Source organism: Aythya marila (assembly GCF_965140915.1).
Source record: "Aythya marila genome assembly, chromosome: 25".
NCBI classification, from domain to species: domain Eukaryota; kingdom Metazoa; phylum Chordata; class Aves; order Anseriformes; family Anatidae; genus Aythya; species Aythya marila.
In genome coordinates, this window is record NC_139066.1 from 5814513 (window position 1) to 5950375 (window position 135863).

The window sequence follows — 135863 nt, forward strand, 5'->3', positions numbered from 1 at the left end:
CACGGGGCTTTGCAAGGCTCGGGCAGGTGCCGAAGGTGTCCCGAGGGGGAGAAGGGGGCAGAGCCGCAGCCCCCGGCCACAGTGAGCCCCTCTGCCCCTGCCAGGGGCTGTCCCCGTCCCGTCCCCACTTACTGCAGTCCTGCGAGTAGTGCCGGCTCAGGGCGAAGGCGAAGGTGGGCGAGGAGGGGCTGGTGGCAACGGCGGGGGCAGAGTTCATGGCACTGGAGACGACGGAGGAGGCAGGGACGTGCTTGGCCTTCAGGTCGATGCTGGGGCTCGTGGGCTCGTCTGCGGGAGAGGGGTGGGAGGTTGCAGCAGGGCGTAGGGCAGGACGGGACAGGAAAGCCTACGCTGGGAGCCCCTGACCCCAAAAAAAGCCAGAAGCCCCCGCTGCACCCAGACCCTTGCACAGAGCAACCCCGACCCCCACCGCTCCCTGCCCGCCGCGTCCAGCCCCAGCCCTGGGGCCCCCACTTTGGGACTTATCCCCCCCACGGTGCCCTCCCTGCCATGGGGCACCCCCTGAACTGCCCAACCTGGAGCAGGGCCCGACACAGGCGAGCTGCCAAACTCACCGATGAAGGGGATGGAGGCCAAGGAGTCCTCGGGGGCCGCCAAGGGGGCCACGCGCCGGCCCGAGCGCTCGGCTGCCGGCCTCTCCCCCCTGCTGCCAGCTGCCGGCGGGTCGCAAATGTCCGTCTCCTTCACCCCATCGGGGAACACAAAGTTCATCTGCCGCAGGGGGGGCGGCATCTTGCGGCCCGTGGGTGGCTTCTGACGCAGGACCACCTCCTCCCTCCGCTCCTCGTGCTGCTCGGGCACCCGGCTGCTCTCCATCCGCTGCTCCTGGGGGGCTTCGGGGGCCAGCGGGGGGCCGGGGTGAGTGGAGCCAGCAGGCAGGGGGGCAACGGGGGTCGCCCTCTCCGGGAACGGGGCTGCGGTGGCGGCCGGCCGCTGCGTGATGCTGAAGGTGGGGAGGCCACCGAAGGCCGGGTCACGGAAGGAGCGGGCGTGCAGCAGCCCGGTGCGGCGCTGGAAGGAGGGGCTGTAGCTGCGGTAGCCGATGTACCCCGAATCGTCCACGCTCTGCAGGTTGGGCTGCGACGGGTGCTTCTGCACGGGGGCTGCCGGCTCCCGCGGGGCGGCGGCGGCGGCGGAGGAGGAGGAGGATGAGGAAGGAGGCGCGAAGGAGCTGTGCGTGCCGGGCGGCCCCGCGGCCGTGGCGCGGCAGAGCCTCTCGGGTGGCCAAGCGGAGCGGTCGAGGCGAGGGGAGAGCAGGGCGCCGGGCTCCAGCGCCTCCATGGAGCGCCCGCAGCGGCCCAGGCTGTGGTCGGAGCGGGCTCGGTGCGCCCAGCCCTCGCGGGCGGGCTGCAGCAGGGTGTCGTGCGAGGCGCTGTGGGGCCAGCCCCGGGGGGTCGCCGAGCCCCCCAAGCGGTCCTGGGACACGCTGCGGTAGCGGGGGGGCATGGCGTATCGGCGCTCCTCCGAGGTGCTGCGCCGCGGCTCCTGGCTGCAGAACCAGCGGGACAGAGCCTGCTGGCACTCCTGCCGGCCCGGCACCCGCGGGCCCCCGCCGCCCTCCTTGAAGCCGCAGTGAGTCCGGTGCTCCGCGGGGTGCTTGGGACCCCCGCCGTAGCAGGAGGGGGCGGCGGGCGGGACCCCGTACCGCTCGGGCAGAGACGATGCGCTGGAGCCGGGGCAGGCGCTTCGGGAGAAGGAGCCGGGGTGCCCGTGGGGCACGGCGGGGCGCTGCGGGGGGCCCCCGGGCTGCGGCTCCTCGGGGCGGTGCGCGGGGCTGCCGCCCCCCTCGCTGCGGGTGCCGGCGGGGCGGTGGGCGCGGGGGTCCGGAGGTTGGCCGGGGGGCGTCTCGGCGCCCCGTGCCTGGAAGGGGTAGGTCTTGCGTGGGTAGCAGAGGGGAGGGGGCTCGGGGATGCTCTGCGCCCCGCCGGAGTACGGCTCGTTGCCCTTCAGGTAGGCATCCTGCGAGTACGCCTGCGGGAGGATGGGGAGGGGATCAGGGAGGGGGGCACCGTGGCCACAAACCCCGCTCCCACCCTCGGGCAGGACCCCGCAGGGACGCTGTCTCCTCGTTACCATCGGCTCAGCTTGGGCAGGGCCTGGTTGCAGCCCCCCCACCCACCCAGGTCCTGCTCTCCCACGGGGACCCCCCCCCGGTGCCGAGCAGCGCCGCCGCCAGCCCCTTCCGCTCTCCCCACCGCCACGCAGCGCCCAGCCGCCCCCCCTTCCTGCTTCCCAAAATACCCCGGGACGCACGGGCTGGCCCGGCCCCGAGCCCTGGCTTTTCCCTTCTCACTTTTCACAGGCGCCTCCACGCCCCGGGAAACCTCAGAGCCTGGGGAAGGCGCAGAGGTGAGAGCCCCCCCCTTGCCGGGGCTGCAAGACCCCCCCCCATCCCTCTGGGGACCCTGACGCTGCTCGAGGCCACCAGTGAGGACACCAGCAGCCGGTCCCGGTGCTCACAGACCCCAGGAGAGGCGCCCACCGACCTCCCCCAGACCCCTGGGCTCCAGCCACCCTCTGGATAAGCCAGACCCTAAATCCCAGAGCACCCAGCCCTGTGGCTACGCCTGACGTTGCCCCCCAAAAAAAGCAGGGGGCACATTCCCCAGCCCTCCTGCCCCTGAGCCCCCCAGGACCACCATCTCTGCACCCACCCATCCTCACAGGGGCCCTGTCCCCAAGTGTCCCCCGGGCACCAGCGTGATCAGGGGCACTCGCCCCCCAAAAAAACCCCACAGGATGGGTCCAGGCAGGGAGAGCAGCCCCTCTCCTCCCTTCCTGGCTCCCCCCGCGGAGCTGCTCGGGGTTCTGCCGGGAGCCCCCCCCCCGGCCGCGCACCGCAGGAATGCCGGCACACCCCGGGAGGGCCACGCCGGGGAACCTGAGCCCTGGAAACCAAACCGGTCCCTGGCACCCGCCCGGCAAACAGCGAGGGCAGGAGGGATTTCACTGCCCCGCGCCGGGATCTGCACCCGGTTCAGCGCCGGTGCCACCGGGACCCTGAGCCGGGAAGGGGGGGGCGCACAGCCGGGGGCAAAGGGTTCAGCCAGGCGGGGGGGGGTGCTCACCAGCTGGAGGATGTCCTCGTCCTTGGGCATGATGGAGAGCTCCAGCACATCGTCACTGGGGAGAGAGGGGGCTTGGGGTCAGGAGGGGCACGGCCGTGGGACGCCTGCCCCTGGGGGTGAGACCGCGCGCGGCCGGGTCCCTGCGGTGCCTTCGCCTGCCCCAGCCGGGACAGGGACGGCGACAGGACCTGCTGTGACGTGTCCCCTCCACGTCACCTCCCGGGCTCTGCCCAGCCCCGTGCTGCTCCCAGCCCCGTGCCAGCCCCCCCCGGGAAGGGGCCTCACCTGTTCTGGATCAGGGCGATGACCTGCGAGTAGGTTTTCCCAATGATGCTCTCCCCGTTCACCTTAACCAGCCGGTCCCCTGCAGAGGGGGGGGGAGAGATTGTCACCACGAGCGTGCCAGAGTTGGGGATGCCTGGATGTCCCCTCACAGCAGGGACAGGACACATCTGGGGCTTTGGTCAGGGGCAGAACCTTGTCCTGAGTGACAAGGGGAGCCGCGGGGACCCCAGCGCTGCTCAGGGCATCCCCACCCAGGGATGACAACAGGGAGTAGCAAGAAAGGGGAAAAACGAGGAAATGCAAGAAAAGGACCAAAACGAGCCCCCAAAGCCCCGGCAGACGGGGCAGAGCTTTGTGCCCATCCCTCCAGCAGCTCTGAGCCTCCCTGGCTCTGTCCCCCCCCTGCTGCACCCGCGGCGTGCCCCGCTCACCGGTGCGCAGCCCGGCCTGGTGCGCCGGCCCGTCCTCCCGCACGTTCTTCACGAAGATGGTGTCCATGGGCTCCAGGCGGCTCCGGGGGGGACCTGCTCCCAGGGGACAGGGGGTCAGGGAGCCAGCGGTGGCACGGACAGGTCCAGCCCCCCACGAGGAGCGAGGCAGGCACCCCGCACACCCCACACACCACGCACACCCCCTGCCCCGCCAGGCTTTTGCACGCTCAGCCCCTCGCCGTCCCTCCTCTGCCTCACTGAGCCCACCATGCGCACTCCTGCCCTGAGAAACACAGGTCCTGTGTGGGGGAGACCCCTCTGGGGGGTCCTGAGCTCCCCTTGCCCCCAAAGCAGCCACAGCTCCTCCTTGGCACCACTGCGGCTGCGGTGACATCCCCCCCTTGTCGAGCATGTGGCTGGGGCTGGTGCTGGCAGGCAGGGGAAGGGCGGTGGGGACCCGGTGCCGATGCAGGATGCTGAATTCCCCGGGGACCCCCCGCAGCGAGGCCGGTGTCCCCCCGGTCCCCACGGGCACCCAGCGCTGGGTCTCAGCACCCCAGCCCGCCCGGCCCCGCGGTGCCTCGTCAGCCCGCCAGCGCCTCGATGCGTTCTGACGCCTTCACATTCTCTCCCATCACCGTCAGCCCCCAGGGGACAGAGGCCACGTCCCCGTCCCCAGACACCCGAGCTCAGCCCAGCCGTGCGCCAGGGGTGCGGGTGCTGACCCCCGCCCGGCTCCCCGGCTTTGGGACAGCCCCCGCGGCACAGCGAACCCCCCGAGGGGGCACCGCGCCCTCCCGCCTCTCCGCGTGTCCCCAAGCTGTCCCTGTGCTGCCCCACTGCCTGCCTCCATCTGGGGCTGTGCCACCAGCATCACGGCCACCGACCAGCGGGGACGGCTGACCACGACCCGGCCAAAGCCCCCGCCCCGACCCACAGGAGCCCTCTGACACCCACAGCCCCCGCGCGGTGCCGGCGCTTACCTGCTCGGTTCCCATTCTCCTCCTCCTGCCAAGAGAAGAGAAAAAAACTCATTTGGTGGCGGGGCCAGGACGGACACCACCAGGGGACCGGGAGGGGACAGGATGGGGCGGTGGGGTGGGATTCCCCCAGCCAGGACAACTTGGTGGCACCCCACAAAGCCCCTCGCGGACCCGCACGTCCGTCTGTCCCTCTGCCGCCCCAGGCTGTGTGGCCAGGGTAAAATTAACTCCTGACACCGGATCCCGCGGGGCCGTCAGCGCAACCCGGCAGCAGCAGGGAGCAGGACCTGGCCCTGGGGCACCAAGCTGCTGGGGAAGGGGCCGGTTTTGGGGCAGGGAGTGTGAATTTGCCGTGCCTGCATGGGCAGTGGGGCTCGCCCTTCTCTGGGTCCCCTGAACCTCTCCGGGGGGAGCGTGAGACGCCAAGCCCCCAGCTCCACAGTGGAGCCAGCTGCCCCCTGGGCCACTCAGCCCCACGAGCAGGTCCTGAGGATGGAGCCAGGTGCCTGGAAGGGGATTTCTCACCCTGCAAGTGCCTGATGCTGCCATCGCCAGAGCAAAGCGCTGGCTCGGCTCCAGGCAAGAGGCTTTGCCAGCAGCATCTCTCTGCAGGGCACTGGGGCACGGCCCCGGTGTGCCCAGGACGGGCAGGGCCCTCGGGGGCACTGGGAAGGGCCAAGTCTCCACCACAGCGTGAGGAGGGGACGCTCCTGGTGAGGAGGAGGGGGCTGGAGGCCCCTCACCCCATTGCCCAAAGGGAAGGAAAAGCCACGTCCAGCACACCCCCAGCACGTGGGACACCACCACAAAGCTGCCTGTGCGCCGAGCAGCTGCCACGGTGCCAACACCAAACCGTGGGGCTGCCGAGGGACCCTCGGGGGGACCCTGGAGGCACCGACTCGCCCCAGCGCCCAGCCCGGCCCCCAGGCAGCCCCGCTCCCCGGAAAGGCGCTGACGTGGCCGCGGCGGTGCTGGAGCGCCAGGAATGCGGAGCTGCCGCCCCCCTCCCTGCTGAGTCAGCGCCACCGAAACTCAGCCCCCAGACCTGGCCGCCCGCCGGCACCCATGGGTGCCGAGCCGGCCGCGCCCTGCGCTGCCAGCTCGGAAGTGCCGGGGTTTGGCTCAGACGGGTGCCGGGAGCGAGTCCCAAAGCTCCTTCCCCAAAAGCATCCGCCCCTGGCTGCTCCCCGCGGGTCCCTTCCCGGCCGTGCCATGGTGATGCCACACCGGGCAGCACCGTGCGCTCCAGCCTTGGGGTGGCTCAGCCCCAGCAAAAAGCCCCCTGAAGGCACAGGGTTGCCCAGTGCCCAGCCCCAAAAATCCAGGAGGGAGCGGGCAGGCTCTGACACAAGGCAGAGGAAGCTGGAGGGATTTGGGTTGGTTTGGTGGGGGTGGCCCCGAACGGAGGGGGCTCCCCAGCCAGACAGCCAGCGGGGTGACGTCCCCACCCCTGCCCTCGCAGCACGGGGGGACAAAAAGGGCTAAAATCCTGGGCAGCATCCCGCAGCCACGTCCCCAAGCATCCTAACACCAGCTGCCCCCCCCCGCTCCAGCCCCTCCGAGCCCCCAGGTCCCCCCTCTCCAGCAGACCCCATCCCAGGGTCCCCCCAGCCCCAGCCCTACCTTGGCCGGGGAGTGCACGGCCGACTCGGGGGGGTAGACGATGAAGTGGCGGAGGGTGAAGCCGAACCCCCCCTGCGTGCTCTTCCGCAGCACCACCGTCTTCGGGCCCCCCCAGGGGAAGGGTCCCTCCGGGGGCGCGTTGTCGTTCGGGGACGCCCCATCTCTGCGGCCCGGCGTCGGCTGTGGGGACAAGGAGGGGGTGTCACACGCAGCAGGGTGGGTTTGGGCAGCCAGCCCCCGCTCAGCACCACGGCCCCCGGCCATGGGGTCTGCTGGAAAGCCCCCCCCCAGGTCCCAGGAGACCCCTCCCGACTTCCAGCCCTGCAAACGACAGCTCCCAGAGCCCACCCCAAAGGCATCCCCAGAGCCTCCTTGGGAGGGAAGAAGGCACAAGGAAAGGGAAAAAAAAAGCAGGGGGGGGGGCCTGGAACGAGCTTAGCCTTGGGTCTGGATGGGACCCAGGACAGAGCAGACAGAGGGGAAGCTGCAGAAGGGGGGCAGCCGGGGGGGTGCACATCAGGGAGCCGGAGCTGCGGGGACAAAAGGTCCCCTTCCAATTACTGGGGACAACCAGGAGCGCCCCGGGGCAAGCCGGAAAGAGGCCCCCGGGGAGGCAGCGGGCAAAGGGCCACGGCCGAGGAAGGGCCAGGAGCTGGCAGGGGACGGGGACACATCCTGGAGCCAGCCCCAGCTCGGGGCCAGCGCCGCCTCCCTGCACCGGCACCAGCTCCCGGAGCAAGGCGGCGATGCACGGGGCCGGGGGGTGCCCTCCGGTGCCAGGGGGGGTGCTCTCCGTGGGGCTTTCGGCTATGAAGCTGTGTCCGGGGGCTCCTTGGTGGCAGAAAATATTCAAAAATTCCTCCATGCTGCCCCTGCACTGCCCTGCCCCATGCGAGCGCCTGCAACGCCAAGCCCCCAGCCTCAAATCAGGGACTGCAGGGACACGGAGCGTGGCCACACGTCCTTCCTCGAGTCCCCCCCCCCCTCGGGCACGTCCTGTCACCTCCGTGCCCAGCCAGGCGCACAGCAGGGGATATCTGACCAGGCTGTGCCTGCGAGATAACCCCCGGCCACCCCGCCGCGGGCTGGGGAAGGAGCTGCCACCGATGGCACCCGCACGCCAGGAGCAGCAGAAGGGACCAAGAGGGACCCCTCCCTGTCCCCAAGCCCCCATCGAGCTGGGATGTACATCGAACTGCCTGCTGGTGCTGGGGGGAGAGCTGGGGTCACGGGGGGGGGGGCGCCTGCATCCATGGGTGCCCGAGGTTGGGTGAGCCCAGGGGGGCGCGGGGCTGCTCGGACGGCAAAGCCTGGAGACCTCGCTGAGCTGAGGAGGGGTCTGCAGGCCCACGGCGAGGTCAGGGGGGGGCAGGAACCCCAGGGACATCACCGCACCTGGCTGAGCACCCCACATCTGCTGCCCACGTCTGCAGGGGGGGTTCCTCCAGCCCCCCAGCCCCTTGGGGCCGGATCCGTCCCCGCTGGCAGCCCGGCTCTCGCAGCAGTGCCCAGGCTCGAGCAGCCCCCGGGTTCTGCCCCAGGGGTGTTGAAATTCAGAGACATCTCCCCCCGGAGGGAGGGCAGCAGCGGCCGCTGGGGCGATGAATGAGGGAAGAGACAAAAACCAGGCGGGGAGGGGAAGGGAAGGGGGGGACGCACAAAGGGACGGGGCACAAAAAGCCTTTGTTTGCCTGCGCCTGTGCTGAGCCGGCCCTTTTGCTGCGATGGGCTCAGCAGGGCTCCCTGCACCCCCTGTGCCCTGTGTCCTGCCTGTGGCACCCCTCCAGGCTGGGGGGGTCCCAGGGGGTCCCATCCCTCCAGGGGCAGGGGCCCAGCACCGCAGCCCCCCAGCCAAGGGCTCCCGTGTGGCCTCTCCCCAGCACAGCCCCTCTCCTGGCCCCCACAGCCCCCCCCGGCAGCTCGGTTTGGGGGCAGCGACTTGCATGGAGAGCCACGGGGATGCTCGGGGGCTTCGCCCATAGTGGAGATGAGGGCAGCTTGGAGCACCTGCAGAACCCACGGGTACCCCCCAGGAGGTGCAGAGCTGTGATGCTGCAAACCCTGGCACCAGGGGGGCCAGAAAACCCCAGCACTGAAGTGGGGCACAGCAACACCCCCAGCCCTACGCACCCCCAGGACCCCAAGTCCTCCCTGCGCCCTGGGGACCCCAAACACAACCGGAACGGGCTCCCCAGGGACCCCAGGCCCCGCACCCCGCCACTCGGCGCCTGTCCCCATCTGCGCCCTCCATTGTGTCGGCCGCCGGCTCGCTGGATTATTTTTAAGCTGACAGCTGAATGTGCCCCGCTGATTTTAACCAGCCCCGACAAGCCTCCGGGAGGGCAGGAGCGGCGCAGACACCAGCGGCGGCACCGACCCGCGGGGACGGGGACGGGGACGGGGACGTGTCCCTGTGTCACGGGCATGTCGGAGCCGTGGCCGTGGCTCCAGCGTGCCCGGGACACGGGGACACGTCCCCAGGTCCGGGCTGCCCATTACCAAGCACTTAGCGCCAGCACCAGCTGCCCAGCAGACCCCCGGGACCCCCCCACGCCTCTCCCCCCTCCCCGACAGGCTGAGCCGCCCCATTAGCATCCAGCTCGCTGCCAGCCTCAGAGCACAGGGGGCAGACAGAGGGGTTTCTTCCCGCAGCTGTGGATGCTGAAGAGGGTCCCAGCCCCCCCCGTGAACCCACCACGGAAAGCGCCGAGGACCCCAGGCGAGAAGGGGCCGCAGCCGGCACCCAGAGGTGACCCCAGCCCGGTGCCCATCGCCCGGAGCCGGTCCCAGGAGCCCAAACCCCCCTTGCAGAGGGGCTGGAGGAGATCCCTGGGTTGCAAACAGCCTGCCCAGGCTGTCTCCAGCCCAAGGTCCCGACCTCGTGGCGGAGGAGGGACTGAGCAGGGACCCAGCACCCTGACCCTGCAGCCAAGGACAGGGGGACGCCGGGCAGGAGCACAGCGCGTTCCCTTCGCCCTGATCCCCCGTGGTCCCCCTTAGGACTTCCACTGCCCCACAGGCACCGTCAGGGGGGGCTTCCCCCTCTGTCCCCAGCTCCGCTTCGTCCCCCTGGCCTGTGCCAGCCTGGTGTGGGAAGTCACCCACTGCAAAGAGACCCCACAGAGACCCCACAGAGACCCCTGTGAGGACACGGGCACGGCAAACCATCCTGCACCATGCCCCAGCTCACCGTGCCCCAGCTCTCCTCGCCACCCGCCCCAGCTTGGAGCTTTCCAGGCTGTAAAGCCCCAGCCGTGTGCTCGGACATCCCTGCATGGGAAGGGGGGGTCTGTCCCCACGTCAGGCACCGCTTTAAACTTTGCACGAGCCGCCCCCGAGCCCCGCTGAGCCTCCCCTGCCCCACACCAGCACCCATACACGGCCCCAGCACCAAACCCCGGCACCGAACCCCAAAACCGAACCCCACAAAGCCTCCCCAGCGCTGCTGTCACAGCGCCGTGCTCATCCCAACAATCAGCCATGGAGCCGGGCACCGGGCACGCTGCCCACCCTGACGCGGTGCCGGCCGGCACCTCCCGGGGACAGGCGGCCCCCGGTGCCCCCCCCGCTCCCTCGCCCCCAGCACCGGCAGCGGGGCCTTGTGCCACGTCGTGGCCCCCACGGGTAGGTAGCCCCCGCTGGTGCTGAGCCCCTGCAGAACAAAGGAGAGCTCTCCCCACATCCCCCAGAGCCTCGGGGTGGGCAGGATGCGTCCCCCCCCCAGGTACAGCGAGCAGGACAGAAGGAGCAAAGTCCCCGCGCACAGCCCAGCCTCGGCTCAGAGCCCCCCAGTGGGGCACGAGCCCGGCCCCTCAGCCTTGACTCCCCGAGCCCCCAGCCCCAGGAGGAGCCAGGGCAGAGGGATCACAGCCCCAGGCCCCCCCCCCAAGCGCCCTGCAGCCCCCCATCTCGCTCCCCCCCAGCCAAGCAGCGACTCCCGCGCGCGGTCCTCACCCTGCGGCCCTTGGCGGTGCGAGGGGGCGCGCAACGGGGCCGGGGTCCCGGGGGCCAGCGGGGCTCGGGGGCGGCGGCGTGGCGGCGCAGGCTGCTCAGCCAGATGCAGCGGGGCTCGGGCGAGCTGCAGTCCACGCCGACGGCGCGCTCGCACCGCCAGCCCTTGCCGGCTCGCTCCACGCTCCACAGCGCCTTGCTCACCACCGCCACGGGGCTGGGGGCCGGCGGGGGACCCCGCAGAGCCCCCCGGGACCCCCGCTCCCCTCTTCCCGAGCTCTCCTCCACCATGCGGCCGCGGGATGGGCACGAGCTGCGGGCGGTGAGGTGCAGCAGAGCGGGCGCTCAGCCGCTGGAGCAGCCGGTGGCCGGCGATGCCACGGCTCTCGTCCTCGCCACCGGCCCCGGCGGGGGGCTGGCGGGGACCGGCCGTGCCGTGGCGGCTCTCATGGCTGCTGGCGGCTCTCCCTCGGCAGCAGCACGGCCCCCACCGTGCACAGCAGAGAACGGGGGGGGGACGGACGGGTGGGGGGAGGCGTGCGGCCGCCTGCCCCAGCCCCGCTGCAGGGCTCCGGCTCCAGCTGCTCGCGGCGCTCAGCGTTCCCAGCCCCACCACCCGCCTCCCCCCCTCCCCGGCCTGAAGTTTTGCTTCACACACACTTTCCCTTTTTCCTTTTTTCTTTTTTGTTTTTTTTTTTTTTTTTTGGTTTTGTTTTTCGTTTGGTTTTCTAACCGCCCCCTTCTTCCTCCATCACCCCGGGCAGCATCCGACCCTCCCCGCTTCCTCCTCTCCCTCCTCCCAGCCCCTTCCTTCCTTCCTCCGCCGCGGGGCACCAGGCGATGCCGGGACGGGGCTGACAGCGGCCGGCACGTCCCTGCGAGGGGCTCCGCAATGGGGAGCCCACGGAGAAGAAGCCAGGGCTCCACGGGGCGCAGAGGAGGAGGAGGAAGGATGGGGAGGAAGAGCGGGAGCACCCAGGGACAGGGACCTGGAGCTCAGCATCCCCTCGGGGGCCCCGGGCACATCTCGGGGGGGGGCAGTGGCTGCGGCCCCAGCTGGGACAGCCCCGCACGAGGGCTCCCGTGCCGCATTCCTGCCGCGCTGGAGGCCGGGGGGAGGCACGTGCGGCCGCGCCAGGGAAATGCCAGGCATTGCTGGGATTGCAGCCCCCAGCCATGGCCCCCTCCTCTCCTCAGCCCCCCCTGCACCACAACCACGGAGGGACCAACCTGCCGGGACCGAGCCCCCCACGTGCCATCAGCACCGTGGCGTTCGGCGCATCCCCAGCACCGACCCTGGCCAAGGCACCACAGCCTTGTCCCAAAACAGCCCCAGCACCTGCCCCGAGCCCCTCCAGGGGCTGCTCAATGGGTCCAGCAGCAGCCGTGTCCCCAGAGACCCCACCGCACGCCCCCAGCACACCCCCTGCCACCATCCTGGCGCCTCTGCGCCAGCACCCCGGGGACAGAACGGGACGTGGTGAGATGGGGACACGAACCTGTCACTGCCCTTCCTCCCCTGGCCCCTGGGCATCCCCAGGGACACCCCCACATCACCCGGCGTGTGTGCCAGGGGTGTCCCATGGGAGCCACCCTGGGGGGGCTGCCCCGGCCCCCGCCTGCAGCCCGGGGACAGGCAGCCTGCCCATCTGCCCGGCCTGCCCCGACAGGCAGAGCCGCCGAGCCGGCGGAGCGAGCCGGGGCTGAGGCAGCTGTCGGTGCCAAGCAGCAGCCGGGGGGGGAGGCGCTTTGCTTCCCTCCGCCTGCTGAAACCAGGCAAAAAGGGGAAAAATTGCAGCTTGGGGCTGGGGGCTGCGTGGGCCCTGGGCGTTGTGTGTGACCCCGTGCACTGGGGGCCCGGTGGGGAGCGCAGGCTGAGCCCCCACCCAGCAGCACTCCCTGGCACCCATGCACGGCCCAGTTTGGCCGCGCAGCCCCTGATGCTCAGCACCAACACAGAACGGGGGCATTCTGCAGCCCCGGGGTGCTCCCGGTGTCTGCACCTCAAACAGCAGCGAGGCCAAAGCGGGGGCCGCTCCCCCCCGTGCACATCGGCACCTGGAGCAGTGCCGGCTGCCCCGGGGACAGCACGGAGAGGGGGGGGCTGATCCTGCCACCTCTGCTCACGCCTTCCCTGGCAGCACCGAGCACGCAGGCGGGCGCTGAGCTGGGGGGGCCAGAGGGGGCCGCTCGCCCCGGGGCGTGCTGAGCGGAGGTCGGGGCCCCCCCAGTATTGTTCCCGCAGCCCAAACTGGGAAAGGTCAGGCGGCGTTCGCGGGGGCAGATTCCACCCCGAGGAATGCGAGCGCGCCTGGACGCCTTCCAAAATACTTGTGTTTTGCACAGGAGTGTCCTAAATAGACGGCCAAACGGGAGCAAGGGGGAACGCGGCGCGCTCCCGGCATGCACCGGCACGCCGCGGCAGGCAGCGGGCGAGCGCCCACGCGTGCGCACCCACGCTGCCAGCGGGCGGCAGGGCCCTCTGCCGGCACCGCTCCCTGCCTGCTGCTCCTCGCCACCCGGGACCCCGCAGCGCTGCCCCCAGCTCGCTCCCGCAGCCCCGGATCCGCCACAAAGCGCCCGGCACGGCTCCGGCAGGGCCGAGCGGGGAGCACGGGCGAGCTGCTGGGAAGCTGAGGCACGCAGAGCGCAGAGGAGCCCAGCTCGTGGCACAGCCGTGGCCCTGCTGGGGGTGGCACCGCAGCCCCACACTGACCCCCCCACCCCATCCCAGCTGCGGCCCTGGGTCCCTGCCAGCGGGAGCATCACCAGCCCTTGGCAGGCTGCGAGGATAACGTCACAGCGGGGCGAGAACAGAGGACAGAGGGACCAGGGGGACCGGGGGGACCAGGGGATGGCCAGCTGCCGGCCCTGCCACCACCACCATGCACAGGGGTCCCACTGAGCCCCCTCCTCCGGCACCAGCAGAGGTTTCCCCAGCCCGGAGCCAGCTCAGCGCAGGAGCACACGGGGCTGGGAGGGAGAGGGCAAACACTAATCCCTCCTGAACAGCGAGCCGAGATTAGGGTCAGAAAAATGAGGTTTTAATAGGATTTTCAGGGAGGAGAAAGCTGTGCTGAGGCACTAGCTGATTTTCAGCCCTTACATGGCAGTGTTTCCCTGCTCCCACCTGCAGCGGGGCCCAGGGAGGGGGACCCAGGTCCCAGCCGTGCACCTTCAGCCCAGGCCAGCCCCACGGTGCTGCCTTCCGGATTAACGCCCCGCAGGAGAAAGCATTTTAATTCTCTTTAACCCAAACGGGGGCTGAGGAGCTTTGCAGCTTAGCGGGGATTTGGGGGCGTGCTGGTTTGTTTGTACACAGCTGGAGCGTGGCCCCCCCTGCCTCTGGGATGCCACCAGGGTGACAGTGACAGCCCAGCGGGGACGCACCGGGATGGTCCCGGGCAGGCCAGGAGCCCCAGGGACGGGCAGGCTCACGCGTGGGTTTGCTCTGAGCACCCAAGCAGCCTCCCCTTCTCCTGCTGCCTTCACAAGCGCTCGGTTGGCGGCGGCACCCAAACACCCCCCGAGGGGCCGAGCATCGCCACGCCAAGACGCACCGAGCAGCGCTCACAGGGGGATCGGGGACAGCCACCAGGAGCCCCTCGAGCAGAGATTTGGGGCTCCCAGCCCTCGGCCCAGCTCACGCTGGGGATGGCACAGACGGGGCCGCGGGAGGTGCTGGGCTCAGGGCACCCAACCCTTGCCCGAGGCGCTCGGCACTGCCAAGGGCACGGCTCGAACCACGGCACCGCCTGGGGCACCAGCACAGCACCAAAAACAGGGCTGGGATCCACTGGGGGGGGCAGAGACCCAGCAGCACGGGCAGCTGCAGCCCCCCCAGGGCCAGATCCCCTCCCCAAAGCAGCCGGGCAGGGGTGATGCTGCCCAGGGGCTGCCAAGCGCCAAAGACAAACCCGATGGTGAAGCTGCTGGAGGAGCAGCGAGCGGGCTGCCTGCCGCTCCTCCCTCTCCAGCCTGGGTGTTAACGCGGGGAAGGAAATGGCCTGGTTCCTTCCCAACACAAACTTTTTATCTCGACAGCGTCTCCTTCGCAGCCCCGCCACCAGCCCGCGCCGGGTGCCGCCTGGCTCCCTTCCCTCCCGCCCAGCACCACCGTGCTCAGCTCCCTGCCGGCCCCCCGTGCCCCGCTGGGCTTTTTTGCCCCTTTTTGTCCCGAAGCTGAAGGGCTCCAGCTCGCCCAGCCGGGGCACTGGGGCTGTGGTGCAGCATTAACAGAAATTTGGGGAGGTGGCCATGGAGCCCTCTCCCTTTTCCACAACTCCCCAGCCCCGGGTGCCTGCTGCAGCTCTCCAGCAGGCGTTGGGGGAGCCCAGCCCTAGGGGGGTCCCCACCACAGCACCACCACGGCTGGGTCTCTGGGGGCAGGATCCCCCCGGGGCATCTGCATGAAGCCTGAGGCTCGCGGCACCACGGCACGAGCGCAGGGCAGGACACGGGGCTCAGCCCGGCCAGGCTCACACGCGCCGAGCTCCACGAGGGCTCCAGGCACCACCTCCAGCCCCGGCACGGGCAGGCCCCCAAGGCCAGGGGATGCTCAGGGGCTCGGCTCGGCTTCAATTCATGGTGCTGGAGGGGAAAGCGGCTGCGAGGAGGGGGGCGAGGGCTCGGGCCCAAGAGGAAGGAAGGGGGGAAGAGGGCTCGCTGGTGGGGCTGCCTCCGTGCCCAGCTCCTCCTCCTCATTCTCTGCCCTGTCCTAAAAACGGCGTTATCGGCAGCAAGCCCTAGAAAAGTAACAGGATTCCGTTTCCTGTTTTTCCCATGGAAACCCTCAAATAGAAGCTGGCCTCATTATTGTAATTTTTCGGGTCTTTTTTTCAGCAGGGCTAACAATGAGCCATTTCCTCCGGCGGCTCCGAGAGGCACCTTGCGCTCCGCTCCCGTTTGTCCATGGCACCACGGCGGAAAATCCTACCCAGCGAGGTCAGGGGCAGCTGCCGGCGACTTCCAGCCCCTGCCCCACACGGGGACGGGGGCCCGGGGAGGGGACGGCCACGTCCCTACAGCCCTCGCACCCACACGGGACCCCGCAGCACCCCGTGGTGCTTGGGTGCTGCACGGGGACCAGGCCCAACATTGAGGCCGGGGAGGGAGCACGGGGCCGGGCAGCACCCGGGCTGCTCCAGGGGCTGCTGGAAGCAAGAAAATGAGGGAGATGCCCAGGGAAAGCGCAGCTCCTGCTGCACCTCGTGCCAGCTGCTGAAGCCAGGCAGCGACTGGAGCCTCCCTACAGCCACAGGGAGGACAAGAGACGGCACGGAGGACACGGCTTTGGGGACACAGCTCGGGACGGCCATGGCACCGGGTGCTGATGGCGTTTTCTGGAGGTTCAGAGCCCGCAGAGCACAACCTCCATCCCACCTCCCCTCCTGCACCTCTCCTCCTGCCCATGAAGCTGGCCCCACAGCTGCCACCCACCCCTTCTGGGGACATCAGTGCCCCACTGGGACCACACCAGTCACCGCCAGCCCCAGCGGGGACCACGCTTCACCCCGAAAGCGCTGGCACCGCAGCCACTGCCCGGCTTCCCCCCCCCCGCCCGCCCCGGCCTCGCACAGGAGAAAAATAGCCCACTATGTGCCACAATAGCACGATTGTCCCCAGAGCCACCAGGCCCCTTCCCACCCGCCCCCGGGAGCTGCCCCACGCGCTCAGCCCCATCAAGGGCCCCTCTGTTGCCGCCGGGGCAATGGGCACGGCCGCCGCGAGCACCCCACACCTGCGCCCCGGGGTGCCCTGCACCGGCTCTGCGGCACTGCCCCAGGGGTGTCTCCCACGGTGGTTATTTTAAGGCAGAGCTTCCCCTCCCTCGCCGCGGGCCGGTGGCAGGGCAGGGAGGAGCTGCCAAGCCCAGGGCCACCCGGCTGGCTGGGAACCAGCAGCAGCACCGGGAGCCACCTCGGCCCCTTCCCCGGGGACCCCAGTGCCATGGGGCTGCTCCAGTAGGATCAGTGCAGGACCTTGGCGCAGCTCCCTGCCCCGCTCCCTCCTGCCACACTGGGTGCTCAGGCACCAGCTGGGTCCCAGCACAGCGTGACAGCAGGATCGCTCGCTGCGGTCACCGGCGTTTCATTTTGGCCACTTTCGGATGACTCACGAGCCGCGTTTCCACCCCTTTCCCTGGAGAGAGCCTGGCCACCAGAGTTGCTCTCCAGCTCCCAGCTCAGATTTTCCCCTTGCTCAGCCCTTCCAGCCGTGCTGAGCCATCGCTCCCCGAGGCGCCCGCCCGTGCAGGATGCGCAGGAGTGGGGAGGGCGCAGCTGCCCCGTGTGGGGATGGGGAACAGCACCAAACCCTCATCCATCTGCAGCACCAGGAAGCCAAACTGTGATGGGAACGGGATCCTCAGGGATGGCACGGCACCAAAAAGCCCTGCTGTACCTGGGGCTGAGCCCAAAGGCAGCGGTGGGCAGCATCCCCTGTGCCCCCCCAGTGCTCCTGGCTCCCTCCGAGGCGCAGCACGGCACCGCGGCTCTTGCGACACAAACCCGCCGCCGCGCCTCGGCGGAGGTGTGCTGGCTGCCGTGCTGCCCGGAAAGGCAATTAGGGAGACTTAATGAAATCCTGGGGATAACGAGCCGTGGAAAAGGAGTCAGCGCTTTGGGTGCCGTGAGCCAGCGAGGAGGCGGCTGGGCCGGGGCCAGCGGCACCGCGGCAGGTTTGAAGCAGCCACCAGGGTTTGCAACCCGGGGCAGCCGGAGCCAGCCTGGCCCCTGGACACCCCGGACAGGTTTTGGGCTCGGCACAGCACGGCGCAGCTCGCGTAGCCGGCCCTGCTGCTCGCAGCCTGCAGGCAGCCAGGTCGATATTTTCCAACTTGAGTGCTTAAAATAGGTCATCTATCTCCATTCCTTTTTAAATCAGGTCTTGCTGCCTGCTGAAGACAAACTTGGTTTATTAATGGGACAGCACCGACGTGAAACCTCATCTTTTTTTTCCTTTAATGCAAATAAAAAAGCATCCCAAAGGCCTGGCGTGTCCCATGACGATCCCCTCGCCACATCCTCCTCCAGCTTGCCCACCAGCAGCTCCGTGTGAGCCACGGGAGTGAGGCCCCAGCCCCAGCTCCTGCTCCAGGCACTCCTGGGGAGCCGCTCGCCCCCTGCCCTGCCCGCCACGCTCCGGCGAGCTGCTCCGCGCCCTCCCACACCTCCGGCAGCAGCCGCAGCCCTGGGCTGTGCCCGCACCCCGGCCGGGAACCCACGCCCAAAGCAAGGCGCACGAGCCGAACCCCAACTTGTCACCAGATCTCCCCAAAACAGAGACCACGGGCGCAGAGGTGTCCCCCAGCCCTGCCTGCTGCTAAGAAGATCCTTCAGCACTTCCCTCGCATTTGACGCCGCAAACAATGTGGATGGCACTGTAGGACTTTTGGGGAGGTTTTAGGACACTAAAAGTCACCCAGGCGTCACCCTGCTGCCCAAGAGATGGGTGCCAGAGCTCACGGCGCGTGATGCGTGCTCAAGGTTAAACACTATGGCCGCAGTGAGCCCAGGAGCCCTCAGCACAAACAGGGACCCACGGTGCCAAAATCCCCGCTGCGCCAAGCGGCCCCCAGCAGCTCGCCACGCCGCACGCCCCGACCCTGCGCCGGTGCCAGGTTTCACACTTGCAAGCCAGGATTGCAGCAGGAGGCCCAAACACAAGCTTTTCCTGTCTTTCAAGTTCAGGGTTCAGAAAGAGAAAAAAAAAAAAAAAAAAAGCATTAAGAAATGAGCAGCTCCTGTAAATAGGGAGCAGCCCCATGGGGCCCAGTGCTGAAGGGTTCAGCCCCAGCAGCGAGCAGGGGGCTGTGCACAGCCTCTGCCCCTCGTTGGGATGGCAAAGTGCCATCTGCACAGAGCCAGGTCCCACGTCCCCGTCCTCCCGGCCATGCCAAGGGAGGCAGCAGCAGTTAAATTGCTCGCCCCGTGTCACCAAGCTCCCCAAGTCACCCAGCAAGTGGGTGGCAGAACCAAGCAGAGCGCAAAGCCCCCATGCTCCTGGTCCTGCACCTCAGAAGGGCACATTTCACCCCAAAACACAGCAGAAGACAAGGCCAGATTTCAAGAAATCCCCTCAAAAATCTCAGCCCCGGCGCACAGCAGCTGGGAGTAAGCACGGAGGAATCCGAGGGGAAACCATGATTAATGCTCGGCGCTGCGACGAGCAGCACTCCTCATATCTGAACCATTTCGCACACCAATTAATCCTTTGAGGCCGGTTATTAGCCCCACTGCGGGGCCGGGGAAGCCGAGTTCAAATAAGCAGGAACTGAGGAACACAGGCCGAATTCAGCTCTGGGGCGAGGACGTGCAACCTCTGCTCGGAGCAGCAGGCGTTGTGCCAGTCTGCCACCGTGGCCTACATACCAGCCCGGGCGCTACCCCGGCACGCGCCCACCACCGTCCCCGGCCCCAAATCCCCACGGTGGGGTCCCCAGCCTTGCCCCCAGCCCCACGGTGGGGTCCCCGTCCCCGCCCGGGCTGCGGCACAAAGCCCGGCACGTCCCTTCCCCGGCCATCCACTGCAAAAGGGGCCTGGTCCTGTGCCCCCGCTGCCAGCGGTGCCCAGGGCGGTGCGGGACGTGCTGCAGACCCCGGGACCCCGGTGCCAGGGGCAGGAGACGGGGCTCTGCCAGCAGCCGGGATGCCGGTGCCAGCGCCACGCCAGCGGCATCGCCCCGAGAGCCAGGGGCAGGGGCAGGGGCAGGGGCAGGATGGGGCCCGGCTGCAGCGGCGTTTGGGGACCGATCCCCCCCCGGCCGCCGGCTCCCGAGGGGGAATCGCGCGGGGCCGCCCCCGGTTCGCCTCCAGCCCCGCCGGACCCCTCCGGGCACCGGGGGCGAGCCCCGCAGCCCAGCCCCGCTCCCTGCCCCGCTCCCGGTCCCGGTCCCGCTCCCGTCCCCGAGGCGCCCCGGGCATCTCCAGCAGCCGGCCCCGACCCCGGCCCCGCTCCCGGTGCCCCCCCCCGGTCCCTCCCGGTCCCTCCCGGTGCCCCCGCCCCGAGCCGCTCACCGCGGGCGGCGGGATCCCGACCAGGCAGAAGGCGATGCCATTCATCGGGGCGCGGCTCGGCCCGGCACGGCTCGGCCCGGCTCGGCCCAGCGAGTCCCGGTCGGGCTCGGTCCGGCCCCGCACCGCGCGGTCCCGCTCGGCTCGGCTCGGGCTGCGCCGGCCCCGGCCCCGGCCCCGGCCCCGGCCCCGGCTCCGCCTCCTCCGGGCGCCAGCGGCAGCGGGCGGGGCGCGGCACGGCTCGGAACGGCTCGGAACGGCACGGGAGGAAGCACCGGCACCGGGACGGGAACAGATGGGGACCCGCGGGGGGCTGCGGTGGGCAGGGGTCAGCCCGGGAGAGGGACCGGGGACAGCCGGGACCGGGACACGGGGACCAGGACATGGGGACCGGGGACACCCGGGACAGAGGGACCAGGGACAGCCAGGACACGGGGACCGGGAACACCTGGGACAGAGGGACCGGGACACGGGGACCGGGACACGGGGACCAGGGACACCCGGGACAGAGGGACCAGGGACAGCCTTGACAGAGGGACAAGGGACAGCCAGGACACGGGGACCAGGAACACCCAGGATAGAGGGACCGGGGACACCCGGGACACGGGGACCGGGACCCAGAGCAGGACGGTGCAGTGGGAGCGGGCAGGGGGCGGCAGGACAGCAGGACAGGGACAGCCGGACGGCAGCAGCAGGGAGAGGCCAAGGCCAGGCGATGCAGAGGGACAGACGGACAGGAAATGCCAGGACAGAGGGACAGGACTGCCAGGGGCTGGCATGGGTCGGCACAGGGACGGAAACACCGGGCTGGGGCTGACGGAGGGCCAACGGCTGACACGGGTCGTGGGGAGAGGAAACGGCCAGGACGGAAGCAGCAGGACAGATGGACACGGCCTTGCCCAGCGGACAGACGGACAGGGGACAGCCGGGCAGGGCCTGGCTCAGTTCCGACCGCTCGGAGCACAGCAAAGCATCCCAAAATCATCCCGAAACAGCCACCGGGCACATCCATCCCACACCTCAGCCTCGGGGTGCCCACGGCTCCACCGAGGCTTTGAGCCCACCAAGGGCTTGGCCAAGGCACGCAGGAGGGACCCGGGTCTGGCCCTGCCACCTCCCCAAAGCTGCCTCCCCCCCAGGGGCATCGAACGGCCTTTGAATAACCTCGTGGGGGAAATCTCAGTTACCCTCCCCGCAGAGGAGGGAAGCCAAACAGCTTTGCCAGCTCCTGCACCCTCGCCCTGGGGTGCCGCAGGGCGACGGCGGAGGGGAAACGGAGCCACACGTGACGGGAAAGCGGGAGGAGGCGCAGGAAGCCGGGGAGGAATGACGGCCACAGCCCGCGGGGACGCACGGACGCCGGGTGGGGAGGACGGGCAGAGCCACGGGGCTGGGGCTGGGCTCCAGCTGGGGGCAGCGGGGCTGAGCCCAGGGGCCTGGCACGGAGGTTTTGGTCTCCCGGTCTTACCAGCAGCAGCAGCACCCCGAGGTGGGGCCCCTCAGCTGCTGGTGGGTGCCACCGTCCCCAGCCCAGCGGGGACATCGCTCGGTGCCAGCCCCAAGCACTCCTCAGACCCCCCCCCTGAGCTGCTTTCCCTGCCCACCCCCCCGGAGGTGCCAACCTGCACGCGCCTGGCGTGAGCAGAGCCGCTGAGCGCGAGTTTTCCATGACACAACGAAGCGAGTCTGCATCAACAAGGATTTCCTCCGGGCACTCAGCGAAACCTCAGCACCACCAGGAAAAATAAATGACCCAGGCGTCATTTTCCACCCCAGAAGCCCCCGGATGCGGAGGAGCTGCTGCTCTCACCCCCAGGAACCCGGGGCTGGGGGGGGCACGGGGCCGGATCCTGCTGCCGGGCACATCCTGCCCACCCCCAGTTGCCCCCCCATGAGAGCAGCGCCAGCTTCTTTGGGCAGCCACCAGCTGTGTCCCCCTGTGGGGACAGGGCCCAGGAGCTGCCCCCAGCCGAGGGGAGGGGGCAAGGGGCAGGGTTTGGCTCCGGGCTGAAGTTTTTGGGACGCGGCCGGCAGCAGCTGGCAGTGCCGAGGCCACACGGGGCCCCTGCCATAGGGCCAGATGTTCCAGCCCTTGGCACCGGCTCATCGGGCCTAGAGCCAGCCCTCGGGATGCAGCCACAGCGCCACTAGGTGCCAATGGGTATTTGGGGAGCTGGGGGGACTCCTCCAGGGGTCCAGTCCCAGCACCCAGGGACACAGACAGCGTTTGAGGGGTGCATGCCAGCTCCAAAAGCACAGCAGTGACCCCAGGAGCATGGCCTGTGTCCGGCTGTGGTGTGGGCAGGGGGTCCTGGGTGAGCCGTGATGCAGCGGGACCCCCACTGCCGGGCCTGCAGCACGGAGAGCCCCCAGGAGCCAGGAGGGGACAGCGCCTCGGGACCCATCTCACAGCCAGGGGGGACGGTCGGATGCCGGGCAGGGCTCTCCAGCCCCGCGGCCTCTCCCCAGGGACCTTCCAGGAAACCTCTCCTCCGGGCTGTGCTGGCACCGGGCACCGACCCGACTCCGTCTGCGGCCCTTCCCAGCAGCTGGCCCGTGGGACGGAGGGGGCAGCTCCTGGCCGTGCCCACCCACCCGCTGCCTGCCCCCACTTTCCATCCTGGGGGTCCTGCCCCTGGGAAACAAGGCCAAATCCTGCCCATGGACACCCCCCCGGTGACCCCCACAGGCAAGAGCCCAGCGCAGGGGATGTGCTGCCAGCAGGACTCGGACGCAGACCCCAGGCACCCCACGGACCCTTGCCAGGGCAGGGGGTGTGACCCCCCCCAACACCACCCTCCTTCTCCATGCAGGGCTCAGAGACAGGGGAGGGCCCCCAGGGAGACGCAGCCGCCCCCAGTGAGGGGTGGCCCCATTCTGGGGCGCGCAGCCTGGGGGGCTCAGAGGTTCCCCAAACACCAGCCCTGCTCCTGGCATTTCCAGGTGGGTTGCAGGGGAGCAACACCGCGCCCCCACCCAGCTGATGCCCCCCCCGCCAGCCCTCTTTGTCTCCCCCAGCACCATGACCCCATCTGCAGGGAGGAGGCGGCACACACCGCCCCCGAGGGCACCCCCAAGCCTGGAGCTGTCAGCGCTGCCCACCCCGCACCCCATTTGACCACGATACGCCCCAAAAATCCCCGTTCTGGCCCCAGCCACCAAGGCAGATGCCCTCCTCCCTCGCTGTTGCCGCCTGCCCGGTTCATCAGGGCGGATCCGCCCGTGCCCCTAATCCCCCCCCGGCCCCCACCCGCATCCCAGATCCCAGCAGCTGGAGAATCGGGCTCCAAAACCCGGCGAGAGAGCGACCCCCCCCACCCCCCCGCCGGCACAGGCTGCCGCTCCCTGCGGAGCCGCTTACGCGCCGCAGACAAAGGGAACGAGAGGGGAATCACAGCTGGGCGATATTTTTTTAACCTAATCCCACGAATTAAAACGAAGAAAAGCAACCGCAGGGCACGGGCGCGCTGCTGGTGTGGCTGGGGCAGGGCACGGCGCTGGCAAATCCCTCGGCCCCCAGCTCTCCCCAGGCCCACAGCAGCGGGGCTGGGGACGGGGACACGTCCCAGGGGGGGCAGCGCAGGCTGGGCGCTGGGTGCCTCCGTGGGGCTGGGTCCCACACGGACCCCGCTGGCCCCACACAGGCACCTCCCGGCCGGGAGCTCCTCTCCCCCCGCGGCAGCCGCTGCTGCACGAAGCCATCTTGAGCCGGCAGCGGCGCAGCGAAAGGGTTACGGCCCCCACGGCTCCGTCCCCACCGCCCACCTCCAGGTCGGGGACAAACAAGAGGCAGGCGGCTGCGAGCGATGGATGGAGGCGCGTGGAAGCCCGGCGGCGAGGCAGAGCAAGGCGGGGCGGTGCAGGATGGCATCCACATCCCCAACGCCAGGGAGGGGCCGAAATCCTGCAGGGAGCCGGGGTACCCCGGAGAGCCCCGGGCCCCGGCACTGCCCCAAGCTCGTGGCAGCCGGTGGGAGAGGGGATGGACGGAGCTGCCCCGCCGGCCGCTGCCCTCCCTGCCTGGGTGCCGGCAGGCACGTGCCGAGCTGCTGCCGATCGCAGCCTAAAATTACCACGGTGCCGCTGCCAATCAGGGCGGCGAGGGAGGCGTGCGGGCTGCTGCTCGGCAGCTCCTCTGCATTGCAGCTGGAGGTGCGCGAGGGGGGATTCTCCAGGGGGAGAGCGCACCCCGGGGTGGGGGTGCAGGGCTCACAGCCCCCGGAGGATGCGGCCCCTTCGGGGGGCTCAGGGCATCGCGTGCAGGGCGCACGTTGGCGTTGGCTGATCCGGTGGGGCGGATGCGAGCGAGGTCCTGGGGTCCGGCCGGGCTGGCGAAGGCAGCAGCAGGCGCTCGCCCACGCCACGCACGTGCCCGCGCCCTTCCCCGCCTCTCCTGCCCGTGGACCTGCCCCAGGCCGGGGGGGGGTCACAAGCACGCGGCCCCCAACGTGCAACAAAAGCTGGCCGGGCACTGAGGGTGCCTCGTGCTGGACCACTTGGTGTGGCCCCAGGGCCTCCTGCTCTGGGGGGGGGGCACAGCAGCGTTGTTGGATCTGGGCTGAGCCAGGAGGATGGTGCTGGGGGCAAAAACGGGAGGCAGAGCCTGAGGGGCTGCAGGGAAGGAGCGGGAGACCCTCACCATGGTGTGCAACAGCTGGGCCGGGAGATGCTCAGTGGAGAATAACCCCTCTGGGGGGGGCCGGGATGGGAAAAACCCGGAGCCCCCACGGGGACACCGCGAGCACCCACAGCCCAGGGTGGGCACTGGGGAAGGATGCAGCATCCCAGCACGATGGCCAGAACGGCTTCCAGAGGCGTTGGCTGGTAAATAACGGGGCTGGCAGACACAGGAACACCAACAGATGCAGCCCCATCAGAGCCCCCCGTGCTTTTTCTGTACCCCACAGCCCCAGGCAGGAGCCCCCTCCCCAAATCCTGCTGCTCACATCCTCCTGTTGTGCTACCGGGAAACACCCAGGCACACCTGGGGCCACGAAGGAGACCTGGGGCAGGGCAGGGACCGTCCCCTGGCCACCCGCATCAGGTGAGGAGCCAGAAACCACCCCAGGGGCAAGCACCCGGCCAGGGCGAGCACCCATGGGTGCCCGGGGAGCTCACACCCGAGCGTTCCCATGCCACAGCCGGGCAGCGGGGCAGGGGTGGGACAAGGGGATGGAGGTGCCGGGGGGGGCAAGGGTCTCAGTCTGGGGGCTGCCGATGGGGTGGGGGGGCTGCTCTGGGCAGAGCAGGCAGGGAGGCGGGCGGGGGTCGCGGGGGGGGGGGCCGCAGGCTGGGGGTCTCAGGCAGCGATGCCGGGCAGCAGGTGGGGACCCGGGGAAGGAGAGGGGGGGCTGCGGAGGAAAAAAGCCTCGTACCGGGACCCCCCCCCCAGGACCGGCACCGCGCCCATGGGTGCGGCCCCCCCCGGCCCCCCCTCCGGCTCCTACCTGCTCCATGGGGGCCGCTCAGGGCACGGCCGCGGCGGGCGGGCCGGGGGCCATGGGCTGCTCCCGGAGCCGCTCCCGGTGCCGGTGCCGCTCCCGGTGCGCCCCGGTGCGGCCCCGCCGCCGCCGCCGCCTCTCGCCGCCGCCGCCCACGCCCGGCGCCGCCCGGCGCATCCCGGGAGCGGCGTCAGCTCAGAGCGGCGGCGGGAGGGGGCCGCGCCCGGCCCCACCCGGGGCCCCGCCGCCGCCCGACCCCCCCCCCGCATCCCTTCCCCCCCCCCCAGCCCCCGCCGTGCGCTCATCCTCGCCTCCATCACGCCGCCCGCATCCTCCCTGCCCCTCCCCATCACGCCCCCCCCCCCCCCCCAGCCCTCCATCCATCCCTCCAGCCGCCCCCCACCCAATTCACCCCCCCCAAACCCCTCCATCCCACCCCCCCCGACCCCTCCATCTCCCCCCAGCTCCCTCAGGACGCCCATGGGTGCCCGTGGGGGGGATGCTCGGGGTGGGGTGGGGGGGATGCTGGGAGCTCTGCCCCCCCCCGGCCCGGCTGCGCCCCCGCGGGCGGGGGGTTCGCGGCCCCGGGGCAGCCCCGGAGCCCCGCCAGGGCCCCCCCGCCCCCAGCCCAGCCCCCCCGGCCTCAGTTTCCCTCCCGGGTCCCCCCTGCCCTCCGGGAGGCGGCCCCGGGGGGTGCTCAGCCGGGCTCGGGCCCCCCCTCCGGCCCCCCCCCAGACCTCCCCCGGGCCCCCCAGGACCCCCGGCCCCGCCGAGCCCGGGGGGGGGCGTGCAGAAGAACGCGGCTTTGTGCGGGGGCCGCCGGCGGCTGCCAAGGAGCCATGTTGGGGCGCTGCCAGCCGGGGGCCGCCGCACAAAGGCGCCTTGTGGGGGCCCCGCCGCGACCCCCCCCGGCCCGGGGCTTCCCCGTCTGCAGCCCTGGAGGGCGACCCCAGGCCCCCCCCCCCCCGCATCTCACCCCACTGCAACCCTCCCGGCTCGGGCAGAGCGGGGTGGGGGGGTCCCCGCTGCCAGCCCCCCCCCCCGCCACCCGTTGTCCCCATTAGACTCCCCCCCCCCGGGATTTCCCCCTCCCCCAGCAGCCCCAGCCTCGGGGGGGCTCCCCCCACCCCCCCCAGCCCCATTCTGTCTCTCCGAGCCTTTGATCGGCAGCGCGGGGGCGTTCAAAGCACCCCGACACCAGGCTGGGGGGGTTGGGCACGGGGTCCCCATCCTGCAGGTGGCCCCCCCCCAACCCCCAGACAGCCCCAATTCCCCCCCCCGTACCCCCAAGTCGGGCTCGAGGCACCACACAGCACCGAACAATTTCCAATCGTTTTATTTCAAGCCCCCGCTCTCTCCCTTCCCGCCCCCCCCAAACCAAAAAAAACAAAAAACCAGGGGTCAAAACGACGCTAAAAAGGAGTTACAAACACCGAGGGCAGCGCTCCCCCCACTGCCCGCTTACAAAACCTGGGAGCTTCACCCCAGCTTCCCCACGGGATGCCCAACATGCCTATGAACACAATATTTACAGACAGCCCCCAGTACAGCCAGGCTTCCCCCCCCCACCCCCAAAAATAACCAAACGCACCCAAAGTGCATTCGGCGTGTTATATCAAAAAACATTTCTTCTTCTGAAAGATTGGCCTGCAAGTCTGTTCTTTTTTTTTTTTTTTTTTTAACCATTTAGTAACTTTTTTTTTTTTAATATAGTTTATGAAAATAAATTATACAGCAACTATTTTAATAAATTAAGCACACACACACACACAAAATAAAATAAAAATCAAAGAAAATTAAGCAAAGCTGCATTTCTACTGGAGGCGGTGCCCGGTCGGAGCCCCCCGGCCCTGCTGCTCGCTGCCCTCTGCTCCTGCCCCTGGCTCCGTTTCCACCTGGGAGCCCCCCCCCAGCTTCCACCAGGGATTTATTTCCCAGGTAAAGGCTGGGGGTGGGCACCCGGCCCCCCAAGGGGCAGGCTCAGCCTTGGGCTCTGTGTAAATCCACGCAGGTGTGGGATGGTAACTGCACAGAATGAGGCCGAAGGCTGCAAAGGTGCCTCCTTGGGGGGCCTCCTGCCCCAAAGGGCTCCCCCCAAAAGGCTCCTGGCTGAGGCTGCGGCCCCGAGCATCACCGAGCCTCCTGGGGGGGGGGCACGGCCTCACACTGCCCCCAGCTCACTGCCTCCCTGCACGTGCTCACACAGGAAACACTTCCATGAGAAAATCTCTGGGGTTTAAATTGGGATGGATATGTAAATATGTAAGGTGCCGCGTACCCCAGGGGGGCAGGAGGAGGTTTCTGGGCACTCGGCCCCCTTCTGCTCCCACCCCAGCAGCACGGGGGGCACGAGGCTGCCCAGACAAACCACACTGACCTCTTCCCCTTCCTTTGGCCGCGAAAGGAGATCGATGCTGAGCTGAGAACTGCCAGGCAAGCAGCGCCCTGGCACGAGGACAAGCACAGCAGCACAGCGGGGCAGCCCCGGTCGGTGCCTTTCAGGACCGGGGCAGCACCCAGCAGCTGCCCCACACCCGGGGTGTTTTAGGGACAGGGGTGTCACAGAGCTCCTGATGGACACCGGGGCTCTCCCACCCTGCTGCCACTGCAGAGCGGGTTTGTGCGTTTTTGTCCCCATTGAGGGCACAGCCGGCCCCATGCCCCATCCCAGTGCTGCTTCTCCCCCAGTATTGCCATTCCCCTTCCCAAACCCAGCTGTTATTGCACCAGCAATGCCCACTCCCCCCATATCAGACCAGAGATGGAACAAAAATGCTGCCACCGCCACGCCTGGGAGACGCCAGCCTGTGCCGGGCTGCAGCAAGGGGACATTCACAGCTCCCCCAGGTCACGCAGCTGGCCAGGAGGTCACAGCCAGGAGAACATCACCGGCCCCATGCCCTCGTGTCCTCATCTCCGGGGTCTCCTTTGGGGGGTGGAAGCTTTGCAGGAGACCTTTGCATGGGGCACACTCCTGCTTTGCGGCACGGTGTAAGACACTTGAGGCGTCAGCCCAGCCGTGGCTGTGGGGAAGATTTTCTGTTCCAGCATTTGGATAAGTTGGAAGATCCAAACCCTCAGCCTGCGAGCAGGGCCGGGTGAGCTGATATTCGGGGCTCTGATGTTCAGGTTTCCCTTGCACAAGGCCACGGCTGCCTCCCCCCGTTGGTGCTGTGCGTTGGTCGGAGCAGCTGCCCCTTCTGCAGGCTGATGGCTTGGAAGGAGCCGAGGGGCTACGAGGGGGGGGACGCAGCAAGGGCTGCAGGGGGACGAACGCCAGCACCTTGTGGGGCAGCCGCCCCATCCTGATACCCGACAACACAACGCAACCAGCAGCGGGTAGTGTCCAGTGAGGTATTTCTACAGATTTTGAAGATAATTTATCGGTTTCATCTGGAAGCCAAATCTTGTAAAAACCTTTTTTTTTTTTTTTTTTTTTTATCCAAGACTGAAAGCGAGGCCAGAGGTGGTGGTTAAGAAAGGGAGAGCAGGATTAGTTAGCACCCTTCGCAGCAGCACTTGGCATAGGCAGACAATCAGGATTTTTCAAGGCTGCTTTAAGATCCACAGGACTGTGTCTAATTCAAGGACATAGATCATTCCGCGGGGCGAGAACAAAGTCCCAGCAGCTCCCGAACAACCGCATCCAGCTCACGGGGCACTGACCCCATCTGCAGACCCAGGCCACACACGGCATCGCGTTTTCAGGCCGGTTGTGGGACGGGGCGTTTCTTTCACCCCAGAACATGGGGCTTGTTTCAACGCAGGAGAAAAGATCCTTTGAGAATCCTCAGCATCGCTTCGGGCAAGCTTTAAACTTCACCATGAAATGCAAACTCTTTGCAGCTGCTGCAACGGATGAAACAGAGCAGGACTGAGAGGGACGCGGGTGCTGCAGCCCGTGCTAAGCCCAGCAGCTCAGCAAGAGCTGCCGTCCCTCCTGGTGTCCTGGTCCTGAGCTGCTGTGGCTCCACGGACATCCCAGGAAGGGGAAGCAGCGAGCTCCAGAACCCTCAGCTGTTCCTTGCTCCGAGTCACCCCAGACTCAAGTCACTCCATGCCCCAGCAGCCACCGATGGGGATCCTCCACACCTCAGTAGAAAGCCACTTCATTCACAGCTTCTAGAGACAGCCAGCAGAGAGGCTCAAAGTGCACGTCCCGGGATCGCTCCGGCAAGTACCTTTGGTCCACAGGCTGCTGCCGAGGTCCCAGCGACAGCCCTGCCACCTTCCTTCCAGTCCTCGCAGCAGTTCAGTGAAATCTTCCAGTGTTTGCCGAGGGGAACGCCGCCTCCCCCGAGGGGCAGCCCTCGCTCCCCGCTGCAGCAGCGACCACGCCGTGTGGCAGAAGGCTCCGGGACATCCGAACGGCTCGCGGGCTTTTCCTTCCTCGGGCCCAGCTTTAAGGCCATCCTGCAAAGCCCAGCTGCCCGGGACGAGGCCTGGCCCTCTTCTCCAGATCCCAGGGAGCAGGGGAGCCGTGCCCCGTGCTCCCCTGAGGCTGCTCTGGGGAACTGCTGAGGTTCTGGCTCGGGCTGTCCCCAGCAGCTCTCCGGCTGCCTCCCCTCCGCAGAGCAGTCCCACCACGGTGCCCAGAGCAGGCGATCGTCCCAGAGAGTCCCCTTCTCTCTCCTCACCTCGAAGTTTCCAAGGGAGGATAATAAAATTCAGCTGATGATAAGACAGTATTTCTCATGCTGAAAATAAACCGAAATTAAAAAAATAATAATAAAATAAAATGAAGACATCAAAAATAAAACTTTCCAAAGCTCGTACAGAGTGCCGCGACATTCTTTGTTCTGCCAGGAGTCCGCGAGCTGGGCTCAGCTGCCTCCAAGGCCCCCTCGCCCTCAGCCAGGAGCCGAGACCCTCGGTCCCCTTCTGCTGTGCTTCTTGGGAGTCTCGAACCCTCTTCTCTCGACGAAAGAGCTTGAGAGCAGAAGTCACACCGCAGAAGCAGGCTTCACCTTCACGGGCCTCGTCCCCACCACTGCCTGACTTGGGCTACTGGATGGCAACAACCAAATTCCTGGCGGGGGAGAGAGAGAGGAAAGGCATCAAGCAGCCCGCCCGATGTGGCCGAATCTGCCCCAGACCCCTGGGGTTTGGCTTCGCAGGCCTGTGAAGGCACAAAACAGGCACAAGCAAGCAGCAGCAGCCTCACTCGTCTCCCCAGAAGGAAAAGAAGGCGGCTGGTGGGAGCAGACAGCCTCCTCAGGGAGGATTTTGCCTTTCCTTCGCAGTCAGAGGGAACGGCCTGATTGAGGCTGCACCCCGCGGGACCAGCAGCACGCACGTACCATCAGTGACAGCAACACGAGGGGCGCGCCGGCCTCGCTACGTGGAGGATTCGGCCTCCTGCTTCTGTTTGGAGATGAGCTGGGCTTCCTTCAGCGACAGGTACACCTCCTCCTGGGGGTCGTAGTAGTAAAACTTGCGGATGTAGGAGATCAGGGGCCTGGGGAAGGCAGGGCAGGAGCTTCAGCCCCGAGCCACGGCCACGCCAGGCTCTGCAAAGGGGGGAGCAGAGCCTCTCCCCCAGCAGGAACCGGAGCCCACGCTCCTGGCAGTGGCCGTAACACCTCACTCAGCTGCACCCCTGTGCCCCACAGGACATTCATCCTGCTGACCTGAGGCCAAAAGCACCAACCACTCCCTCCCAGAGCCCCTGCTGCCGACACAGAGGTCTCCTGCCTGCCATGGTGAGTGGCAGATGAAGCCAAAGCAACTTCTCCCCAAAATCCTCGGGACTTACTTGGGCAGCGGCAGCTCGGGGATGTGGTCGATCCGGACCAGCTGCCGGATCCGAAAGCGGCAAAGGTGCTGAAGGGATTTGACGTTGCTGAACCTGGAGACTGGGTACAGGAGCTGGACAGGTGTCGGGGGGAGACCTTTGGGAAGAAAGCGATATTGGAGAAGAGTGTTGTGCCAGATACAAACCGTAACCAGTCCCCAAAGGAAGCACTGGTCCTGGGGAGCTGCAGCTCTGCGAGGCTGTGCCCAGGCAGCTCAGCACTGGCCAAACACGGGTGATACCACGAGCTATCTCCAGCCTCCCTCACCAGGCTGCTGCAGCTCCCTCCAGCTCTCCTCACAGGGCTCCTGCAGCCACCGGGGGTACAGCAGATCCAGGACACTGCCAACTCCTAACCTCCTCTCCCCCAGGACCAGTGGTGAGAAGAAAACCAAAGGGAAAGGCAGGCAGCGTGACCGGCACGTACGCTTTGCTCTGCACAGCCCTTTGGGGAGCTGTATCGAGGCACTAAAAGGCCGGGGATTTGGACAGCTCAAGCTGCGCAGGAGTTGCTCATTCTTGGGGTCACGAGGCTGGGCACAAAGGCAGAGGCGGGAGCAGCCCCGGCAGAGCCAGCTCCCCACGCAGGGAGCAGCCCGGCACGGCTGAAAAAGGGGCTGCATCCAGCTGCCCCCCGCCCCACAGCCTCCTCCCCCCGAGTTAAGAGCAACAATCAAGCCCGCAGAACCGAGAGGTCAGCAGGAGCACCAGAAAGGATCTACGGGAGCCGGGCTCATTCACAGGGTAAGGTTTTTATCTGTCTTTACAGAAGGATTCAGAGCTAGTTACACTCTAACCCCCTCCTGCTGGCCTGTCTCTGAGGGCAACCGAGTGAAAGGAGAAAAGGGAAAGCTCTTCACACTAAGATGGGCTCAGAACTGCTCCAGGCAGCTCAGGAAGCTGTGAGCCAGCTTTTGAGAAAGCAAAGAACAGGAATCAATTGAAGGCCGGGTTCCCCCCCCCCTCCTCCTTATTCTACCAAAAAGGAATCAGCCTCCGGGAGCGCAGCCAGCAGCTACAGGGCCGCAGCACGAGCTCTGCACGCTGTGCTGGCCGCGTGCCCCAGCGCCAGGAGCCAGGCGCTCGCTGGAAACATCCCCCTCCTCCGGGAGGCCGTTAGCACTTCAGCAGGAGCACAGCACGAACGAGCACGCCGGGGAGCTGCGGATCCTAAATATTCTCCCACTAAAGAGCAGGCATCGAGGCAAAGCAGCCCCGAGCAGCACCCAGGACCGCGGCCGCACGTGGACGGAGGGGTGCAGGAGCAGGAGTGGGGCTGGCACCAGGCAGTGAGGGACACCCCGGTGGCAAGGGACCCCCCCATCAGGTGCACAGTGCTGCTCAGGGGGCTCCCTTTCCTCTTTGAAAGATATTTTCTAGAGCAAATCCTTTCTACGAAGGCATTTGCCTGTAGAGCTGGCGAGTCCACAAAGCTCTGTTCTCAAGGGGCACAGGGCTTCGGATTGGGAAGGTGAAGTGGTTTTGTATTTTTAAATTGAAAGAATCCCTTGGAGGCAGGATGCACGGCAGTAGCTTCGCAGCCTTCTCCCCGAAAGCACGGCCACGTTACAGATCGGGTTTCCAGCTATCGGCCATCTCTGCAGCAGGGGGCAACACTGAACAGGTCTGGGCTACGACTCCAGCTCTGCTCCGATCCCGAGGGCGAGCCAGAGCCATTCTGAAGCCAGGAACATCCCATTCCATCCCATCCCATCCCGTCCCATCCCCACCTGCCCAGAGCCTCCCTGCACCATGCCCCCAGCAGGGCCTTGGCCATCTTCTCGGTCCTGCCCCTCTGCTTCACCGCAGCCGCGTTCCCCTTCCTGCTCTGCTCAAGCATCACCTCCCACCCTCCCTCCAGCTCCTGCTCCCTCCCAAGCAAGGGGCGTATTTGTTCACTTGGCAGACTCTCCCCTTTCTTTCACGCTGGATTTTCAGCTAGCTTTCTGACACGCAATGACAGCTGAGTCAAAAAACAGAAAAAAAATTGATAAAGACGCTGACCCAGTTGCCAGCCTGGCTCTCGCAGGAGGCAGATGTGAGCCCATTCAGGCCCAGGCTTTGCTGGATGGCAGAACAAGCACCCTGCAATCCCAGCATCACGCAATCAAACGTGCTCCAACAAAGCTTCCCAACGCTCCCCCGTGCTTGTGAGCACCTGCCTGTGGATGTGCCCTGGCACCACGGTCCCCCCGGGGACTCTGAACCTACAGCATCCACCACTCGAGGCTCCCATTTAGCTCCTCTTGGAAGTGCTCCCACACACCCCAGTTAAAGCCTCTCCTCTCGGCAGCCCCAGGTGGGTCTCGGCAAAGGGAGAACTGGGAAGCTGCAAAGCACAGGGAGGGTTCTCAGCAAAGCAGCCCCAAGACTGGGGGAGGGAAGGCAGCTGGGCTTTAGTAGCCAAGTAGCTGGCACAGGGAGCAGCTTTTTTTTTGTAATAGCCAAGCAGCTGAGGGATGGAGTAGACAAAAGCTGAACCAAGCTGTCTCCAGCACACGCCAGCAGCTAACCACAGAGCAAGAGTCATCCCCAGACCCAGCAGGACACTCACCTGGGACCCTGGATCGCAGGAAGTAAAGAAACTTCCCATTTTTGGAGTGCATGATCGCTCTCTTTATGAACTCCACCACAGACTGGCAGCGGTCTTCGAACTTGGGATGGCACCACAGGCTGAAGGTCCCTTCCAAGAGAACAGAAGGGTTTCACGTTACAGGAGCACCGGTGGCAGGAAGAGGTACTTACTGGTGGGACTGGTGTTTTAAAGGGCAGGTGACAGCCCCTAAGAGCTGCAGCCCGGCTGGCACCGCCACCTGACGCAGGAGGCACTGCTGATCCAGGTCAGCACCTGCTAAACATTCAGGCAGCAGCAATCTCTGATCTGAATCAGCCCTTACAAGTGGCAAGTAGATGCAAAGGACAATCACTGGGGGGTTATTGCACAAACACCAGCCTCCCCGCCTGCCTACTCAGCTCTTAAAAAAAAAAAAAAAAAAAAAGAATTATGTTTTCTTCCTCTCAAGTATCTGAAACCTGAAGGTCAAGCATTTATCTCTTTACCATTCCCTAAGCCCCACCATTTGTCATCTTCATGGTTTATCAGAGCTCTGCACGCTGCTGCAGCACATTCAGCACGAGGCAGCCAGCCCAGGGCGAGCACAGAGCCATGGACACAGACAGAAGCACTGGACCCAGGAATGAAGTTCCTGGTGTGGTGCCATGGCTGGAAACGCTGCTCCAGGGATGGTGGCAGCACCAGCCTTCACCACGTGCAGCAAGAAACGCAGTTTGAGGGAAAGGAGGGAAGGACACCTGGCTAAGGGAACAAGCACCCCAGCCCCAAAGCAAGAAACTGGACCGGCAGCAGCAGCAGTTCGATCCGAAGCTCAGTTATGAGCAAGCATCCTCTGTGCAGCCGACCTCACATCTCCCCCGGCTGGAAGTGCTGCTTACAGGTTCCCCAAGGACAGGGTGATGAAAGTCAGCCCTCCTTACGCAATGGTCAGGGCAACCAGCTCCAGACAGGCTACAATTAACGCTGGGGCACCTTCCCACCAGAGGGGCTCAAGACCAGAACCTCTGCTGGGTCGATCAGCTCTAGCAGTGCTCACGGAGGGGGATGACCCAGCGACATCCCCAGAGCGAGGGCAAAAAGGGGGAACGGGGGAGCTTTGCCCCGAAAGGTCACAAACCCCTGTTTGCTCCAGCAGATGCCTGGGAAGCCGCAGAACCCATCATTTGGCAGCACACCTAATGACAGTGCTCTGCAGGCAGCTGTTATTACAGCCTGCCCACTGGGTACAGGGCAGGTCCAGAGCCCTGACGATGCCTTCCCCCACCCCGTGCTGAGCCTTCTCAGGCTTTTTTGCTCGGCCCGAGGGCAGCTGCCTGCGCTGGGGTTCGATACGGAAAACCACATCTGAAGATGAGCAGAAAAAGCATGTGGGCGAGGTGAGACAGACCCCATGCACGACAGCACATGGCAGGAAGAAAGGGCGCAAACACCACAAGGTTCTCAGAACAAACGCCCACAACAGCAGAGCTGAAACTTTCGCCTTGCTCAGAGGGCAGCTGGCACCGCTGCCGAGCGTCCCCCCGCAGAACAAAGCAAGGTGCCAAGCTGTGGGGTCAGATTGCCTCTCATCTCACAGGGAAACCAGCTCAGTTTGGGGAATCGGACAGCTGGGAAGGATGGGCCCTGCTACATCACATCTTCCTGATGGGGGATCTCAGATCTCCCCATCACCATTCCCTTCAAGCTCACTTTGGAAAAGAGGCGTGGGGAACTCCTCTACTCCCCAATTTTTAATTGCTTTAAGGAAACTTGTGCCCAAGGCACAGACAGCAGGGTTAAATGCAGGACACAGAGTGAGGACGTGTTGCTGCTGCTCCCTCTTTTCTGCTGCATCAATGCTTTGAGCAGAGATTTAGGACCTTTGAGACCAGGCTGCCCACAGCCACGGGCCCCCCCAGCGCTCCCCGGGGCCCTTACCTCTGTAGTGCTCCATCCGGGTGTGGTGGGTGATGCCCTGCGACCGAAAGCTGAGGCTCAGGATGTAACGGGGATCAGAGCTGTCTCGGACCAGGAAGGACCCATCCGGCTTCCCTTTCAGCTTCATCTCCGCGTCCTCCCAGTTCATGGGCCCCCAGTACCACCCGCACTGCGGAAGCGAGACACGGAACGTCAGCAGACTACGAGCAAGGAGGACTGCATCACCAACCGAAAACTGCACTATTTGCTATCGTTAGTTCACTTTTAATGCCAAAATTTAAGTTTCTGGTTCCATTCAGCAGGAAAATGGATGGTTAGGACTCGGTGCTTTCTCATCCAGGAGCGACATCACATCCAGCACTCAGAAGTAGTGCAAGAACAGATGTGGCCGTGACAGCTCTTCCACACATGAAGGATGCTGCCCTAGACTCAAAGACCTCACTGGGAAAAAGGCAGGTGGTGTTTTCTGGCCCTGCCTTAAACTTCTGTTCCTGGCCAGCCCCCAAAACCACAGCCTAGACCCGCAGCCTCCCCCTCCCGAGGTGCCGTGCTGCCAGCACCCCCCACCAGGACGTTACCTTCTCCAGCTCCCGCAAGCTGGCTGCGAAGCTGCTCGAGTCCGGCCGGTACAGGGGGCACTGGAGGTGCGGGGTGGGCTGGCTGGGCGCCGTCTCCATGGGCCGGAGGGGCACGATCCGGGGGAAGGCGTCTGCAGAGGGAGAAACGGCCCGGGACACGGTCACCCCTCGGGAGCTGACCCCAAAACTGAGCCGCCCCGTCCCCCGGCACGCCCGGCTCCAGAGGGCAGGGCAGGAGCTGAGGAGGCAGGACTGATGGACAGGAGGACAGCGTCCTCGTGAAGGACACGGCAGCAGTCACCACCTGGCTCTTCCAAGGTGACTCACTCCGAGCCCTCGCCTATTTCCTTCAGCCAGCTTGGAGGGAAGCCGGGGGAAGTGCCAGGTGGCACCAGCTGGAAGGAATTAACCCATCCCAACACCTTAGCTCATAACAAGGGGGCAATTAAAGCCCCGTGGGTCCTGAAGGGCAGGAAACTGAAAACCAAAGGGGAGTTGCGTAAGGAACATCCTCACGTGCTGTTTAGAACCTGGGCTCCTGAGCTAAGCCCTGCTCCTACAGCTGCTGCCTGACACTGCTGACACCAAAGCACAGGGACCCGTCCACAGCCAGGGGCTGTGCTTCTGCTGAGCCCAAGAAGAAGCAGAGAAAATGGGAGATGCTGAACTGAGAATAAAGCTGGCGCAGTTACAAGCTTCAGGAAAACAACTGGGGGGCAACAAAAGAGCCACAGCACACAGAAAACAAAGGACCAAGGCCAGGAAAGCAGAGCCTGGACACAATGGCACACCATCGGTAGCACTGCACGTCCCTGAGCAGGCAGAGGAGGCAGCACCGCTGCTGTTAGAGTCTGAAGTGCAGCCTTAAAGTTTACCAAGGAGAGCTGCAAAGTCCAAATCCCTGGAGAACCAAAGCCTTGCTGCTAAAGCTAAGCTGACCTGGGGCATGGGGTGGAGGAGGCGGAGGCAGAGGGAAAGACTGCAGGGAAGACCCCATCGGACCCACTAGGACAGATGTAGGCAGCGTCCCACTGATATCATCTAGGAGAGAACAGAGGCAAGAGACATTCAGAAAACAGAAAGCGAGCGAGCCCTGCACTGCTGAGCAAACCAGCACCGAGCGCGGCCTGGAGCAGAAGATGGAGCTCTTCTTGGGGAGCTCACGGTGCTCCGCCAGCTCCTGAGAGCAGGGCACTGCCGTGGTGCCAAAGCGACCCCTCCTCAGCACGCTCAGAGGTTTGTGCACACACACCTGGAGAGGAGGAGTTATTTCCCCAGCCCAGCTCCCTCCAGGCACGCAGCGTGCAGCACAGGACAGGCATTTACAGGCGGCTCTGGAGGCACAACGCTGCCCTAGCACGCGGGATGTGCGCTGGGGTGCTGCTCACCTCACCGAGGCCGACTGGTGCTAAGCTCTGAGGAGCCTCCTCCACAGAGCAGCTCCTGGTACCGTCCTCCCCAAAGCCTCCCTTCCACAGAGGCAGGGGAGGGAACCAGCCTGGGCAGGCGATGGGAGGGAGGAAGGAAAGGAAGGGAGGGAGGGAGGGAGGGATGTTTTCGTGGGCAGGAGACACTGCGACATCAGCACCTCACGTCCCACCTCGCACGGCTCCGCCACAACCCTCCCCTCCTGCCCCATCCCCAAGAAACACCGGCACCAGCAGCAGCAGCAAGAAATCCTGCTGGGGCAGGGGGAGCAGCACAGGCAGACAGACAGCTCCCGTGCTCCTGGACAGACACACGGACGGGCTCTCGAGAGGCACGGGGCCGTACCCAGCAGGCTGAGGCTTCGTCGTGGAGGAGGCGGCGGAGTTGGAGGGTGAGGGGAGGTCAGTCCTCGCTGGGAGATGTCCACATCCACTAGTGACACCGTTTCACCTGCAGGTTGGCAGAGCAAGACAGTTAGTGCTGCACCTCCTGGGCACGTGGGGGGAGAGGGGAAGGGGCTGGGACCCTGCCCACGAGCAGTAAGGGAGCGATGGACACAGATCCAGGTGCAGCAGGCGATGGGGAAGCACCGAGCTCCTGCAGCGCTCGTCACCGACGTACAGGGCTGGCACTTGGTGTAATTCTTGGGAAATGGATTGACTGCCCTACCCTGCTGGCACGCAGCTATGAGATAACGCTCCTGTTAATTCCAGTTGGAATTAATTCACTTTTGGGAAAAGGACGACACAAACTGAGATGTCCAGCGTAAACCAACAAAGCCTAAAATTAATCTAAATCCATGGGAGAAAAACGAAGCCATGAAATCAAGGTTAAACCATCAGCATCAAACACAGAAACAGAAGGAAACCAGACAACCCCTGAGGAGAGGACTGAGCGGGGTTAGCACTGCCGAGGAACTTTCCAAAACACCAAAATCGAACCCAGCTGTCTCGAACCAACACCAGAGCACCACACACACCTGAGCCACGGTCCCAGGGACTGTCAGACTTCGACTCCTGGGGATAGAGCCCCAAATCTGCTCCAGATGGAAACCCTTCCCCGGCCTCTCGGTCAGCACCTCCAGGTATTTGCCGCACAGGACAGCACTGACTCAGCTTCCCCCTGCCTGTGGAAGGCCTATCTGCTAATGAGCAGCGTTACGAGGGGTATTTAGGCCTGGTTATTATCCACGGCACCTTCTCCCTGGGGGAGCGATGGGTGTGGGTGCACACACACGCATGCAGCCACCCTTTCATTTCCACGCCCTACCAATAAAGCGGCCACGTAGGCTGGGCGCCTCGCCTCGCACAAACAGAGTGTGACGAGACCAAGGGGGGCTGCAGCAGCCCAGCTTTCAAACCCTTCCCAGAGCAGCAGCGATGGCAGCCACGTGCCCCTGCAGCCCAGCACACCCAAGAAAAGGTCACTGAAGGCAGGGACGGCTTCCCCAAGGACCTCTGCGAGCCCTGGCTCAGCCCTTGTGCTGACCTGGAAGCAAGTCACCAGGAAACCCAAGCAAGCTGGGCCAGGCCTTTGAGTCTTTTTGCAGCTCCAGCCTCAGAAATCCCCAACACGCAGACCTCAGCTGGGTAAGGCCGAAGTCACCAACAAATGAAAGCAATTAAAGGGCAGACACATTCGCTCTGGGGATGCTGGCACAGCCCTCTGCAAAGGAACAGCTCCTGGAGGACACCGCCACCACTCCACCGGCTTGCAAAAAAACTGACACGAGCCATTTTAAGAACATTTAATAGGATAAGCTAGCAATTAAGGCAGCCTCCCAGATTTAGAGCAGGAACTTGCCCACTCCACGCTCTCCCCTCTGTTAAATTTTCTTTTGCAGCCGAGGCGCTCAGCTCGCACGGCCACGGAGCGCCGTCAGCAGGAGGCACAAGAGCCGCAGATCCCTGCCCGCAGCTTCCCCTAGCGACAGCTGACGGTGCCGGGAGCAGCTTCTGCTTCCACCAGCCTCGATTTGCTGAACAAACACGTGTGGCACACACAGAACCAGTCACATCTCGCAAGGGAGCAGCCTCCCCATGCTATCCTGCTACCAGGACACCAGCCAAGGTGGTAGAATGGGGATGAGAACGGGCACCGGCACAGCCCCATCGCCCCTGGACGACTCCATCCCTGCAGGGCTGAAGGAGCCACGAGAACCTGAAAGCCCTGAGCCCTGCAACAAGCCCCTCAACACACGTTCACTTTGTTCCCGAGCTCTACAGCACCTCCTTCATTCCCCCAGCCCTGCTCTCCACGGGTTTTAAGGCACCCACGGAGGACCTAAGCCCTGCAGCTGGGGAGCTCTCACTGAGAAAGCCCCAGGCACATGACCGTGAGCAGAAGGCTCTCGGTATCAGCCGCCAGCAGAGCAGGACTTCCCCCTCGTGCCATTTATAAAGCAGCCAGCTTCCCCCAGCAGAAAGAGGAAGGCCAGAGACCAGCAGGAAGCGGGCAGAGAACGGCAGCTGCGCGGGGAGCTGCTGCCCCACCGGGCGGTTTCAGCCCCGCAGCTGCCGGCTCCCCTCGGACCACAGGAGGGGAGCACGGGCACAGCCCCTGCCCCGCAGGGAGCTCCCGAACCACCGGTGTAAAACACCCCCGTGGAGGAAGGAGCCTCGCCTCCGGCACAGCTCAGACCCACGTCTGCACAGGAGAAACTGCAAAGTGCTGATGTGAAACATCCCCGTCCTCTGCAGCTCCTCCTGGGTCGGGTTCGAGGCCACGCAGGACGCAGGGGCTGCCCCCAGGGTCACGGCTTAGGAGGGGAGGAGAGGGGCAGGCAGACCCAACCGTACACGCCTCGAATCCTTACCTGTGAAGAGGGGGCTGAAAACAACCGGGGAAAAGGCACTTTGAGTTCTTGTCAGTCTGTGTTTCCTGTGGGAAATAAGAAAAAAAAAAACACATCATGAATAGGGATGGGGAGGCTCGGTGCATCCCAAAAAAAAAAACCGTTTGATCTCCCAGACTGGGAGAGCCTTCCCCAGGATTTACAGGGGTTCGAGGCAGCCCAACGCCGCCTGCTCGCTCGGCTCCTGGAGCAGCGCGCTGGCTTAAGTAGGACAGACAACCAGTAAAGCTAGGTCTCCATCCTGCCACTAAGCAAATCTCTTAACTAGGTAATTAATAAAGCCTTTGGAAAGAAAAACCCCAAGCAAGTATCGTAAGCGGAGCCAAGCGGCTGTTTCACAACAGGCACCTCGCCGTGCCTCTGGACCAGGCATTGCCAAACCTCTCAGACAAACAGGTCGGGGCCCTGCGCAATCCCGGGCTGTGCCCACGGCCAGCACACCGAATGCCCTCGCGTGGTGTCTGCAGGATGCCACCTCCCCAAAACCTGCCGGGAGGCGGCGGAGAGCCGGGAAGCTGAGCCTGGAGCATCAAAGGGGATGGGAACGGCTGAGAAGGCCGACGGGCATCCGAGAACAGCCGCAATTCCTCCGGAGCTTCCTTCCCAAAACAGCGAGGATGGAGCTACCCCTGTGCTGTCCCCACGCAGGGGACCAGCCCTTGCAGCACCAAAGGGCTTTGTACAGACCTAGGCAGAGGGAACACCGCCGGGGGCATGGCCTCACAGCTCGGGCGAGCAGGGGAACACGGCCTCACCACCAAAAGCGAGACAGGAGCTGTCCAACCTCCGCTATTTCGACCCAAAAACCCTGCTCATTGACCACTCCGAGACCATCCCCATCCCCTTCGACATCGTCCCAGCCCCGCTCTCATCACGGCCTCCCGAGCAGGCTGGGCACAGCTTTGGGGAAAAGCAGCCCTGAGCAAGGGCTCGCAGTGCTCGGAAGGATTGCTCCATGGGTGCGTGCGCCCCAGCCCTTCGCAGGGCACCCCGAGTGCTTCTCCAGCAACGTCTCCGGGTCACTCAGCTGTGAGCAAACAACCAACGCTGCAGGACTGCCACGAGAAGAGCTGAGAGAAGTCAGCACCTCGATACACAAAACCCCACTGAAGCGCCTGGAAGCGTTTCCATGCCAAGCCTCTTGCACCTACTCGAGGGCTGGTTTTTTGCCCTCAAAGGAGAGCAATTCACCACTCACCAGCCAGACACAAAGCCACGCTGCGGGCCAGCAGCAGCTAACCCTGTAATACAGCAGCTGCTCTGCTCCCACGTCCTAAAGCAGAGGGGAAGGAGCAGTGCCAACAGCCCGCCGTTACCAAAAAAGCCACGTTTCAGGCCAACATCTTCCGACCAGCAACAAATTTCTGCGATCTCTCGTTTCTAGCAAGCTCCCGTCTGCAGCAGGGCGAGAGCAAGAAGCAATCCACGTGGGCTGAACGCTCCACGGACACCGCACAGGTCCATGGGGCCGGGAGCACCTCGAGCTGCAGCAGACGGGGATTTTGGGGTCACCCACCGGGCCCCCACGAGCCCAGGCTGCAGTGGGGATCACGCTGACATGGAGTGGCTGCAGGCAGCCTTTTAGCACGTCCTAGGTCTCGCCCACCAGCTGGCTACACACTATTTGAGGCAGATTATATGGAGACATGTTAAAAGAACAAGGTCAGGCCCTTGATAAAACCATCGATACAGCACCTTCTGCAGCTCGGGGCTGCCCGCCCTGACCCCTGAACCCCTGCAATCCTGCCCTGTCCCCTACCCCCCCAATTACCTCTGCAGTACAAATTGCCTCAAGAAGAGCATTTTTACGGATGCAGCCTTGAAATCCTTACACCCTGGGAGTTCCTCACGTTCCACGTTTCATTTCCAAGCCTCTCGCACCTCAGAGTCCAGCCGGGGCTGGTTTGCTTTGAGTCGTGTGTGCAGGAGGGAGGCAGAGCTGCTTGGTGCTGCCTCGAGGTGTTATGGGATGCAGCTCCACACACCGGGAGCTGGTTCCGTGATGTCCAGGCACGGCAAGAATAAACCCACTGCAGGCCAAGAGCAACATTTACAAGCAGCACCCAAGGGGGAGCCGCACGCCGGGAGCAGGCGCTCAGCGGCACGGATGGCTCCTGGCTGACCTCGTTCCCGTTAACGGGCAGGGGACGGCCAACACCGAGCACCACCTCCAGGGCCCACCAGCACCCCACAGAACACAAAGCATCGCTCACATAACCCGGGGCTCTTCAGCACGAGGGGGCTCCCAGAGCTGGAGGCAGCGGAGAAGTCCCCGAACCACACCAGCTGCATCAGGCACCTTGAACTAACCTCTGTTAAAATCCTAATTAGCACAGCAGTTCCACGACGCTGGAGCGTGAGAAGTCAGCACTTCCCCCAGCAGTGACCATGAAACTCCCCGGCAAAAGGGAAAGCCCAGGCAGCGCCACGCTTCTCTCCTTGCTCTGAGAGGAGACGCAACCAGCAGCCTGCCACCGCCCGAGCCCGGCGCGGGGAAGTCCTGCGGACTCCTCGCTCTTGTCACCAAGAAGAGTGAGGAGTGACAAAACCACAAGCGCCTTAGCAAAACACTGTCACTACAGGCAAGCTGGCATGCTGCTGGTGGAGGCACGTTGGGTTGGTCGTGGGAAACAAAGTCGTGCACAAAACTACGGCACCCTGCCACGAGGCAGGAGGTCACACTCGGATGCTCCGAGCAGCTGCGGGCCAGGGGCTGCTGCAGTTGGGGCTGTCCCGCCTCGGAAGCCACCTCCCCTGCTGCAACGGGAGAAATTTCTGCCTTGTTGCCCCCCATGACTGCTTCATGGCCAAAGCACCCGGTGAGCACAGACCAGAGCTCGGGGCCCAGCCTGGCAGGGGGCTTCGTGCCCACCCCAGAGGGATGCTGCCCTGGGAGCCCCACAGCACTCTAGGGCCATCCAGTTTTTTAATGCTGCTTCCAGGCCGGCCAGAAGCAGGCAGCCAGGCCCCAGCAGGGTTCTCCCTGCCTCCTGCGAGGAGTTTGAGGCCCTCGGAGGTGCAGCAGGCTCTGCAGCACAGCCGGGGCTGGCACAGCACCAGGGCACCTCGCCCTCTCCTGTTGGCATCGAGCAGCTCACGGCCTCTGCAGAAACGCTCCCCTTCGTGCCACCAGGCTGGAACTGGGAGCACAGCACAGCCAGGCTCACACAGCAGCATGAACAACTCAGACCAACGTGATCCAGGACCGACACTGACCCCATGCAGAGCGGGACCGAGCCACGTGCCCTCAGCACCTCGAGACACTGGGGGCAGCTGCTAAAAGCAGCCACGGGATGGAGATGCTGCTGCAGACGGTGCTGGTGGTGCCAGGCAGCGGCTCAGCGCCCTGTGCAGGGCCAGCTGCTGCCGGAGCCCACGAGCCCGGTGGCTCCGCCACGCGGTGCTGTGCCCTCCCGTGCCAGCCTCTCGGGGGAACGGGAGCCACCGGCAAAGGGCAGCTTTCAAACCCCACGCTGGACCAACGCTGTGGCCTCTGAGCCGTGCAGCTGGAGGAGAGCAGGAAAGCCAAGCAAGAGGCTGATATGAAACCCCACAGTGTGGCCAGCCCCATGCAGGGGTGTCAGGATCAGGCCCCCCAGCACCTCCTCAGGTCCCACCCTGCACAGCACCAAGGCTGGAGCCCGAATGCCGGGCTCGTGACCCTCAGGAACCCAACAGGGAACGGGGGCTGGCACTGGGAGCCCCCAGGTCGTGGCTCAGTATCCTCAGAGGCACCCCTGGGGTGCACTTACCAGGGGTGGAGGCCCCCCAGGCCGAGCCCCCCACACCAGCACCTCCCTCACCAGTCTGCCCAGTGCTGCTCCCCCAGCCTGAAGCATCCCGCGCCCCCCGGGAGACCCCCCCCGACCTCCCCGGTCCTGCAGTCGGTGGCAGACCGGGGGAGGCCGCTTCCCGGTGCCCCCCCCATCCCGTCCCAACCCATCCCATCCCGTCCCGTCCCGTACCTGCCCGCCTCCTGCTCGCGGCCGCGGGCCCCGCACACATCGGTCAGGCTCCCGGCCGAGGCGGGCAGGTCCCCGGCTCGGCGGCTCCCGGTGGCAGCGGCGGCGGCGTCCCCGGCGGCCGAGCCTCCGCTGCAGCTCTTGGTGCGGAAGAGGCGGCGGAGGCGGACCCGCAGCGAGCCCTTCCTGCAGCCTGCCCCGGGCGGCGGCGGCGCGGGGCCGGGACCGGCACCGGCACCGAGGCTGGCACCGGCTCCGGTCCCGCTCCTCCCGTTGGCGCGGGCGGCTCCGCGCGGCGCCTCCTGCCCGTCGGGGCTCCCCGCCTCCTCCTCGGAGCCGCTGCCGGCCTCGTCGGGCTCCAGCGCCTCGAGCACCAGCAGCGCATCGCTCGTCTCCTCGGCGGCGGGGCCGGCGGACGGCGGCGGCCCGAGGCACGGGCACCCCCCGGGACCCTTGGGGCCCAGCCCCGGCGGCCGCAGCCCCAGCGCCGCCAGCTGCAGCTCCAGCCCCCCCGGCGGCCCCCAGCGCCCCGCGGCCGCCGCCGCCGCCGCTTTGGGCTCCAGGGCGCAGCGGTGCCGCGGGCACAGCAGCTCGGTGCCGCCCGCCGCCGGGCCCTCTCCGCCGCCGCCGCCCGCCGCGGGGCCGCCGTCCTCCGGTTCGCCGGGCCGCCCCTCGGCCGCGTTGCGGAACACCATCAGCTGCGGCGGCGGACGGGGTCCCCGCAGCGCCCCGCCGCCCGGCAGCGCCGCCGCCGCGGCGGGGAGGGGGATGGGCAGCGGCAGCCGCCCCCCGCCGGGGCCCGTCGGCCCCGCGCCCGCCCCGCCGGTAACGACGGCGCCGCCGCCGCCGCCGCCGCCGCCCGCCGCCACCGCGCCCGCCTCCGGTGCGGCCCCATAGCCCAGCAGGCGGCTGAGCACCCGGTACGAGGCCGCGGCCGCCGCCGCCGCCTCCCCGTCCCGCAGCTCGGCGCGCTGCATCGCTACGGCCGCCGCATGGCCCGGCCCGCAGCGGGAGCGTCCCCCCCCCGCTGCCGCCGCCGCCGCCCCTCCCTCCGCCGCGGCGACGGCCGCCGCCGCCCCGCCCCCGCACTTCCGCCGCCGGCCACGCCCCCTCCCCTCCGCCGCACGAGGCCACGCCTCCCTGCCCTCCGAAGCCACGCCCATCGCGGTGAGGCCACGCCCCCTCGCGGCCCCGGCACGTGCAGGCGCGGCGGGAGATGGGGGGGGGAGGCGGGAGCGGGACGGATCGGGAGGGGGGCACCGGGATGCACCGGGATGCACCGGGATGCACCGGGTGCACGGCAATGCATGGCAATGCATGGCTCTGTGCAGCTCTGTGCAGCTCTGCACGGCTCCTGCATGGCTCCTGCACAGCTTTTGCACGGCTCTTGCACGGCTCCTGCACGGCAGTTGCACGGCTGCTGCACAGCTTTTGCACAGCTGCTGCATGGCTCCTGCATGCCTGCTCCATGGCTCATACACAGCTCATGCACGGCTCATGCACGGCTCCTACACAGCGCTCACACAGCTCCTGCACAGCTTTTGCACAGCTCTTGCACGGCTCCTGCACGGCACTTGCACGGCTGCTGCACATCCTTTGCACAGCCGCTGTGTGGCTCCTGCACGGTTCCTGCAGGCACCCGGGGCAGCCCCAGCCCCCCCCCGACATGAGCAGAACCGGGAGCAGCTCCCGTGCGCCTGCCTGGAGGCCAGGGAGCAGCCCCCCCCCTTGCTTTGCACCAGCCTCCCGTGCCTCAGTTTCCCCCCCTGCAGGCAGGCAGTGCTGCGTGGCACCCAGGACACCCCAAAATTGGGAAGTGGGGAGCAAGGGGCAGCTCTGGCTGCACAGCACCCCTGCCCCACTGGGCCCCCCGCGTGCCCCCATTTCCCTCCCTGCCCCACAACAGGGACTTTGGGTTTCCTGCAGGTGGGAGCCCAACCCCGGCCCCCTCCCCGGGGCCTGGGGCGCTGCAGCACCGACCCCTGGGACCCCCGGGAGCCGCGGGGTGCAGGATGAGGCTGCGGGATGTGGATGCGGATGCTCGCAGCACGGTTGCCATGGCTGCCCGTCGGGATGCGCTTCCATCACGGGCAGCCCGAGGGGCCAGGGAGTGGGGTCCCGGGGCCGGCCGGGGGCTCCCCACAGCGGGGCCGGGACCGGAGGCAGGCGGGGGCAGGCGGGGGGGCTCCGTGCGGGCAGCGCCAGCGGCTGAGCGCGGTTTGGAGCCGGTGACGTCTGTGGAGGGAGGAAAACAGGCGGCGGAGAGCGGCTCAGCGCAGCCCAGCGGGCTCCCGGCCGGCTCGGGCGCCGTGCCCACCATGCCCCCCCCGGGCCGGCCGTGGGGTGCCGGGGGGCTGCGCTGAGCCCGGCCATGGGGACGCAGCGGTGGCCACTGCTCTGGTGGCTGCACGCCGTGCTGCTCCTGGGGGGGGCACAGCAGCCCCCGGCCTCACCACCCCCAGGGGTGCCCACGTCGGAGCCGGGGCCGTCGGGGGACGCCGAGGGCTCGGCGGCGGCGCTGGCCTTCCTGCGCTCGGGCGATGCGCAGCGCCTGGCCCGTGCCAACTGCAGCCGGGACGTCGCGGCGGGGGCCCCCGGCTCCGGCCCCCCCCCGGCTCTGCGGGCCGCCCTGCGTGCCGCCCCCGAGGCGCTGGCCCAGGCCGCCAACTTCCTCAACATGCTCTTCCAGAGCAACGACATCCGCGAGGCCAGCGTGGCCGAGGACGTGGAGTGGTACCAGGCGCTGGTCCGCAGCCTGGCCGAGGGGCACCCTTGGGTGCGCCGGGCGGTGCTGGCCCTCGACGCCCACCCGCTGGCCGCCAAGCCCCGGCTGATGCTGCAAGCCACGGCGGGCGAGGGCGAGATCCGGCTGCGGGACGTCTCCGCCGCCGCCCCCAGCCTGGGCAACCGCAGCTGGGACAACGAGTGGTTCAACGCCCTGCGCGCCCAGCGCAGCCCCCAGCTCCGCAAGAGGGTGCTCAGCAACGACCTGCGCAGCATGGAGACCCCCAAGTGGCAGCGGGGCGACAGCTATGTGGGGGAGCCGGGCCACGTACGGTGGTCGCCGCCGTTCCTCGAGTGCCGGGAGGGTAAATTCCTGCCCGCCTGGGCCGTCACGCTCTCCTCCGCCTTCTACGGGCTCAAGCCGGACCTCAGCCCCGAGTTCAAGTGAGTGGTGCCGGCGGTGATGGGGTGCAGGGGGCCTGACGGGGTGCAGGGGGCTGGGGGGCGCCCCATGGAGGTGATGGGTGCTTGAGGCATCGCCCCCAGGCGTGGGGCACCAGTTGTGTGCAGCAGGGTGCGGGGTGCAGGGTGTGGGGTACGGGGCAGCCCTCCTCCCTGCGGTGTGTGCCAGCAGCCCCGGGGTGTGTGCATGTCTGCCTGTGTGTGTGCACATCGGGGGGGATGTGAGTGCAGGCGTGTGCACGTGCATGTGCACTGGTGTGTGTTCGTGCGTGTGTGCACACAAGTGTCTGTGTGTATTTGCACGTCCCTGCACCGCGCTGCTCCCCGGCCCCCGCGGCTGTCCGTGCCCCAGCCCTAAAACCCCCAGACCCAGCTCCAAGGGGGGACGTCCAGCACCACGAGTGTGTCCCCCGGGTCTGTGTCCCCATCTCCCAGCCCCCCTGCAGCTGCGTCCCCCCAGCTCCCCAATGTCCCGGGGCTGACCCCGTCCCCCTGCACAGGGGCGTCGTGCGGGTGGACATCGAGCTGCGGGACGTGGGCATCGACCAGTGCGCCAGCGGGCCGGGCTGGTTCGCGGGCACGCACCGCTGCGACCTCAACAGCACCCAGGTACCCAGCACCCTGTACCAGCACCCTGCACCCTGCTGGTCCCAGCACCCAGCACCCATCCCAGCACCTGGGGCACTGTGGAACTCCGTTCCCTCATCCACTGGGGCTGGGGCTGCTCCTCTCCAAACTGTCCCCGTCCCTGTCCCCATCCCCGTCCCCGCTGCCCGTCCCTCCCTGCGGGATGAGCTTTATCCCCCGCCGGCCGCTCCATCTGCTCCTCTCAGCTGCTCTCGCACGGTGCCCGGGGTTTATTGTGCAAATCTTCCAGCAGAGCCAGCGGGGTGACCAGGCTGCTGCCCACCCGGGGGCAGCGGGGACAGCGTTCTGGGGGCTGGGAGCCGATGGGTGCAGCATCCCCGCGGGTGGCCCTCAGCACTCCTGCGGCTGTGCCCACCGAGAGGTGCCCCAGCACTGCCCCCTGGTCACATCAAACCCTGCAGGGCCCCAGTTTGGGGCAGCATTCGTGCCACGGAGCTGGGCTCTGGCGCTGCCGGGGTTGTGGGGTGACAACTCGCCGCCCCCGTCATGGGAAATGCCGTCCCAAAGCTGTCCCCACGCAGGCGGCACCTCACCAGCTTCTATTTCAGGCACTTTTCCTCCCTGCAAGTAATTCCCCCGGGAGGGACGTGACCTGATCCGTGCCAGGCGTCTTTCCAGCACACAACAATACCCAGAAAAGCTCCCGGCCGGCCTGGCGGCGCGGGCAGGGTCCGGGCCCGGTGCCGTGCAGCGGGGGATTAGCGGGGCTGCCGCGGCCGCTGCCGTCACGGCCCAGCCGCACGGCCGGATTAGCACGCTGTGCTGCATTAGGTGTCCATTTAGGTTTTAGGGAGGGATTTGGGGGCCAGGCTCTGGCTTTTAATCCCTAAATGTTTAACCACTGGTTTCCAGGCCCAGGCGTGGGGGAGGACAGCGCGGGGTCAGGGAGCCGGGGGTGCGCTGGAGCCCCCGGTGCCAGGGGGCGCACGGGGCTGGGGGGAGCCCAGCGAAGCGCATGGGTGCGGGGCGATGCCTTCCGTGCACCTCTGCCTGTCTCCCCCAGTGCGTCCCCCAGGAGAGCCGCAGCTTCGTCCTCGGGCAGTACGTGTGTCGGTGCAAGCCGGGCTTTTACGGGGCCGGCGGAGTGGCCGTCGGCACCCAGGCAGGTGGGTGCAGCACCCAGCTGGGGGCCCCCCTCTCACCCTGCAGCCCCTGCAGGTGCCGGGGCTGCGGGGGCTTTGGGATACCCAACAGGGGGGTTTTGGGGGGGCCTCACCTACCCCCGGCTCCATCCCCAGGCGTGGCGGGGAGCCCGGTGCCGGCGGATGGGGGGCCCCGGCTGGCGTGCCGGCCCTGCCGCGAGGGATGCGCCGCCTGCGTGGACGACACCCCCTGCCTGATCCAGGAGGACCGGGCGCTGCGGGCGGCCATCCTGTCCTGCCAGGCCTCCTGCATGCTGGCCGTGTTCCTCAGCATGCTGGTCTCCTACCACTTCCGAAGGAGCAAGGCAAGCGCCGCCTGGGCTGCGCCCGGTCCCCCCGCTGCTGCTCCCCTCGCCCCGTGTCCCCCCGCCCGGCTGCCTCCTGCCGGGGGGCTCTCGAGGGAGGGGGTCCCGGGGTGGGCGTCCCTGCCCTGGGCTCCATCCCTCCCGGCACCCTTGGGCTCCCGGCTGTGCCCTAATGTTGGCCCTGTCCCCGCAGAGGATCCGGGCGTCAGGAGTCGTCCTGCTGGAGACCATCCTCTTCGGGTCCCTCCTGCTCTACTTCCCCGTGAGTACCCGGCCCCGCGCTGAAACCCCCCCTCCATGCTCAGAGCGTGCCGGGGCAGGCGGCCCCACAGCTCCACGTTAAGCTGCAGACCCCAGATACACAGCCACGAGCCCCGGCATGGGGCTGCCCCCCCCACCAGCCCCCATCCCACCCCAAAACGTGGCACCAAGCCCCGAGCTGCCGTCCCACCCATCCGGCAGAGCTGGCACCAGGCAGGGCACGGGCACGGCTCCACCTAATTGTTAATTGTGCTGGCGCAGGCTCCGGGGGCTGCGGTATAAACCTGCTCAGGAAACCAAATCCCTTTTCTCCCGCTGGCCACCAGAATTAATCCCAACCCAAATCCCCTCTCCCTCCCAAAACGTCTGCGGTGGCTGCCGGGGAGCAAGGGAGAGACGGGAGGCCAGGCACCCCCGGTCGCTGCTTCCCACCTCCCTGCCCTTTCCCCCCAACACACATCACAGTGAGCGGGCACCGAACACCACCACCGACCCCCTCCCTCCCTCCCACCCCCCAGGTCTTCATCCTCTACTTCAAGCCCAGCATTTTCCGCTGCATCGTGCTGCGCTGGGTGCGCATGCTGGGCTTCGCCACCGTCTACGGCACCATCGCCCTGAAGCTGTACAGGTAGCGGGGCCGGGGGGGCTGCCGGGACCCTGCCGGGGACCCCCAGCCTGGATCTGACCCCCCCCTGCACCTCGCAGGGTGCTGAGGGTGTTCCTGGCCCGCACGGCGCAGCGCGTGCCCTACATGTCGAGCGGGCGGGTGCTGAAGATGCTGGGGCTGATCCTGCTCCTGGTGCTGTGGTTCCTGGCGGCCTGGACCGTGGGGATGCTGGAGAACGTCGACAAGAACATCCCGCTGGTCGTCCGCACCCAGACCGCCCGCGGGCTCCACTTCTACATCTGCGGCCACGACCGCTGGGACTACATGATGGTGGTCGGTGAGCGCCAGCAGAGCCCCCCCGGCACCCCCCACGGCCATCCCTGCCCGCACCTCTCCCCTCCCTGCTCCCCGTAACCCCAGGACACCATCCCATTAAGACAGCAGGCAGGGTTTTAATTTCCTCATCCATCCAATCAAGCCCGCAGCAGGGCTGGGGGGTCCGAGCTGCCTCCCTCCCTCCAAGCACCCCCAGCTCGTGCCCTGGTGCCCAGCGCAGTGCCCAGCAGCAGCAGCACATCCCGCTGCCAGTGCCAGGCTGTGCCAAGGATGCTGAGCACCTCTCCCAGCTCCATCTGCAGCACGCACCCAGGTGGATGTGCTGGGCTGGATGCGACCCAGGGCAGGGAGGGCCCAGAGGGGAGCAGAACCCACCAGGAATCCCCGCAGCAGGGTGTCGGGGCCGGGTGCTCAGCCCCTGCTCTGTCCCGCAGCCGAGATGCTGTTCCTGCTGTGGGGCAGCTCCCTGTGCTACGCCACGCGCGCCGTGCCCTCCGCCTTCCACGAGCCCCGCTACATGGGCATCGCGCTGCACAACGAGCTCATGATCTCGGCCGCCTTCCACGTGGCCAGGTAGGGCACGGGGCTGGAAACGGGGCTGGAAACGGGGCTGGAAACAGATTCCTGGCTACGGTGACGCAGAGCACCGGCAGCAACGCCCCGCAGCCAGCAGCTGCCCCCTGGGATCCCCCAGGGGTGCCCCCACGCTGCCCCCCTGCCCCTTCCAGGTTCGTCGTGGTCCCCTCGCTGCACCCCGACTGGACCCTGCTGCTCTTCTTCGCTCACACCCACAGCACCGTCACCATGACCCTGGCGCTGATTTTCATCCCAAAGGTAACGCCTGGCCCTGCCCCATGCCCTGCGCCACCTCCCCCCTTGTCCGGGGGTCTGGGACACGGGGCGGGGGCTCCCCAGGATTTCGGGGCCCCTCGGCGAGCTCGCCCCTCGCCCCCAGTTCCTGCACGCCGGCTCGCCGCTGCGGGAGGAGATCGCGGCCGAGGTTTACGAGGACGAGCTGGACATGCGGCGCTCGGGCTCCTGCCTCAACAGCAGCATCGCCTCCGCCTGGAGCGAGCGCAGTCTCGACCCCGATGACATTCGGGTGGGTGGCACACTCAGGACCTTCTTTTGACGCTAGCTATGCAGCCCCACGCAGAGTAAGAGTTGCCTTTTGCAGTCTTTCTCCTGATGCAAAGCAGAGGGTGGAGAAGGGGATGCAGCGGCCGGGAGGGGGCACGGGGCGAACGGCCACGGGCCTTGGGGGGGGGAGAGCCCAGCCTGTCCCCTGCAGCCACCTCCTCGGGGGGACGGGCAGGGGGCAGAGCAGCAACAGGGGGACGTGGGCACAGGCCGGCCCCGTGGCTCCGGGGACAAAGGTGGAGAATTGCAGGGTGGCCCCGTTCGGTCCCGTTGTACGTGCTCTCCTCTCTCCCTTCTCTCTGCCGTGTCCCCATCCCGCGGCGCGCAGGAGGAGCTGAAGAAGCTCTACGCGCAGCTGGAGGTGCTGAAGACACGCAGGATGGCAGCCAACAACCCCCACCTGCCCAAGAAGCGGGGGTCCCGCCGCAGCCTGGGCCGCTCCCTCGTGCGCCGCCTCGCCGAGCTGCCCGAGGCCGTGGCCCCGCGGGGCAGCCGTGAGGAGCGGCTCCGGACCCCCGGCAGCCGCCGCGCCTCGGCCAAGCGGCTCCCCAGCACCGGCAGCGCCAGCCTGCGGGCACGAGACGGGGGGTCCCGACACCACGCCGCCACCCTGCGTAAATCCCACAGCTCCGAGACCCCGGCGTGGGACCCCCGGGGCGGCTCCCCCGACCCCAGCCCCAGCGGGGACACCGCGCCGGGGACCCCGGTGGTGACCACAGCGGGCTCGGGGCAATCGGACAGCGAGTCCCTGGACGCCGCCCCGCTCGTGTGCAAGTCGGCCAGCGCCCACGACCTGTCGGGGCACCAGCAGCCCCCCCAGCCCCGCGCCGCCCTCCTGCTGAAGTCGCTCAGCGTCGTGGCCAGCGCGCGGGACGAGGCCCTGCTGGTGGCCAGCCGGGCGGCACGGGACGGGCAGGATGCTGAGCGGGGCGCTGAGCACCGCACCACGCAGCGCCCGGCCATGGGGCGCCCCACGGAGCAGGCACCCCCTGAGCAAGCTGATGAAGCCGCCGGGATGGATGATGCCCCCCTGCCAGCTGGCTCCGGGCGTGCCGACGGGGGTCCCTTGCGTGATGCGTCCCCCCCAGGGGATGGCAAGGCGCAGAAGCACGTCACCTACGCGCCCACCAAGAGCATCAGCGTCGACGGCTCCCACCTCTCGGGGCGGGTGCGGGTGGCGGTGAGGAAGACCCCGCCGCCGCCCCCCGTGCGGTACCAGAGCCTGGTGCACCACGCTGGGGACAGCAGGGAGACGGCGGAGCCACCAGAGCCACCCGTGGGGACACCCGAGGGGACACCGGGGCGAGCACCCCCCCCGGCGGGGCAGGGCCGGCTGCAGTCCGCCCACTCCATCCCCGCGGAGGTTTGCCCCTGGGAGCTGATCCAGGAGGAGATTTTGAGCAGGAAGCAAAAAGCCGCCGAGCCTTCAGCCTCAGGGACCCCCGGGGACACCCCGGTGGCCCCCCCAGGCTTCAAGCCACCCTCCCAGAAAACCTTCAAGAGCCTGGGACTGGCCATCAAAGCTCTGAACCGCTCCAGGGGGAAGAACAGCCTGAAGGGAAAGAAGGAGAGCGAGGGCAGCCTCAGGAAAAAGGGGCGAGATGGAGACGGGGGCAGCAGGAGGGAGAGGCCCAAGCTGGCAGGGACACCGACTTTTTCTCCGGGGGGGAGCAGCCAAGGCCCCACAAATGGAAGCCCCAAGCCCAGCCCGCAGGAGGGGGACGTGGTGCCCCGGCAGCACAACAACAACGCCGGCTCCACGTCGGAAAGTGCAGCCTGGGGGGGCAGCGGGGGAAAGGCAGGGGGACGGGAGGACGGCACGGCCGCGGATGGAGGCGGTGGGGGAGAGGAGCCCAGCGCTGCCCCGGGGAGCACAGACACCAGTGGGGTCCTGGAGACGCCCTCGGGGACGCACGAGGTCTCGCTCAGCACCAGCTGTGGGGACACCTCCGAGCACCCCCAGCAAACCCCAGCACCAGCACCACCACCAGTACCACCAGCACCACCACCACTGCCACCACCGCTGGAACTGGGCACGGGCAGCCCCCGGGTCCCCGGGCACAGCACGGCTGCTGCGGGGCCGAGGGCTGAGGTGTGTCCCTGGGAAGCCCTGGGTGCCCCCCCGGGGGCTTTGGCTCTACAGGAGGCGACAGCTGCTGGGGGGGGAAGCCCCAAGAAGGTTTTGGGGAAGGGGGGCAGCCAGCCCGGCCCCTGCAGTGCCAGGGAGGGACGCGGCACCGAGGGGCTCCCCGCGAGGAGCAGGAGCACGGAGGTGGCCTGGGCGGGTGGTGGCCTTAGGACAGAGATCTGCCCCTGGGAGGGGAGTGGGGGCAAGGCTGGACCCCCCCATGGGGGTCCTGGCAGCGTGGGGCCCGGGTCAGAGCTGGGGGAAAAGCCCCCAGAGCTGCCGGCAGCGGCCCCAGGGACGGGGGGCAGCACGGGGGGCAGGATGGCCGAGGTCTGTCCGTGGGAGAGTGCGGAGGGGGGGCCGGCCCCCAGGGCAGAAATTTGCCCCTGGGAGGTGGGGGAGCCCCAGCCGGAGAAGGGGAAGGTGCAGCAGGACGGGGGGAGGCTGCCCAGGGGGGGCAGCAGCATCCGGGCCCGGTCCCTGGGTCTGCTGAGGGCTCAGGACGGGGGGGGCAGGCAGCCAGCGGCCAGCCGGCCCTGGGGCAGCGCCGGCACCGAGCTGCCCCCCCCTCGGGCAGCTCCCGACAGCTCGGACCTGCCAAAATTCACCTCCGAGAGCCCAGAGAGCGCGAGGGCCGCAGTGTGCCCCTGGGAAGCCGGGGGAGGCAGCAGCCACCGAGCAGAAGTTTGCCCCTGGGAGAGGAGCACGGCGTTATCGTTATCTGCCGCAGAGAAAATCGAGGAGGAAAAGGAAAATTCCCCGGGGGTTCCCCCGCAGACGGCAGCCCCGGGGGGCAGGAGCCAGGGGCCGAATGTTGCGGACCAAGGGAGCAGCCGGCGCGTGTCCGTGTGCCCCTGGGAAGGCGCAGAGGAGCCTGGCGAGGGGCTCACGGCAGAAAGCCCGGCTCTGCCCAAATCACCGACCCAGGGTGGAAACGCTGGCAGCAAGAAGGCCGACGTCTGCCCGTGGGAAGCCGAGGAGCAGCCGCTGGCTAAAGCAGAAATTTGCCCTTGGGAAGTGTCCCCAGCTCCGCCGGGGAAGGGAAAGGGGAGCCAGGACCCGCGTGGGGCTCCCCCGGCAGCCGCCAAACCCAAATCAGGGGAACCCGAGGGCAGCAAAGCAAAGCTGGCAGAGGAGAGGGGTCGGGCGGCTCGCAGGGACACCCAGATCTCCGCGAAGCTCTTTGGGAAGAGCCTGGAGGGGTCGAGAGCTGAGCCAAAGAAATCCCAGAGCACGGAGAGCCCGAAGGCAGAAATCTGCCCCTGGGAGGCCGCGGGGCTGGAGGCTGGCAGCAAGGCCGAAATCTGCCCCTGGGAGGCGGCTGCAGCCCCCCTCGGGGAGCAGCCAAGGGCAGAGCAGGCCCCGAGGGCAGGCCCGCGGGGGGAGAAGCGCATCAGGCGCCAGGCAGCGCTGGCCAGCCCAGCGAGGTCTCTGCAGGGGGGCGGCAGCGATGCCGCGAGCCCCTGGGACCCCCCAAAACCCTGCACGGGGGGCCCAGCGCTGTCTGCAGCGAGGGAGGCTCAGAGCACCGAGAGCCCGAAGGCAGAGATCTGCCCTTGGGAGGCTCAGGGGCTGGGGGCTGGGGGTAAAGCCGAGATCTGCCCCTGGGAGGTGGCCGCTGTCCCCTCGGATAAAGGGAAACTGAGGCAGGGCGGAGGCGGTCAGTCCGGAGGGAGCAGGAACACTTCCACGGATCGAGGTGGCTTGAAGGAGACCGGAGACAGCCCAAAAAGCTGGGACCGTGAGGCCGTCTGCCCCTGGGAGAGCACGGGGGGCACGAAGAGCACAGAGCTGCCGAAAGCTGCTCCCACCAAACCGGGGAGCACCGGGAGCAGCGTGGCCGAGGTCTGCCCCTGGGAGAGCCCGGGTTTGGGGAGCCCAGCGCTGCCCCAAGGGAGAGCCCTGAGCACGGAGATCTGTCCCTGGGAAGCTCAGGAGCTGGGAGCCAGGGATAAAGCTGAAATCTGCCCCTGGGAGGCGGCTGCAGCTCTGCCGGGGAAAGGAGCCTCGTCTGAGAGAATGGGGGCAGCCCCGGGGGAGGTGAGCCCCCGGCCCCAACACCGGGGAGCCTCCAAGGCGGTAGAGAAGGGGAGCAGCGAGCGAGAGGCCGTGTGCCCCTGGGAGAGCCTGGGCACGGAGGAGCCCCCCCAAAAAGCTGGGACGGGGAGAGAGGCATCCAAGAAGTGGGACAGCTCGGAGAGCCGGAGAGCCGACATCTGCCCCTGGGAAGCAGCAGAGCCCGAGGCCCTGCAGATCCACGCGCCCAAACTGGGAGCTGATGGAGCAGCCCCCGCTGGGAACGGGGATCCAAAGCAGGTGGCCACATCTCCACCAGCCCTACCGAAGGCCGGGGGCTGCTCTGGGGGCCAGGCTGAGCACAAGCCCCTGCGCCGCGTCCTGCCGGGCTCCCAGCCCCTGCGGGCAGCTGCAGGGCTCCCTCGGCAAGCACACGTGGCCAGCAGCAGCCCCAGCCCCAGTGCCAGCGTGGCCGAGGTTTGTCCCTGGGAGGCAGAGGAGGCTCCCCCAGCCCCCAGCACCGAAACCCAAAAAGCGCCCACGGTGTGCCCGTGGGAGGGGGACAGCACAGACCCCAGCCCGAGCCCCCGAAGGGCTGGGGAGAGCCTCAGAGAGGGGGGCACGAGGCAAAGCAGCCCCGATGTCTGCCCGTGGGACCACGAGTAGCTCGCCTGCCCCAGCTGGCAGCGGTTGTGCAGGGAAAGTCCTGAGCTGAATCCCGCCACCTGCCCACACAGGGACCCAAAACCTAGGGCTGGGGACAGCCCAGGGCTGCCTTCAGCAGGGGTCCAGGCTCCCGAGCACCACGGGAATTCAGAGTGGGGGGAGCTGGCAGCCCCTGCCCGCTGGATCAGCTCGCTCCATGGTGAGCCCAGGGCAGCCACGGTGCCCCTGGGGAGGAGAACAACTCCCCAGAAGCGTTTGTCTTAACTAATTACGCCACTGACTCTGCAAAGCACTTCGTTATTGCTGGCTACTTCTCTTGTACACACGTGTGCAATGCCCAGAGCTCATCTTCCCATCGCAGGGGGGATTTTCCATCACCCTTTCCGCTGGCACTCCCCAGCCGTCACTTTTACTGCCCTCCTGTAGGAAGCTGGGATGCCCCGTTTCAATTTCTTGCTGTATTCACACCCCTTTTGGGGGCAGAGGTGGAAACCAGGTCCTGTAAGACGGGGAAGGTGCTGAGGCCATGGGGGCACAACGACCTCCAGGGCATGAGGCAGGGCTGATCCCATCACCAGGGGAAGTGCTGGGCTGCACGCTGCGGGCTGTGCAGGTCCCGCTCCCCCCTGCTCCCCCCAGGCACCACAGCACAGCAGTCTCCCCAGGTTTGTTCCTCTGCTCCGTTTGAGTGGAAGCAAATCAAAACCTGAGGCACAGAAGCAAACACTTCTGTTCTCTCTGATCTCCCCGCAAGGCTGAGGCTCGGGGCTTGTCCTGCCGTCCCTTCGTTTGCCTCCTCTCTCCTTAAAGTGGCGTCGCTGTTGTGTGCTGTGATCCTCAGTGCCGAACGTCAAAGTCATGCAGTGGTGTAAGTAAGTGTACATACAGAAAATAAAGTTATCCTCGGCGTGCACACTCGGCTGATTTATGGGCTGTGGGCAACGTACAGAATACATCTAAGGAAGAGCTACAACAGAAAGCAGCGAGGCTGCAAAGGACACCCAGGAACAGCAGTGGTGTAGTCAGAGAGGTTGGCAAAGGAAATGGGGGAGCTACACTGGAATTAAATGCTGTTCTCCCAAAAAAAACAGCCACTGTCGGAGAACACTCCTCTCATTCAGAGCCTGAGCTGAAGAACCGTGGCCGTAGGAAGCAGCTGAGCAGTCACAGCCGCACCCGCTTCTACGCTGCCTTAGTCACAGCAGACACAGGCCAGGCAGCTCGCTCATTTATTTTTGTTCCTACCCCAGCTCACATATGCTGGAGCACTGAATCCCTCTCCAGCTCATGAATGAAGCGTAGGCAGAAGGCTCGATATAGTAGGTTCTTGCGGGAAAGGCAGACAGATTGTGACACCCCTCTGACTTCCAAAAAGATGAAAGGGATTCCATCGCTGGCTCCTCTCCTAACTGAGCACAGAGATGGGATTCTGCCCTTTCAAAGGAACATCATTCACAAGCAACACTGAACAACTCTGCAAGCATAAGGAGCCATAAATCTTACCGCGTGCTCTGTAAAATCTCTCTCAAGGAAGAAAAAAATACTCTCAACTCTCACAAGCTCTTGAAAATGGCTGAATTAAAAAGCAGTACGAGGCTGGAAAAGGAAACGCTGTTATCTGATGACCAGTGGATTTGCTGCTCTGTGACTAGGTGCAAACAGAAGCTACCTGAGCAAAGCAAGAACAGATCAGCAGCGCACTGCCTTACTTGCAGCTGTGGAAAAAGGTAACCCCTGGGTACATTTTCTGGACTCACACAGCCTGCTAAACCAGAGGGCCCGATGTGAATGTCATCGTGTCCACAGGATGGTGCCAGCCGCTCATTAATAACATTGCTAAACTTGAGAGCACATGGAACAAACGCACCAAAACCCGTCGGCTATGAGAAATGCTGCCTTTTGACATTAATTGACACAAACACTGACCTCAGGAGTCAATAAATTTTATTAAATTATCAGTGCTGTGCTACAGCTTGGCCGTTAACAAGCACCCATTCAGCAGGACCCACTCAGGAGAACCTGACTTAAAGTGTGCTTGCTGCACCAGTAGTTACTGCTGTACCAATACCTACTACACAGAGAGGGTTAAGACACAGCACAGTCTATCTGGACAGAGTAAAGCTCTTAGAGCTCATCTGAATCCTCTCCCACTTCCCTTTCCCTCCTTTCAAGGCGATTTCTTAGTGAGCGGAGTCCGTTCCTGAAGCTGCTTTGTTGAAAAGCACAGCTACACACAGCTGGCTCCCTCCACAGGCATTCTCTGTTTTGTTCCTTCAGGGTTGTTCTTACTGCTGCCTCTGTACTTGCTCTGAAGTTTCTTCTTTATTTTCTTTAACCTCTTGTGAAGAATCCAAGGCTGGGCCAGGAATCATCACCGTCTGCAACAGCAAGGACAGAAATCAGCACAACGTGGAGCAGCTCGGAACTGTTGTAACGAGAGCGTGAGAAAGGGTGACCAGGAGGTGGTGGCAGTGCACAGGAAGATGACCAGATGGCAGCAGCGGGAGGGAGGACAGCGCAGGGAATGGTATTACCCGCATTGTACCACACTGCACTTCTCACCTCCTGCCTCTCCAGGACCTGTTTTGTCACACAGGAGGGCAGAGCACCTGCCGCAGTTTGCCAGGTGCAGTACAGGGAGCAGTGAAGCCCTGAATTATCACGTACCTGTCAAATACCATTGGTCTGCTACTACATCTCCCAGGTTACCCTAGAATATGTATTTTACCTATTTTCCAGACAGAGATATCAAACCTTCAGTCCTGTTACCCCTGAAAACTAGGCTAGGTACAGGAGCAATCAGATGGCTTAAAACCCAACTCCCTGCATAGTTCAGAGCCGACCCCACGCCTGTCTCAAGTTACAGATTTGTCTTTTGCAGTGCTGATGGCTCTATAAAAGTTTTTCCTTTAATCACAGGAAATTCTATGCAATATTCCACAATTGTGTGCATCAAAATGCAGCTGCAATCTGTCATAAAGCCTCCAGAAGCAGCAGAAAACTTACTGGTCTTATCTAGGACAGAAGCACACAAATTGCAGATACCTCCTGGGACTAAACCCAGTGCCTAGCAGTTGTAACATTCACTAGCCACCGTGAGAGATGCTAGAGGCTGATAATCCCACGGTAATAAATGGGACTGCTTGCAAATAAATGCACCACCAGCCCAGTACAGGAAGCTCAGCTCTGTTTTTGTCCAAAATAAGCTAGGAATTCATGTGTCACAGCCAAAGGCCATGCTGGTGTCTGCCCTTGGTGGCATTACCTTAATGATGGGGTCCTTCGGTGGAGCCCACTCCGGAACAATCTTGCCGTGCATCCTCCATGTGCCGTAGGGGTTGACCAAATACCTCTCAAATACGACGTACTCCAGAACATCCTTGGGCACCTGCTCCCCGCCGTACATCAGCCGCCCAAACCGGTCATAGACAGCCAGGGTCTGTAACAGAGCCAGGAAACACGCTGGGCTGGCCCCGGGCTGGAGTCTGCTGGGGGGGGGACAAGGGGACAGGGGGACGTACCTGCCGCGTGTGCATCCGCACCGTCACCTGGCCGTACAGGTTACTGGGGTTCACAATGCTGTTGCACCGAATGTGGACCACTCTCGGAGGCTCCAGAGACTCCACAAAACTCCAGCGGATGGTCTTGTACCTGTTGCCACGGACCATGTCCTGAAAAGGACAAATAAGTCAGCACCAACTTCATTGGGATGTGAATTGAACAAGCAAACTCCTGCATGTAACGAGGCACTCGTTCGTTAGCTGTTACTTAAACTTGTGCTTTGTCTCCCCACTGTCTTTATTGTATTCGGGTGGGGAAAAAAGAAAAGAGACAATTTCTCAACCCTTCCACACTATTTAAGGCTCTCTAAACCCGACCAAGGACACACTAACGCCCAGATAAACTTACCGGGTAGCAGCGCTCTGTCACCAGGGAGTGAAGTTTCTGCTTGTTAAAACTGCAAGTGAAACACACCCAGTTACTCAAACACACTTATTGTAAAGAGGCTTACTCACAAATTCCTGCTTCTCCAGAAGATTTATAACCCACCCGCAAAGCAGAAAAACAAGATTCTCAGCTGTGATCTTAACACAGAATCAGAACCTGAATGCTAGCTGGCTGGCAAGACTTCGGAGAAAGACATGGCAGCATCCCTTGGAGGCTAGTTATGGCCTAAGTGTTCTATTGATGTTTGAAATTGTAACCAAAAATGATGCACTTCTGAAAACTGTTCCACTTCTACAAAGCAGAGCAAGTCAGGGGAGCATCATTTCAACACCCAAACCATTCCCCATGGCATGATGCGGAACAGCAGCAACCACCAGCTCAGCTGCTAATAGCACTGATTCCCAAACCTCTAATGCCACCTCCTCTTCAGAGAGATGAGGGCAGCAGAAGAAAGTACTCGTTGCAGAGGAGGCACAAGGATTAGAAAGATAAGGAAGAAAACCAGAGCATATAAGGAAAAAGAAGCCGGTCCTGCATAACCACATCGGTCAGAGACCAGGTCTTACTTTGCCAGGCAATTGTGAGCTTCAATGAATATCTCCTGCGCCTTCTCTGGGAAGGTTTTCGTGCTGAAATCCGGAACATGATCCTTTACCTTCCGCAGACTGAAGAAAAAAAAAAAAAAAGCTCTGCAGCAATTAAAAAACACTTCAGTGTTTCAGGTGAGAATCTTATCCAGTTCAAGAGCTGCTTTTCCCAGGGAGCAACTGGGAACCAGAGACTCCCTCCCCACTGACACAATCTCTAGGTGCTCATAAGAGAGACGTACTGCTGCAAACACAAAGAACCCAGGGAATGTGAGCACACATTGCACCCCTTCGTGCCAGGACAGACGCCTTGCGTTCCCTCTCACACCAAGGAGGGTTGGTTAAGTGGTACAAGAGCAGCAGTGTTGTAAACAAACACACCACCTCACCACTGCGAGACAGAACTGGGCAAGGATTCACCACCACAGGCTAATTAAAAGGAAGGTACATACGCTAGCTGGGAGGCAGCGGTCTGCTTCAGCTTCTCCACCCTTTGCCTCAGCCCATCTTTGGATAGGGAAGACATGCGGGCATCACCCTCAGGGGGGACATAAGGGTCTATAATATCAGCTGCACGAGAGAGAAGAGAGGTCGGGAGGCTCAAAAACTGCCAAATGCTGCATGATGAAGGTAACAGAGGCTGCTGGAGAAGGATTCCTCCCTGAAAACACCTTTAGGATGAAATAAGAGCATGGCCACAAATGACAGGGGCACCTCTCACTGTGAGCAAGCCGTGTTAGACCACCTGCTCTCCTCCTCTCCCACGCAGCCCCAGGATACGAGGACAAGGCACCCAGCCGCAGGGAGCACGGCCTCCCACGGCAATGCTGGTCCCGGGTGCAAAGGGGCCGACAGCCCCACACACAGCCGACAGCAGCGGGGCCGCTGCCTCCACCCACACGGGGCAGAGCAGGCAACGGAGCCTGCTGCAGGGGGGCTCCGTCCCTCTACGGGATCGCCCCTCGGGAACCGGCCCCGGGGGGGGGGGGAGGGCCGCGGTACCTGTGCAGGCCAGGAAGAAGGCGCGCTCCAGGCGGTCCTCGGGCAGCGCCCTGGCGGCGGCGCGCAGCCGGCCCTCCCTCTCGGCCGGGGACAGCTCCCGGGCCCAGTCGGGCACGAACAGCCGCCGCTTGGTCCGCACGGGCACGGCGAGGCACGGCGGGGCGGCCCCGGGGGGGCGCAGAGCCGAGGCCTAGCGGGAAGAAACGGGAGGCCAAGCGTTAACGGCCGGCCCCTCACGCCTCCGGAGCCGACAGCACCGCGCCCAACGCCGCCCGGGACCGTGCCCGGACCGGGAGCCTCCCCCCAGCCCCCGGCCCTTCCCCCCGGCCTTTCCCTCCCCGCCGCCCCCGGCGCCCCGCACCCTTCGGCCCAGCAGCCCCAGTCCCGCCGCCCTCATGGCGGCCGCCATCTTGGCGCCGCGCTGCCCGACGGGAAGGGGGGCGGGGCTTGAAGGGGGAGGGGGCGGGGCCCGGCGGTGGCGCGCGGAGGGGGCGGGGCCGTCGGGAGCCCGCGCGGCGGCGAGTGGAAAATTCCATCGGCTGCGGGGGGGGGGGGGGCGGGGGAGGCTCCGCCCCCGGCGCGAGGCGCCCCCCCCCGGGGGTGAGGGGGTGGGGAGGGGGGAGGGGGCGTGACGCAGCGGGGTGCGCGTGCACGGGGCGGGAGCCCCCCCCCCGCAGCATGGGGGGGGGGGCGCGGCGCCCACCCCCATTGCAGCGCCCTGCGGCGTGCACGGGGAGCAGCCCCCCCCCAGCACTCCCCCGTGCATGGGGAGCAGCCCCCCCCCCCCCATTACCCCCCCCCCCCCCCCGTGCACCGTGCACGGCTGCGAACGTGCAGGAGCCCCCCTGCAGCACGGGGGGGGGGCGCAGTGCACACCCCATAGCACCGTGCAGCCCCCCCATGCGATGTCCTTGATGTCCCTGTGTGCACCCCCCCGGTTCTGTCCCCCCCCCCCGGCCCCTCCGTCTGTGTCCGCCTGGAGGTGGGGGGCTGCCTGCTGGGGGGGGGGGGGGCAAGGGTAGAGGGGGGGCTGTGAGGGCTCCATTTGTGCCCCCGCAGGGCCCCCACGCAACCCCCCCGGGGGATGCAAGGGATGGTGCTGGGGGGGCTCAGCCCCATCCGCCCCCCCCCAGCCGTGCTCCCAGCGCGGGGACTGTTGATTTTGGCCAGGTTTGGCTGGGAGGGAGCCCCCCCGCCGGCCGGCTGGTTAATGTGTAGTGAGGGCCCTGCTGTGCCCAGGACCCTTGACCCCAGCCCACGCCGCTATCGGGGCCTGACCCCCCCCCCAGTAGGGGCCGGGACGGGGTGCGGGGGGGGGTTGGGTGCCACTGGGGGGCTCTTACAGCAACCAGGGACAAGGATCGGCTCCAGCGAGGGTGGTGGCCCTGTGCTGCCCCCCCCCCATTTGCAGAACTCCCCCATTTTGCCCCGTCGGGGCCTTTGCTAGGCTTTGGCAGGCCCCGAGCACCGGGACGAGGCCTCGGCGTCCTCCAGGCAGGGCTTTGGCCCCGTTGGCGCCATCCCTGCCCCATGGAGGTGCTTGTGCTACGCGCCCCGGGGCTGTGGGGTGCAGGGGGGGCAACGGGCAGGGCAACGGGCAGGGCAACAGGCAGGCCGGCACGCAGCCCACCGCCACCGCTGCCAGCTCCTCCTGCCACGGCCTCTTGCTGGGGGCAGCCCCGGAGCCGCCCGCAGCTCCCAGCACCGTCCCCTGCCCCCAAATACCTCGGATTCCTGCCCTAAGCCGCGGCTGGACCTGCGAGGCAGGATTAGCCCCGTGCCCTGCGGCTGCTCCCGCTCTCACAGGGACACCAAAAACCCATGCGAAAAGAGAAGAAAAGAAAAGGCTCTCCAGGATCTTTCTTTTTTTCTTTTATTTTTTTTTTCCTCTTTCCCTTGTTTCCCTAATTAAGCCAGTGCACTGCCAGCAATTTGTGGCCGCAGGATCCGGGCTCATCGCAGCCCCTGGCAGCCACCGCGTCCGCTCGTCCCCGGGCCTCCCCGAGCCCGGTTCGTTCGGGACACGGCAGAGGCGGCAGCTTCCCCGGGGCGTCTCCTCGGAGGCTCTCCTCCTCCTCTCCCTCTTCCTCTCCTCCTTTCTTTCCTTCGTGATTCTTGCTGACAGCAGCATCTGTCACCGAACAATGCAGCAGCGCGGGCCAGCCGCCGCGGCAGGGAGCCCCGGGGGTGCGGCGAGGCTCGCCCGGCACACGAGCAGCGGCACCGAGCGGCACGGGGTGGGGGGCAGAGCCCCCAGACAACCCCCCCATCGCCCTCCTGCCTTCATCCCGCTGCTGGCCCTGGGGAGAGGAGCAGGGGGAGAAGCCGTCCTGCCCCGCCAGGTCTCTCCTGCCGGCTGGGGTGCCGTCTGTCCCACCGCTCTGCCCGTGTCCGTGTGTCCCCGCGGACGGTGGCAACGCTAAAAGGCATCGGAGGAGCCGGGGAGGGTGGTGGCACCCGGAGGCCTGCAGAGCTTCCCAAAGCCCCGCACGGCTCCAGCTGCTTCCCGCTGTCTCCTTCCCTCTCCTCGGGGCACTGTAGCACAATGCAGCCCCGAGAAGCCCCAGATGAACCCACGCTCATCAGCTGCTTGGTTTTTATAATTATGTGCTAAGATCCGTCTGTACTTTCTCCATGCCCCAGTTCGTGCCGCAGACTCCTCCAGGTCTCAGCAAATCCCCACCCTCTCTCTGCTTGGCGCTAGCTTATATTTTAAACAGCGAGATGTCACTTTTAGCGAAAATAAATCTTTTTTTTTTTTTTTTGGAGGGGGGGGAAGGAGAAGAAAAGGAGCAACTGTGATATCCAGCGGCAGAAAGCAATTAACAGCCAAATGCTTTCCTGCCCCAGCAAGCTGTGCTTCCTTCCTAACGCGAGGGAGGTTGTGAGGTTGTGGCCCCGGCAGAGCCGCGGCGCGGGGCCGAAGTAGGTCAGCGCCCCGAGCGGGGTTCCCGGCAGAGCTGAACCCCGAGCCACGGCTCCCACCCGGAGCCCAAACAGGGCTGGGTGCGAGGGCAGGGCTGGGCCTCCAGGGCAGCACCGCTCCTCCCGAGGAATTCGATTTTTCGCCCTTCTTTTTTTCCCATATAAAGCCTTTATTAAGAATTTTTAAACTTCCTGCTGGCGGTTGTCACGAAACCCAGCCGCCCTCCACCATCACCCACTTGGGACATTTATTGCCCCGTAAATACCGCTCGCTGTGCTGCGTACGCAGCTTTTTAAGGCAGATTCCTGACATAGCATCTTCCACAGACCCCAGCAGCGTGGCCGGGCCCCGAGGGGCCGCGGTCCCCCGGGGTGGGCAGCAGCTCCCCTCTGCTCCACAGCCTGAGGCTTTTTAGGCTTGGGAGCACAAAATGGGCACAAGTGAGCGTGAGTTTGGCCAGGAAGGGTTCTGTGAGCACCTTGAGCCCCATTTTTCTTTATTTTTTCTGTGATCCCCGCAACACCCAGCTCTGCTTCTCCCCCTGCTGCAGCTCAGGCCCAGGGAGGAGGAGGAGGAGGAGGAGGAGGAGGAGAGGACCAGGAGCAGCCCCGTGCCCTGCAGCTGCCCAGGCAGGCAGGGCAGGCCCGGGGGCAGCGCTGCTCCTCGCTCCTCGCCGTTCCCGTCCCCTCTCCCCCCCCGGGCTTCGCTGCAGCCCCCGGGGCCCTTCTCCAGCCGCTCCCACGGTTCCGTAACCGGGGGCCTGCAGCAGCCGGGGCCGGCCCCCACCTCTCCACGGGGGCCCTGCTGCTGAGGGCCTGCCCCGGGAGGCGACCACCGGCAGCGGGGACGGGCGGGGGCGGCAGGAACCGAGCCCGTGCGGAGCCCAGAGCCGGGCCCGGGACCCCCCCGGGACCCCCCGGGACCCCCGGGAGGGCCCCAACGCCCCCACCGCTTACGCAACGCGCTCGCTCCGCGCTACGTGCGCGGCCGCGTGGCGCCGCCGCGCGCTCACGCGCACGCGCGGCCCCCGTCCCTCCCCCTCCTCCTCCTCCCCCCTCTCCCCTCCCCTCCCGGGGCCGCCTCGTGCCGGGAGCGCGCGCGCGCGCCCCCGCCCCTCCCTCCCGCCCTCCCTCCCGCCCGTGTCGGTGCGGGGCCGCCGCGTCGCCGCTCGGAACCCCCGCGGCTGCCGCTGCTCGCCCGTCCTCCCCCTCCCCTCCTCCTCCTCCTCCTCCTCCTCCTCTTCTTCCTCCTCTCCTCTCCTCTCCTCCTCCTCCTCCTCGTCCCCCTCCCCCTCCCCCGCCCGCCGCCCCGCCGCGGGGGGGCGCATCCCCGCCGCCCGCCCCGCCATGCCGGAGAAGCGGCCCTTCGAGCGGCTCCCCGCCGATGTCTGCCCCCTCAACTACGGGCTGTGCCTCAAGCCCGACCTCATCGACTTCACCTTCGAGGGCAAGCTGGAGGCCGCCGTGCAGGTGAGGCCCGGCCGGGCCCGGACGACCCCCGGTGTCCCCCCCACCCCCCCCTCCGTCCTCCGGGGCAGCCCCCGGCGCGGTGCCGCGGCCGGGCAGGTGCAGGGCGGCCTCCGGTACCGGCCCCCCCCCCCCCTTCCCCTACACCCCCCCCGGCCCCACCGGGCGCCCCCTGCCCGCAGCCCGGCGGCCCCGCCCCGCCGCCGCCCCCGGGAGGGGCCCGGTACGGGGGGGGGGGGGGGCGGCGGCGGCGGTGGTGGAAAGGGGGGGGGGGGGCGCCCGGTGCCGCCCCTCCCGGCCCCGCTGCAGCCCCGCGGGCGCTGCCCGGTGCCCGCCCGGTGCCCGGGGCCGCGTTAGGCCGCAGCGCGGCGGGGCCCGGGGGCTGCCCCCGGCGCCCTCCGCGTCCTCCCCGAGCCGCCCCACGGAGCCGCGGAGGCTCCACGGGTGCTACCGGAGCCCCCCCCCCCAACCCCCCTTCTCCCCGGCTACCGGGGGAGGGCCCGAGGCGCTGCCGGGGCTGGGAGCGGGGCGAGGCCGCGGCCCGCGGCGGGGCAGCACCGGGGGCGCCCGGCAGGGCCCGGCCCGGCCTCGTGACGCTGCGGGGCTGCGGCTCCCGGGGCCCCACGGCTCCGGTCCTAGGGGCTGGGGGCTCCCCGTGGGGGCAGCCCCCCCCCCCCCCGGTGCGGCCCGGGATCGATTCCCGGCCCCTTCCCCGGTAATCCCGGCCGCCCGGTCCCGTCCTCGCAGCCCCGCTCCGGTTGCGGGGCCGCGCTGGAAACGGGATCGCTGCGATCGGCCCGGTTAAAAATAACGCTGGGGGGGAGGGGAGGGGAGGGGAGGGGAGGGGATGGCGGCTTTTTAAGCCGGCCTCGGAGCGGGGAGCAGCGCCCAAGGGCGGCCGTGGGGGCCGGGGGCAGGCGGGGGGCTCGGGGAGGTGGCGGGGGGCGCCGGGGGTTTGTCCCCGTTGGGATGTTTTAAGGCTGCGCCCGGTGGGGATTGCTCAATAGCTTCCAGAGCGGCGGGCGCCACCTGACAAGCAGAGCCATGGACTTTCCGACCCGCGCAGGGCACGAGGAAGAGCGTTGCTCCCCGGGGTTCAAGGTTGTGAGGAACCCGGTGAGCGCGATGTGCCCGCGGCGGGAGTAGGAGAAATAAGGTGATGTTTTAACACGTGCCTAAAATCTACGTCTTTATTCTCAAATTTCTGAGTGACCCAACCCCGCAGATTGAAGAACCGCGAGGCTGCCTCCCCAGCTGCACGTACACCAAGCGCAGGAGGTGGATGTGGAGCTGGCGTGCCTCGAGCAAACCCGGAGGTTTGGTCCAGCCACCAGTGTCCAAAGCGTGGTAAAGGCACGTTGCACACAACGAGAGGCTGCCCTCCGTGCCTTCACGGGGAGAAGAACAACCGGCTCAGCCACCGTGCTCGCTGGGCACGGTGCTTTTTGTACAAGGGAACGGCTTGCTTAGCCCTAACGTGCTAGCGCGTGCCGGTTGGTTGTTACTGGCTTGGGATTGAGTCTAGAAAATAAATTAGTTCTGTGCTTTTTGATCTAATTGGTTCAATTAGGGACTTGCTGGCCGTTGCTACCAGTACCTTCTAATAAGGTGGAGTGGAGTTCATCAGAGAGGGGTTCTGTTTTCAGCACGCTTGAGAGCTTTGGCATGCATTGTGCACGCATCGAGGTAAAGTAATTTAACAGTAAGACACGACCTTTGAATTGTCAAAGTTTTGGGTAAGGAATTTAAGTATTAGATGTGTGGCCTACTCTTGAAGGTCCAGGTATCTTTTTCTATATATAATTAAGTATAATTATTAGCCCCTCCAGTATGATAGATGTCCCATTCCAGTATGATAATGGTTAGGCAAATGATAAGCTGCCTCAGATGCTTAAAGGAGGGATGCTTTCTGACTTGCAGGGTGAGTACTGCAACTTTGACACTGGAATCAATCATAATTAATGACAAAATTAAGGAAACTTCATTATGCACTTCAAAAGTGTTTGCTGTTTTGCATATTTAATAGCAAACTGGAATTAGTGGAGGCTGCAATACTTAGTCAAGATATTACAAGTAAACACTTGATCAGTGAGTTTGTGTTTTTCATTCGCAGCCCTTAAGCAGGATTTGGCAGCTTTCTGTGTAGAATTTTGGTAAGTCTTTCAACTTGAGCACCAAGCCCTAAAAAAATGCTAAATAGCCTAGTCTTGGCTTTGGGGCAGTACACTTACGCAGGCTTTTGCATGTATGAATAACTTAAAACACTTGGTCTTTTTGCCACAGTAATAAACGTTGCACTTCCTATGCGTTGCCTTCAAATAAGCTTCAGAGGGTAGAGCCCTTCATGATTCAAAAGATAAAGCTGTTGCTTCATTGTCAGCAGTGGCCAGGTTGGTTTCAAAGGCTTAAGAAGAAATAATGCGTGCTTGTAGCTTATTGTGGTACTTCGAGTTTTCAGGTTAGGGGATTGGCCCTCTGTCTGGTGTTTGTCATGTCTTGATAAAGGAACAATACAGTAATCTGTCTCTCGGTACAGTTTAATTCTTTAGCCTTTTGTAGCTGAGCTCGTTAAGTGTTTGGTAGCCTAAATACCGCCTGGTTACCTGAGATTTGAAAACAGTGTAACTTGTGGTCACACAAACGTTTTGGAAGTCAGCAGAATTATGTAGCAATTACATAAACTGCTAAATTATCGTTGCCACTTATCACAGTTTAAAAACCCAAAGTCCTTGCAGGTTCCCTGTGAAATCGCTCATTTATCACGGCCAGAACCGAGCATGATGTGGTTGTGGGAGATCAGACGCCGCGTGCTGGTTGTGGATCTGGAGCTGGACTGGGGCTGCCTGTGCAATCCTGTGGGTGCTCTGTTGGTTTGGTTGTCTGCTGGGGTCCCAAACTGCTCTGCTGGGCTCACGTGGGTGCTTCTGAATGAGCACAATTAAGGTTTGGTGTTGTATGAGTGGAAACGGTTAATCTACTTTATTCATCTGTGAGCTTGAGATTTAATTATTGCAGCCCTGATTCTCGGGGTGTAGTTATCAGTGCAGCGCACTCGTATTACTCACTGCCTGGGTCAGCGCTTCGCTATTCTGCTCCTGACTCCGGGACGGCGTAAGGGAGGGCTGGAACAAAGAGGGGATGTGCTGCCCTTCTGGTCTGCAGCATCGCGCTGCAAAGGCAAATATGAATAACTCGCATCAGGAGCAAACATCTGGCTCCCAAAGTTTGTTTTAAGCTCCTGAAAAGCTCTGGGTGCTGTCACGGCCCTGAACAATCACCTGTCCGGCACTGGGCGTAGCGGTGCAGAGCTTGAGGAAGGTTCACGGCTGCCTTCCGACTTCCTGGTACAAACCACTACATAAACTCCCATCTCTGGAGAGGGTGGTGGTGATTCACTCCTTACAAACGGCAGGGAGGTGTTCCCTGGTTGCAGAGCAACCTGCTTGCTGCAGGAAAGAATTTACAACCTAAGGTGGATGGCTCTTTCGAGTATCTTCCCAGTCCCTTTAATGTGTCTTAGAGATACTCTGTTATATTTAGCAATGTTTAACCTGTATCTGTTGCTTTTTATAGGTTGATTATGCAGTATCTGCTAGGCTAAGGATGTGCAGCCTTCTGATCCCGCTGCACGCCGGTTAAAGATTGATTGTGACACTCGTGTCTCTAAACCTTGACAAAATTAACCATTGATAGGTGTAGTATTTGTGGTCAGCATCCCCTGAGGTGTGGGGGGGGGTTGTTCAGTGTAAATACGCGGCCGTGTTACCCAGCATAGCAGCTCACATTTGCAGGGCGTTAAATCAGGTCTGAATTGGAGTGACCCGAGCGCTGGAGGTGTCCTGCTGGGTGCTGGAGCCTGCGCCTTCCTGCCAGGAGCTCTGGGCTCCGTACCCGTGTGCCACCAGCTTCAAAAGCAGGAATGTCTTTGCTCCTCTCCCCCACAGAAAGGGCCCTTTCAGTTCTGTAATTCACAAGGCTAAGATGATTGCATTAATCGTAGTTGGAAAGGGATTTAGTTGCCTGTGCGAGTTCTGCACTTCTGAGCTGGGTGGCTGCTGTGTGAGTGCAGTTGGATGCTCCTCGGAAGGCAGCGAGGTGCTCCAGAGAGCCACTCAGCCTTGGCATCTGTAGGTTTACTGCTCGGCTACCATAACTTGCTCTAGATGCAAATTAACGCAACTTTTTTTTTTCTCATTGCATTTAGGAATTCTTAAAAAACAAAAAAAAAAAACAAACAAACAAAAAAAAAAAACTAGGACAGGACTGAAGTAATTTTGACTTTTTAGAGTAAAATGCTGCTAACACACGTGCTTGTTACGATGTTACGTTAAGGGAAGAGTTCTGAGGCTGAGAGTAGCAAGACTTTAATGACCTCCCTCGTCTTGTGAGCGGCTCTGCAGAGTAATCACAGAAGGACTGATGTTGGAAGGGACCCCAGAGGTCGTCTGGTTGTGGCTGGAGGTGCCTTTCGGTGCTCCTCGCCCTCGCAGGGAGGCTGGTGTTGACTGAGGCCGTTCAAAATCCTGTTTCTCGTGTCCTAAAACTGTTTTTTCCATCAGGTCGTTTCCTGATCTGATAACTGGTGAAAATACAAAGCTGTACAGCATCTTTGAGTCGCGTTTGGCAGAGTTCTGAAAACCTCTTCATTGTTTCGTGCTTTGAGAGTAACAGCTTAGGTGAGACCGCGCTGCTGGCTCCTGCCAGCGAGCTTCGTGTGTCCGCAGTGGGAAGGGTAACGTGGAGGTGAGCAGGGAAAGGAGCTGCGTAGCACTAAGGCGAGAGTGATTTCATCTTTTGTAGCATGAATAATGGTCAAATAATTGGCCTTTGTAGCTCGTCTCCTGTTTTGAATGATCTTGCGTGGGAAAACTTTCAGGAGGAGCTTAGGCTGTGGTCTCCCGTTGGGTGGGATTTTCCTTCCAAGAAGCAAGTGCTGAGCATGAAGATGGATGTGCAGGGGGTGGGAAGCAGGAGTCGACAGTTTGGGGTCTGTTGGCTTTATTGCGAGGCAGCCCTGCCTCTGGTACCTGCCTGGAGCTTCGTGGGAAGCGACACGCTCAGGGTTTTGAGACTGGTGCCTGCATTCCAGATACTGATCTTAGCTCATCTGCCGCTCTTAAGCGTGGCAGCCTGATGGCAAAACTGCTTCCATCGTGGCCATTTGGAGGTTGGCATTTATGACCTTTTCCTTCTTGTACACCAAATTGCCTTGATTGGCCTCCTCTTGCTGAGGAGCGGGTTTCTGACGTCGCGGAGCAAGGTGAAGCAGGGAATGGTTCCTGTCTGTGCACTTCCATCAGTGCTTACACCTCATGCAGCGAGGGGCTGCTTTGCCTCCTAAATACAGTGGCGTTCATGAAAAACGCTGCGTGAACAGAATATCTGCCTTCCAGAAAATAATTTTCCCAGAAATGTAGGAGTGGTTGCAAGGTTCACTCGCAGTAAAACGCGTTCATTCATCTTCCTGCTGCACGCGGTGTGCCTAAGACCAGGCTGCAGGTTCTCACGAGATAAAATGGTCATAGGAGAGGTATGCTGGGTGGTTCAGGGTTTTGTTTTGGTTTTGCTCTTACAGGTGTGTCTGTGCTTCATCATTTTTGTGGATCAGAGGGAGGAGGCTCTTACGCTAGGGCCTGTGTGCCAATGTGAAAACTTTTATTTTTTTCCTGCAATCAAATTATGAGAGGCTCAGAAGTGTGCCGTACAGTACGTGGTCACTGTTCATATCTCTGCTGAATTTTGCCCTACGTCTTTCAGAGCTGGAGGGTGACCATTTTTCCAGCTACTGACTCACTCACTGAGTCCCTTTAAATGTTTTCTAGCACGTTGTGCTCCTTTGTAAAACTGGCTCGGTGTTTGTAGGAGGTAAAGAAAGTCTAAGAATACGTAATTGCCTTTCTAAGGAGCCTCTGAATTTGTCTCTGCTTAAATGTAAACTTCTTATTTTGCAGGCACAGTCTATGCTGAAAATTCTTCTGTCCTCAGAAGAGTTCATTTGTTACAGATCAAGCCTATTGTTAAATCCAGTATTGTCTGCAGTTTGGACGACTACTGATGCATCGTGAATTCTTAATCCAGGGAGATTTGGATTTGTAGATTGAATAAAGGTCTCTACAAGTACATTTGTAAAAAAGATTTTCTCATCCTGATTTTCTGTGTTTTGGAAGACCTCCTTGAAAACCCCCAGACCTCAGTGTTGTGATGAAAGCCACCGGGCACCGACCTTTGGTCTGGGAGGTGTTGCAATCCTGTGCTTGCACGCACCCAAACGGAGCAGACAGCTCAGAGGCTCTGCGGGAAGTGTCCAGCCCCAGCCCCTTCAGCTGTCAGTGTGCTGGTTCCTGCCTGCTGGGTACGTCGTACCCTTGCTGTAGGATCACACCGAGGTCCTTAGGTGTAGGATCACACCGAGGTCCTTAGGTAAAGTTTTGGTTTTATGACCCCGAAGAGGCAACGTGGAGAAAACGAGCGGGGCTGTGTGCTGGCGGCGGGGCTTGGGAAGGCTCCCCATGCTCAGCAAAATCCTCAGTGCCGTGCCTGGTGCGTGCCGTGCAGACACTGCTGTTAGGAATGGGCCGTAAACATTTGCTTTAGAAGCAGAGTTGGGGACTGAGGTTATGGAGAAGCTCCCCAAGAAGCCTCCCCTCCTGCTGACCGCCCTCACGGAGTTCAGCTTTCCGTGGGGGACCCAGTGCTGGCAGGTGGGTGAACAGACTGGGGTTCAGACGGGCCGTGCTTCTGATGTGGGCACTCCTGCAGGGTTACACCATCGGGTTTGTTAAGCCTCTCGTCGCTGGCCAGGTTGGGATCTGTTTTTGTGTACACAATGACTAAGGAACCTGCAGCGAGCCCGGGCAGAGCCACTTGGGGCCGAGCACCCGCCTCTGTTGGCTCATCCCGCGTGGACGCAGCTCCTCTGTGGCAGGGGGAGATGTGTTCCTTTTGGCTGTGACACTTCGCAGGTTATTATTTTGGCTTCTCTGGTAACAAATGTGTTGATGCTGAGGTGCTGGAAGGGTGAGCAGGCGTCCTCTGGCCCTGCAGGACGGGGAGCACCCGGGGCCTGTGTCCCTCGCAGGCCGTCGGGCTCAGCGGTGGGATGTGGGCAGCCAGGGCGACAGCACAGGTGTTAATGCAGCATTTTTAGGTCATAACAGCAAAAAAAAGAAAGGGACACGAGTCCCTATGCTCTAAGGAAAGACCCAGCTGGGCAGGGAGCAGGTTCTTTGTGGCACGTTCAGTAATTGTGCCCTGGCCCAGCAGGATTGCCAGCATCATCCAGCGTGGTGCTTCGGGTGGCTTCAACCCTAAGTTTCTGACTAATTCCTAGTTTTGTTCCCAAATATTTTGCCCCTTTGTAATTAATTAATTTTTAATTTGAATGCCTCTGCATTCAAGCCCTCGCATCCAAACAGAAAGCTGGCACGCCGAGGCAGTTTATTACTACGCTGGGAGCTGGCCACTTGTTAAATAAAGCAAAGAGTGTGTAGCCAAGAGCTGGCAGAAGGAAGGCTTTCAGGAAAATGTAAAGGCAAATTTCTTGGCAGATGTTTTTAACCTAAAAAGTTCCTATAGTGTCAGCAGCCTGGAACGCAGTGCTGTAGGTTGTTTCTTCTGGTCTCTGGAAGATGTAGCTGTGTGTTCAAAAGCATTCCACTTGCACTACGGTCTCCCGAAGGTCGTCGCTAAAAGGCAGCCTACAGCTCTCTATCTATTTTTGTTGGTCTTGGATTCCCAGGCACGTACAAGGGCCCCATTGTCAGGCTTACATACCAATTTTTAACAGGCAGTCCATTCCCTTAAATAATTTACGGTATTGATAAGTAGGTCTGGATGGCTGGAACACGATTCGAGTGCGCATGTTCCGGGAAGAATGAGAGCACTCAGTGGAAAATCCTCTTCTTTTTTGCCAGTCTGAACCCTACCTTTTATTTCCTACACTTGGCGATGTAGGGGTTGGAGACTAAACGGAGGCTGGGCCTGCCTACCCGAGGGAGCGCGGCGGAGGAGGGCGCACCGTTTCTTCCTGATGCTGATACAATTTCTCTTACAGGTGAAGCATGCCACCAACCAAATTGTGATGAACTGTGCTGACATTGACATTATTACAGCTTCCTATGCGCCAGAGGGAGACGAAGGTAGGATTGTTGTTTGATTTTTTTTTTTGCTGGTGTTTTTACATGTTGTTCCGTTCCATTTTTGGTGTGAAGCATTGTTACCAACAGTTGTTAACTTCAACTGCAAAATACGTAAAAGTTGGGACTACCAACCTACCTCTAAAGCACAGAATGAGGTGCCAAGCCTTCGACCTTTTCTCATCCTACCACTTGCGTTACGCTTCCAAAAGTTACTCCACACTTCCATGAAGTCTGTTGTGCTCTCGCGCCTGTGCCTCACAGGCAAAAGGATGACTATTTTGATGTTATTTATTTGTATAGCAGATACTGTGTAAAAAAATGATCTGTACCTGTGGACATTGCAACATTGAGAAAATCTGCACCAAGGGCTTGGATAAAAATGTATCAGTAGTGGCTTGCAGTGGGAAACACTCATTGTGGAGGGTCTGAAAAAGTACAGAAAACACTTAATTGACATTTAGCAGCATTTCCCTAGTGTATGGCAGCATGGAAAAGGTGTTTGTGTGTAGGAGACACTGCCTGGGTACAGTTCAGTGAAAGACTGGAAGTTTCTGGAAAAACAAAAGCAGCAGCGCCTATTTGTAACACTTTCGGTAGTTGATGTCATCAGCAATTACGTGTAGAGGAGATTTATCAGGCACAAAAGAAGTTTCAGCAATTAAAGCATGAAAAGATTAAGATCTGGAAAATCAGCTCTTCGAAAGCGAGCGACGCGCTGGCGGTGTGCGGAGTCGTCTTGTGGTGTGGAGCCTCCGCTGCTTCGAGCCTCGCAGCTCTGTGGTCCGTGGGGCACAGCCGTGTGTTAAATTCTTCTGACAACAAAAGGCTCTGCAGTTTCCTTTCCGTCAGGTGTCACGAAGCAGCGTTAAACCATGGCTGTGAGCTGAAGGCATGGCCGTGGTGACAGGTAGGAGGAAGGTGTTCCTCTGGGTAGGTGAAACGTCTCCAGCACGGTGATTCCAGAGCTGGGGAGAGGGGCTGTGCTTCTCTCAACGCCCAGAGAAGCAGCAGCTTAGCTCTCTGCATTCGGTAGGGACCGTTTGGATCTTGTTGCAGTGCTCACTGTCCTGTGGCTGATGGGTTTTTACCTGCCAAACAAAACATCTGCAGTGAGTCTTTGCATTTAAATCACTCCAACTTTCTTTTAACGTAGCCTCACAGAAACAGAGGGGCTCCCGAAGTGCAGCTGTGAGCAGCTGAGCTGTGCTCCAGCAGCCGGGGACCCCCGTCCAAAGGGAGCGGCGTTGTGCTGGGGGGCAGAGCTGGCAGCAGGAGCCTCGCCAGGAGGTTTGGGCAGTGCAGGAGCGGGGTGCTGGCTGCCCCGAGTGTGCCCCAGCCGTACCCCTGCTGCTCCCAGCTGCTGGCAGCGCTCTGTGGGCACTCCTGGAGCTGTTTCTTGCACTGCATAAAGAGGAGATAATGAGAGAGGTGGTAACAGCTGAGCGTGTCTGCAGTCTGGTCCAGCTGCCACTCTGCCGCAGGCCCAGATCACCTTTTAATTTTTTATTTTATCCCTGAGAAAATGAAAATAAATGGGAAGAAGTGCCTAGGAGTAATCTCTTTCTGCTCGAGTCAAGGGAAGTTAACACACACACACCCTCTCTATTTTATTATCTTTCTGTTTTCGGAGCTGATTTTCCTCTCCTGCAGGGTCTGTTTTTATGTTCTTTAACAGCGATACGCTCTCCTTGTAACTTTGAAGTATTAATAGCAGAGCTTAAGGCAGACTTTTTTTTTTTGCCCTTAAACTGAGTAAACTGGAAATAAATTTCTGTGGCCTCGGCTCCTTCGTTCTGATTTTCAGATAGGCTTGAATACGGCGCTGGGCACGGAGGAATACGAGCACAGCACCCTGGCAGTGGTAAAGGCACAGACCTCAACCTGCTGGAACATCGATGGTTGGGGTGTAGTGCTGCAGGTTTTCCATAATTACACTCTGGCTTCATGGGGTTAAAACATATCTTTCAGTTTGGAAAGCTGCCAACTAGTATAATGGCTTTGGAAGTAAAATTGCATGAAGTTGGCAGACTGTTTGCTGGCACCTGTTGATACAGATCGAGTCAGCCTTACTAATGCTCCTATTGTGCACAGCTTTTGGATGGTAATTTTATAACTGGTCTCAAAAACAGAATACGAAATGTAGTCCAGTGAGGCAGCAGAAATCAGCCAGATCAGTTGGATTTGGTTACTCAGGTGCTGTTTCATATTGCCTGTATAGAATACTTGAAAGCGAGTTAACGTTGCTGAGGCTTCCTCCTTAAAGCTCTGGTGGGAAGTTGTTGGCCCGTTTGCTTCTGCACCTCAGTGGGGAAGAGAAGGCAATCGGTCAGCTCGCTTCTTTCAACGTGGTTATGTTCTGACAAGCAGCTGTGTGAAGGAGAGACCGTGTTCACCAGACACCCGCCCTTCGTTGCTGGAGCTGATCTCTTGACTTTCATGCAGAATGGTTTATTCTGCTAATGATTCGTGGTAGTTTGGAGTGCACTGGTTTGTGCAGCTCCTAACTGGAGCTGTGGGCTGTGCTTTCCTTCTCTTCCTAGCCATTCTTCTGGAGACGAATACAGCAGAGGGTAGAGCTTGGTCTTTGGAATTTTAATGTAGATTTGCCAGGAAATCAGGTTATTTCCCAAAACTTGACAGGAAGCTGAGGAACAATTGCTGAAGATTTAAAGTCAAAGTGAAAATTTTTTGCTACGTGATCCAAGGTTGAATGTTAGTGAAGAATAAACCAAGAGATTGATCGTGCAGTACTGTGGAATGGAAAAACTCCCTGTTTTGTTACAAAACTGAGCGCACTGATGGTCACTGAAGGATGTGCGTTTGCCGTTTGTGCCAGTTATGTTGTAATGGAACAAAGCCACTCAAGGAGATGGAGTTTTCTTCTGCTGAAGTTAAGTTTGGCTTCTCCCGCTAGTCATAACAAGCAATTATTTTTGTTTTTCAAGAAGCTAGCTTTCAGCATTTGTAGGCAAATGTTTACAGTGCAGTCCTAGCGGCTAGGTGCAGGCGTGCTGTCCTGCCTTAGTCCAAATGGCTGACTTTGCTCGCTGGGTGAAGAAGCAAAAGGGCACACCCGAGCAGGCTGCTTCTAAAGTTAAATTTTAAGGGAGTGAGTTTCATCCCTACTGGACGTTACGCAGTTCGAGCTCCCCATGAATCTCCATCAGGGAGCTGTGGAATTGTGGTGGAGTCGTGAGCAGTGTATTGCGTTGTCTCTGCTCAGCTTGGATAATTCTTCAGATGCTGGGAGATCTGAAGCAGTTCCTTAAATTTAGGGATGCTTACGGAGTAGTAATTGGCAATTTTGTATAGAAGACTACAAGCAACTGTAATCTTGTTTTTTAGCAGAAATAATCGTGTGAACTTCGATTTGTACTTCATCTTTTAGAAGGTTTTAAGGCCAGAACCTGTTTTATTTTGTTTCCTTCAAAGGATTGCAGGGACGTGCCTGGATGCTAGTGCTTAAAGCGGTGTGCTTACACCAGAGCCTCACCTGACTTTTTCAGATGACAACCACAGATCACTAATGCTTATCACGAGCTAAGCAGTGTGGCCCAAGTGTATCTAAGCAATGCATCCCTGTGGCCTGGGCTCACTGCTGTCCCACCACAGTGTGAGGTGCTCCAAAACCATGCTGCTGCAGGAAGGGGCGACGAGGCTCGTCCTTCTGTTGGCATTCACCTTCCTTCTGCAGAACAGCCACGTGGGTGAGGAGTCTGCTCTGCCTGAAAACTGAAAACTCTACAAGGAGGAAGGGAAAAAGGAAAAAAAGGCAGCCCGGAGACAGATCACCTTCCTGGTCACAGTGATTGCATACAGCTGGGGCCAGGTGGGGAACATGAGGCTGCTGTCCCTGCCTGCAGCAGACTGGGTTTGTGAAGCCAGTTGTGACACCTTTCTTTGCTGTAGAAAAGCCTGTTTTCATCCTTTCTTCTGGAGAGGAGCTTGATGTGACACAGAAATTTTAATGGTAGGTTATTTAAAGACGTCTGGGCTGCGCTGGCAGAGTTTGTGAATATCAGATAGGTGAGAATATTGCTGGCTCCTGTGAAGGATTTTACAACCACTAGTTTGAGACCTGCGAAAAGATGTGACAGCACTTGAGAGCGTTCTCAGGAACAGCATCGGCATAGCTCAGCGCTAATGCAGAAGGATGGCATATGACGTGTCAGCGTGCAGATGCTTTAAGCTGAAGTGTTTAATTTGCAGGTAGGGTAGGCAAAGAGAGCACGCGGCGCAGTCACAGCAGCTCAGCTGATGAGTACAGGTTCATTAAGCCAACATGCCTTCGATTACCAGTGATGGGGGGGGCAATAAACCTGCCTGTGTAGGGCAACATTTCTTACAGGCAGCTGGATTTCTGATATTTATAATTCCATCATTTCCGTTCGGCTCTGTCTTTGCTTTGTAATACACGTACGTTTGACTTTGGTTAAAACCTTTGGCTCGGATCCACGTTTATGGGTATGTAATGCAGAAATTGGGATCATTAATTGATGTATCCGTCTAGTTACCATGCGATTTCAGGAAGTACTTTGTAGGACTGTAATTCGTTTAAAATGCTGTTGTAAAATTTGATACGTAGTGCCCTGAGTTAAGGAGAGCTTCTGGGTCTGCTCTTTATTCATTTTTTCCAAAAGCATCGAGCACCAGCAGCTTTTTATTTTCTCATGCGACTTGGTCCAGACTGTGCACTAATGTGCTAGTGATTAACTTGCAACCTTGCAGTGCCAAACTCTCCGGAGTTAGCCGGCTGCCAAAATTGTGTTGTTCTCTTCAGGAGCTTTTGTATTCACCAGTGGTAGGAATTCAGACGGCCTTTTACTGCAATTACATCTTTGTTAGAAGCAGTTCTCTCCAACTACAGAAAGTATTGCTGATGGTTTTCTATGGTTCTTTCGCTGCGGATTAAATTAGCGCTGAATAGTTGGTGTATCTTTGAACCTTTCATTTATATTCTGCTGTTTTAGAGCACAGCAAGGCCCCTCTGCAGCTGTTTTAGGTTTCTGGTTGAAGGATCCTGGTTGTACATCGCTTGGGATGCAGTGATGGCACTTGGTGAGTTAGGAAGGTGGCAGCAGCACGAGGTATTCTCTCTTGGCTCTGCTAACTCTGCGCTGCAGGACAGTTCGATTCCCGTACAATGATTCCCTCCCCCAACTACCCAGCTTGGCCTCATAGTTCAGATGTTTGCATCTACAAATAGATCCAAATGCTGTGTAAATGCCATACTGCTTAATATTTCAGTTGATTTTGGATGCCCTTGCTGAATGGTATACAAACTCCAAGGTAGGTCCGTGGTTCTGAAGACAATTTTTAAGTAGAATCAACACTGAGTTTCTCTTAGTGGTTAAAACCAAACGAAAACACCTTGCTGTGGCTGTTGGTGTGCTTTTCAAACTGAGATCCACAAATCACTTAAATCAGGAGCATCCTGTTCAGAATAATTAGCAAGAATCCTGCTGCAGGGCTGTAGTAGCTGTTTCCAGCTTTCTTGGTGTCGTGCAGGATACTGCTCTTACTGCAATCGGGCAGCACAAATTTCAGCACTCACAGCAGCAGACATCCCTCTGCCAGGTAGGAGGCAGTGTTTGGAAGGCAGGATGTGCCTCGGAGGTGGTGGTTTGAGGCTGTGGCTTCGTGCTCTGAAGTGCTAAATTTAGTTGTCTGAAGCAAGGTAACGTGAGGTGCAGCTCCAGCAATGGGTGGCATTTCTTTGGCTGCTTGAAATTATCATTCTAGATTATTCAAAATCTTCATTGATTTGGCCACTAACTGCAGCGTGTTGTTGGGTGCAGCTGATTGGGTTCGTTTTAATGCTCAGGAGTCACAAAACCACCACTGGGTCTTACTTCAAACCAAGTCTCTTTCTCTGTTTCAGAGGTACACGCCACAGGGTTCAACTATCAAAATGAGGATGAGAAGGTTACCCTCTCCTTTCCCAGTACCCTTCAGAAAGGTAAGAGGTATTTAGGTGCTCTGGCCTTCGACCACATATTTAAGGAGTTGCACCCTGAGAAGCTGGAGCCGTAGCTCTGCCCTCCCTTCAGTCACTGCCTGGGAGCACGGTGCTCCCTCGGGACTCTGCCCACTGTAAAGTCAGCAGGAGGCTGAAAGAGGGGCGCTCTTAAATGAAATGTCGGTCGTAAAAGTAGATTGAAGTTCGTTCTGAGAGTGTTTTAAATTGGACTTCCCTTTTCTACTAGGAATAATGTATTTCAAGTAAGTGGCATAAAAAATTGCTGTACTTCTGTCTGTCTAGAACAGAAGTTTTGCTTATAGCTGGCTACTCAGTGCATGGATAGCACCGGAATGGGCAGTGCAGGTTAGCTCCTGACATAGGAAATCTTTCCTGCAAGGTTCCTTGGATATTAAAATCATTAATGGTTAGTGGTGGTGCTTGCTTCTAACACCTGAAGTGACTCTATTTACCTGCTCCTGGGCGCTAGGCTCACGAGCTATTTATGTCACCTACTGGTGATCTGTTCTCTTCTTACTGAGAAAGAGCTAATCTGAATTACTGCAGTGTTCCTAGGCATGAATGCACTAAATCTTTTGAAAGTACTGGTTTTTGCTCTACAGAGTTTGTGGATTGAAACTTAGCTCCTCAGTTTGAATAAAGCAGTTTTATTTACATCTTTTCAAATACAAATGTAAAGATTCCGGGGTGATAAAACGTTAATGTTTCACTCTGTGTGATATTGGCATGCTGCCTTTCTGGTCAAGATCAGGTTTCCCCTTTTACTCTGAGACATCGAGGGCAGAATAAATCCCGAGACTAATTGACTTAGAGGCTTGAAGGCAGCCAGTGCTCCACTTTGGCCTCCGCAGTAGATTTCAGAGGATGCTATTACCACTTAGTAGCTATCCGATATTTTTTGTAAACTCTACTCAGAGGTAGGAGTTGCAGGATCAGACTTTTCAAATGGCTTAAGGTAGGTGTCTGGTTTGCTGTGTTGCATTTAGAGGATGAGAATGAGCACTGCAGGAACCTTACAGGAATTTGACCCCGTCGAGTGCCAAAACACCACCATGGGGCTGGCTTTGCCTGCATTGTTTGTGATGCTTAGCTCTGCTGGAGCTTATTTTTACGTAAGGAGGGTGAAAGGTTTGAGGGAAGCTGGCAAAAAAGTCATGGGTGGAGATGAGTTAAGGGACGTCTTACTTGAGAGGGGCAGTGGGCCAGCTGAGCAGCCTGGCCTGCAGGTCCAGACCAAATAAAAGTGCTGTTTGGCACGTGCAAATAACAATGTCCCATCTGTTTCTGTTTCAGGGACGGGAACGCTAAAGATAGACTTTGTAGGGGAGCTGAATGATAAAATGAAAGGTTTTTACCGAAGTAAATATACTACCCCTACTGGAGACACACGCTATGCTGCTGTCACTCAGTTTGAGGTACGGGCTATATTTTTGTTTTCAGAGAATGTCATCCTTAATATAGGATTTGTTCTTAAAAGCAGCAAAGGCCTCGTTTCCTAGCGTTAGCTCTACCCTCTGGGCAAACTTCAAAAATCGTTTTTTGCTTCCTGCTCTGAGTGTGGATGGTTAAAGCTAAAGGTATCCTTTACATTGTGCCTTGAAGGTCAGTACGTTCCGGATCTGGCAACTTCCCCAGCCAGGGATCACGCTGATGTGTGATGCACTGTATATATAAAATAGATGTTTTCAAACATTGCATCTATTTATTTAGAAGTGGTCAAACACATCTCTACAACTTGCCTTTGTGAAATATATTAATTTTTAATGGAACATTCAGATTTAATCTCAGCATCTTAGTGACATCCATAAATGTGAGCCAGATAATGCCTCAAACGTTATGTAAACCCTGGTCATAATGACAGAATTTTATACCGTGTTGTAATTTCATCTGCCTGGTTACATAAAAACTCAGAGTACTTACCTAATACCAATGGAACATTTTTTGGGTGCAGTATAGTGGTAGAATATAAATAGGTGGTCTTGTGTGCACTGGCTGTGAACGCCTGGGTGCCCTCTCTGCTTTCACATGACTGAGCTTTGCTCCTGTCATGACTCTGCTAAATTTTACTCAGACTGTAGAATTCCATCAGAGCACAGAGAGCATTTAAAAAAAAAAAAAAAAGAAGAAAAAAAGGAAATAAGCTATCACAGTAGTAACAAAATGCTCTAATGCAGGGGTCAAGGGGTAGCAGTGAGGACACTGCGCCAGTGACTAGCCATCAAGCATCCAACTTCTTGCCTGTAAAATATGCTGAATTCTTGTGTGTTCTTACTGCAACAGTATCTTGTGATTTATTTGGTTAATGTTCTTGTTTCCTTCAGGCTACTGATGCTCGCAGAGCCTTCCCTTGCTGGGATGAGCCTGCTATTAAGGCAACATTTGATATTTCATTGGTGGTTCCTAAAGACAGAGTAGCTTTGTCAAATATGGTAAGTTCTTAATGCAAACTGTATTTTAAATAAAGCTATAGTAAAGGCAGCTGACTGTTGGAAAGGTAATAATATACTTTGGGAATTAGGAATATAGTCTATCTCGTTAGCTATTACTAAGCAGCTCTAAATTGAGATAATTCTTAAAAAGATATTGTTATTTCAGATGCTAACACAAAATCGAAACACCATGCAAACCACAGCGGTGTGTTTCTTTTTAAAGTCTTAGCATATGTCAGGCCACGTGCTGCTTGATTAAGAGTGACTGGAAAAAAAATAAGCCTTTGCATGTTTATATAGCTGCTATAACTTGAGATAAATAAGCATGTTTTCTGCCCTAGAGAATTTCTGAGCAGAACTAGGGTAAAATGTGCAAGTAAAAGTGCTTCTGTCACAAATACAAGTGGGCATTTTCAGGCTGCTAGTTTAAATATGGTACAAATATTTCTGGAAAGTGTTTTTGGAGAAGGGCAAGTGAGTTATATAGTAGATTTTTATATATAATTTTTAAGTTCCAGTAACACTAACCTTCATAGTTACCTGTAAAGTCGACCTTTGCCCACTGACCACGTGGTTACAGGTTTGTTTGGTATTTTAGTAAAAGTCTTGTGCCTTATTTGGAACTGGGTAATATCCTCCTTGGAGAACAGCAGCTGATAACTTGCATGTTCAGCTGCCTTTCCAGTAATAGAATATAGTATGTGTGTGCATATATATATGGATGTATAATAAAAGCACGCCCCCGTATATGAGGGGGCTTTTCATAGCTAGGCGGGGACCTGTGGTATGATCTGTAATTTATAATCAGAGATCTTCCCTGTTAAATGTGTGGCTCTTAATGACACAATAGTTAGTTGGATGTGTTGCGTGGTGCAGTCTCGGTGCCATGAGCCTAACCTGATTCTCTCTTGTTGCAGAACGTCATTGACCGCAAGCCGTACCCGGACGATGAAAACCTGGTGGAGGTGAAGTTTGCTCGCACCCCTATAATGTCGACGTACCTGGTGGCGTTTGTGGTGGGCGAATACGACTTCGTAGAGACCAGGTCCCTGGATGGCGTCTTAGTGCGCGTTTACACTCCGGTTGGCAAAGCAGAACAAGGAAAGTTTGCATTAGAGGTAAATGTGCCCCGGGTGATTCCCTCACTGCTGTCGCGACCTCCAACAGGCTGCACGTGCCTCTGTCCTCTGCTCGGCCACGTAAATGTGCACAAAGCTTCTGGGGGGGTTTTGCTTCAATAGCTCCGGGAGACCGGCCTCGATGGTAAATGAAATGTGACCTGTGGACAAACTCGTGTCTTTAATGACAAAAGTATGCATTTTACTGGAGTTGTTTTGATTTGATAGTGTAGGCTTCCATCCGCAGACAAGGAGAAGTGCTGACGGTAGGCTGCAGCCTGGGAGGAGAAGGGAAGGGGAGTTTCCAAACCACCGTGCTCTGGAAGCTGGGAACTGAGCTTCTGGAGGAAAGCTTGTGTCTGCTGTTTTCTTAGGCTACTTTCAGCCGTAAAGAAATTTTCAAGTTACACCAATTGTTCCAAGTTCACGTAATATTTACTAAGTTTCTCCTCTTATCTCTTACAGGTTGCTGCTAAAACTCTGCCTTTTTATAAGGACTACTTCAATGTTCCTTACCCTCTTCCTAAAATTGATCTCATAGCTATTGCAGATTTTGCTGCTGGTAAAGTAACTCACTTTATTGATGAACTGTATTTTATTTGAATTATAAACATTTAGGAAGAGGTGTGTATCAATATCAATAAACCTTTGTATTTATTTTATAAAGGTGCCATGGAGAACTGGGGCCTTGTTACTTATAGGTATGCTGTTAAAATACTGTCTTTCCCCCTCTTTGTTCACTAATTCTTGGAAGTAACTGGATTAGTTTTAGGGAGCTGCTATCATCCCAAATAAGACTGAGTAAATACCTCCAGATCTTGCTTCAGTTTGGGTAATTTTGACTTCTGCAGCAGCGTGCATTATTATACAAATCTTAGGAAGGCAAGAGTGAGCTATGTGACTACTGTCCAAGGGTGTGAGGATTTTTAACTGTCTGGCAGCACTGCCTGTTCCACAAGAGAACTTTCTTGGCTGCTTTTTTTCCCCATAAAAGTTATGTACTTACTGACACAGCTGGAAGGGTTTCTTGCTTTATGTCGTAGGCAAGTTGGTAAATTTAGCAACCACATTATAACCATGTAAATCAAAAATACTAACTTGCCTTCCTTTTCAGTTTTTTTATGTTCATCTGATCAAGTTTTTGTACCTTTGCTCGATACTCTTACATTATCTGTGCTCATTGCTAGACTGATTTCCTTCATTTTGTGCAAGATTGGACTTGTAAGCTTTGGACTTAAATCTGAAATCAGTTGAATTTCTTCTGCAAAACTGTTGATTTGGCCTCAAAAAAAAATGTGATGGAAATTTGAACCTCGGTTTAAAATCAACTTCTAGTTGCAATTTGGATGAAACCTGATACTTTACTCCCTGTGGGGAAAAAAAAAAAAATATTTGTCTTGAATGAGCAGAATTTTTGGAAGCCTTTCTTAATTTTGCTGTTAATTTTCCCCCCCTTGTACTCGGCTTGGCACGCTTGCTTTATCCCTTTGGGGACAGAAGGTCGGCATAACCCACAGGCACCGCCTGTGTTTTGAGGTGCCCGTTTTTCCCCTCTGAGTCTCAGCGGTCCAGAATCCTTTTTCTGGCTGACCCACCGTGTCCTGACCGCGACGGGGGTGTTAGTGCGAGGCCGTGTGCCCGACCTAGGGGCACGTGCGTGTGTGAGCTGCACGTGGAGAATCCCGTGCACGTGTGCAGCACGGCCGGCCGGGCACTTGGAGGAGCTGGAGTTCCCCTGGGGCTGGGGGAGGCAGAGGAGGTTTGCTGTGCGTACAGCTTGCAGTGCACAGGGAGTTACAGTTAAGGTGAGATTTGCCCTCTCCTCCCCAAATCCCCCTTTGCTAGATTACGTAGGTGAGCTCTTGCATAAATAAAGGGTAAACTTTCTTGGTCCTGCTTGGGTTTTTGCACTTGTCTTCTTGCATGCCATGAGGAACTATTGCTCCAAAGCATTCCAATAACCGTGGAATTTAACAAAAAAAAAAAAAAAAGTGTCTAAACTGAAATAGCTCTTGTTTTTTCCAGTTGTACTGATCACTTTTTAGCTTGCTTAGGTAATTTAACCTACTTGTGATTGTGTTTTTCTTCTATAGGCGTGTGCCACTCTGTTCAGTTATCTCTCTCTTTTAAATACAGGGAGACTGCATTGCTCATTGACCCCAAAAATTCCTGTTCTTCATCTCGCCAGTGGGTTGCTCTGGTTGTAGGACATGAACTTGCTCATCAGTGGTTTGGAAACCTTGTGACTATGGTACCTAACAGTTACAAGTTCTTCTAGTTTTCTTTGAAACGTGCTTCATATCATGTGCTATTTAAAGTGTCCCTTAATAACATCTTGGGCATGTTATGTTATTATTTTTTTTTAATTTATAACTAGTGCTTTATTATCACTCTCTTCTTCACCACTGTGTTCTTTAAAAGTATTTTTAGACTTTCTCTGTGTGAAACATTGTTCAGTTGTTCGAGTACTGTTCTAGTTAGAGTTGTGCCGGTGTTCCATGCAAATGATTTTGGCTAGTCAGATTACTCAGAGGCAGTAATCCAGTTTTCCTTTCAGGTAGGCATGATTCACTCGTCAGGCTTTCATACCAAGGCACATCAGTGCCAGCTCAGCATCGCAAATCACTCTAGTCCACTAGCTGAGAAGGTGCTCAGTAGTAACTTACGTGAATTATTTCAGGTATATGGGAAGCCAGCTGTCTGAATGGTTTGATGTTTAAGTAATTTTAGTGGGAACAGAAGCATTATGTGAAGCAGCAAGACTGAAATCTGTAAATAAGCTCCATTTAGTGCTAAAAACTGAAAGCTGTATCTGTCAGAGTTTCTGCTGTTAACAAAGCTTCAGCTTACTCTGTTAATTAGATCTGACACTCCTTATCCCCAAACCCCACAAATAGATGTTTGAATCCAAATATTTCACAGGTTAGGAAGCTTCTTGTATTGCTAGAAACCAGAGTGTTTGGCAAAAAAAGAACATCGCCTCTGGAGCCCCGAATCTGCACTGTTCTGGCTTTCAGGCTGCTTAAATGAAGTGTGAGCGGGTGGAAGAAAACCACCAATATAAATATTAACGCTCAGCAGAGGTTCTCAAACCTTTTCACAGTGCTGTGCCTCTTAAAATGTAGTCAGCCGTGTTCTTGTTTGTGATAGCACAGGTAGCTTCCATGTGAGAGCAGTGCAGAGCAATTTCTCTTCTGTGGTGCAGCTGTGAAAAGTGAAAACAGATTTCAGTGCTACTCCCAAGTTTCTGGAAAGTCAGCCCTTTCTCCTCTATAACCTGAGATGCTTGCACCAGCCTCAGCGTCACTGGTTTAGTTTGCCAGTACCAGGTCTTACTGGGCAGCACAATGTACCAGTTCCTCTGTAGCAAATATAAATGAGATCAGAAGACTTTCAGGGGAAGAAGTAGGTTCTTGAGCACTTGGGTTGCATGTGAGACGAGGGACAAAAATGGGGGCGAAAAGATTTAGATGTCCAAACATCACTTGGGAATCTGTTCTGCGGTTGCAGTAATCCTCTGGCACCAGCCTTTGTATTAGAACCTTGACCTGGAAATGGATGCAGTCAGAAATGTAAAAGAAAACCAGATAGTCTTCGCTCTTAAAATAAAGCTGGGCTTATCTGCCTAGAGTTCCAGTAACAGCTTTCCTTATTGAAATTTCACTCTCCCTGGGGTAAATGTCTCGTTCATCACAGAAGCAGTAGTGCTTTGTGGAACAGCTTACTGGGCTGATTCTGCGTCCTGCTTGGTTTATTTACTGAAGGGTCCATATCGTCACAGCCACGCTCTTCTGAATTAAGCACCACACTTAGGTTTATACGATGGTAAGTGTGGTTATGAAAAGGGTGTTTTCATCCTTGCTATCCGTAGCTTGTTTCCTTATCTCTCCTGCTTCAGTTAGATATTAGAAATGAAGGGAAAAAAATTAAACATCGATGTAACATGCACATTTTAAACGAAGCCCATCCTTGGCTGGGTGAAACCACTTTTAGCTATTCAGTAGATTTCAGGTTTCCATAGTCTGGAACACTTCTAGATTCCAGGTTTTCTACTGTATGTAAGCATGTTTGTTAGCAACAAACAACAAATTAGTTCTCTGCAGCTGATCTTATTCAGCTTGAAGACGACGCTGTTGTGTTGGCCACAGTTCTGCTGCTTTGTGGAACCGTGGCCTTGCATATCACTGACTCAGCTTCCTAACCTAGATAACATTCGTAGTAGTCATTCATGACAACTCCCTCAGTGGCTCTGCTCTGACCTCTAGTCTAGTCTGGGAGTTTCACTTGTACCTCCATGCTCTCCATGCAGAATTCCTAGGACTTCAGGCAGGGGAAGACTCTGCTAACCACTATGCTTGGGCTGTGGGCTTCTTTATAGGGAGGAATTTGTGTTTACGTGTATTACCTTTTCTGATTTATGCTACACTAGGCTGTTAACAGCTTACCTTTTCTGCAAACCTCTTGTTGATTAAGTGACGTTCCTGGAATTTTGTTGTTAATTGTATTTTATTCTGCCTTCTCGTCTTTCCAGGAATGGTGGACCCATCTCTGGCTGAATGAAGGATTTGCCTCCTGGATTGAGTACCTATGTGTAGATCACTGCTTCCCAGAGTACGATATCTGGACTCAATTTGTTTCTGCTGATTACACGCGAGCTCAAGAGCTTGATGCCTTAGACAACAGCCATCCTATTGAAGTAAGATTTTTTCTTTGTTCTAGTCATCTCCCTTTTTTCTTGTCAGCTGGATGTGAGTTTTTTTTTCTGTTGAGAAAAGAGAACTGTGCAGTCATTCATAATGCAAAGGAAAATCTGAAGTTGCATTTACGCTTTGTGGCTTTTCCTTTGTTAGTATTTCTAATATTTCAAAAGTGAGGTTTGAGGGTTCGATGATGGCTTCTTCAGCAGTGTTCCTGCTCTACTGACTTGAGATGGCAAAGTGGGTGCAGATTCCACTAAGACAAATTGGGGATGGATATACGTGTGCTTTCTTCAAAGAGAAAAGTCAGCTCCTTAAGCAATAAAACAAGCAAAATCAAAATCTTGTGGCAATTAAAATTGTTCTCACTGTTAATTATCCTGTTTACCACAGGTTAGTGTTGGCCATCCATCCGAAGTGGATGAAATATTCGATGCTATTTCTTACAGCAAGGGAGCGTCTGTAATCCGAATGCTACATGACTACATTGGTGATGAGGTAAAAAGATTGTTGTTAAAAAACTAAGTGTAGCTTGCCAAATCTTTTTACAGTAAAAAAAAAAAATAAAATTATACTATTAAATGTATGTATTTTATATTTTGAAGGATTTTCGCCAGTGTGGTTTCTGGGCTGTATTTGAATTTAGCTAGGAGAAATAAGAGTTTTATTTCTGTATTTTCCCCACTATTTCAGTACTAAAAGTTGGCTAATAAAAATGTTTTAAGGTATTCTTTCTAGTAGCATAGTTTAGGTGGGAGTTAGATGTGCACACTGATCCTAGGATTGTTTGGCTGGTTCTTGAGTATAAATGCAGTGCGGAGGGAGGTAGAGAGGACATTCTGGTGCCATTACCTATTCAATTGTGTGTTCCCAGGACTTTCGGAAAGGAATGAATTTATATTTAACAAAGTTCCTGCAGAAGAATGCAGCTACAGGTAACTGATGATTATTACGTGCTTAAGAAAACTGATTTCTGGAGACAAATTTTTTATTGCTAAATTGATGGATTCTTACAAAGCTGGTTTTCCGACTGAGATAACTGAAATGCAAGGAAGTAATTGGCTTGTTTCCAGTTTTATACACTGTGTCACCTGCACAGCCAGAACTCAGCATCCTGTAGAGGTTCTGTATCTCAGGAGTGTGTGGATGAGGTAATCTGAAGGACGTGCATTTACCACTGCCAAGCATATATCTGAGCGAAGATTTAATTTAGAAGTAGTGTATCGTGGTTTGCTGTGTAAGCTTCAGCCTTTTGCAAGCTTTGTTTTGCAGTATCGATTGCGTATGTGATTGAACAGTTCAAAGTCTGGTCTAACATCTCACAGTGCTTTCTTTACTTAGACCTTTTTTGTGCCTCAGTCACAAATGCGGAGGTGGAACATCGTGCTCTGTCAGCCTTTAACAGCCCATGCTGTTCAGTTGGCTCTTTGGCATAGTATGTGAAAAACCTGTGGAAAAGATGCTTCTGTTTATCACTTTGAATATTCAGTGTGTATTGATGACATTTTGTAGTTGTAATGACGTTTTCTTCTTCCCTCTCCTCATCTGTGAATGGTTTAAGCTATTACCTTGTTCTTGCCCATCATCAGTTACAATTTGACAAAAAGGCAGTCAAAAACACGAAGGGCAAACTGGAGTCATAACGTAGCCTGCCACCCTCCGGTGCCCGTGTAGTGTCTGTAGTCGTGTCTGACATGGCAAGGCTCTGGGAGACCTCAGTCAGGCTTTTCTTCTGCAGAGGACCTCTGGGAAAGCCTGGAAAAAGCTAGTGGTAAACCTATTGCTGCTGTGATGAATACATGGACCAAACAAATGGGATTTCCGCTCATTTATGTGGAAGCTGAACAGGTAAATTGTCTAGCAGTTCCCCATGTAATAACTCTGTTTTTTCAGTACTCCAGATCAAAGTCTGTGTTTAGATATGTTTAAGTTCGAATTCGGCAGTATCCAGTCACTTAAAAAATAATAATAATGATCTTGGACAAGGAGACATCACAGGGAATTGCTGTTTAGTGACAGAGCTGATTCTGAAGGGAGGGGAGAGCGGCTCACTGGAGGAACCCAGTGGAAAGTGATAATGGAGTTTATCCGCAAGCACTCTAGATCACGTGCTGGGAGTTTGCTGACATAGCCCGTTTGCTCTTTGTGTGTGAAAAGGGGGGAGGAAGGGAATATTTGACTTAGGTCCCCTTGCAGCACAGTTTGCTTCTCGCTCCAGTTTGATTATGCTTACTCTACCAGATTGCAGACTGAGGATTAGTGGCTAAAAACTGAGGTTAGACAAAAGTCTGACCAAAAAAAAAATCAATTGAGGGTTAGGGTATGTATGTTTTAACAATAACAGTGATTAATAAACTGGAATGAATTCTTGTGGTTAGCTTCTATTTGTGAAGGAGAATGAAAGTTTCTCCAAGTTTAAAAGTACACAGAAATAAAGAGTGATATACAGAAGCTGAGATTAGATGTGCTGGTAATGCCTTCCTCCTTTCGTTCCATGAATATTGAAATAAGCTGCAACTCTTCTGAGATCTGATTTGTTGTTGTTGTTGTTATTTTATTTTATTTTATTTTTAGCAAGAAGAGGACAAAGTGTTGAAGTTAGTCCAGAAGAAATTCTGTGCCAGTGGACCATATACTGGTAAGATGAGTGCTAGGAGCAGGAGCAGAGTGTTCAGATGCTTTTGATGAATGCCTGAAACTGATGTCCAGTGTAAGGCCAATGCTGCTATCTCAGGAGCTCTGTAAGCCGCTGGTTTTATAGTTGTGAATAAATAAAAATGCCTCGTATGGAAGTCAGCTCTATTCTAAGACACAAATTCTGCCTACCTCCTCTGCTTATGGAAATTAAGGCGTTTGGCTTCAAAGGTGATTCAGATTTTTGGCTTTGGAGTCTAGGACTGCTCTTTTCCTTCAGGTTTTTGTTAATTTCAATTTAAGCAGACTTGCTTAAACTGCTGCTGAAACTTGTTTGAGCATCAGGCAGCTTTTCTCAGTGTTTGCATACCCTTTTTCCTTAGGCCTTCCTTTTTTTGGTTTCCTCTTCTAGGGGAGGATTTTCCGATGTGGATGGTCCCCATAAGTATTTGTACAAGTGATGACCCCACCTGTGCCAAAATGCAAATATTGATGGACAAACCAGAGCTGACCTTGGTTTTGAAAGATGTTAAACCAGACCAGTGGGTGAAGGTGAGTTGTCACAACGGCAGAGAACACATTCCTAGCAATAAGCTGGGTTGTCGCTGTAATGTGCCCCTGCATTTCAATTTCCTCTTCTCTTTTTTTCCTTGCAATCTTGTATTTCTTGTGGAGGGGCCTTTCTGTGTTGCTGTTGGATATTGGCTGCTCTCTGTAATGCTTGCTTAGTGTGGTCCTTTCTCTCTTGGAAGTTTTGCTTCCAAGAGTAGTCCAGACGATGTAAACTGGAACATTTTAGGAGTGCAAGCCCAGAAAAACAGAGCACCATTAAGTAGAGGCAACTTTTGATTTGAAGTGCGGTGGCTTTTTCAGTATCCTATGGCAACCACAGTTTAGTTCAAGTCCGTCCTGAGCAAAAATAGTCCTGTTTATCTTTCATTAAGTGTGAAGGTTTTCAATGGGCTATTACCAGGCGAGTACAAATCTGCAAGTGAAAAAATTCACTGTTGAGATCTGTTGCAGACACCAGTCAGAAACAGAATTTAAAAACTGAAAGACAGCAGCTGACTGGGATTATTGCCATATGAACTAATGAGGTTGAAGAATAATTGTTTCTAAGCTGGAGCTGTACTCCGAGAGGTGACTCCATGAAATAACAGTAAGGGTTAGTCTCTTTTTCATTCTAAATCAAACCTTTCCGTTTAACTAACAGGAATATTGCAGCTGTCAGACCTGTGTGTTCCCTTCTGTCACATCTATCTGCTTCCCCCTGGTGACAGAGGGACATGTAATGAACAGCCCCAAAACCCACCCGTCCAAACAAGACCCAAATTTGATACTGCTGCCTGAGAAGGCAACGGTTCGGCTCAGTCCAAGGTGGATTTGTAGGACTGCTGCCTGCAAGGGTTGTCAGCCTGATGCTTTTAGTTAGTGCCACTGTCCTGAGGACAGGCAATTGGACTGACCAAAATTGTAGCACCAGCAAAAAGAGGGGCAACTTCCTGATGAGCTCAGCAATGTTTCTGGTTTATGTCTGGTACTGCTGTTCAACCCACCGAAATACTTGACTGCCTACACTGAAATACCAGCAGGTAGTAGCATGTAATCCATCAAACTTGCTGCCCATGACGTGCTTTTATGCAGGGCAGAGGTCCTTGTTCTCCTTTCTTACAGATAGAGAATCATTTTCTTGAATTGAGCAAGTTGAGAGTGAGGTTACAAAAGATAAGATTCTAGCACCAGCAGTCTCCTGCATTTCATCTTCCCAGTACATCCCTACCCTTACTTCAGTTAGGAGTTACCCATAGAAGTTTATCTTCTCTCCTTGCTCCTAGCCTCTGCTTCCTCACGCCAGCTCCCTCTCATCTTCTGTCTCTCTTAGAGAGCATTCCTTATTTCAAATTTTAGTGCGCCCTCTCCCTCCCCCCCAGCCTTTATTTTAAAATTTGGTTTAAATGACTGACTTCTCTGAACTGCAGTACTTTGAGAAACGTCTCACGGTACAAAACCAAAAACAAAACACACACACACACACAAAAATAAATTATTTTTTTGTTCCTTACTTTTAATTTTTCACTCTTTTGGTACGTTTCAGTTAAACCTTGGAACAGTAGGGTTTTACCGTACCCAGTATAGCCCTGACATGCTGGAGAACTTAATACCAGCGATCAAAGACCTCTCCCTACCCCCTGTGGACAGACTTGGCCTGCAGAATGATCTGTTCTCTCTGGTAAGCAACCTTTGCTATTCTGTCTAATAATGAGGGCTATAGTAGCTGCAGAAAGCAGTGCTTGTCAGCCTCCATTTCTGGAGGCAAAGCGCCTTTGGGATTACCGCATACATTTAACTATTAATTAGCTCAACAAGTTCTAACTTGTATTACAAGACTTAAATCCTGTGGAAGCAGTCTGTCTATAACTCCCATTTTATATGTAGGGATGTATTATTTTATAGTCTTATAAAATTAATTGTTTTGAGAACTTGCTTTCTTTTAACTCCTAAAAATAAGGATATTTTAATTACCCCCTCAAAGACTTAATCCAAGGCTTTATCAGCACCATGCGTTTTACCCAGTAGGGCTTGTTAAAGCTGGAGGAGGTGGCTGTTGGGGATTTCTACTGTTTAAAAGCAAGTTATTACCCCAAAAGCAGATGGTAGTAGCTCTGAACAATTAACTACTGTACTATGTATTTCAAATTGCACTTTCTTATTCTTGCTTGTTAGCAAATACATATATGTGGAAGCTTTAAAAATGTGGTTTTGATACCCTACCTCTCTAGCTTCAAAGCTTCTCATTCACCATGGCTTAGAGGGTTTGAAACTGTAGCCTTGGTCACTTCCCAAATATTGCAAGACCAGTGGGACAGAAAAATGAGTAAATAACACAGGAATACTGCATTAGACTCCTGTTCTGGTGTCCATTTTAATTATATTTTTATCATGTGAAGATAGCTTTGATAATAAAAATTGATTTTCACCTATTTTTCTGTGCTGGAAGTTACTGATCCAGTTCCAGATTAAGCAATCTGTTTGGAGATGCTCACTGTAGGTATCATCAACTGTACTGAGCACAGAAGTGTTTCCGTGATGCTCTGAAGCAGTATTAAATTTTGCTGGCAGAGGTGGGAAGGCGGTACTACTTGTACTGTTTCACGAGTAGCAAGAAGCAAAAATGATTTTTGCAGTTTTACACTCTCAATTTCATGAAGAACAAAAACGAAGCCTCTAAATCTTCACAGTTTTTAGATAAAATAAGATTTTGGTGGGTGTAGTATCTGGCTGAGAATAACTCTGTAGGTTTGTTATCTCTTGGCAGCATTGCTGCAGTTTTGTTAAGTCACTTAATCTTGCTGTCTGCTTCCTGTTTGCAAAATGTGCTTATAATTACACAGCTATCCCCTTGTGAAGTGCTTTTACCTGTGTGAGAAGCATGGTGTGCCCTGAGCACACAGCTGAGGTGCTCTCACCAGTGTCAGCTCACCTTGGCAGAGCCTCACAGGAGAGTTGGTGTGCAGGCTGTGCACACAGAAAAAAAAAATGTTAAGGCAATGAGCTATTAAACATCTCAATTCTGTTTGGAAGTAAAACTAACCTGTGTCTTTTCCTCTCCCAGGCCCGAGCTGGAATCATTAGCACTGTAGAGGTTCTAAAAGTCATGGAAGCTTTTGTCAATGAGCCCAATTACACCGTGTGGAGCGATCTCAGCTGTAACCTGGAGATTCTCTCAACTCTCTTGTCCCACACAGACTTCTATGAGGAAATCCAGGTGTTCGTGAAAGATGTATTTTCACCGATAGGGGAGAGACTGGGATGGGACCCCAAACCTGGAGAGGGTAGGAAAACTTACACTGCGAAATCCATTAGTGGTTTTGAAATGCTTCTGCGTGACTAAGCCATTGAGACTCTGGGAAGGGCAGAGAAGGAAGGAAGGGGAAGGTCTGAAGTAGGCATTTGGGGGTAATTTTATACTTAAACAGCCAAACCCCAAAACAATCCTCTTTTCTCAAGTGCAAGCTAAAATAGTGAAACTTTTCCCTACCTGGTCGCTGATTGAGTAAAAATTCTCTGCTTATTAGACTATGGGGATGGGAAGCCACATACGTGCATGTTTACCTGTTGTAGTTAGTCCTGTTGTAGACTCAAATGGTTATTGCTACCAGCCTAGCTCAGGTTACAGGCATAACCTGTTGTATTTGCTCCAGAATTTTCTTCTCCTGACCCTCTTGCTGTAGGAACATCAATGCATTCTTCCATTGGCACCGATGAGAGCGGGAAAAGTCCTGGTTTCTTTAGGTATCCCCAAGCACATGGAAGGATTATTATACAGCTCTGCCCTGATCAGTCTACATGGAATTAAAGAATTACATTCATTAATTTAATTGCTGAATTGTCTCCAAATAATTGTGTTTTATCCTGCTACTCATTAGGTCATCTTGATGCCCTTCTCAGAGGTCTGGTCTTGGGCAAACTAGGAAAAGCTGGGCACAAGGCAACATTAGAAGAAGCCAGACGCCGATTTAAGGACCATGTGGAAGGAAAACAAATTCTCTCAGCTGATCTGAGGAGTCCTGTAGGTTATCACAAATTTTGATTCCAATGTTTTACGCACATTTACTGATGCAGAACAACTCTGGCCTCTAGGTGGTGTTGATTTTGGGGATTGGGAGACTGTTCAAGTGCAGTGCTGAACCTGAGCTGACTTCTGTTAATTTTCATTTGTTTATGAGCACCTTACATCCTCCAGTCTTAAAAGCAATGTGGGAAATTGTGCAGGGATCCTTGAAGAGCACTACAGGTGTCATCTTGGCCTCGCAGAGCACAAAGTCCAGCTGTGGTAGACATGGATTTGGGTATATATGAAGTACTTGCTAGCTATTGCATGGTACAAAGATTCCTTGTTCTGTTGTTTTGCTGTAGTTGAAATTACCCAAATTATGCTGAAACTGAGGAAGAGGCCAAGGAGTCTTTAAAATTCCGTGTTAAAACAAAAGGTGTTGGTGCAGGTATTTTCCAGATCTGTTTGCCTGTCTGAAATCTAGCCTAAATACGTAGAAACAGATTGTTGTTGTAGAGCCCTTTCATCTCTACTGTCAGCTCTGCTTTGCATTTCTAAAAGTGTGATTTATGAGGGACTTCCCTTGTTTATGCTCTCTCTTAGGTATATGTAACAATTTTGAAGCATGGAGATAGTACTACTTTAGATACCATGCTAAAGGTGAGTGCACACCCTTTTGTTAGCACTGCCAGCTTATGCAACGAAAAGCTAAAATTCTACCCTACAAGTTCATTGTAAGATGTGGTTTATCTGCAGACAGGCCCAGTCGGATGTTTTACTGATGATGTGAACGCTAGGACTTGATTGTGGTTTTCCTTGGTCCTTGTGTAGCGTGAAATTGCCACCTAGTGGATTGTTGCATCTCATTTTAGGATTATTTTTCATTGCTCAGAGGCACGGCTCTACTTGACCTTATATAAACAGTGGTGAAGATCAGTTTATTACTATTGGTACTTTCTGCTGATGGATGTGTAATGAGGTCTGTAATGTGGATAGCTGCAGGATTATTCATGAACATGTTCAATTTGTCCACGTACTATGCCTGAAGACTAATCGAGAAGCTGTAGTGTGTACAGCAACTTCGGTAGTGCTAGGTGAGAGGAAGTCTTTTAATACCATGTGCTAACATTGTTTGCTCTGGCTTTGAAGCTTCACAAGCAAGCAGACATGCAGGAGGAGAAGAACCGCATTGAACGAGTCCTTGGAGCCATCTCCCAACCAGAACTGATTCAAAAAGTTCTCACCTTTGCACTTTCAGTAAGTTATTGGAAAAACCTGTTGTTTCCTTATGTCATGAGAATATGTGCATTCAGAGCACTTGGTGACAGAACACTGTACTCATGTAATGAAGGGAAGAAAGAACAGTTTCAGCAATTAAGTCTGATTCGTATCTTAAAGTCTGTGGAGAAAAAACAAAACAAAAAAAAAAACAACCACGATATCCTGGATATTCAATGTAGAAATGCATAAAGCCAACATGCTGTATTTGTTGGAACAATATCGAGTATTTGTCCACATTCTCCCCTTCAGGAAGAGGTACGTCCCCAGGACACAGTATCTGTTATCGGTGGAGTAGCTGGAGGCAGCAAGCAGGGGAGAAAAGCTGCTTGGAAATTTGTAAGGGACAACTGGGAGGAACTTTATAATCGATACCAAGGTGGATTCTTGATATCCCGACTAATAAAGGTATGTGTGGTTGTGAGAAAAGTCCTGTCCATATAGCAGACCAAAACTAAGGTATATTTGAAATGTTAACTGCCTACCCTTGCTTATTTTTTTTTTCCTTCAGCTAACAGTGGATGGATTTGCAAATGATAAAATGGCCGCAGAAGTTAAGGTAAGAATTTTATTTAAATAGATCATTAACTTCATCTGTGACAGACGTGGCGTGCTCTGGGCTGTAAGCACCTAATGGAAGAGCCATGAGTTCTGTGTGGTTTTTGGTTTTCAACTGAACAGAAGCTCTGCCTCTGACGACACTGACTGTTGGGTAGTCCCTGAATCGTGTTCCTTTTGCTTGAGTTATTCTGTTGAAATGTCTTAAGTCAGTATTTTCACAGACTAATATGCAGCTTTTAATGATTTACATTTCATTAGTCTTACTGATTTAAATTTTTATAAAATGCAGCAGAGTTTGTGGCGTGGATTCTAAGACTCCTTGAAAGATAGCCTTTAAAGGTAACTGTGGTAAATTCCATAGTTGTTACTGCCTCTGTAGGAAGCTGAGGCTTACACCACCACTTCGTTCCTCCCCAGACTGATACAGTACATGTTGTGCTGACTGCACTAGCACCCAGTCAACTCTTAAAGGAATTAACATGTTAAAAATTAGCTAAATTCCATATTGTGGTTCCAAGTTTTGTCGTCATTTGTGCTGTGTATGAAGAGCAAGGCTTTGACACAAGACAGACTCGTGTCTGCAGAAAGCCTGTTGTGAAAGTGGTGGCCCAAGGTGATGTGATGTCGCTCGTGGACTCGAGCATCCCCTAAGACATCGGAGTGTGGGCACTGGTCTTGGAAGCATTTTGAGGACATGTGTGGGTTTTATTTGTTCTTTGCCTGCAGTTTTACAGGGACTCCTCCTTGGAAGAGAAAACTTAAAAATGTGGCCCTTGATTATCACTTTGCCATTAGGAAAATTCAGGAAGGATTCTTATTTCGAAGACACTCTGAGCCAGAAGCTTTGTCTCTTATCATGTAGTGATCCCTCCCCTTAGAAAAGATTTAGTAGCACAAGTGATTTTATGGAGAAACCTTGCACTGTAATTCATTTTTTTCTTAAAAAACACTTAGCAAAACATCTACCAGAGCAACTTTCCCTAACTAAATCACTACTAGTTTCCAAAAGAACTTCCTGAGACGTGGTATACCTAGTTTTTTCGCTGCAGTGCTTACTGTGCCTGAGTCTCCGTGTCACCCTGGGGCATACGCTAGTGTAAGGGGATCTGCTAGAAACAGGGAAGGTATGCTGAAGATGAAGGATGACTCCCTGCTGTGCCAGCTTGTTCCACCCTTTAACCAGTTGCACAGTGCAGAGTCACAGAAGCCTCTGGACTTTCTGCAGCCCGAGCTATTTGCAGGTGATCGATGCTGTTGGTTCTGGAGGAAGAAACCTGAGAACATCCAGCAAAACCCTGAGAGCTGCTGGTGCCTGGAGGTCATAATGCAGTTTGGACAGAGGCCTCCTTACAGTCCTGAGAAATCTGATCTGTAGACAAATGCTTTTGCAAAATGGCCCGAGGCTTCAGTTAGCGTCTTCTTCCAAGTGTCCAGAAATACACACTTGGTTTGCTGCTCGTTTGTTGCCTCCCCGTGAGGGACTGAATTCATCACTCAAGTGCCGCTCGCTGACCCCGGCAGCGAGGTCAGGACAGGCAGGAGGCAGCGTTTGGGCTGCTTTGTAGAAATGCTGCCGTGGCTTTCCTCTAGCAGAGAGATGGGAGCGTTGTGCTGCTCCCAGTCTGTACCTGGGATTACCGTCTTGCAAACTCAGCAAGCGCTCTGCAGATTTTTCAGTCTATGAAGTTGGTGGGAGCAGATCTGAGCACAGAGGAGCACAGTTTGTTTCTGTACAAACCAGGGAATTCGGGGACTTAAAAATATAACCTTGTCTCTGGCTGTTTCCACCCTCACGGACGGTTGTGTGCTTTTTGTACAGGCCTTCTTTGAGAGCCACCCCGCTCCGTCGGCAGAACGCACTGTCCAGCAGTGCTGTGAAAATATTCTGCTGAACGCAGCCTGGCTGAAGCGGGACGCCGAGAACATCCACCAATATTTTCTGCAGCGCAAGGCCCCCCCAGCCATGGTGTGAATCCGTGCATGCCACTGCTGCAGTCCTGCTGCCTCATCGCGGGGAGAGGGAGGAGCTACCCAACAGCTGATTCATATGCCAAGAATTTGGAGTCTTTTTCTCAAACGGATGGGGATTGGACAATGAATGTAGTTAACTGGTTCCTGCTCACACTCCAAGAATTAAATTCTATTAAAATTATCAGCAATTCAACGAAAAGAGAAAAAAGAAAAAAAGAAATCTGTAAATATGATAGTAATAAAATAGAGCATAACAAAACTGTGAAACTTCCTCAAGCCTTGTCAGTGGTTAAAATATTTAACGCCCTCCCCCTCCCGACACCCTTATTGACAGATGTTCTGTTTTTTACACCCTCCCCCAGCCCTCCCTCCCCCGAAAAGAAGAAACCAGCGGTTTCTAGGTCAGTGGAATTTTGTGGAGAGCCTGGGGCAGCAACGGGGCAATGCCTCTGAGGGCGTTGTGTGGAACAGGTCCCACGTAGGGCAGGTGGCTGGCGTGCCGGAGGGGCTGCGCGTCGTCCTGTGCGAGGTGCTGGGGAGATGTTCCCGCAGTCCCCCCCCAATCCAAGGAGTAGGTTTCCCTCCCTTTTGTGTTACCTCTCAGCAAAAAGAAAAATGTTCTGTCGCTCTTCGGTTTTCTCCTCGGTTTCACTCGCTGATGTCCTTCTTAGAGATAATGGAGTTGTAAGGAAACATCTTTCATAGCCACATTAAATAAGAGAACGATTCATGCAATATTTTTTTTTCCTTACTAAATTGCACCCTCGAAATGCATGCAAATGAGGAGATAAGTACTGTGTGACTGGTTCTCCTGGCTGCTGTTAGGGCAGGGCTCTTCTCTTCAAGACACCGTTACTTGTCTAAAAGATCCAGCTTGTTCAATCTCCTCATGGCCGTAGCAACACTAGCTTTTCGTTCCTTTCTGTGATGTTGATGGTAATTTGATTCAGAAGCCTTAAATTAGTGATGACTGGCGTGATGATGAAGTCTAAGCTGTGTGCCATCATTTACTTCACAAAGCAGCGTGGTCTACTAACCAGGCACAGCACCCTCTAATACAAAGGTTGAGCTCCATTTTTTTTTTTTTTTCTTTAACAGGAATTCGTATTTGGTGTGGCTTAACTGTATTTCAGAAGGTCATCAGACTAACTGTCAGACTGCTTCCCTGAAACATTTTTGTGCTATTGTTTAAAAAAAAAAAAATTAAAACAGTTGGCGTTAATAAAAATGTCAATGTGAAATTCCTGTCCTGCCCTTGTGTTCTGTTTGAAGCCTGGGAGCGTCGCAGCTTTCCAGGGACCTAAATCCAAGGTTGTACCTAAGCACTCAGGAACTAGCTGGGACGGAATTTGGAAGGTAAAAGGCGGAAAAACTATATTAGCAAATTTCTACTAAATGCCTGAAAAGCTGAGGGAGTGCACAGCCAGGTTTGGGCAGAGGCTGGGAGCCCGGACAGGCGCAGCGCTCCTGAGCGGTACCGCGGTGCCGGGATCCCCAGGGCTAGCGTGGCCACGGAGCCAGCCCAGGATCCTTTTTGTCCTGAGTCACTTCTGCTAAGTTTACCGATGGTTTTTCCTGCTGTCAGCACTGCAGAGCCAATGCAATTTCAGAAGAGTAAGCTGGTTTCTCTTCTGCTTCCTGCACATTGACAAAATAACATGCAAAGCTGGGATTCTGGCGTGACCGGTGATGTATGAGGGGAGAAGTACTGTGCCTGCAAGTTGAGGTGGTTTTGTTTTGACTTTAAACAATGCAAATGACATGCAAGCAGTTGAAGGAAAGTGACAAAAATAACGAGCTTGTGGTCAGTGAGCAAACTGAATGGTCTCAGGCAGCTGCCTGGGCCTCGTCTCCTCTGTGAGCAGAGAAAGTCATTTTAGTTTTCACGGAAGGATCTGGGATGTGGCCACTTAGATGAAATATTATATAAGAACGTCTTAGGAGAAAAAGGAAAGGTTTGCCTCCAGTGAAGAAAACTGATCGATCCTTGGGACAGGGTCAGCACAATAGCAGGAGGATGGAGGATGAGGAAAGCGATGGAAGTGGCCGAGCTGCAGCCGGGGCACACACGAGGGCATCGCCCCGCCGAATTCACAGCACTCCCCAGGGATGTTTGGGTGCAGTGTCCCAGTACCTGGCAGGGACACCCACGTACATGGAAGTGCCTTTACCAAGGGCCCTGCTCTGCCTACTGAAGGGAGAGGTGTTTAAAGGAATTGCCGTGTTCTCACCCCGCTCTGGGACGCTCTCACTAATTCCCGTGTGGATGCTGTGACACGCTCCTGTCACAACACCCAACACCACGTCCGTGGCTCTGCCCACGCGTGGATGTTTGCAGCCCGCCAGGAGCTGGGTTTTGTGCAGGTTGCTGCCCGCCGGCCCTGCCCACGCTGCTCTCTGGCGTTTCGTTCTCATTGCTCCACATCCATCCTCCTCACTGCGCTGATGGTGTGGGCTCACTGACCTTTCTTTTACAGGGACCCAAACTGGGAAAGAAAAATGAGGCTCGCTCAAATCTGAGCACACTTGGAAATCGTTCTACCTAAGGCAGGACGAGCAGGTGAGTGCCTCTGCTCGGCCCCGTGCAGCTCACTGATCCCTGCCGGCTGCACAAACTGGATTCCAGCACCTGGAAAGGTCTGCCAGGAAAACACATCCCATGTGTCCAGCACATGAAGCACACGGTGCCGGAGATCCCGGGTGTGAGGATGCTTCGATGCTGCTCCCGCAGCGGGGCTGTGCCTGCTGCATGCGGTGTCCCCCTCACTGCCACCTCCGTGTCCACCTCCTGCTGGGGGCCCACACTGAGCCTGGCACCGCTCAGCCCCGTTGGACTTTGTGCTGACTTTTTTTTTTTGATTTTTTCTTCGTTGGACGTTGGGTGCCGGAGGAGAAACCTGCCGGGAGGTTTCTGTAGGGCTCCAGGCTCGGGGTGTACCCAAATCACCCGGGCTGGAAGACACCAGGACCCCCAGCCCAGCCTCTGACCCCCCCCCCAAACCGACCCTGCACCCCCCCGGCCTTGGAAGCCCCCCAGGGCTGGGGACCGCAGCCCCCCCCGTGCAGCCGCCCCTCAGCCCTTTTTAAGGATTTTTTTCCCCATCCCCAACCTCAGCCCCCCCCGGGGCAACTCCGGCCCCTTCCCCTGGGGGGGGGGCAGGGACCGACCCCAGCCCCCCCCGAGGCCGGGGCCGCTGCTGCCGATGGGGAACGGGACCGGGGTCACCCCGGGGCCTCACCCCGGCTGTGGGGGCTGCGCCCCGGCCCCTCCCGGGGGGAGCAGCTGCCAGAGCCCCGATTTCACCGGATTTCAGCCCAAAAGCTGCTCGGGGGGGGGGGGGGGGCTCCCCCGCACGTGGCGCTGCCCGGCCCGGCACTTCCGGCCCTGCCGGGAAGCGGCGGCCCCGGGGCGGCCCCGCCCGGCTCCGGTCCCGGTTCCCCCCCCCCCCGGTCCCTGCCCCCTCCCCCTCCCCCCCCCCCTCCCGCGCCGCCGCCCCCACGTGGCCGCCCCCCCCTCTTCCCCCCCCCACCCGCGCTGCCGCCGCCGGGGCGCCCTCCATGCGGCGCCGCCCAATCAGCGCGCGCGCGCGCCGCCGGAAGCCCCGCCCCCTCCTTTCCCTTCCTTTCCTTCCCTCCCCGCCGCCCGCCGCCGCCCGGCCCCCTCGGCCCGAACGGACCAATCCGGGCGCGCGCCGCCGGCGGCCGCCGGCCAATCAGCGGCGCGGCGCGGGGCGGCGGGCAGCGGCCCTGGTATCCCTCCGCCGCCCGCCCCGCTCGGTGTGCGCGCGCGCGCCCGCCCCGCTCGCGCGGCCCTTGTCTCCCTCCGCCGCCGCCGCCGCCCGCAGCAGCCGGAGCCGCCGCCGCCGCCGCCCCCCCGCCCCCCCTTCCCCCGAGGCCCCGAGCGCGGGCCCCTCCCCCTCCCCCAGCCCCGGCCGCCGCCCGGGGCGGGCCCCTCTCGCCGCCCGGTTTCCCCCCCTCCCCTCCTCCCCTTCCTTTCCCCCTGCCCGCCGCTCCCCGCCCCGCCCCGCCCCGTCCCGCCGGTGCCGGAGCCGCCACGCCGCCGCCATGGAGCTCATCACCATCCTGGAGAAGACCGTGTCGCCGGGTAGGGCGGCGGCGGCGGCCGAGGGGGCCTCGGGGCGCGGTGGCGGCGGGGCCGGGGCCGGGGCCGGGCGGGGCGGGGGCGGCGGAGGAGAGGCCCTGAGGGGGGGGTGGGGGGGGGGGGAAACGGGACCGGGAGCGGAGCCGCGGTGGGGCCGGGATGGGCCGGGCCGGGCCGTGGGCGCCGCTCGGGCCCGCGGGCAGGGCCGTGCCGGGCCCGGTGCGGCCGCCGCGTGACGGCCGCTTCCCCCCCCAACCCCCCCCCTCCCCGCAGACCGCTCGGAGCTGGAGGCGGCGCAGAAGTTCCTGGAGCAGGCGGCGATCGAGAACCTGGTGAGCGCCGAGACCCCCCCCGAGCCCCCCCCCCCCCTCACCACCCCCCCGGGGCCGCCCCGCCCGTCCCGGCCCGTCCAGGCCTTGCCGCCATCGCGGCGGCCCCGCTCCCCCCCCCCCCCGCCCCCCCCCTCCCCTCCCGCTCCCGCTCCGCGCCCGGCCAATGGCGGCGCCCCCCCCCCACCCCCCTCCTCTTCCCCCCCCCCCCCCCCCGCGGCCAATGGCGGCGCCGCGGCGGGGAGCGGCCGGGGCCATGTGCGGGGAACGGCGACGGAACGGGGGGAGGGGGGGGGGGAACCGGGGGGAAATGGGGCCGGGGGGGGGAGCGGGCACCGCACGTGCGGCACCGGGAGGGCCCCGGGGCTGGGCCCCGCAGGCCTCGGGCGTTCCCCGGGGGCACCGGGAGCGGCGGGGCTGGGGCAGGACCCGCACGGACCCCCCCCACCCCCCCCCTCAGAGCAGCACCGGCTCCGGGCCCCGTTCCCGGCCCTCCTGGGGGCGCCCCCGGCTCCGTGGACGGCCCCGCGGGCACCGGGCGCCCCTCCCGGCCCTGTCCCCACCCGGCCACGGGGGGCTCCTCGCCCACCCCCCAGGCTCCCCACCGGTGTTTCCGTGGCCGCGTGGGGGCCGGTTTGGGTCTGAGGCCCGTCAGATTTCCTTTTTTAGCAGGATTTGTTCCCAAAGCTCCACGAGAATGATCTGAGAGGGAAATCCGAGGGCCCGTCAGCTCCCAGGGCCTTGGGGCTGGCCCCTTCCCCAAGGCAGCAGCGCTCTCACCCTGCCTCGGGGCAGTTCCCCGATTTTACCCAATATCCCACAGCCTGATACAAAACGGGAGCATTTCTGATGGGCGGGCGGTGCCGTGGTGTGGGGCACTGGGGGGCTCTGACATTTCCGAGCATTTTCCCTGCCCCGCACTCCCCGGCTGAGGCTGCCCCATGTGTTTCTCTTCCCAAATTCTGCATTTCAAACCTTGGGAGCGCTAGCACAGCCCAGCAGCCGGGTGAGGAGGAGCAGCTGAACACCCAAAAAGCGAAGCCCAAGATAGTGGAGTTAACTTATTTTTCTGTTGAACTCCTGGAAGTTAAGCTAAATTTCAAAAGGAGCTGGTTTTGGTGCCCTGAAACCCTCCTGTGTGCCCCGCGTCCCCTTACCCAGAGCTGGCGATGGGCTGCGTGCTGCTCCCTGCCCCATGCTCTCAGGAAAGCCGCGTCCCTGCCTGGCACAGAGCAGGTTTGAGACCTACATGGCTGTCTCCAGCCTTTCCTGGGAGGTTTCTTAGCAGCAAAGGCTTCGTGCAGCCAGCAGGACGCGGAGGTTTTGCTGCTGAGGCTTCAGGCTGGGTGCTTGCCCCGAAGCGAGGCAGCGAGCGGCTCCTCGCCACGTGTTTGATGCCCACCCAGGGGCACCCAGCTCAGCCTGAGACCTGGGTTGTTATTGAAGGAATGCTTCAGGCAGGCCGTGGCCCCTCGGGTGAGCCGATGGCACCCAGCAAAGTCAGGGCCTGGCCTCATCTCCTCCCAGCGGTTCTGCTCAGCAGCTGGGCGCATAACCCCGGGTGGGGGGCTCGTGGCTGGGGGGTGCTGGGGGCTCGGGCTGGGTCTCAGCACCCTCCTCTTCCCTCTCCTCTTCCTCCTCCTCGTCTGCAGCCAACCTTCCTGGTGGAACTGTCCAGAGTGCTGGCCAACCCCGGCAACAGCCAGGTGGCGCGGGTGGCGGCCGGGCTGCAGATCAAGAACTCCCTCACCTCCAAGGACCCCGACATCAAGGCCCAGTACCAGCAGCGATGGCTCGCCATCGACGCCAACGCCCGCAGAGAGGTCAAGAACTATGTGAGTCCCGCATCTCCCTGCTCTCCTGTTTGGGTTTCTGGTTCTAGCCCGTTGGTTTCTCTTTGGGGGGGAGGAGTGATGAGTGTCTCCTCCATCCCTTTCCGCCTCAGTCTCCCACTTGGTGGCTGCTCCTTTTCCCAGGACCAGTAACTTGACTCAGCTTTGGTGCTCCGTTGCTCATAGCCTGTGCACCCTGTGGAAGCAGTAGGGTGCAAACCAAAAGGGTGTGGGGCTGCTGCTCTTCAGGTTGTGGCATGGAAATGCTTCTACAGAGGGGGGCTGAACAGCCGGGCGTGATGGCTGGAGCTGGTGGGCACGGCTCCCCGCCCCGTGGCTTCAGCTGGGTTGGTTTTGTTTTCTTTTCCTGTACTGGAGCAGCTTCCTCAGCTGGGTTCCAGTCCCTCGTGAACGCCTTAGAGGCGCTCCACGGGTGCGAGCACAGGGCCTGGCAGATTTGATGTGTCAGAGGGACGCAGGCAGGTTCCACGTGGGGAGCGGTGGTGTTAAACCTGTGCCCAGGTGGGGGCTCTGCCTGAGGACCCCCGGGCCCTGCCCACGTGGCTGAGGTCTGCAGGAGCAGAGTTGTGCCCGGGTGTGCGCAGCGCTCCGTGGGCTCTGCACTGATCTCATTGCTCTTGCCTTAACAGACAGCTCTGAGCCTGCCTCCCTTAGAGTGAGGTTGGGGCACTGATTACGTGGCCTGTTACTTGCACTGATGCTAGAGAAGGGATCGTGGCTTATCCTGTCGCCAGGAGCTGTCGTATTGCCACATATTAAAGCTTCCAAAGCCTCTTCATTGCTGCCTTTATGTCAAACTAACGCAGAGCCCTCTGTGTTACCGTGCCGTCACGTTGGGTGCTTCCCCTTAACAGTTCCCCTCGGTTGGCCCTCTCCTCAGCCGTGAGGATTGCCGTTACTTCCACCGCTGCGTGGAGGAGCTGAGTGACCAATTAGTGCGCGTTAATTAGCTGGTAGGGAGTTGGCAGGTCCTGGTCCTCGTCCCGTGGTGAGGCTGTGTGGTCTTCGGTGCTCTCAGCCCGGAGCCTTCCCCTTGCTCCAGGGTTGGGGATGGGGAGGAGTTGTAGAGAAATTAAAAAAGTGAGGACTGGGGTGTTTGTTGGGCGGGTTTGGGGGAGGCCGAGCTGTGCCAGGAGTCTGACACAAATCCGTGCCCCTCCCTCCTTGGGTTTCCCTGACAGTTCCTGAGGTGTACGAGGAAGTTCCTCTTCTGGTTGACTGCAAGCAAAAAGAAATAAAGTTATTTAGTCATGTTCGGATGGTCTTGGCATAAGCGGTGTTTCGGGAGGGTTTTGAAGCCCAATTTGCTCAGCTTTGGGAACTTCTCCCCGTGGTGCAGGCGGGGAGGGGCGCTCGGCACGTCACTGTGCAGCACGTGGGGAGCAGAGGATGTGGTGGCAGCGTGTGCGATCGCAGCTGCAGCACGCTTCCTGCAGGGGCAGCCCTGGCCAAGCTCATCTCAAACGGGGTCTGGCTGTGGTCAGGGGGAGAAATGAGGCAAGTGAGCCAATTTTCTGAGGACGGGGCCATTTCTGCGGCGCCCATCACCCTGGGTGCTGACCCGAGTGCTTTTGCTGATGCCTTCCTGCAGGTCCTGCAGACGCTGGGCACGGAGACGTACCGGCCCAGCTCCGCCTCGCAGTGCGTGGCCGGCATCGCCTGCGCCGAGATCCCCATGAGCCAGTGGCCCGAGCTCATTCCCCAGTTGGTGGCTAACGTAACGAACCAGCACAGCACAGAGCACATGAAAGAGTCCACGCTGGAGGCCATCGGATACATCTGCCAGGATATTGTGAGTATGTCGAAGTGCGCCGAGCTGCCCTAACCCCTCCCAGCTCATCCCCTCCAGGTTTCTGTTCCTTACACCTCTCCCTGGTAAGCTGCTCAGCCTCCTCGCGGCTGTTCGTGTCCCGAGGATCTCAGCGAACGGTGACAGGCAGTAAACATGCAGAACGGTGTCTGAAAGAGCTGACCTGCTTTCCCAGCAGAAATCCAGGTCACCTTTCGTAAGGTGCAGGCTGGAGTCTGTGTGGCAGTGGTGGTGAGGTGGGGAGGGGTGCTGGCAGGACACTTCAGCCTGTGGCTGGGTGGGTGAAGCGCTTCAGATGAGCGGGGAGCGCCTGGTTCCTTTGGGTGGTAGCTCCATCTTGCACCAGGAGTCTCCTTTTCTGATAACAAAGGTGCACAGGCAACAACACCTCGCTCTCTGGGGCGCTGTCTGCAAAAGGCCTCAAGGTTTTATGAGCGTGGTTCATGGTGTCACGACAGATCATCAGGTGTCTGCTCTGAGCTGCGTGCGAAGCCCCCGCGTGCTGCCAGAGCTCCCGCTGAAACACAAAACGGGCTGCTGCGCTTTGGTGCCTCTGAATGCCTGTGAGAATGCAGATCCAGCACGTTGCTTGGTGAACTTCAGCGTGGGGAGGCAGAACGAGAGATCTTCTGTTTGGTGTTTGTGTCGGGCTGCAGGGGACTGGTTCACTCGTGAGCAGGTTCAGTTGCAGACGTTCCTGTGCCGCTGCCCGCGGGCAGGAGGACACAGCGAGGGCATCACAGCTGCCTTGGGAGCAGGCAGGGAGCTCTGGGGCGCGTGGTGTCTGCAGCAGGTGCCCCTCTCCTGGAGGACAGGGAAAAGGGGGTGAGGGAAGCGCCCTCGGGCAAGGTGAGGAGCAGTAAGAGATGACCACGGACAGGTAGGGACAGAAACAGGCGGGGTAAGGAATAGGGAAGGAGCAGTGGGAGTGGGGTTTTGAAAGCCACCCGAAAAGGTGCGTGCTTGTGCTGGCCGATGGGACACAGAACAATGAAGGGACAGCAAAGTGCTGGGGGACAGAAGTAGGGTGGGTGGAGGTCAGTTGCTTCTTGGAGGCTGAGTGAAAGAGATCAGGAAATCTGCCAGCTCACAGGAGGGCTGCAGGTCCGGTGGGATCTGTTAGGAGATCCCGCTGGACTCAGTGCAGGTTGGTTGGGTGGTACCTCTCGTTAGCCTTAGGATTTTTGGAGACCCCGGCTTGCTGACTGGGTGTTCTGTAGCCAAGATCTCTGCACTTAGCTGGTGTCAGTCCCGTTGTGACACTGTGAGTGTCCCCCTAGTTTGGGGATCTGCAGCTGGGTAAGTTCTGATACAACAACACAAATCTTGTAGTCAATTTACACTGAAGAAAAAACCACCTTTGGTCTGTGTTCACACCTCGAATATTGAAGCCTTGATGCTGAGCAGCCAGCTCTCCTTGCTGCTGGCCCATGCTGTATGTCTTCATCCTATGTCTAGAGAAGACCGACAGCTTTACCAATAACAGCGTCGGTCACAACTGCTGCCATAGAGCTCTGCCCAAAATGTAACGGGACTGTAAACAGTCAGCATCCTGAACTTGCTGATTGGAGTCACGTAGCCTGGAGCTTGTTGGCCCATAATTTGCAAGAGTGGAGCTTATGACTTAAATACCTGGAATCTCCCTCCTCAGTTCAGGCTTCTCTTTTCTGTATCAGAAGCTGTAAGGATGTGCAGGTGCACGAATCTCCCGTATTTAATTCTGGTGGTCACAGGGAACAAAAGACTTCTGGCCTTAATGTCTTAATTTCTGCTTGTAGAATTCGGGATCCAACTTTGATACTTTAAATACAGAGAAAGTTGTTCAGCTGGCAAATAATTCTATCAACACTTCTTCCAGGACCCAGAGCAACTTCAGGACAAATCCAATGAGATCCTGACAGCTATCATCCAGGGAATGAGAAAGGAAGAGCCCAGCAACAATGTGAAGCTAGCAGCTACTAATGCACTCCTGAACTCTTTGGAATTCACCAAAGCAAATTTTGACAAAGAGGTAAGGGGGGCAATAGGAGCGATTCTTGGCCTAAAATGCGAGGACTGAATCCACGGTCTGTGATGAGAAATCATGCACCACGCTGAGTTTTGATGCATAACTCAACGACAGCTGAGACTTGGATTCGTTTCCTGAAATCGGGGTGTTCCTGTAGTGCAGGAATGCCAGGGGAGTCTTCAGAGAGGCTCATCAATGGAAAGGAAGCATCATTGACTTTTTTAGGATAAATTTGGACTGACCTTAGAGTTTAGCCTATTAGATGCTCTGCTTCCAAATCAAACTCTACTCTGTAATGCTGCTGTAAGCGGCCAAGCTTGGATCAGCATTTTCTTTCAAGTGGTGTGGCAGCAATCCAGGTCCAACTTTGCCTCTGGAAATGGCTGGGGGAGGAAGGCCTGTAAGAGCCTTCAGAAGAGGGGCGTCTGTTGGGTGTTTGTTTTTTAATTTCCCTTTTTTGGATTAAGTGTGTTCTCTAGGTCCCTACCAGGGAGAGTATGGGGAAGATCGAATTAATATTGAACCTGCAGCTTAGAAGGTCTTTCAGTGAAAACCTTTCATAGGCAACTATTCAGCAGGTGTTGATGGGGATCCACTGGAGTCCTTCAGGATTTGAGGTGCAGGTGCAGACTGCTCCTGTTGGGCTTCAGGGCTGTAAATAGCCTGGGCCTCTAAGTCTGTTCCTTCGTACTAAAATGCAAAACCATCCAGGTACTGCCCCAAGAAATGTATGTCCTGACTGAGTTTTGAGTTTTCTTGAAGCAGTTGCTGAAGTAGTCGATGAAACAGTAAGCTTTTTTTGTTTTGTTTTGCTGTCTCAGAACATGTAGTATCTTCAGTTCTGCCTTATCTTTCTATTTTGGACAGCCTGCTAAGCATCTTTTAAAGTGGATTGGGATTCCACTTTGAGGAAGAACTGAATCAAAATACTGCAGTGAATAGTAACCTGCACCTTTCCTTGATGTTTAGAAGTGTTCTTTGAGTGCTTGTACTAGCTCTGACCCAAAATACATTCGCCATAGGAAGGCTTGCAATGACTTCAGTGCATTTGTAATACAGTTCTAATGTTTTTTTATTTCTTCTCCAGTCTGAAAGGCACTTTATTATGCAAGTAGTCTGTGAAGCAACGCAATGTCCAGACACAAGGGTGAGTGAAAATGATACAACGCGAAGGTGGGTGGACAAAAAGTGCCCTGATCTGACCCTGTTCCTGTCTTGGGAAGATGACTAGAATCTCTGGCATCATAATAAAGAATTAAAAAGTGTTACATAAAATAAACGAGTCTATTAAAAGACTGGTGCACATGTAAATTCTCAAACACAGTGAATTTTATACTTAAATTCTCTTGGTGGTTTACTATTTTTAAGTTGCTTATGGTGAAAGACCTCTATTAGGTATGGAGTAAACTAAGTCAGTACCAGGTCTGGGTTGTTAGCCTGTGGTAGGCTACAGCTATGCTTGTTGATCAGAGCACTCAGGGAAATGTCACATCTTTGATCTGTTTTGTAATCTGGCAGGTACGAGTGGCTGCCTTACAGAATTTGGTGAAGATAATGTCCCTTTATTATCAGTATATGGAGACATACATGGGTCCGGCTCTTTTTGCTGTGAGTACTCAGGTTTCTTATATGTCATTGTCTGATCTCTGCTCATACTCCTTTTCTTCTTAATCTGAGAGGAAAAGTTTTCTTATGGTCTTGATTTGATCTAGAATCTTTTACCACTTGGCTCAGAATCAGGCTGCATATTTGAGGAGAAATAACGTTCTAAAACATTTTTTTCTCTTCCTTTCTTTTGTGTTTCTACAGATAACTATCGAAGCAATGAAAAGCGACATAGATGAGGTGGCTCTGCAGGGAATAGAGTTCTGGTCCAACGTCTGCGACGAGGAGATGGACCTCGCTATAGAGGCATCAGAGGTGAGCTTGGAAATGACCACTGAAAAGAGGCAAATGCCTGTGAGCATCTGTATGGGAATGTTTTTAAACCACATGGGAAGCCCTCCTGTTCTTCAAAGCTTCTGCTACTGCAGGACAGCCAACCTGAGCCCCTCGTGGGACAGCTCTGGGTCTATGATGAGACACCATGCACCACTCTGATGCTGCGTGATGCATGTCTGATACACAAGCTGAGACCTGGGGCTGCACAAAGCCCACAAGGCTTGTTGGCTCTGTGGGTATCGGGTGTGCTGCAGACCTCAGCAGTGCTGTGCTACCCAACTTAGCTGTTAGCTGCTAGCTTGGGTGCTGGCAGCTGCCTTAGCCTTAGCCAGGGCTCAGCTACGACTGCTTTGTTCCGCTGTTCAAGGTAATCGTGAAGCTTGTTGTTGAGGTTGCACAGGGGCCACCAATAGTAGCATCTTTGAGCTGATGCCTCATGAAGTTAGCATCTTGAATTGCTGAGATATGTTCCATCTTGAGGGGAGAGTGTTTCTTGAATTACCTGCTGTGTGTGAGGCCTGGTAGCCGCTGTGCTGATGTGTAGGATTTCTAGGATCTGTTAGAGGCATGGACAACTTAGTCCTATCCTGGTGTGCTGGAAGATTGATCACGTTCTATATGATGCATTATTCATGCGTTAAGTTTAAAATTATGGGATGCAATAAAAGTAATCATTATCCCTTACAATGGGTGGGCTGAAGATGAATTTGGGGTATTGTTCTGCATGCAGATGCTGTTTGCATAAATTAGTTGCACAGATCAATAACAACTTAAACTTTGAAGGGCTCTAGATGAATCATATCCATCTTTAAAAGTAGCTAAATATATATTTTTGTGTTGCCTGCCCAAAATAGCAAGGATAAAAGGAAAGTAAGCATGTAGGTTTAGTCTGTATGCAGCAAGACCTCTCGCTTTTCCTACTTGGGGTCACTTGTTAATTATACGTCACTACAAACCGAAAATATTTATATTTGCACTATGTGAGGAGGGGCACAATGCACGTATGGAACAGCAAATTGAACTTGCTTATTGAATATTTAACTGGGCTTGGTGCAGGGTGTCCTTGAGGTTCCTGTGTGTTATGGTAACTTTGTGTTGGGAAGGAGAGGAAAGCACGCAAAAGGGAATCTGTATCTACTGCAGTTCATAACTCAGACTTCATGCCTAAATAGCCACTGAGAACCTTTCTGTAACCTTTTTTCTAGGCGGCGGAGCAAGGAAGGCCTCCGGAGCACACTAGCAAATTTTACGCTAAGGGAGCATTACAGTATTTGGTCCCGATTCTAACACAGACATTAACAAAACAGGTGAGTTGCACAATGCCTGCTGCATGTGAAAGTGGTGATCACTCACTTGGGTAACTGGCTTCTTGACAGGCTTGGTCCAAAAGGTGCTTTAGGTCCCCTTGGGCAGTTTATAGCCGTGTGTTTGCCCTGAGCACCTGTAGCAGCAGCCCTTGGTCCCTGACGAGGCATCTGATATAATGACACCTTGTTCCTTAGGGCTGAGACCTGGACACTGCAGGGACTGTCCTTTTTTGCTGAATCCTGTTAAGACACCTTTGTATTTATGATTTCTGAAGAGGTTTTATAGTTACCTGCATTCCTTGTGAAATTAAATACAGAGTCTGAGCAACATTTGAGATCCAATTTCTGGAATTCCTGAGCTTTACATTCTTAGCTGTGAGGTCCATGTTTATTTAGTAGCTATTAAGCACTTCACGGGGACTTGTTTGGACGGACTCTGTTGCACAGTCTAATAAAAATTAATGGAATCACTTGCTACAGCAGGTCTAATTATAAAATAAAACTGTTAATTAAGCTATACAGCATGGAGTTCATTTACTTACTGTGATGAACTGGGAAAGTGGTTGGTGCTCCTAGTGAAACCAGAGAATTGTTTCCCTGTTCTTCTATTGCTGTCCGCTTGGGTGCGGAGAGTTAAATTGCAGGAGGTTCTGAAGTGATTGTTAAACCAGGAAAGATAAAACAGATAATAGAGTCACAGGTACACAGCTTCAAAGGAACTAGGCTGAGCTAACAGCTGGGGGGAAGAAGCTGTTTAACTGACTGTATCCAGGTGCAGTGGCCACTCTGCAAGGCAATGGCATGGATTAAAAAAAAGAAATAAAAAAATGTAAACCACAAAATCTCCACCTAGAGGAGAGAGAAGCACTTTGGAAGATGTGTGAGGGTGCTGTAGGCCTGTCAGTAAGGAGCTGGGAGTCTTATACTGGGATGGAAAGGCACCAATGGTGCAAGGAACCAAGGAACTCAGGCTGCTTCTCCAGCATTCCCAGACCTGAATGAACACCTGGCCGCAGGGCAGTGTTACTCGCAGTAAAGCCAACGAGGTGCCACTGCCTCGGAGTGGTGAGAGGTGTTCTCCCAGGCTGACAGGGTGCTCTTCTCCTCCTAGGATGAAAATGATGACGACGATGACTGGAACCCCTGTAAAGCAGCAGGAGTCTGCCTCATGCTCCTGGCGACCTGCTGCGAAGATGACATTGTTCCTCACGTGCTGCCATTTATTAAAGAACACATTAAAAATCCAGATTGGCGATACAGAGATGCAGCTGTGATGGCTTTTGGGTGTATTTTGGAAGGACCAGAGCCTAACCAGCTCAAACCACTAGTTATACAGGTAAGATTATCTGTGTTTCTTGGAGGCTCGTAGAACAGAAAACTTGGATTTACTTGGAGGGCACATGCTTTGCATGCTCCTCTTAATCTGAGAAGCAGCAGGGGGTCTGCTTTTAATCTTTACCATAGGTAATACATTAAAATTAGAAACAGTGGCCAGTTCGTATTTCCCTGTATTGCATATGATCACACCTTTCTCCTGGCTGCATCTGTGTTCTAGGCAATGCCAACTTTAATAGAACTAATGAAGGACCCCAGCGTTGTGGTTCGAGACACAACAGCATGGACTGTGGGCAGGATCTGTGAGATGCTTCCCGAAGCTGCCATCAATGACATTTACCTCGCTCCACTGCTGCAGTGTCTGATTGAGGGCCTGAGCGCTGAGCCCCGAGTGGCCTCCAATGTGTGTTGGGTAAGGCTGTCCCTTCGCTGTTCGGTGTGTGAGAAGTTTCTATAAAAACAAAAAAAAAAAAAAAAAAAAAAAAAAAAAAGTGGGGGGAGCACAGCTCACAAACACATACATAGATATGCTCACACACTTAAATGGGCTTCAGAGATGATTCATGACTTGGTCATCCAGCGAGCACAGCTGTTAACTGTAAGTTATCTCCAGTCTGTTTAAGAAATATAGTTAATATTAGCAATTTTCTCCTTTAAAACTAAATGTAAAGTTACCTTAAGTTTGAAAATGCTGTGGAAGCTGTTCTTGATAACAGGTCTGAGGGGTGCTTACAGAAAGCGTGCTGGGACTTTTTTTTCTTGGGGGCAGCTGGATTGCCTGCTTAATCCTGAGGGAGATTCAAGATACCTTGTTTCCCGTTACCTGAAGCAGCTTCAAAACTAATTCGAGGAGCACGGTTTTTCTGTTCCCTTACAGAGCTGCAATCCCTCGGGTTGGGTTGCTAACTTCAGCTTAATGAATGTGTACTACCACGTAGCATATCTGATCTTTCACTATAAAGAGGATGTGTCCCTTACTGCCTTTTAACAGAGCTGCTAAATAGGAGTTCAGCTGGAGATGAGTATTTGCACGTCAAAACAAGTTCTAGAAATGACAAGATTCATTCTGTCAGTATTCCAGAGGCTTGAAGACTTTTAGTCAGCGTGGAAGCTTCTCCCTGATCTGCTGATCCTGGCAAAAGTCCATGTAGCTGTGGCTTTTGTCTTTTGAAGATGATGACTAGTATGCGTCTTCAGATTGAAGTGAAAATGAGGAAGCTTTCAGCTTTTTTAATCCACCTGTCTCAGAGCTGGTACGGTTGTTCTGCAGTTGGGAATTTGAGCAGCCTGCAGCCTTGTCTAAGCCACGATTTTAACTTGCAATGATAATGCCCAGGTAGTGGGTAGAGTGTTAATAGCCTGTGTAGGTCAGGCAGTCTGCCTCTTCAGTTGTTGGGACCAGCAGCACCCTGCAGGTGTCTGTGGCAGCGCGACTGCCTCGCACGATGATGCTTACGTTTGAGTCTTCGAAACCTTTGTCACCCTTGCAACAAAGTTCAGAGCGCTAAATCGTTACCAGCTCACGGAGGGAACTGTTAATCCTGCACCTGATTGTTTTGTTACCATAAGACCTGTTGGGGTGTGTGTTTCTGGACTTGCAAGAGTAAACTCACGTAATAGAAATGGTTGTTCTGTGTTTCAGGCCTTCACTAGTCTTGCTGAAGCTGCCTATGAAGCTGCAGATGTAGCTGATGATCAGGAAGAACCAGCAACCTACTGCTTATCCTCTTCATTTGAGCTTATAGTTCAGAAACTTCTGGAGACCACAGATAGGTAACGTTAACCCAGCTGGCTTAAGCTCTACAAAGATGCTTTTTTTTCTCTTGCAGCTTAGATCTGAATGATGCTTTATTAGATGGGGCTTTCTGACTTCATGTGAAATATAGAACACTCTTCCAGAGGAAGAACACTGTTAATAGAGAATAATTTCTCAGTCCATACCTGCTTCTAGGAGGCCTGAGCTTTCCCCCAAGAGTGCCTCTTCCATGTTTTCCTTTGAAGTTTTGGACCACAGTGTAAGACTGTGCAGATCTTTGTACAGTATTTGTAAGACTCTTAAAGGTTGGCTAGAAGGCCATTGAATAATCAGGATCACAGCAAGATGTAACTAGTTTACCATGACTGATCTGTGCCGTGGTTATTGCTGCCATGCTAGATCAGTTTACGTTAGCACCAGGTACTCCCAGAAGAGTTGAGGGCTTAGTTAGGTTTGTACTGTCCTTCTCCCAACAAAGCTGAAATATAAATAGACAAGGCAAAATATTTTCTCAGTTCTGCGGAGGCAAAAATAAGGGTAATGAAGTCGTATTCTGCCTTCTAGGTTGTATAAAGAATCTCAACAGCTCTGCAGTTCAATTCTTGAATCAGTTCAATCCTCAGTTGAAGCCTTTTGCTGCAGGATAACTTCTTAAATGGTGTCCCTGTCTGAACAATTCAAAGTCTAAACTCTCTTCCTGTCTCGTTCTCTTCCAACCAGAAGCGTAGTGTCTCGCTCAAGGCTTGAATTCCATCTTAGCATAGATCTCCCTGTCTTTATTTCAAGCTTAACACCCTCGCTGATGTCTCAGAGGGATGTCGGAGAGGTAGCAATGTATGCCTCTCACCTCTTGAGACCATTTCTTCCCAGGCAGGGTAACAGCACACTGGAAGATGTGGGTTTGAACCATTTCTGCTCCTGAACTTGCTGTCTGTGACTGAAGATATTGGAAGTCATTAATAGCAAATGAAAAATATGGTCCGAAAATGGCTTCAGAAATTTCATTTACTTTCAAGTCTTGGAATACAGAAATGCGATTTGCTTCAGCTTGTCACAACACTAAAATTTAGCTGTTACCAATTTACTAAAAAAAAAGTCTGTTTCTAAGCAAGCCTGAGCACTGGGAGCTGCAAATACATTCCTTCTGTTACAGGCCTGATGGACACCAGAATAACTTGAGGAGCTCTGCATATGAAGCTCTGATGGAAATAGTGAAAAATAGTGCCAAGGACTGTTACCCTGCTGTCCAAAAGACAACTTTGGTCATTATGGAACGACTTCAGCAAGTTCTGCAGATGGAGGTAGGTGACCGTGATACTTAAAGCCCTGCTGTGTGGCTTCGTCTGGAATAGAAAAATGAGCGTTGTTGCTGACTGTATATATCATGGTATAACGTGTCCTTGGTTTTTATAGATAGTAGATATATTAAGCTTACAAACACACCTCTCATCTTAAATTTTGAAGAAGCAAATATTTAAAATTGATTCTCTGCAACTCGTAGTGCTGTCAAAATCTGCTGGATTTTCATGGCCTGTGGAGAAGGCGTTCTATATGCGGGGTTTGTTCTTTTTCAGTCTCATATCCAGAGCACTTCAGACAGAATCCAGTTCAATGATCTTCAGTCTCTTCTCTGCGCTACTCTCCAGGTAAGTTCCTGTTTCCTGCTTTGCGGTTTTGGGAAGAGGTGGTTCGGGGGTGACCCTGAGCCCCCAGGGATGCAGAATTAGCTGGGGTGTTGATCTCTGAACAGGGAGTTCAGACCTGTGGGAGGTGGTGCAGGGTTCAGAAGGCTTCACCCCTTGCAGCAGAGTACGACTCAAAGTTGAAAATAATTATTTTTTTTAATAGAAAGTACCTTGTATGTGGCGTGTTAAGGGCTGTATGTATGTTCAGATTGGCTCTTATGTCAGCTATGGACTGAACAACTGCTCTGGTTGGCACAGGCAGAAAAAAAATCTCCATAACAGCTTTAATTTGTTCATCTGCCTCTTGTGGCTGGTGTTCTTATTTAAAACGGCACTAATTAAAATGCACTAAGTGTCCTTGAAATTAAACATCTGGTAATGAACAGCCCACGTGACGTGGAGCAGTAACACATTTCAGTTCCTCGCCTGTTCTTACCAAGTCAGCTGAGAACAGCCACCTCTTTCTAAAACTGCCCTGGACGTTGATCAGACCGTCCACCTGAGATACGGGCTGTTTGATATCGAAGCCGTCCTGTTTGCGCTGCGGGAAGAGCTGTGCTGTGCTGTCATGCCCAGCTTATTAAAAGTTACAAGGTGCTGCTTTAGAACTGCATAATAGACGTGGATTCAGCATCAGCACAGCTCTGCGCGGCTCACAGAAGAAAGGATTTTCTCCTGGAGATGTAGCTGAGTAGCATGTAATCTGAAATAAAAGCAGAGTTCCGCATCTCTCTCTGCTCAGATTTATTCCTTTGTTCTGTTTTGTTTCCCATTCTCTGGAGTTTGTCTTTCATTTCTGCTCGCTGAGGAGGCTGAGCCTTTTCCTCACCTGCGGGTGAAAACCTGCCTCGTTTGGCCACGGGTTTTAGCTTCCATCCTCTTAAGTGAGGTTATAAAATCTCCTGGGCATTGTTTTCAAGGCTGTAGCATTAGCTGATGCTTTGATTCTCTCTGATTTTTAGGGTAATTTTTCAAATAAAGAGTAGATGGAAACAATCTGCCCTAATGGTGGGATTTAATGGGGAGACCTCAGTCACTGAGGTCTTTCGGGACACCTCTGTTCCCTTCTGGAAGCTGGTACAGGTAGCACACGTGGATTAAGCTGCTAGTTTTAATTTGCAGACACAGCTTTCTTCGTTATCACAAAATCTGAGCTTTAAGTATTTACAGTAGCTGCAGCAGATCCTTAATTCCATTCAGGAAAAATTAGCAGGAGGATTTTTTCAGTGTAACTTAGTAAAACGTGCCGTTTCATTACGTGGTATTTCCAGCAGCAGAGAGAAACCATTATGAACATCCAACAGGGGGAAAACATTTGGTAGTATTTAAAAGCAACGAGAAAATCAAGACCTATTATTTGAACAAACTCAACCTCTTTGCAGTGACTCAGTTTAAAGGAATCAGGCGTCAAATAATTATCCTCCTGTGCAGGTTAAGGGATCAATCTTTTCATAGGAAGTGCAATTTTATTGTAAATAAGGACAAGTCAAAATTGTGTTCTGTAGTCTGACACCAAAAGGGATGATCGGGACTGTGTAGGGGGAGCAGAGCAGAGGAGAAACTCAGGTATTTACCCGGGGAGCCCCCCTGCTCGCCGTGCCATGCTGCCGTGCTCCCAGGCTGCTCCCCTGCTGTGGGGCTGCCTCTGCTCTCTTCAGAAATCAGTTTTGCTTTTCAGATGCCTCAGTGCTAAACATCTTCGTGTAAACTAATGCATTTTGCATTGTTTCTATGTTAATTTATTCTCTGCTTACCCCAGATAGGAGAGGTTTGACTGCAGTTAGCAGTAGTCGAGCTTACATCTCAGTTTAACAGGCATTATCTCTGAAGTTTAATTCTTTGGTGCAGAAGCAAAGCTTCCGTGCAGCCTCTAATTGGCAATAAGAGACTGTCAGGTTGCTGCGATGGAAGAAGGGCTTTTTTTTGTGGGGCCAGATTTGGGCAGGTCGCATTTAATGCCAGCTTACAAAAGGAAGGCCTGGAGAACAGCCTGTGCAGCAGGAAAGGGAAATTCTGGTAGTTCTGTAGCTGGGAAATGGAGTGCAGCCGAAACGAATGGGACTCTGCGCTCACACTGACGAAGCATATTCTTGCAGCAGTGAAGTTCAAACAGCAGCCTTGTTTTTAGCAGCCCAGTGTGGTCCTGAGTGTCCAGGGCCAGCACAGGAGATGTGAGGGCATAATTCAGCCCAGCCCCTGCGGAAGCAGTCACAGCCTCTTTCCCCTTTCCTGCCCAGAACGTGCTCCGGAAGGTTCAGCACCAGGACGCGCTGCAGATCTCGGACGTGGTGATGGCATCGCTGCTGAGGATGTTCCAGAGCACGGCCGGCTCGGGGGGCGTGCAGGAGGACGCCCTGATGGCAGTCAGCACCCTGGTGGAAGGTTGGTGCAGCGCTGGGGGTGCTGGGGGGAGCGGGGCTGGGCAGAGCCCGTGCGCTTCCTTCTCTTTTTGACTATCTGGCAAAAAAAAACAGCATTGGTTCCTGCCTTGCTTGAGGTACCGTTTTGACCACACAGCTCACCACATCTGTCACTGAAGCCCTGAGACTGCCTGATTATGCTAGACTGTGTTTCTTGAATGAATAGCTCGTTTTCCGTTAATAACGTAGTTACAATGCAAATTTTGCCAGGAAAAAGAGCTCGCACTACCCTGTGCAGTGCTGAGCACAATGGGAACCTGCTGGCTTCGTGCTGCTGCAGCGCCGGCTGAACGTTATCTCAGTGATTCATACTTGCCTGCTGCCTGAGACCCGTTGCTGTTTTGGGATGTTTTGTCAATGGCTGATTTACAGTCATTGTTCTTATTTAAAAGAAATCACACCGGCGAAGAGCAGCGTTAGAGCAGGTCAGGATTTGTGGAGCTAAATAAAATTGGGGTTGTGGCAGTCCGGGCAGTTGGAGCTTCATGGTTCGTGGTCAAAGCTGGTGTCTGGAGCTCCAGGAGCAGTGCTGCTGAACACCCCATCCATGGCTGTAACACAAACACACCGGGCAATGCTTGAACTGCACAGCCATGAGGAGAGGTTGAGCAGCTGTTTCCAAAGGGAAATGTTCCAGCTGCGTGGCAGAGAGGCGGTGTGACAAGGCTCCGTTTCCAGCCAGTGGTGCTCCTGCTGTGCTGAACCCCCTGTGCAGAGCCCTGCCTGAAGGGTGCTGCTGCGTCCCCCTCGGTCAGGGAGCGCCCAGCATCGTTCCCTAGCACGGGGTAGGGATGGGTGGTTTATCTTCAAAAGCCTGCGAGGAGCTGGGCTCTCTGAATCACTTCAGTGCAGACGGATGTATTTCACCAGTGCCCAATTTTTGTCTAACATCTAGTGGAGAATTGATTTGCTGTGCTTCTGTGGAAAATACAGGTATTGCTTTGGGGTAGAATATGCTGAGTTCATGTTTTTGGTGAGTTCTATTGTATACGTAGTGGGCTGAGATTTTTTTCTAATGAGAATATTTTCCATGCACAGTCTTAGGTGGAGAGTTCCTGAAGTACATGGATGCTTTCAAACCGTTCCTTGGCATCGGACTGAAGAACTACGCAGAGTACCAGGTGGGTCAAACCAGGTCGCCCTGTGCTTGCAACCTTTACATTTCTCATCTGCTCTCAGGTGCTGAGTTCAGCACGTGTGCATCTGTGAAACACCACAGCTTTTGGTGATGAAACAAAAATTGGAGACCCACAGATTTTTCTGTAATTACTGTCTGCATGCTCAAACTTCTACTTAATTCAGCAGAAGGCCTTAATTGGCTTTACACCTGGGTTTTCCCAGTGGCTGCATATTAGCTGGCCTCGATGAGGGTGAGGTTGCTACTGGTTGTGAATTCCCATTAGAAGGTCAAGCCATGGTTCTTGCTATGGGGCAGATATTTAGGCTCTGCATTTGCTAGTGTTGGTTCAGAGCAAGAACCTGTCCCTTTGCTGGCACCTGGACCTCCTGCCTCCCCTGTTGGTTGTGTGCTCAGCTCTTCAGGGCTTTCTGTAAGTGGTAACAGCAGCTGCTGAGCCCCTGCTTTGTGCGAGGGTCGTTCCTGTCGGTGACTTCAGTGGTTGCAGACTCTCACTGCTACTTAGCACATGAATCAGTTGAAGCTGTACGGATAGAGTGTGGAAGACTGACTCACTGGGTGGGTGTTTGACTCGCTGTTCTATTTGCAGGTTTGTCTGGCTGCAGTGGGCCTGGTTGGTGACTTATGCAGAGCCCTGCAATCCAACATCCTGCCTTTTTGTGACGAGGTTATGCAGCTGCTCTTGGAGAACTTGGGGGTGAGTGTTTACCTTCTCATTAGCTGGTTAGTAACAGTTGGCTTGCACATTGAGAGGAAAAGTGGGAGGTGGGAGAAGCAGAAGTGTTAGGCATGCTCTGAAGATCCCGTGTTTGACAACTATGTCTCTTAGAGTTTGAATTGAATCCAAATTTATTGAGGACAAGGATTTGCGTTTCAAGTAAATGGCTTAACTTATTAGCTCCTCCCCTCTTAGAAAAGTGCAGCTGAATGTAATGGTGCTGAAATCTCTTCCAGAATGAAAACGTTCATAGGTCTGTGAAGCCACAGATTCTCTCAGTGTTTGGTGATATTGCCCTTGCTATTGGAGGAGAATTTAAAAAGTACCTGGACGTTGTACTGAATACCCTCCAGCAGGCTTCCCAAGCACAGGTTGATAAGGTAAGCCAACAGTGTGCTCTGCAGTTCATTAAAATCATAAACTAATTAAGGGCTGTGCACGCTTCATCAAGGGCTCTGCTCATACACGCTCTCCGGTTGCCTTTTCAGTCTGACTATGATATGGTGGATTACCTGAATGAGTTGCGGGAGGGCTGCCTGGAAGCTTACACTGGCATCATCCAAGGATTGAAAGGAGACCAAGAAAATGTGCATCGTGAGTACTGTGTCCTGGTGTGGTCTTTCTGTGGCTGAAATGACGGAGGGAGATAGGAGGAGCTGTTTGGATAAGCTGTTTCACGGTAGCTGTCACATCCACAGGCACATTCTTGTTAATTCACTTCTGCGTGGGAGGGAATGCTCGCTGCCACAAGCAGGGAGTGGGCTTAGAGCCCTCCGTTGTGGGGTTTCTTCCCCTGACATGCGTTTTTCTTGTATCAGAGTGGTTCTGGGGTCAGATTTTGGCTGTCTGGGAATATGCTGGAAGCCCTTGTTTAGCAGTCTGCCTCTTACATGAGCTGTGTTTCACCCTGTAACGAAGCTGTTCTCTTTCAGCGGATGTGATGCTGGTGCAGCCCAGAGTAGAATTTATTCTGTCTTACATTGACCATATTGCTGGAGATGAGGATCATACAGACGGAGTAGTGGCGTGTGCTGCTGGACTGATAGGGTGAGCATCCCGATCCCGTTTGAAAACTTACAGCCCGCTCATTAGGTAGAAGTCTCTGTGCGGCAGCCGTAGTGTTTGAAGCTGCATTTTCCTGGCTGACTGAAGCATTTGATGTCAGTTCGGGATTTTTTTTTTTTTTTCAGTTGATCTTTAAAAATTTAGCTGAACTTGTGAAGTGGGTAACACGGGTGAGGTCCTTAACTGGCAGGGTAAAAAACAGTAGGTACGAGAGAAAGTTGTTGAAGTTTCTGTAGCGTGCAGATCTGGGATGTTTCAGGGATGATCTTGGCAAAAAAAAAAAAAAAAAACAACTCAGTTGCTTGGATATGGAAGAACTCAAGCCAGGGAGTCTTAATCTTTTCTGGGGAATTTAGGGGGAGAGCTGCTGGAAACGCTGGGGAGATCAGTCTTTGGACAGGAGATTGAATGTCTCCAGTTAGTCACAATTTCAGAAGACTGTTCAGCTCTCCTACTGCTGAAATTAGTGACCATATGCAGCATTTTAAAAAGGACATTAGCTGTGAGTCAGATTCCTTTTAGCTAGCAAGAACTGATCAGAGCGGTACTGGCACATCTGTTTGTGGCACTCAGCCTCAAAGCCTCTCTTGCTTCTGCAGGGATTTGTGTACAGCGTTTGGAAAAGATGTACTGAAATTAGTAGAAGCTAGACCCATGATACATGAACTGCTAACTGAAGGAAGAAGATCCAAGACGAACAAAACAAAAACCCTTGCTACCTGGGCGACTAAAGAACTGAGAAAACTGAAGAATCAAGCTTGGTAAGGGATTACACCCACCTCTTTTTCATGTTGCATAATTATGAAATTGGCTGAACTCCTGAGGCTGAAAGAGATGCTCCACAAAAGCCTTGTTCTATATAGAAGGTTGTTTTTAATTTATTGTTCTGTAAACAAGCCCCATCTGTGGTCTTGTGTATCAGAACAAATGCAAACAGGAAAACAGAGTGAACTGCTCGACTTTGACAAGACCAGGTGCAGATTTGAGGGCTCTTGCATTGGGAATGCTCTGTCCTTGCTGGGCTGGGACAGTCCTGAACTCCTCCGAGTGCAGCAGAGTTGAAGTCTGCATGCTCCACAGTCCTCCTGAAGCTCCTTGTGAAAGGAGCAGATTGTTGAGGGGCAGGACAGTGTCTGCCTTTGGGAGAATAAGCCTCTTACAGCTTTCTCACCCTGAGAATGTTGATAATATCCCCGTTATTCCTCTTTTCTTTCTGTGGAGTCAGCTTTTTCTGCTCGCTGCTAGCGTCTCGTATCGCCTGGCCGTGGGATTGTGCGCGTGGCTTTTTTGACCAGCCCTTTCTGCTTGCAGATCTGTTACCATTGGGATGACACCTGAGACCCCCACTGGAAATCTCCAATCTTTTGAAAAAACCCGGAAGTGAGGAGTGTGCACGGATGCTGAATGTTTGGGAATGAGAGGATGAGTGAGTGAGGCTTGGAACACACCACATTGAAAATCCCGCCACAGCAACAGCAGCGGCGCCCTCAGCCAGCTGAGCACTGACTCGCGTCGGAAGCCTGGCCTCGGCCACCTTGGGGAAGAGGGGACGACCGGCTCCTGCTGGGGAACGGGGCAGCCTCTTCGACAGACCCGGGCTGGCGTCCCTGGAGCGGCCGGGCTGCGAGAGGAAGCGGGGCTCAGCCGGGGCGCGCTCTGCCCGAGGTCGGCTCCGGCTGCTGGGAGAGATGGGGCCCGGGCCTCCAGCCGCCCGCGGCAACCTTGGCCACGCGATGCTGTCGGTGCACGGGATAAAAGGAGGGGTGAAGGATTTTTCAGTCTAAGAGTGAGTGTGTGTGAATGAGGCGGTATCCACATTCTCAACTTCAAGTCATTGCAGTTTATCTTTTCCCAAAAAAGGGTTAGCTGTTGCATTTCATAAACTAACCGAAGTTCAGTCTACTGATGCAGCATAAGAGATGTAAAAAAAAAAAAAAAAAAAAAAAAAAAAAGAAGAGGAAAAAAAAAAGGAAAGTCGCTCTTTAGGGCTTTTTATTTTAGGGAAACACTGACGAATGTTCAGAGCTCCCGTTCTGAGTGACGCTTTTCATGATCTCGTTTCATCAAAGCGCCTTTCCTTCCTTAATATTGTTCAACTGTGAATGTAGAAATGGGGGAAAAAAAGAAAAAAAAATTAAAAAAAAAAAAAGCAAACTCTTGCGTTAGAGGGTATAGAAGTAAATTGTCAAACAAGATTTCAGGCTCACAAACAAAAATATAAGCGTTAAGTGCTCCGAATTGGCAGTGAGAACGCAAAGGGAAAGATCTCTCCTGACTTGTACTGTAGCAGCCCGAACACCCACAAAAATTGTGCCAAAGAGTTGAAAAACAAAATAAAACTTCAGGTAATATTTTGGATTGCAAAATGAGGATAAATTCAATGTTCAAACAAAATCTGATAAAATGCCATTTGGAAACTGCTTGGCCTTTTGTGCTCTTTATTTGATCAAATCTAATGTGGTATTGGTCTCTTGCTGCACTTCAAAAACAAAAAAAAGGAAAAAAGAAATTTATATAAAATATATATATACTGACTTGAGCTTACACAAGACGGCACTTGTAAAAGGTTATATTTTTCCACTGCAGTTGAAGATTAATAAAATGGTGTCAAACATTCCCCAAAACTTCCTTTTTGTATTCTTGGTCTTTCCAGTAAAAGGGGAACCCATTAGCGATTTTTTTAATAGAGTAGTAACAGTCTGATGGGCAACTCAAATGAATTGGCTGCTTACTACTTCCCTAATCATGCGATGTCTTACTTTCACATGAAGGATCAGAATCTCGTTTCTTCTTAAATGAGACTTTTGCTTTTGAGGAATAGTCCCTTGCTTATCCTAGATTGTCAGCAATAAGCCAAGAAAAACGGAGGAGGTGCAGGGCTTCTGACTATTTTTCATTTCATTTTTATTAATGCAGCTGTTGATACTACCAGCATTTGAACCTGCAGTTTAACGTGGACATTTTTAAAAGCTGCTTGTGGGAGGGAGAGTAGAAAACCTTAGCCAGTATTTTGTTTCCTTTTGCTTTGTGTTTCTTTTTTTTTTTTTTTTTTTTTTTTCTCCAGGAAGCAGGTGGCAATCTGCTTTATTCCCCAACTTCCTTTTCCCAGTCTGATCCTTGGACCCGCTGCAGTGGAGTCCCCTTTTGTTGCCCATCTGCACTGCAGCATCCACAATAGCTCTTGTACAGGGTATCAGATATGTGCCTTTCAGTGCTGGGTTCAGATTGCAGTCGAAGTGCCGACTTTGAACCAGTGTACAAAAAAAAAATAATAATAATAAAACCTCCCAGGTGCTGAGGTGAGGAGGAGCTCCGCTGACCGGGAGCGCCAGCCAGCTCCTGAGCACGGGTAGCGAGAGGCCTGGGCCACGTCTCGAGTAATGCCTTTTCTTTTTATTTTGTTTCTTGAGGTGGGGTGGGATTTCCTTTTAAAAAAAAAAAAAAAAAAAAAAAAAAAAGAAAGCCATTCCTGAAGTTGGGGAGGGGGCGTGGAGGGAAGAAATCTGATCATTCCTCAGTGCTACCTGTTTCTGTCCTGTGTGGCTGTTCAGCTGTAGACAGCAGGAGAATAAAGTACACTGAGACAGTAGTGGAAACAAACCCGTGTCTGTCCTCTTTGTTGGGGCTCTGGGGGTTTTGTTCGCTTCAGGGGAGCAGCTGCTGGCTCGGGGGGAGCGCGAGCACCCCTTGGGCTTCCTTTGGGCTCCCTTCGGGCTCCTGCAGAGCTGCTTTCGCTGCGGCCGTGCAGGTAGAGCCCTCCACGGTGGCTCCTCTCCGGGGGCTGCCCCAGCACCGCGTGGGGACGTGCCTGGGGCCGTGTCCAGCTCCTTGCCCTGCCCCGGGGGACGATGCCCTCGAGGGGTGCCCAGCCGGGCTCCCGTTACCGGAGCTCTGCCGTTCCCTCGGGCACACCGAGCGAAGGCTTCCCCCAGCGAGGACCTGATGCCTGCAGAGGACCCAGCCGCTAGCAAACCGGTAGGCCCGATTTATTTACCTTCTAAATAAAAGCCGCTTTATTTTGGTTTTCGTTACTTTTTTGCTGCTTCGTTTGACAGAGCCGCTGCTGCTCCCCCCCCCCCCCGCCAGCCGCGGCCCCCGCGGTGCTCTGAGACGGCGTGGGTGTGCGGCGGCCGCGCGCTTCCTGCGGGGAGCCGGGGGTGACAGCGGCGTGGCGGCAGCGTGGTGGCTGCCATCTGTGCCACCGAGCACATGGGGGGCGAGCGGGGCCCTGGGCGATGCCTCCCAGGGACGGTGCTCGGCCTCCTCCCGGTGCTCGGCCCCATCCGCCCCATGGATACCAGGCCCCGGGGAGCAGCCGTGGGCAGGAGATGCCCGAATCCTGCTCGGGGCTGGGAGAGGAGCGAGGTGAAGGCGCTCGGCTTTCTGCTCCCGGGGGTGACAGCGGGGCCCTGGCCCCGTTTCAGCACGGGGATGCTGCCTGGCACCCGGCGGGCTCAGGGCCTGGTAGCTTCAGCAGCTGGCGCTCGCTCCCCGGTGCCACCGCGCTTTGGGCTGAGCCGTTCCCCGTTTCACCATTTTTTAGCCGTTTTTTAGCCCTGTTGTTCCCAAGGCTCTGGCTGCAAGTGGAGCAGGAGCTCAACACGCAGCAGTGGGAATTTGGTGAATCCCCTCCTGTCGGGTACCCAGGGTGCTGGAGGAAGCCACGCTGCAGGTGCCCGGAGCCAGGTTGGGCTCTGCGGGGCCCGGGGGGGTTCTGTGCCCCCCGGCCGTGCGGTGCGGCTCTCCCCCAGCCCCTGCGCCCCCCTGCACAGCCACGGGGCCTCACCTGAGCCCGAGGGCGGCACAGAAACCACAGAGCTGTGATGGTGAATGTCCGCCGCTGCTGCCCTTCTTGGTGCGAGCTGTGATGGCTTGACACAAAGGTTTGTGGCCGCGTCTTAGCGAGGTTTGTGCTCGGAACCACAGCTCTGGGGCAGCTCAGAGCCCTCCCAGGCAGATCCTGGCCCCCCAGGTCACAGCTTCCACAGGGTGACAACACAAACGTCGCCTTTGGACCAAGCACGAAGATGGGAGCACGTGGATGAGGGGACTCAGGGTGCGCAGGGGACTTGGGGACCCTCCTCCACCCACCCTGCCACGGCCCCGGGCTCTCCTGGGGATGCAGAGGGGCCAGAACCGGGCGATGCCCCCAAAGCACCGGAGCCCTGCGTGGCAGGGAGATGAGCTCAGCGTCAGCCTCTCGAATGCCTGGTGCTCTTCTTTCAGACAAGTGCTGCTCCGCAACGGGCACAGATAAGCCAAGTGGAAAACGATCTGAGGTTTTCCACTCTAAGTGGCCGTGTGGCAGAGTGATTAGGTTCTCTGCACAATGATGCATCTGCGCTGGTCTAACCTCGCTGCTTAAAATAGCGCTTCTGCCAGCGTGGCTGTGGCTGCCGGTGTAAATTGAGTTCCAGAGCCCTGCGCTAGACCCTTGTGAGCGAGCAAAAAGCGATGGGCAAATTACTGCTCGTCCCAGGGGCAGCGGCCCAGGAGCTGTGCGAGGCTCTTCCCTAACACACAGCGATGGCCTGGGCCCCAGCCCTGCACACGGACCCTCCGTGGGGCTGGGGGGCTCAGGCTGTGCCCCCTGTGCTGCCGCCCGTGAGGGCTGCGCAGCCCCCACGGCACCTGCCGCCTTTGCACACACGCATGGGTGAGGCCTTGCTGTTTTCTTTGCATCAAAATTAACTTCAAACCTGATGGAAAACCTTAATTTGCACTTCAAAGCGCTTTGCAGCAATCTGTGAGCATGAGCAGAGCCTGAGCTGGTGCTCCTTTTTTTTCTGGGCCCTGTTTGCGGCACAGCCCAGCCCCGTGGCTCCCGCTGCCCCTCGCAGGGTGACCGCTCCTGGGCTCACCGGGGCTCTCCTGGGGCACCCCCCGGGCCCTGTTCCTCCTCTCTCGGCCATGCACCAGACGTGACGCGCTGCCTTCCTGGCAGAAATTCAGATGGAAATGGCTCTGCTCTGCTCGCAGCAGCCCATTAGCAGCCCGATGCCTGTCCTGGCTGCGGGGCAGCATGAGCGGGGGGAGGCAGCGGCAGCGCATCCGTCTTCAAAAACCTCCGGGGCCTAACGCTGCGATTTTGGCTCAGGAAGGCCCAGCACCGTGCCCAGCTTTGGCTCCAGCCCTGGGGCTGCCTCGGTGTTCCCCACGGGACCTGCTGATGTGGGGTGGCGGGGGTCCGGCCCCGCTGCCAACCACCCCTCTCCTGCTCCAAGAGCGAAGCTCCCGGGTGCCGAGTGACGTCCGCTGAATCACCGCCGAGCCGCATCCAGGCGCTGATGCAGCCGCGCTATACATAGCGCCGGGAGGGGGGCTGCGCAGGGGGTGCAGGATGGGGTCCCCTGGGAGCGCCTCTGCCAGGGGTTTTGCTGCCGTCTGCTCTCAGTGGGGATGGGGCTGCCGCGCTCAGCCCAAAGCGTGGCGTTGTCCTCGCCGCTGCCCTGCCCTGACGCCTCTGCCCCCAGCCCCAGCACGAGCCGTCGCGCGGTGGAGGCAGATGGAGGGGCCGGGGATGGTTCTGGTGCTGACGTCTCCGTCTCGCCTCCGTCACCAGCGCCTGAACGGGAGTGGAGCCACCCAAACCGCGAGCTGGGATGCGGCTCCTGGGCTCCATCTTGCACCCAAGGGCCTTAGCAGGGATTTGCACGCCTGGGGGGCTGGTGGCAGTGCCGTGGGTCCGTCCGTGTGGTGCCGTGGGTCTGTCCTCATGGTGCCATCGGTCTGTCCGGCTGCTCCCAGCTTCCAGCCTGGCACCGGGCCCCGCTCCCCCAGCCGGGGGCTGCCGGGGTTTGCCCCCAGAGCGGGGCTGAGCTCTCTGGGGGAGCCCTCAGAGGCAGCGGCAGCGGCAAAAGCAGAGCAGCTATTAATAACCCATGTGCAGCAAAGTGAAAAAAACGCAATTCCATAATGGAAGCGGCTCCGAGGGAACAATTCAGGGAATAAAATGTTCTCCCAGCCCCCACAGCATGTGGCTGCGGCTCTGCTCAGCCCTCGGCCCCACCGCCACGGGGCCGTGCTGGGAGATGAAAGGAGCCCCCCCCCGGCCCCCCGCCCCTCTGCCCCAACGGGGGCCGGGGGCAGCCCCGGGCACTGCCCCAGGGCTCCGGTACCGGGGGGGCTCCGGTCCCCGTGGCGCCGCTCGGGAGGGCTGCAGCGGGCGGGGGCCGGGGCGCACCGCCCCCGGGGGGGCACTGCCCTGCTCCGGGACCGGCACCGGGACCGCGGCCGGGCCGGGCGGGGGCGGCCCCGGAGCGGAGCCGCGTCCCGGCGGGCGGCACCGGCGCGGCCCGGGGCGGTACCGGCGCGGCCCGGGGGGAGGGCGCTGGCGGCCGCCCGGTGCCCACGTGGTTTCTCGGTGGCTCCGGAGCGGAAGAAACGGCGGCGGCCGGGGCCGGGGCTGCGGCGGGGGCGGTCGGGACCGGGACCGGGACCGGGGCTGACACCGGCACCGACACCGCGACCGGGGCCGGGGGGAAGGAGCCGCATCCCGGCGGGCGCCGCCGCCGCAGCGCCTCCCGGTGCTCGCCGCCCCTCCCGGTGAGTGCGGGGCCTGGGCCGGGGGCGGGCAGCGGGGGAGGGAACCGGAACCGGGCTCCCCCCGCCCGGGCCGGGCTCGCCGCGGCCCCGCTGCTGCCCGGCGGCTCCCGGCCTCCTCGGGCCCATTCCCGGCCCCCGCTGCCGCCCCCTCCTCCGGCCCGGCCCCCTCCCGTTCCCGGCCCCTTCCCCGGCCCCGCCGCCATCCTCGCTCGCCCCCCCCGGGCCCCGTCTTTGTCCCCATCCCCGCCCCGTTCCCAGCCCCGACCCCTTCTGCGCCTTTGTCCCCGGCTCCATCCCTGGCCCCGACCCCTCCCGGTTCCCCCTGCCGCCCCCCGCCACCCCCCCCCGGTGCCGTGCGGGCTCCCCGGGCAGCCCCGGCAGGGGGGACTCGGGTGGGGGGGGCTCGGGGGCGCCGAAGAGCCGCAGACCCCGGGGTCGCGGGGGGTGCCCCCCCCCCCAGCCTCGTGCACACGCACGTGCGCGCCGCCGCACCGGGGCCTCGTGCCCGCCGCGCCCCCGGGGCGCTCCCCGGCACCGCTCCGGGACCCCCGGGCTCGCCGCTTCTCCCGGGGTGCACCCCCTGCCCGCTCGCCCCCCTCGTACCTGCACGGCCGCCAGCCCCCCCCGCAGCCCCCCAGCCCTGGGGAGCCGGGTGCCGGAGCTGGCCCCGTCCCTGCCCGCTCCCGTGGCCGTGCCGGGGGGGCCGCAGCCCCGGTTTTGCTCTCTTTAACGGCGTCCCCAGGCCTCCAGGAGGGGCCGGCTGCCGGCAGCCAGGAGGGAGCGAAGCCGCCCGGAGCCTCGGGGACCTCCTGCCTCCATGGAGCCCGATGCCATCGCCACCACCTCGCGCTGAGCCTCTCGTGGCCGACCCGCCGAGCGCCCGCCGGCCGCAGCTCGCTGCCCGCACCTGAGGCTCCTGCACCGCAGCCCTGCCCAGCCCGCACCGCATCGCCCCGCGCCCGGGGCCCGCTGCCAGGCAGGTGTCAGGAGGGGTCTGGCCTGGGGAAACTGAGGCACGGCGCAGGGAGCGGCAGGGCCAGGCTCCGGGCTCGGTACCCCGCTGGGAAGCTTGGTTCCAGCGTCCCCCTGCCCTGCATGGTGCCCCCCCGGACTCTTGGGTCTTGCTTTGAGGGAGCCCCCAGGGGCTTGGGGAGTCCAGCCTTGGCTTTTGCATCTTTTGGGGGGCCCTCTGTTTCCCCACAGGGGAGTGATGATGGTGCCCTCCCTGCCCAAGCAGGGGGGGGATCTTGGGGTGCCCCATCCCCTCTGTCACTGCCCCATGGGGTGGATTTAGAGCCCTGAGTACAGCGAATGGGGACAGAGGAGGGGCTGTGGTGCTGGGGGTTTTGTCTGCGTTTCATGCTCCTCATCCCAGCAAGGGGCTGCCTTGCCCCCCCCAGACCTTCCCAGGATCTGGGGTCATGGGGAGCACCGGGGCTTCTGCACCCAGGGCTGGGGCAGCGAGAGCACCAGGCTGGCCCCAGGCTCTGGCCGTGGCTGGGGGGGGGCCCGGCTGTCCCCGCCTGCCCCCCCGCAGAGCTCGCCTCCTTCCCTGCCTGCTGCCATGAATTATTTGTGTGGCCGCGGCTCCCGGATGAGGCTGCGCCGCTGCCCGCGGGTGGGATGGGGCGAGCTGCCCCCGCTGCCTCCTGGCCGGCTCCGGGTGTGATCTCCTCGCTCCCTGCGGGGCTGGGTGGCTGCTGCGCCGCACGCAGGGCTCCTGTTAATTGCGTGCCTCGAAATAGCGACCAGCTCGGCGGGGACAGCACTGCCAGCAGCCTGGCCCCCGGTGAGTGCAGGAGGGCATCGGGCAGCAGAGCCTTTCGGGAGCCTCTGTGGCCCCAGCACCCTGCTCGCAGGTGGCTTTGTGACCGTCGTTCTGGGGACAAACCCTGCCGTGCCGGGGCTGCGAGCGGGCTGGGCAGGATGAGGCCTCGCTGGGGCTGTGCTGAGCCAGGTAGCTCCTGGGGGTGAGCGGCAGCGCCGGTATATAGGGCACCGCGCGGGCTCCGTGCCGCGTGGGAGGGCGGAAAGCAGCTCGCGTGCGTTGCGGGGTGGGAGTCGGCGGCACCGGCCGCTATTTCTGGCACTCGCTCCCTGGGGGACGTTGGGAAAGTCACCGCGTCCCCCTGGGGCTGCTCCGCCGGGATGCTCTGTGCCGTCCCGGCTCCTTGGTGCCGGCTCCCCTGCTCCTCCCCAGCATCTTGGGGGGCTGCTCCCCTGCTGCTCCCCACTTTCTGTGGGCAGGAGAGGTGCCCTGTGTCCCTGGCGGCCCTGCAGCTCCGAGGGCTCCTGAGCCGCTGCGGCCGCTTCTGTCCCCGCCTCACCCCGGGGTGCTCGCGTCCCCCCAGGCAGGACTCGCGCGGCGCCATGGACTCCATGTTCGAGGACGACATCAGCATCCTGACGCAGGAGGCGCTGGGGCCGGACGAGGACTGGCTGGACAGCCCCAACACCGACCTCTCGGGGGAGATGTGCTCGGCCTCCCACTTCGCCCTCATCACCGCCTACGACGACATCAAGAACCGCCTCACCGGGCTGGAGAGGGAGAACTCCACGCTCAAGCGGCGCCTCAAGATGTACGAGGTCAAGGTGAGGGCCCCGGAGCCACGGGCTGTGGGGGAGGCAGGGGGCTGGGGGGGTGGCAGGGGGCCGGGGGGCCCCCCTGACAGCTCTGCCCCGTGGCCTCAGTACCCGCTGATCGGCGAGTTCGGGGAGGAGCACATCTTCTCTGTCTACGAGGCCAAGGAGACGTCGCTGCTCAAGAGCGAGAAGGCGTCGCTGCAGCAGCAGCTCAACCAGTTCCAGCACGAGGTGAGCAGGGCCGGGGGCACCGGGGATCGTGGGGGGTCCCCAGGCCGTGTGCTGACCCCTGCCCCTGCCCCGCAGCTGCAGAAGAGCAAGGAGCGTGAGGAGCAGCTGGACGAGATGATCCAGGCCTACGAGAAGCTGTGCGTGGAGAAGGCAGACCTGGAGTCGGAGCTGGGCGAGATGGTGGGCACCTGCGGCTGGCGGGGGCGCTGGCAGGGGGGGAGTCACTGGGGGCCCCTTCCCCGTGCTGGGCAAATCGCTTCTCCCCCTGGTGAGCTGTGGTGGCCTCGGTGCTGCCGTCGGTGCCACTGCTGGGACTCAGCAGGGATGCGGTGATGCAGGGCTGGGGGCTGATGGTTTGGGGTGCCAAGCTCTGGGTGTGCAGGAGGCGCGGGGGCAGGATTAATTGGGGGGCGGTGGGGTTCACCCCTCTCCCCCCCCCGGCAGCGGGCGCTGGTGGAGACGCACCTGAGCCGCATCCGGAGCCTGGAGCAGCAGCTGCGGCAGCGCGACGGCGGCGCCTTCCCCGGCCTCGGCACCCCGCTGCCGGGCCAGGAGGTGCCGTTCCTCTCCCTGCACCCCAACCCCGCGCTGAGCCACGGTGAGCCCCCCGCACGCACCCCATGGCTCCCCTCTCTCGGGGGGCACCCTCCGGCAGAGCCCCCCCGCGGCCGTGGCGCTGAGCCGTGCCTTGCCCGCAGTGCTGGATCGCCCCGCGGGCTGGCCGAGCCGCGGGATGGAGGCCGCGGGCCGGCTGGAGGCCGAGCTGGAGGCTGCGCGGCAGGAGGCTCAGCGCGCACAGCACCGCGAGGAGCACCTCAAGGCCGAGTGCGAGCGGCTGCAGGCCGAGCTGAAGCACCTGCAGGACACCCGCCAGCAGGTAACGGCGCGGGCAGGGGGTGGCCAAGGGGCCGCGGGGTGGGGGCCGGGGGCTCACGGCCGTGCCCCGTCCCCAGGAGCAGTCGGAGCGGGACATGGCCTGGGTGAAGAAGATGGGCGACGACCAGTAAGTGCCTGGGGTGCGTGGGGGGTGGGGGCACCGGGGGGGGGGACCCCGGGAGGATGGGGGGCACGGGAGGGGGGCGCACGGACAGGGGGGTGCTGGGGGGGCACCCGCTGCGCCATCGCCCTCCCTGGGCGCAGGACTGGGGGGGCTGCCCCTGCCCCACCGCTCCTCTGCCTCGTTGCAGGGGGGGCGGGCGGGGGGCGCCGCGCCCGGGAGGGGGGGAGCGGGGAGAGCGGGGGGAGCGGGGGCCGCCTCCAGAGGGCGCTGCTGCCGCGCAGGCACCGCGCCGGGCCGGGCTGAGCCGAGCCGGGCTGGGCTGGGCTGGGCTGGGCTGGGCTGGGCTGGGCTGGGATGGGATGGGATGGGATGGGATGCTCCGGTGCTGCTCCGAGCCGAGCCGAGCCGTGCTGCTCTGTGCAGGGCAGGGTGGTACCGATCCGAGCCGTGCCGTGCCGTGCCATGCTGCTCCATGTCATGCTGCTCTGTTCCGTGCCATGCCGTGCTGCCCCGTGCCGTGCCATGCATCTGGCAGCACCAGCAGCGTGCCCGGGCTGCTCCCACAGCCACCAGCTCTGCACGACCCCCACCAGCAGTTTTTGGCGATTTATTTTAATCCAGTGCAGCTGGGTGCGGAGCTGCCACAGTGCCAGCAGCAATGGGGGGGGGGTCTCTGCTTGGGGTCTCTGCTTGGCCTCCCCCTCGCTGCCGCGCTGAGCCCCAGAGGCACCGCCTGGCTCCAGGAGAGGGACCGGGAACCCCCAGCCTCAGGGGGGGGTTGGTCCAAGACCCCCCCAGGTTTGGAGCAGGCCCAGGGGAGCTGTCGGGCTGGGCCAGGCCAACGCGGGGCACGGTGCGGCGATGTCCCCCCGAGCAGCCCGCTCCCCCCTGGCAGCAGCCACCCCCGGCCCGCTCCGTTAGGAGGCAGCCCCTTTGTGCCGCTCTCCTCCTCGTTCCAGCCCCGGGTGCCCGTCCCCATGCTCGGGACATGGTGGGGGCTCCGTTCCCTCGCCCCCCACATCGTGCAGCACTGCGTCTCCTCCAGGCAGGCGGCGAGGTGCCGGGGCTGGCCGCGCCGAGCTGTGGACAGATAAAAGCTGACGCGTGGGGCTCGTGGGGCGCGGGGACGGGAAGGTGCCGGGATTTTTTCCCCTCCTTTTTCTCGCCGTGACGGATGCCGTCGCCGTTTGTTGTCTCCCTGGAGTAAATCAGCGCCTCAGTGGCAGCGGGGCCGTCCTGATCCGCGCTGATTTCCCCCCGAGGCTGGGGCCGACCGAGGGCTGCTGCAGCCCCGGCTCCCCGCCTCGCGTCCCGGCAGCCACCCTTCACCCCCCGGGCTCCCTCCCTTTAATTCGCTTTGGTTTTGGCAAAGCTCAGCCCCACCACG

The 135863-nt window shown here is 58.3% G+C and overlaps 7 protein-coding genes across 11 annotated transcripts in view; 4 read left to right on the top strand and 3 right to left on the bottom strand.

The window, feature by feature from the left end:
- The window catches only part of ARHGAP23 (Rho GTPase activating protein 23), a 28104-nt gene extending 8565 nt beyond the window's left edge, over nucleotides 1–19539 (bottom strand). The window contains exons 1-8 of one of the 2 annotated variants that reach the window (XM_082778835.1): nucleotides 19380–19539; nucleotides 6412–6591; nucleotides 4789–4813; nucleotides 3806–3898; nucleotides 3375–3453; nucleotides 3090–3144; nucleotides 576–1992; nucleotides 133–288 (exon numbers count right to left, since the gene is read on the bottom strand). In XM_082778835.1, the coding sequence (XP_082634961.1) occupies nucleotides 133–288; nucleotides 576–1992; nucleotides 3090–3144; nucleotides 3375–3453; nucleotides 3806–3898; nucleotides 4789–4813; nucleotides 6412–6591; nucleotides 19380–19424 (2050 nt within the window). In that variant the 5' untranslated portion in view covers nucleotides 19425–19539. Of the gene's footprint in view, nucleotides 1–132; nucleotides 289–575; nucleotides 1993–3089; nucleotides 3145–3374; nucleotides 3454–3805; nucleotides 3899–4788; nucleotides 4814–6411; nucleotides 6592–10365; nucleotides 10960–19379 lie in introns of those variants that run through there. The other variant, XM_082778834.1, reaches the window with a different exon arrangement.
- A 7800-nt stretch (nucleotides 19540–27339) lies between these two features.
- SOCS7 (suppressor of cytokine signaling 7) lies at nucleotides 27340–44938 on the bottom strand. 2 transcript variants are annotated; one of them, XM_082779110.1, is made up of 10 exons: nucleotides 43929–44938; nucleotides 39925–39989; nucleotides 37455–37559; nucleotides 36621–36722; nucleotides 35682–35812; nucleotides 35104–35272; nucleotides 33166–33294; nucleotides 30573–30708; nucleotides 30118–30275; nucleotides 27340–29846 (listed from the first exon to the last, which is right to left on the bottom strand). In XM_082779110.1, the coding sequence occupies exons 1-9, from the start codon at nucleotides 44900–44902 to the stop codon at nucleotides 30155–30157; spliced, it is 1932 nt and encodes a 643-aa protein (XP_082635236.1). In that variant the 5' UTR covers nucleotides 44903–44938; the 3' UTR covers nucleotides 27340–29846; nucleotides 30118–30154. The 2 variants fall into 2 exon arrangements, with proteins under 2 accessions (XP_082635236.1, XP_082635237.1); XM_082779111.1 differs by lacking the exon at nucleotides 36621–36722.
- A 1649-nt stretch (nucleotides 44939–46587) lies between these two features.
- GPR179 (G protein-coupled receptor 179) lies at nucleotides 46588–56360 on the top strand (the record flags this gene model as incomplete). The annotated part of the gene is made up of 12 exons (XM_082779001.1): nucleotides 46588–47093; nucleotides 47612–47720; nucleotides 48763–48865; nucleotides 48998–49206; nucleotides 49400–49468; nucleotides 49986–50095; nucleotides 50173–50411; nucleotides 50845–50983; nucleotides 51139–51244; nucleotides 51366–51512; nucleotides 51879–53540; nucleotides 53694–56360. The coding sequence occupies exons 1-12, from the start codon at nucleotides 46603–46605 to the stop codon at nucleotides 56358–56360; spliced, it is 6051 nt and encodes a 2016-aa protein (XP_082635127.1). The 5' UTR covers nucleotides 46588–46602.
- A 1926-nt stretch (nucleotides 56361–58286) lies between these two features.
- MRPL45 (mitochondrial ribosomal protein L45) lies at nucleotides 58287–62329 on the bottom strand. Its single transcript, XM_082778866.1, has 8 exons — nucleotides 62259–62329; nucleotides 61898–62087; nucleotides 61348–61465; nucleotides 60875–60973; nucleotides 60270–60318; nucleotides 59882–60031; nucleotides 59626–59799; nucleotides 58287–58738 (listed from the first exon to the last, which is right to left on the bottom strand). The coding sequence occupies exons 1-8, from the start codon at nucleotides 62304–62306 to the stop codon at nucleotides 58646–58648; spliced, it is 921 nt and encodes a 306-aa protein (XP_082634992.1). The 5' UTR covers nucleotides 62307–62329; the 3' UTR covers nucleotides 58287–58645.
- Nucleotides 62330–66035: 3706 nt separating this feature from the next.
- Nucleotides 66036–99921, top strand: NPEPPS (aminopeptidase puromycin sensitive). The gene is made up of 23 exons (XM_082778930.1): nucleotides 66036–66292; nucleotides 74343–74427; nucleotides 80309–80386; nucleotides 81701–81822; nucleotides 82729–82836; nucleotides 83754–83954; nucleotides 84420–84516; nucleotides 84622–84655; nucleotides 86091–86205; nucleotides 88486–88650; nucleotides 89045–89149; nucleotides 89526–89586; nucleotides 90390–90499; nucleotides 91226–91289; nucleotides 91698–91837; nucleotides 93381–93515; nucleotides 94899–95118; nucleotides 95713–95855; nucleotides 96444–96500; nucleotides 96990–97097; nucleotides 97371–97526; nucleotides 97630–97677; nucleotides 99499–99921. Exons 1-23 carry the CDS (start codon nucleotides 66170–66172, stop codon nucleotides 99649–99651), a joined length of 2628 nt encoding a protein of 875 aa, XP_082635056.1. The 5' UTR covers nucleotides 66036–66169; the 3' UTR covers nucleotides 99652–99921.
- Nucleotides 99922–103590: 3669 nt separating this feature from the next.
- On the top strand, nucleotides 103591–125733 carry KPNB1 (karyopherin subunit beta 1; the record flags this gene model as incomplete). Of its 2 annotated transcripts, XM_082778837.1 has the most annotated exons (22): nucleotides 103593–103755; nucleotides 104026–104084; nucleotides 105734–105916; nucleotides 107526–107726; nucleotides 109603–109755; nucleotides 110840–110899; nucleotides 111271–111360; nucleotides 111562–111672; nucleotides 112899–113000; nucleotides 114112–114336; nucleotides 114556–114747; nucleotides 115978–116108; nucleotides 117245–117392; nucleotides 117666–117737; nucleotides 120014–120158; nucleotides 121235–121317; nucleotides 121924–122031; nucleotides 122289–122432; nucleotides 122541–122646; nucleotides 122985–123099; nucleotides 123717–123878; nucleotides 124429–125733. In XM_082778837.1, coding segments are annotated over exons 1-22 (2631 nt in total). In that variant the 5' UTR covers nucleotides 103593–103715. The 2 variants fall into 2 exon arrangements, with proteins under 2 accessions (XP_082634962.1, XP_082634963.1); XM_082778836.1 differs by lacking the exon at nucleotides 124429–125733 and having other exon boundaries at nucleotides 103591–103755; nucleotides 123717–123882.
- A 4847-nt stretch (nucleotides 125734–130580) lies between these two features.
- The window catches only part of TBKBP1 (TBK1 binding protein 1), a 10918-nt gene continuing 5635 nt past the window's right edge, over nucleotides 130581–135863 (top strand). Inside the window, exons 1-8 of one of the 2 annotated variants that reach the window (XM_082779265.1) lie at nucleotides 130581–130662; nucleotides 131405–131642; nucleotides 133018–133254; nucleotides 133354–133476; nucleotides 133552–133656; nucleotides 133921–134074; nucleotides 134175–134353; nucleotides 134430–134479. In XM_082779265.1, coding sequence (XP_082635391.1) covers nucleotides 133033–133254; nucleotides 133354–133476; nucleotides 133552–133656; nucleotides 133921–134074; nucleotides 134175–134353; nucleotides 134430–134479 — 833 coding nt within the window. In that variant the 5' untranslated portion in view covers nucleotides 130581–130662; nucleotides 131405–131642; nucleotides 133018–133032. Of the gene's footprint in view, nucleotides 130663–131404; nucleotides 131643–133013; nucleotides 133255–133353; nucleotides 133477–133551; nucleotides 133657–133920; nucleotides 134075–134174; nucleotides 134354–134429; nucleotides 134480–135863 lie in introns of both variants that reach the window. The other variant, XM_082779266.1, reaches the window with a different exon arrangement.

Coding starts and splice junctions, on each gene's coding strand:
- SOCS7 (XM_082779110.1), bottom strand. CDS start 44,902: ATGCAGCGCGCCGAGCTGCGGGACGGGGAGGCGGCGGCGGCGGCCGCG. Junction 37,560..39,924: donor TTTCAGCCCCCTCTTCACAG/GTAAGGATTCGA, acceptor GCCAACCTGCAG/GTGAAACGGTGTCACTAGTG. Junction 35,273..35,681: donor GCTTGCGGGAGCTGGAGAAG/GTAACGTCCTGG, acceptor TCGCTTCCGCAG/TGCGGGTGGTACTGGGGGCC.
- MRPL45 (XM_082778866.1), bottom strand. CDS start 62,306: ATGGCGGCCGCCATGAGGGCGGCGGGACTGGGGCTGCTGGGCCGAAGG. Junction 61,466..61,897: donor CTTCTTCCTGGCCTGCACAG/GTACCGCGGCCC, acceptor TCTCTCGTGCAG/CTGATATTATAGACCCTTAT. Junction 60,974..61,347: donor ACCGCTGCCTCCCAGCTAGC/GTATGTACCTTC, acceptor TTTTTTCTTCAG/TCTGCGGAAGGTAAAGGATC.
- NPEPPS (XM_082778930.1), top strand. CDS start 66,170: ATGCCGGAGAAGCGGCCCTTCGAGCGGCTCCCCGCCGATGTCTGCCCC. Junction 83,955..84,419: donor AAGGAAAGTTTGCATTAGAG/GTAAATGTGCCC, acceptor TATCTCTTACAG/GTTGCTGCTAAAACTCTGCC. Junction 84,517..84,621: donor TATTGCAGATTTTGCTGCTG/GTAAAGTAACTC, acceptor TATTTTATAAAG/GTGCCATGGAGAACTGGGGC.